The 144,179-nt window shown below is 37.4% G+C and overlaps 5 protein-coding genes across 6 annotated transcripts; 3 read left to right on the top strand and 2 right to left on the bottom strand.

Annotated features, from left to right (window-relative positions):
- Nucleotides 1–53,612: 53,612 nt before the first annotated feature.
- On the bottom strand, nucleotides 53,613–98,247 carry MNDA (myeloid cell nuclear differentiation antigen). Of its 2 annotated transcripts, XM_031654287.1 has the most exons (8): nucleotides 98,098–98,247; nucleotides 78,776–78,832; nucleotides 60,660–60,944; nucleotides 59,670–59,806; nucleotides 58,971–59,138; nucleotides 57,093–57,509; nucleotides 55,206–55,394; nucleotides 53,613–53,929 (listed from the first exon to the last, which is right to left on the bottom strand). In XM_031654287.1, exons 3-8 carry the CDS (start codon nucleotides 60,922–60,924, stop codon nucleotides 53,882–53,884), a joined length of 1,224 nt encoding a protein of 407 aa, XP_031510147.1. In that variant the 5' UTR covers nucleotides 60,925–60,944; nucleotides 78,776–78,832; nucleotides 98,098–98,247; the 3' UTR covers nucleotides 53,613–53,881. The 2 variants fall into 2 exon arrangements, with proteins under 2 accessions (XP_031510147.1, XP_031510145.1); XM_031654285.1 differs by lacking the exons at nucleotides 78,776–78,832; nucleotides 98,098–98,247 and adding an exon at nucleotides 69,681–69,916.
- LOC103877004 (olfactory receptor 6N1-like) lies at nucleotides 90,018–93,943 on the top strand. Its single transcript, XM_009184317.4, has one exon. It carries the CDS (start codon nucleotides 91,612–91,614, stop codon nucleotides 92,557–92,559), a length of 948 nt encoding a protein of 315 aa, XP_009182581.1. The 5' UTR covers nucleotides 90,018–91,611; the 3' UTR covers nucleotides 92,560–93,943.
- Nucleotides 98,248–114,834: 16,587 nt separating the features above from the next.
- Nucleotides 114,835–120,461, top strand: LOC100999517 (olfactory receptor 6N2). Its single transcript, XM_003892878.5, has one exon. It carries the CDS (start codon nucleotides 116,029–116,031, stop codon nucleotides 116,980–116,982), a length of 954 nt encoding a protein of 317 aa, XP_003892927.2. The 5' UTR covers nucleotides 114,835–116,028; the 3' UTR covers nucleotides 116,983–120,461.
- Nucleotides 120,462–124,538: 4,077 nt separating this feature from the next.
- LOC116270025 (olfactory receptor 6N1) lies at nucleotides 124,539–128,305 on the top strand. Its single transcript, XM_031654278.1, has one exon. The coding sequence runs from the start codon at nucleotides 127,062–127,064 to the stop codon at nucleotides 127,998–128,000; it is 939 nt and encodes a 312-aa protein (XP_031510138.1). The 5' UTR covers nucleotides 124,539–127,061; the 3' UTR covers nucleotides 128,001–128,305.
- A 9,884-nt stretch (nucleotides 128,306–138,189) lies between these two features.
- LOC100998790 (olfactory receptor 6K6) lies at nucleotides 138,190–142,246 on the bottom strand. The gene is made up of 2 exons (XM_021925361.2): nucleotides 142,167–142,246; nucleotides 138,190–139,149 (listed from the first exon to the last, which is right to left on the bottom strand). Exons 1-2 carry the CDS (start codon nucleotides 142,179–142,181, stop codon nucleotides 138,190–138,192), a joined length of 975 nt encoding a protein of 324 aa, XP_021781053.2. The 5' UTR covers nucleotides 142,182–142,246.
- Between the last annotated feature and the right edge of the window lie 1,933 nt (nucleotides 142,247–144,179).

Raw genomic sequence — 144,179 nt, 5'->3', positions numbered from 1 at the left:
TCATTCATTATATTTCTCAGCTCCAGAGACTGTGTATCTGTGCTATATTACTTCTTTTGGTCTTAGTAGTTTATTGTTTTTCTTATTTCATTCAATTGTTTCTCTGTATTCCTGGAAATATGCTGTGTGTCTTTAAACAATTATTTGGAAATTTTTATCAGGCAGCTTATGACTCTCTCTCTCTCTCTCTCTCTTTCTTTTTTTTTTTTGATGGAATTTTTGCTCTTGTTGCCTAGGCTGCAGTGCAATGGTGTGATCTTGGCTCACCACAACCTCTACTTCCCAGGTTCAAGCAATTATCCTGACTCAGCCTCCCGAATCGCTGGGATTACAGGCATATGCCACTACACCCAGCTAATTTTGTATTTTTAGTAGAGACAGGGTTTCTCTGTGTTGGTTAGACTGGTCTCGAACTCCCGACCTCAGGTGATCCACCCACCTTGGCCTCCAAAGTGCTGGGATTACAGGTGTTATCCACTGTGCCTGGCCTCTTTTTCATAGAAACAATTACTGGTACTTGATTTTGTTCCTTGTTATTCATTATGCCATGGTGTAATTGCACTTACTCAGAGGCTACTCTGAAGCAAGTACTGAAATAGCCCCTGTGATAAAGTGGTTTAAAAGGCAGTCAGGGAACTCTTACTATTGAGACTTGTAGTCTCAAAAAGACAAATAGCCTTAACTACAGTGATAAGTGGCAGAAAAAAATATAAGATCATACACATGTAAACACTAGGTAATTTTTTTTCCTGGCCTGGGAGGAGATCTAAGGAAGTATTTCTGAAGGAAGAGACATTAATACTGGCATTCAAGGATAGCTTTAACCAATAGGAAGTTAGCAGGTGGAAGAATCGTGATAGAAATCTTTAAGAAAGGAGCATGACATGTGGAAGAAATGTTAATAGTTTAGTGAACTAGGGTAAAAAATATAAAGGAGTCTTGATCAGCAAACAATGAACCCAATCGCTTGTTGTTATGTCCAATACATTCTTTCTCTCTTCCACAGAACAACACGAGGAAAACTTTTAGTGGTCAACGACAATGTTACACTGATAAAGTATCCCTTGTGGAACCAAAAGCTTAATTTTTGTGAATTCTCAATATATTCATTTGATTAAGTAATTAGTGGAGTTACTTTTAGGTAGAACAGAAAGAGTGTTTTTTTTTTTTATAATTGATAATTTTATTGTATATTCATTATGGGTCAAAATTGCTGATTAAAATTACACTGAAACAAAAAGTAGATCAAATAGATCAGGAATAAACATAGGTTCATTAACAAATAAAAATATAAACCAAAACGATGGGAGATAAAGAAAAAAATCATCTAAATTTGAAAGAACTGATCATCATATTTTAAGTAATTGACATAAAGGAAAAAACTTTTGTTTGGGTTTAAGCACGACAAGCTATATTATAGAAAAATGTAAGAAAAAAGGAAGAAAAAGAAAGTACCCGGCCAGGCGTGGTGGCTCACGCCTGTAATCCCAGCACTTGGGGAGGCCAAGGTGGGTGGATCACGACGTCAGGAAATCAAGACCATCCTGGCTAACACAGTGAAACCCCGTCTCTACTTAAACAAAATAAAACATTAGCTGGGCTTGGTGGCGGGTGCCTATAGTCCCAGCTACTTGGGAGGCTGAGGCAGGAGAATGGCATGAACCCAGGAGGTGGAGTCCTGGGCAACAGAGTGAAGGCTCTGTCTCAAAAAAAAAAAAAAAAAAAAAAAAAAAAATTCCTCTGTAATCTTGTGGTTAACAAAGGAGTTCGCAAATTTTTATTCAGATCCCCACAGGTGTCACCTCTCTGGAACTTCTTTTGCAGTATTCTAGACTTTGATTTTTTTTTTTCCCCAGAAATAACTGTTTTGTACTAATAAAATAATAAATCATTGAAACTATCCAAAAAAATCAAACTGAAGGATGTTATAATCTTGTGAAAGGCTAAGAAAGTGAAATTTGAAAGGTAACAATAAAAAATGGCATTGGTTTGAGTCACTTAAAAGTTTACTAGTGTTGGCTTCATCATACTGTGCCCCAGGAAGACAGCAAAGTTATGGAACAATTGTGTAACTCCTCCCTTCAATGTTCTTAGATTTTTATACCCTTAGCAAGAGATACTAAACTATTTCTTTCCTGTAAATAATTTATCAAAATGAAATAAAAATGACTGCAGAATTGTTTTTTTTAAATTCTCTGGTAATGTATTCATGCCTGAAATAAATTCTGATATTAGACGGTTATTCTCCAGGGGACTTAAATTTTGATATTAAAACTTTATTATCCAGGAGATGTAAATGTCCCTTGAATAAAGCCAAAATATCAAAGGGGAAAGATGTGACATGCCTAGCCATTTGTCCATCGTCTACTATTCACAGAGTGGCAGTGGCAGAAGTGTCTATCACTGCCAGCGTTTGACTGCATCTCCTGGATGGGGGAGGGTCTGCTGTGAAATCAATTTTGGTTTACATACTATATGAATCAGTCATCCAATTATTAAGAGTTGATAAACCCGTAGCTTATCAGAGATAGAACATCATTACAAATATGGAGATCCTTCTCAAATGTAGAAAAAGGAATTTGTCATCAACTGCCCTCTTAACTATGACTAAGCTGTGTTATCTTGATGACTGAAGTCATGATTGCATAAGCATTTTCGCATTGCTCATAGATTAAATGTAAGTGGTTTCTGGTTTCGTATCATGAGAGTGTTGAATGAAGGCTTGCAATATTTGGAAGAGCACTGAACTTTTGGTGGAGAAGAAGTTGTGAATAATTCTTTGTTTTCTTGTTTTTTGTTTTGTTTTGTTTTTGTTAAGGATTGTGGGTACACTTCAGAATATTGTAAATCCTGTGATATTAAATAAATTGAACCAATCAACAGATATTATTGTGGCAGCTCAATATTGTGATAACATTATTGTGGTAACTAAGTGATCTGCAAATAGGATGAGATTATGACTGAAAAACGGGTCCTTCAAAACAGCCAATTTTGCTGGATGATCAAAGGCTGTTTAAAGGAAAGAATGCTAATAGTTTTAATTCAAAGTTGGGCAATAGAAAAGATAGTGGAAGTCTGGATTTGGAAGCTCTCTGAGTGGTTCCACCAAAGCAGAAGTAAGTTGGGGAAAAGCAAGGATGATATGAGTGTCCATGGATTGCTTATTTGCTTTAGGTTGCTGCTTATGTGAACTCATGGAGCTGTTCTTTAGGTGAAGGGTAGAGAGCAACATAAGGAAAGTTCATAAAGGGCCACAATCTAGAGATTGGAGGTAGAGGATACACAGCAGGAATAAACATGATTCAGGAAGTTGTCCTGTCTCTTTTTCCTGTAATCAGTTCATAAGGAAGGATGTATTCTCTTGATACTCTGAGAGATAACACACAAATTACGATCCTAAAAAAACAGCAATTCAGAACAATGCTCAATAATCCAAACTACTCAGATGGATATTTAGTAAATAAACCAAATAAAGGCCAAAAACAAAACAAAAACAAAAACAAAACATTACACAGAAAGCTGATGGGAAATGAAAGAGTTCCTCATGGGGAAAAGGTATCTTCATAACCTACATGAATTCCTATCATCCCAAGTATTAATGCGCAGAGTCATTGAACTTCCCATGAGAAGTGTCCTCACCAGGTTGATAACCTAATAAAATCAGTCTGGAAAGTGACAGAGTCTCTTTCGGAGAAGAATGTGAGCAAGTAAAAGAGACATTTCTCCAAGAAACAGCATCTAGGACCTTTCATGTCTCTATTAGGCCCCAAAATTTAAAAATAAAAATATGTGAGTAAGGCCTGTATTCTTCGAGAAGGAAATAGTAGTGTCTTAAGCATAGTAAAATTAAAAACTTTTCTACATCTCCTATGCCTCAGTGCTAGAATAGAATCCTTCATTGTGGGATACTAAGTTGGCAAAATTAATTCATGCCAACTTAAACTGAGTCTCATATATATATATATAGTCGTCACTTAACTGAGCAATATGCCTCCTTAGTTAGACTTCTGGGATGAATGGAATTCATTACTCAGTATAAAGTCTGGATAACAGTATTGCCATAAAGACTCTTTAGGAAATGTAAGAATAATATTATACATGTGTAATATATCCCTACCTACTTAAGTACTTTGACAAAATGATAGGAATAGCAACAACTCAATAACCCTAAATTTTCTGTGTGGCATGTTTAAGCAGGCAGGGCCTTAGAAAGTGTCCCGTAGTATACTATCAAGACAGCATGAATTGGAAAAGTAGAGCTGTCTTGAGATGTTCACATACATCATTGAGGTGGCAAAGAAATAATGGGCTTAAGGTGGCAATGATGAAAAAGGGCTCCGTCTGTGACCACCTAAGCCTACATGGCTTAGGTGCTGGCTCTGTTCCCCAAGTTTTTAAATAAAATTTGGAGAAACTACAGAGTAAGAAGAGATTTTTAGATTTAACAAACAAGTAAAATTCTTTGAGAGACTCCCTAACTATAGCAAAGTCTTTGTCTTAGTGTCTTCTGTGTGTGTGTGGGTGGAGGCTGCAGCTTCAGGCAGAGAACATCTGGGGGCTTCATTTAGAACGTTTTTAAACAGTAAAGTCTTGTTTATTCCTCATGTTGCCTTGCAGCAGTCTTTGCTTGTCAGTTCTCCACAGAGGCCCTGATGCTGGTGTCTACAAGGATGAAATTAGGACAGAGCAAGAGATAGATCAGGATAAGCAGCAGATAGAAAAGTGTAAATTATTCTTCCACCCTTATCCTTCAGAGCCCTGGTGCTGGTGCATTATCACACAGAGAAGGTGACTTTTCCTAAAGATAATCTTTTTAAAGATTTAAAATTTAAACTATGATTAATACTTTGTCTGGGATGGTGAGATTAACTGTGGTTTTGTGGTATCTGAACTTGTTGCTTCTGAAATCATCTTCCTAATGTCTGACTGTCCCAAATTCAAAGTTTGATTTGGGCTGTTAGACTTTACCAAGCAAAAGACTTTGCCAAGCAATGTAGTACATTCCTTTATGGGGCTATGAGGTCACAGGAAATGCTATGTATATATCCGAAGAGCAAATTTATCTAACAACAACAACAACGACAACAACAACAAAGAAACCTTAGTAATTACCTTGAAAGTAAAACTGCAAACCCAACAACATGTACCTATTGAACTCAAATATGATAATAGAGGAAGCATGATTTTAAAATCAGTAAGCCAAATATACCTAATTAGCAGCTAAAATAAGAAAAAGAAATAATAAAATAGCCAAGTGGAAATATTCACTAATAAAATATGGTAGTCAAAATAAAGAATACAAGACATTGGTTAAATTATGGAATGGAAAAAAATTTTATATTTCTTAATTAGAGGCTCATATTGAGTAACTCCCACAGAAGGAAGCAGCAAAACAGAAAAAAATGAAATAATAAAAGAAAACATAAAAGACAAAAAGTATAGAGTTGTCAACATCCCAATAGCAGTAATTTTAGGAGAAAAGGAACATGTAGAAGGGATTAGGGGAGGTGTATTTGAATAAAATACATCAGCAAATGCCAAGAATTAAAGAGAGATAAATGTTCTCAATAAAAAACACACTGTCCCAAACTGGGTAGAAGGGAAAAAAAAAAAAAAAAAAAAACCCCACCTACATACATAATGTAATTAAAAGGACACCAGCAAGAAGAAGCATCTAGAGATAAAGAACACATCATATACAACGGAATAAAACTCAGACTGACAGCAGAATTCGGGAGATTGGAGTGATATTTTAAGGCACATCTAGGCAAATCATTACTCATAATTACAAAATTCTTAAAGCTCAAAAAATTTATTACTTAAAAAATATTTTCAATCAATACTTATTTGGAAGCAAAGTCAGAATTGAACTGATGTCAGGCTATTTATATCCACTATTTATACCACTCAGTACAATATTACTTGATGTAGAATTTTTAAAAAATAGACTTTATTGTGTATATTTGAGGTTTACAATATGAAGTGTGGGTATAATATAGACAGTAAAATGATTACTAGAGTGAACCAGATGAATATATTAATAATCTCAAACAGCTATATTTTTTGTGACAAGAAAAGCTAAAATCTACTTATTTAACAAAAATTCCTGGTTCTGTTTTATTAACTAAGTCCTTATTTGGTACATAGATCTCTATCTTGTTCATTCTACCTATCTGCTACTTTGTATCTTTGACCTACAAATGCCTACATTAAAAAAAGTAAAATCTCAAATTAATAGTCTAACATTGTGCCTCAAGGACCTAGAAAAAGAAGAACCACCTAAACCCGAAGTTAGCAAAAGAAAGAAAATAATAAAGATTGGAGTAAAAATACACCAAACAGAGAACAGAAAAAAAAAATTGTTGAAGAAATTTTGAGTTTAAATAGCCATGTACTGATTTTGATATTGCTGAGTATTTTACACATATGTTATGTGCATATCTTACCTTTCCAAAATCTAAATAATTCTGAATTCTGTAATCTATTTTGTCCCAAATGTTTCAGTTAAGGTATTGTGTTTTGAAGCATAATAATTTTAAACCTAAAACTTTGTATAAAGCTAAGCTGTCATTCATATTTAGAGAATGATGCATCTATTCTCAAGCAGGCAAGGCTTCTGAAAATTTGCAATATGGAGACCCATGTCTAGAACCCAAATAAGAAGAAAAACAAATACAGGCAATGTTGCAAGTGTGTTGGGCCTAAGTATGGTCAAATAATTTAGTAAAATTAGAGATAATAAATAAAATTAGGGCCAAAGAAAAAGTAAGCGGAGGGAAAATCACAATAGCACAGAAGAAAAATTCTAGGTAATATCCACATGACTGGGGAGGGACAGAGTTAAGGGAAAAGAGAACCAGCTAAAGCTCCAGGTGTGTTAGAGAAAAACTACAGAAATACATGTTTAAGAAGCAAAAAAGGAGCTAAATGAAAATGTAGAAAATTTGCTCAAATTGAAATAAAAAATAAACTGTTAAAACATTTTTAGACTTTTAAATAATCACATTATATGTAAGTGAACTAAACTCAACAGAGAGAGATTGAGAAAATTTCTTTAAAAAATCAGCTCTATGTTCTTACAAGTCTATTCATAAGAGGTTCACCTGAAGCATAAGGAAATGAAAATAAAAAATAAGAAAAGATGATAACCAAATATATTGAACAAAATAGACTTTTAAGACATAGATAATTATTACAGCGTTGCTACTTAATAAAAGTTTCTATTCACCAATGAAATAGATTAATTACAAATATCCATGTATCTGATAAAATATCTTCAGAATATAGAAAATATAACTTTCTAGAACTGTGATAAAAATTGTAGTTTTAAAATCTCTATTTACTTATTTCTGCTCTGATCATTATAATTTCTTTCCTTCTACTAGTCTTGGGTTTATTTTCTTTCATTTTACTCTTATTTCTTGAGGTGGAGCCTTAGGGTTTTTTTTTTTTTCTACTTTTCTGATGGAGGCATTTATTGCTATACACTTCTCTCTCAGAACTACTTTTACTGTATCCCATAAGTTTTGGTATGATGTGTCTCCATTTTTATTTGTCTCAAGAAATTTTTATATTTTTTCTTAACCCATTAGTTAATCAAGAGCATGTTGTTTAATTTTCATGTATTTTACATTTACCATGTTCCTCTTGTTAATTGCTAGTTTTCTTCCCTTGTAGTTAGAAATGATACTTGATATTATTCATTTTTTTAAAGATTTGTGCCTGTAATCCCAGCACCTTGGGTGACTGAGGAGGGAGGATAGCTTGAGCTCAGAAGTTCAAGATCAGCCTGGGCCACATAGTGAAACCTCAACTCTGTAAAAAAAATACACACAAAAATCAGCTGAATGTGGTGCACCTGTAGACCTAGCTATTCAGGAGGGAGACTGAGGTGAGAGGATTTCTTGAGCCTGGGATGTGGATGTTGCAGTGAGCTGAGATCATACCACCGCACTCCACACTCCAGCCTGGGTGACAGAGTGAGTGCCCATCTCAAATAAATAAATACACAGAAAAATAAGACTTGTTTGGTGTTTGGTTGCTTAGAATGTGTGTAGTCTAGAAATAATACTTTAGGTGCTTTTGAAAAGAATGTGTGCCTGCAGCTACTGGGAGAAATGTTTTGATGTTTTGTAAATGTCTGTTAGGTCTGTTTAGTCTAGAATACCATTTAATGCTGAAGTTTTTTTTTTGTTCATTTTCTGTCTAAATGATCTGTCCATTGCTGAAAGTGGAGTTTTGAGTTTCTCTACTATTATTATATTGCAGTCTTTTTCCTTAAGTCTCTTAATATTTACTTTCTATATGTAGGTGGTGTTCTTATATTAGGTGTATATTTATGTTACATCCTCTTACTGTAGTGATCTCTTTGTCATTACATAATGGATTCTTCTGTCTTTTTTTTTTTTTTTAACAGTTTTTGACTTTAAGTGTATTTTATCTAATATAAGTATACCTCGCTTTTTTGTTTTCAATTTGTGTGGAATATCTTCTTTCATTCTCTTTCAGTCTATTTATATCATTACAGGTAAAGTGAGTCTCTTGTAGACACCATATAGTTGAGTCTTATTTTTTATTTTTCTCTGGTAGTATATTTTGATTTATTGCTTTTAACTTTTATTGTATCTATTGTAAGTTTTTGCTTTGTGGTTACCATGAAGCTAATAAAACCATATTTTCATTATAACAAGTTATTTTAAGCTTAAAACCATTTAACATCAATTACAAAAGAAAAAAAACTACACACACACAAAACCTGTATACTTTACCTCAATTTTTATCCTATGCATTGAATTTTTGGTGTCATAATTTACATCTGATATTGCCTATGTCTTAACAAATTAGTGTAGTTACTATTATTTTTAATAGTTTTATATTTTAGTTTTTAAGGTGATGAGTGGTTTACACACCGTATCTACAGTATAAGAGTATTCTAAATTTTTCTGTTTACTTACATTTACTAGTGATTTTTATACTTCAGACGTTTTGTTGTTTCACATGGACAAGTTTTTTCTTTCAGTTTGAAGAACCCTATCATTTCTTTTAGGCAGGCATAGTGGTGATACATTCCCACAGCCTTGGTTAGTCTGGAAAAGTCCTTATCTCACATTTCTTTCTGAAGCATAGCTTTGCTGGTTACAATATTTTAGGTTAGCCCTTTTTTCCTTCAGCACTCTGAATATATCATTCCACTCCCTCCTGGCCTGCAAGACTTCTGCGGAGAAATCTGCTGCTAGGCCTATTGAAATTCATGAATATGTTTTTTATTACAAATATTTGAAATTTTCAGTTCAAGAATCTTAACTTGGTACTCTACTGAGTCTCCTTATCTATTCACTTATTTAGGTCACATTTGCTTTTAATTATTTGAGAATATTTTATCTCAGATTATTGCACAAATTTTTGATAACTGCCCTCACAGCTTTGGAAAATACAGTACTGTGCCATTCCATCATCAGTTTCTACTGGATGTTCCCCCTAATTTCTCTCTTGTATATGGATCACATTTTTTTCTCTCACTGCAGGTTTGTAACTTTGAATTGGATCCTGCATTATATAAATAATATCTTGAACAGATTTTTGATTATTGGACAATCTTTGAAGACGTTGTAGTTGTTGCTGCTGTTATTCTCATGACGTTTCCATTATTGTCTGATCATCCATACTTGTAGGCTTGGTTTTATGGGTTGCTATGATATGTTTATGCAAATCCTAACAAGTTTTCTGTGCTCCTTTATTTTGAAAAACCTCACATTATCTCTTTTCTCAGAATCATGATGTGGCTTGGTTTCAGGCTTTGCTAGGATGGGTCTAGAGTAGTCCTTAGTCTACCACACAATCTTTACTGCTCAGGTGCAACCTTCTTGTTTTGTGAGGTAGATGCACATGGTACAAAAGATGTATCTCCATTCTAGCAACCTACAATATCCCCCAACACTGTTCACTTTCTTGTATTTCTGTTCTGTCATCAGCCCCCTAACAGCTACTCTCTGGTGAGCTTCACACTGTCTCACCTCCTACATGTGCAGCTCAGGACTCAGCTAATGAATGCTACTGTCTCTCTGTAGATCCCTTTTCTCTAGATCCCAGCTATTCAGGTACCATAAAAATTGGTCATCACTCCTCATCCCTGTGTGACAGAGGCACTTGCCTTTGACAAGTGCTCACTGGCTTGTAGTCAGGAAGGCCTCCCAGGCCAGAGAACTTGGGAAACTGTGGTGCTTACCATGTAAATTTGCCTCCTATCAGGGATCTTATCTTTGTGCTGTCTACGGTTCAAAGCCTAAAAACTGTCACCTCATATTATTCTGAGTTATATTATTGCTTGTGATGGATATGCTGCTTTGCAGTTATTAGAAACAGAAGGCAATAGTTACTTTTAAAATATTGATTTTAGATATTACATTTATTTAGATGACATTTACTGTCATTTAGAGTAAATTTCATTTGCTTTTTATTGCCTTTCACTCTATATGTATACCTACCTGAGTAACTTTTGTCTGGAACCCATGCATTTAAAATGTGAGAATATGAAAATATACTTGTAGTACTAATAATGAGATGTATCTACACATGAAATAAATGGGATATAATAATCCAAACCAACTAGGAAGGGGTAAGCTTCTCTCACACACTGGTACCTTCATGCCAATCACCACTGTTGTCCCTTCAGACGAACCAATTACCCAAATGTGGGGGATATAATTGCATAAAGGAATCCTTGCCTCTGGACCTACTGAACCCTTCCTGAGGGCACAGTGTTTATTCATGTAAGCACTGGCTGCATAAATATACACATGACTCTCACTGGGGGCCTCATCCTGTGGAAATCACAATGTGGACCCCAATACTAATGAGGCCCTGTGTGTCTCTCTCCACCCCTGCTAGCATGTCCCTCACAGTAAACAAAGCGCTCAGGCTCAAGCAGCTAACTAATGAACTGAAGAGAACATATCCAACACTTAGGGGGAACAATGTTCTTTAAAAATGAAAATTTATTTTTTACATTATGAATGTTATAGATGAAAATTGTAGTGTTCTTAGGAAAAACAGAATTTAGGCAAAGAAATTAGAAAGGAAAGCAACCTAATCTACAACTCAGATATAAAAACTCTTCATATGCTAGGATATATCTTCTGAATCTATTCTTTAAATAAGCATCTCAACTTTTACAACATCGGTGCTAATGCCACCTCATTGATTTGAAGAAGGATTCTTTATTTCCACTTGCAAATTTCAATTATAATGTTTTTGTCTTCTATGGTTCTTCTTGGTCTTCACAACCCTGAAGGAAAAATAAGAAGGACAATGAAATCTCCTACCAATTGAGATGAAGCTCTGTTTATAATTCCCCTCATTATGCACAATGCCTGTTTTTCCCATTGGCCACATTATTCTTTTACTCCAGTCCCAATGGTCATTGTTTCTCTCTCAACAATCTCCTTTAAGGTATTGCCATCTTTAGAGTCTGCTTGCTCCTAGCCATGGTCTAGAGCCTGAATAGAGATATGCTCTCATGCCCATTATGGGTACATTTAAACAGAGCAGGAGTTCCACAAAGGCAGTGAGGCAGAACCACAGGTGACAGGGAATAGCTTATTTACTCAGTGCAAAACATTCAGGGAAGATTTTAATTAGGCAGGATGTTGGCAGGGGGATATCAGGTAAGGTTTTTCACAGTACAGTTACTGTTGTTTCAATTGAAATACAAGGATTGCTGAATTAGGGAATCTGAGATGTGGAATGATTTACATGCATATATATGTCTGTGTGCCTGATTATGTCACTATTTCCATTTTAATCATTTGTACTTAAATTTCAGTTTGGTTAGTGTTATCAAGGCTCCTATTGTGAACCTCTGTGCTTGTTGTTAGTGTGCTTTTGGAGAATGAGATATTTGGTATGATGTTATGGAGAGCCAGCCATGCTTTTCTTCTGTGAGTCAGCAGTTGCACTTCACTAAAGTATAGCAATTTTTGATCTAAGATGAAATTATTCCAAGACTTCCTTGTTTATTTGAGTCTGACATGAGCTCTGTTGACCCTCTTCCTTGTTAAACTTACTTTTGATGCATATTATACGTATTTCCACTTTACCTTTGACCTCTCTGTGTACGTAATTTCATTCTCATTTGTAGTATTCTTTACTTGTAGTCACTCTCAAATATATATCCATCTTTTCTATGGCTCCATCTATGGCAGGCTGATCTTCTCATTCACCTTGCTTAAGAATCTGCATTCTAAATCTACACAGCCTGGGCTGCAATGTCAGTTCCACCACTAACTGGTTGTTTCAATTGGTGTGTATTGCTTACAGTTTCTGAGTATCAGCATCTTTATCCTTGATTTGGGAATAATTATTATAGCTTCATTATTATCTCACTTCCCCAAACATAGTGAGTGCTCAGTTTTCTATTAGTATAAGCATAGAATTATACAATGATTTTAGATAATATCATCGAAACCCATAATTTTAACATGTATCTCTAAATGTACAAATGCATACCTCCCCAGTACAAAATTACTCTTTTTGTTCCAGATCTGTTTATACAGATCTATACATCTTCAGATTGATAGATATTTCTTAGATATCCAACAGGTAGCTCAAATTCAACTTGTCCAAACAACATGTTTTCACTTCCTGCACTGTGCTCTTCTCTGCTCTCTTGATGTTAGTGAACAGTAGCACCATTTATACAGATGCCTGGATAATATTCTCAAATCATCTTTGAATGCTCCTTAAATCTCTTCTCTTTCTCAACATCATCACTTAATTAGTCACACAGTCATGAGGATATAGCTTCAAAAAATATTTTACTCCATTCATCAAAGCCCTGTTTGTCTTTCTCTTCTTAAATAAAAATCTGAAGCAACCTTCTGTGGTGTCCTGGTAAACTAGCTGCCCAATTTTAGAAAATGTCTATTTGAAGCATTTGCATATTTTGCTGGCATAAATATTTCCACTATGGCTAATTTCAAACTTCCAAAAATGTAACAAACAGCTCATAAAATCCCCAAATATTTAGCAATAAGTTTTCTGGTGAGAGCTGACTTGGGCACATCATTGCTTCTAATTGATATCTCTGTCTCTAATCTAACGTCTCTCTAATATATACTTCTAGAATAGTTACCATAATACTTTTTTTTTTTTTTTCTGCTAAAATGTCAATGTGATCACACATTCTTCTGCATAAAATTTTTAGGCTTTATCTGTTTTTCATGATGAATTTTCTATTTCTTTATTTCTGACAAACAGCTATACTCTACCACCTGCCCCAACCCTCAATTTTTATTCTATGCCACATCTTTCCATAGTTTCTCCATAGAAACTCCTTATAGAATTTTAGTTGTACAGAACTCACAGCGCAGTTTCACACTTTAGAGCATTTGCATATGTCATTTTCATTATATCCCTTTCCAATATCTTCGTCTTGATAAGAAAAATAATGCTTACCATAGATTAATTTCTCATGATGTACTAGGCAGTGAGATATGTTATGTAAGTTTTATATATATGTAAACTTATATGCATAAATATTCATTGTCTCATTTAATATTTAAACCATCTTGATGAAGTGGAGACTTCCATTATTTTAGAGGATCAATGAAACTATTTCCCCAATATCAATCAACTAGTCAGTGTCGAATTCAGGATTCAAATCAGATTTGTCTTATTCAAAACTCTTTCTCTTGAGCACTATATGAAATTATTTCCCTGTCACCCTAATTTCTTTAAATACTTTATTACTTAGCACAGGTATTATAATCCTTTTGAATGCTCCTTTGAAGTTTATAAGAATACTATTTCCTTAATATCATTAAAAAATCTTCTACTTAGAAATGAGTGCAAGGACATTGTTTGGATTTTCTTCCCACCTGCTGGACTATCTGAATAACAGGTAAGGAATCTAGCGCTCCTGAAGCCTAAACAAAATCATTTACTTCTTTGGCAAACTAATGTTCCTCTATCCAGTTCCCACCTTGATTAAAAACGTGAATTCTACACATCAATTTTAGCTTGCAGTCAATTGTTCTTAGTTGAAAGCAGAATAATCAAAACATATCTCCTTCCTCCCACTTAATATTGTGCCATTTTTCATTCCTGACTACATCCATGGTTCCCGTATTGTAGTATCTCACACACTGAAGCTATTATTCATCAATTCTATAATTGCATTTATATACAAGATCTCTTACAGAGTGTGTAAGAAAATCTGGAGGTAAATTTAAGGGGCTAACTTAGAAGATATCTATGTAGGGTTATAAAGCAGTCAATCACATGAAATGTTAGTTGAATTCATAGCAGTTTGTAATTTTTTCGAGGGGCATGAGAGAGGAATTGAATGTGTCATTCTAACTGTCACCTTGAATTTGGACATGGACATATCAGAAGACTCTGTGCCTTTTAATTATTATTTTTATTATTTTATAAATGAGAGGATTTGATTACCTTATCTTCTAAGTATCATGGAATTCAATATTTTTATTCAATACTATCTTCATAAATAAATAAGTAAATAAAATAGAAGGGAGACAGCACAAATGTTTAGATCATATGCATTAACTGCTGAAAGTATTTGCATTTAGGAGAAAACTAGCCAATCCACTTAACATTCTTGCTACATGTCACAACCAGAATTCAACCTTGGTAGTACAATTCATTATTCAAAATAAATATATCAAAATCCAAAGTAAAATTATGAGCTCCAGTTGGGATGGAGCACAAAGAGATAAAACTATCAGCATGTAACCCAATTATTTAGACCCTTTATTGTATAGAAATATGCTAGTTGTCTCTGTGCACCAAAAGTGAGGCAAATTTGATCTGTCCTGTCACACTAAACACAATGAACATCTGTGGGTGTTTGGACTTTGCTAGGATGTAACTTTAATTGATTACATTAATATTGCCAACTAACATAACACAAGGAACACTTTTCTAAAACAGTAGTAACAACAAAATTCAAGTTGACAAGAAAGTTACAGTACACGTATGAAATAAATTATACAACTACTCTGAAGGACATAATAGGAGCCTCAAAGGACACAGGTGCATGAATGTTCCTAGGACAGGCATTGAGGTTGGGACATTGGAAGTAAATAGAGAATTTTTTAAAAATAAATTCTGTAATATTTATAGAGTTCAACATTACATTGCCACTAAATAATAATTTGTATTTTAATTCCTGGACTTGAAAAGATAGATCTAATAGTTAAATGAATAAAACAAGTACTAAAATAGTAATCATTGTATTATTATATTGCATGTATATATTATATTGCAAAAAACATAAACTTATAAAGAGTATATCTAAAATACAGATAAAAAATTGTTAATATCTGCTTGGGAAGGTTTCAATTAATTAAAAATTAATTATTTTTTGTTTGACTTGTGGGTTGTAAGCATTTCCTCAAGTTCTAAAGTAATCATGTTTTACCTGAGTAGAAAAAATGAGAGAGAGAGAATGTAGATGGTATTGTGATTTTTCCCACTATGATCCATAATCTTTTCTTCAGTGTTTATTCATGAATAAGAATTACTCCCCTTTCTGGAATAAGAAACATATTGGAGTTTTCATATATTATCAGATGAACAATGATGTGAGATATAATAAAATATGGGAAGTCGACTTTAAAACTAGTACAACCTAATAAGAATGAACATGTAATTATAAATTGCAAATCACTTCCTTTATTTTCCAAGATGTGGTGTATAGTCTTCCTTCTGCCTGGATTTCCACAATTTCAACTCTCCATCCTATTCCACCAATTTATTTATTTGTTTTTGTACTCTTTAGGCCTCACAAAAATATAACCTTCATGGTTTCCATGGCTGGATTAGATAACCTTCATTTGTCCTTCATTAGCTGTGCAGATTCACATTTCAGTACTTTCTATCACTCATAGAAATCTCTGGGTTACAAGGATTCATCAGATCAACAAGTAGGTGGTAATCTTACAACACAGAATAAATTGAATAAACATTTATTAGTCATAGTTAACATAATTGGTAGGAAAAAAATGAGATTCTACTAAAGCAAATACCATAAATATTTTACCTAGTCTGAATGTGGTTTCAGGGATGATTCCCTGAGGACAGAATATCAACATTGGGATCCACAGAGTACATCTATTTAGTCATTTCAGAGTTTAACAGGGAGAGGGACTGTGGTGTGTGAAAACGCTAAGGAAGAAAAGAGCATGGTGTGGGTCAAAGAAACTTTAACAGGTTATTGAGCAGAGGGAAGAGGCGTAAAAGAGACTGAAGCAGCAAACAGTGAACTCACTGCTGTATCTACCTGTGCTATTCTGAGCTCCATACCTCTCTATCTTTTTCCCAAACAACACAGGACAGAAAACCTCCTGATGTCAGAGATAATATCAAATTTATCAAGCATCCTATGGAAGAAAAGATTAAACTCTAGTTAAATTCTCAGTATATACATTCAATTATTTAGCTAATTATCCATATTATTTTTAAGTAGGAGATAAAATTTTTATATTTGGGGTTGAAGAACAAAGCAAAAGGGAACCAGGGAGAGTGTACCTCAGTTGAGGAAGTGTTGGGTGGAGCTGATGATGAGGTCTTGGGAGGTGGGGAATGGCCCATGGCTGTGGACATGCCAGCTCCTGCAGGACAGGGAGGCTGAGTCTGCTCCTCGGATATCTTACTCCTATTGGTTCCAGTCTTTTGTTTGGTTGGGTTTTTTCTTTTCTGAAAGTGGTTTGATTTTCCTGTTATTTGTTTTCAGCATCAATTGAAGTAAGCACATTTTCATTACTGGGTAGTAGGTTTGTTACATGTCAGTTGTCTTTCTTGGAAACATAAAGGATTGGGACACGTTTCCTGGCCTATAGTAAGACCAGGGCATAGATGGCTTCATGGAAAAAAAAAAAAAAAAGAGACACTAGAAAGTTATACACCTCATTCCTCTAAGTACTAGTGTTTGGGAATGTACTGACTTGCAATTAAAAAACTAGGTTTTTATAAATACGGACGAAGCATTTTCCCATCTGAACCTCAAGTTAACACTCTTCTCTATTGGGGGTTGAAGATACTATATTTAAGTGATATATATTTAGTACAGGGTTAGGTCATTGCCTTTTACAAACAAGATTAATTATTATGTAATTTGATAAATCGAAAGCTTGATGGAAAACTCATGACGAAATAACTGCCTACTGGAGAGACAGAGTAGAAGAGCCATGGCAGTTTCTTCTGTGAGAACTGAAGCCTGCTCCTCTTCCTTAAGCTTACCTGAGCTATAGGAGTCACCTCTGCTCCTTCAGCTGTGAACTTCTTGTCTGTGGTCGCTAAAGGTGTAGTTAGACCTACTTTTCTCTGCTTCCTCTTCTTTGATGAGGTTTTTCCTTTTGCTGGAATGGATTTAATTTTATTCAAAACCAATAAAGAAAAAAGGAGGACATCTAAACCCAGAGCAGATGATCTACGGGAGGTGAAACAATCTCTACACTATTTTTGTCTCAGTTCCTGCTTAATCATTCAGGTGTGCTTTATAGTGTACTCAACTGTACTAACCCAGCCTGGCCTCAGCGAGGTCAACGGTCATAACACAGGCACAGGCACAGGCACAGGCAATGTCTCATGCTCCTCAGTGCCTTCATTACTCCTCCCCTGTTCACGGAGCACATCCTTCCTGTCCTGCGAACTCCATGTGCCTCAGTCAGATGTTTCCCAATCCCGTTCTCCTATTATTTACTTGTAAAACTGTCATGTTTTCACAAGCCTAACTTCTTGGACATACTCCAGAGATAATCTACTCAAATTACAGAAACCAATGAAAGGAAATATGATATAGGTTTATGAGGTAACTATATGGTGTTTCTGAACTTTGCCTTTTGAAACAAAATTAAATCTGTGTTTTTTTAAAAAGGTAGTTTATCTCTCTGACAGGTAGGCTTTCATTCAAGTATTGTCTCCTCTTTGTTTCTAGAGAGGATAATGATGATAGTGTAAATAGTCTTAATAGAGCAAATGAAACAATAGGTTAATTGATATATTTAACATATAAAGCATAATTTTTAAATTTTGATTCACCACTTTCTCAAACTCCTGACCTCAAGTGATCTGCCTGCCTCAGCCTCCCAAAGTACTGTAATCCACTGCACCTGGCTTGATTTACCACTTTCTAACCTTTTTATCATACCAGAAGCCTCAGTCTTTCATCGACAACTTTTATCTATTGCTTTTACTCCATACCCCAGATACACTCTTCAAAATACATGAATCTTCTGGAATGGGAATGCTCTATGCTGTCAACTTGTTGACATGTAAAGTACCAACAGTGTCATGATCACTGAGGCATAAATTGGGAAATGGATATATCAACTGTAACAAAGATGAGGTTCTATTCAAGGTTGGGAAGGGTTTAGGGACAGTGACAGGGAGGGGAGAATTCCCTTTCCCCAATTACCTTTTGACTTTTCTAAGAGTTTCAGCAAGGTCGCCTCTCCCAGTGTTGTTATTTCTTTGAGGAGTTCTTAGTTTGCCCAAACCAGCATCACCTGGGAACATTTCCTCCATCAAGTCGGCAATCTGATTTTTGTCATACTCATCTCTCATTGTTAAGTTTTAAATCATTGATCAGTAAGGACTTAATTATGCTGAAGTGATAGTCATTGATGGCCTCTAGTTCTTTCAGCAGAACAATGTTCTTGTACTTACTCAGCATTATCTGTAGGTTATGGGTAGAACCTACAAGAAAAAGGTGGTGTACAGTGTCACACATTTATACAAACAATTGGAAAGACTGGATATGCCTGTGTGAGCGAGTGGCCCATGTCGAAGTGTTGCTCTTGGGTGTGTGTGATAAAGATGGACTATAATCACCAGTTACATGATTTAGAATATTGATTATGAATTGTTGCATCAAGACAATCTAAAAAAATTTTTCCCTATGTTATAATAGTTGAATTAGGTTAGGGTGGATGTGGTGGAAGTGTGGTGGAAGTGTGTCTGGAAATAGGTAACTGTTCCAGTGTTTAGAGTATGTGCTGTGTTATTCTTGTCATCTTTTAGGAGGCTGGAACCTTTTTCTGGATATCTGCATATTAATACCTGACTCTTCCTCCACCTACTATGATTTATGTGGCCTTTGTACAAAATGGGCTGTAGCTTCTTACTTTTTGTAAGAAACTTTCTGCCATAGCATAAGAAAGTCTTGTTGAGGTACTGACTTGTTCATTTGGCTTTTCCCCAATCAGCTCTCATTAAGATGCTCTCTCAATTATTGTTGGACCATATTCTCTGTGTCCTCTGTGGCCATGTCATTGTCCTTTTGCTGGAAATCAACTTCCTCCCAAATGTAGAATCACAGCATTTACTGACTGGGATATTTTCAAAAATTGCTTGATCTTCCCCTTTCCAGGTTAATTTATCTAATCAGTTGTTTTCATTGAGTCAGCTCTCTTTGTAATTCATGTTTCTACCTTACTTGAAATCATTGAATACTTCTCCATTTTCTTTGGGAAAAATGCATTTCTTCTCACTCTGGCATGGAAAGCCCTCAATAATTTCTCTGTTTTACCTCTTGTTTTTTTGTGTTTTGCATATTTAAGGCCCAGAATTATATAGCATATCTTGCCTTTTAAAGCTCTCTCCATCAAATATTTTTCTGCCTTTCTTCTTGAAAGGTAGATATAAAAAATATATGAACTTCATAAAATTAATCAAGTTTAAATTAAGATTATACAAAATTATACAATTATGTTAATATTATCAATTTGAAACCAACCATATGGAATCCCTTACATTGGGTATATTTATATATAATGTCCAAAACTCTGAATATAATATGCCATATGAGGAACGCTATTTGTGAAAAATGACACTACTTTTTCTCTCCAATATTTTCCTTTAACATATTGATACAAGAAACAGAGCCTGAGTGTTAAGAGCTTAAGTTATGGAGTTCAGAAGACCTGGCTCCACACATAATAGTTTGCTATAAACGGATGAAACTATATAAATTATTCTAGTTATAGAATGAGATAGGATCTGATAGAAAACTTTCTCATAAGAAGTTAGGGTGTAACTAAAAAATTGCAAATATAGGAGGATGGAGTCAAGATGTAGTGAGTGTGTGCTGCTCTCATGGAGAGGAAACAAAGTGGTGAGTAAACTGACTGCATAAGCAGATTATCTAAGAAACCAGGTTGAGATCCATCAAGGAATAAAGGGACATGGAGAACAGAGGAGAGTGAAACTGGGAAATGGCCCACGGAGGCCTGGCCTGGAGCCAGCAGAAGCTCTCTAACAAGGAGAAAGGGTAAGTGAGAACGCCGCAGAGGACACACAGTTCCTAAAGGGACCTTTGTAATCCTGGGGAGAGGAGAATTCCCTTAGCCCTCCCAGGCAGCTAGACGAATTCAGAGAGCCCCCAGAAGTTTCGACGGAGGTAACACTTTACTCCACAGGGACCCCCACAGGTCTTGAACCGTAGGGCAGCCCAGCACCAGCTGCCATAGTCCCAATATAGCCTGCAGTCATGGTGCTGGGGAGAAGTCAAATTGCTACACTCCTCCCTACCAGACAAGGTCAGCTACCCCTACCTGACCTCTGCTAGGGTATACATCTCCATGTTCCCCTTAAAAGCACCTGGATGGCAGATTGGGCAACTCAACCCGCCCCTGCTGCTCCTAGCCTCGCAGATTTGCCAGCTTGGAAAGCACCCAAGCAGTGGGGGGAGCCCACACTCTTTAAACATCCACACTGAACAGGGCGTGGTGGCTCACGCTGGTAATCCCAGCACTTTGGGAGGCTGAGGTGGGCAGATTGCCTGAGGTCAGGAGTTCGAGACTAGCCTGACCAACATGGAGAAACCCCATTTCTACTAAAAATAGAAAATTAGCCCGGCATGGTGGCACATGCCTGTAATCAGTTACTCAGGAGGATGAGGCAGGAGAATTGCTTGAACCCGGGAGGCAGAGGTTGCGCTGAGCCACAGTCACACCATTGGATTCCAGCCTGGGCAATAAAAGCGAAAACTCTGTCAAAAAAAAAAAAAAAAATCCGCAGTCTCAGAACACTGACAAGGATGAGACATCTGGGCTGGTGGAGGAGCACAGTGTTGCTCCTTCTGCAGGGCTAGTCTGGAAAGAGTACAGCTTGTCAGCCATGTCCCCTGCCTGAGGGAGTCCTGTGGCCCAGAACACCCAACTAAGGAAATGAGAGCACGGTGCCAGTGACTGGAGGGGGATCCTCCAAGATTCAGGAGTGGATCTGGTGAGGGGGTTAGTTCTCTTCCCCTCCGCCCCAATAGAGCACTACTGTGAACATGCCAAAATGCGAGAGCTGTGCAGCGGAGTAAGTCTGCTGACCACTACTCTTACTATAGTGTACCCAAATTACAACACCAAAAATATTTTGCCGGTATACAGTGCCTGTGAAACCTAAGGCAAAAATTTCAGCCACAAATACAGATTCTGTACGGTTAAAGCAAACTAAGCATGGCCTGAGAAGACCGCCATACTCCATACTTCTATATTGGAGTCCTTGTGGATGAACTGTAATCTTGTCAGACAAAATTGAAAACCTAACTTAATAGTAAGCCCCTGTAAAAATGGCTGAGTGTTGGCCAGTCCCAGCAGCCATACTTCAACTACTCGTAGACTGCGGAACTTTCAAACTGTGTTAAAATAAGGCAAATGCCGAGCTGTAACCAATCTCACTCTTTCTGTACCTCACTTCCGATTCTTGCACTTCACTTTACCTTTTTTGTCTATAAATTCCTTCTGACCACGAGGCACCCCTGGCGTAACTCTGAAACTGCTGTGGTTTTGAGGGCTCCCCGATTCACGAATCGAAACTCCTTTAAATTTAATTTGGCTGAAGTTTTTCTTTTATCAGTGCAGAGTGTTGGCCTTCAGAATGCACCTAGAAATGAAGCCAACTGTCTATACTACACTTACATTACAGTTAAAGGAACACCAGCCCTCACACATGAGAAAGAAACAGCATAAGAACTCTGGCAATTCAGAAAGCCAGAATGTCACCTTATCTCCAAACAAATACACTGGCCCCCAATAATAATGATTAAGCAGACTGAAATGACTGACATAGAATTCAGACTCTGGAGGTAAGGAAGCTCATCAAGATCTAGGAGAAACTCAAAACCCAATACAATGAATTCAATAAAATAATCCAGGAACTGAAAGACAAAATAGCCATTTTAAGAAAGAAAAAACTGAACTTCTAGAAGTGAAAATTTCACTTTAAGAATTTCATCATACACTCAGAAGCATTAACAACAGAATAGACCAAACTGAGGAAAGACTCAGAGCTTGAAGATTAGTTCTTCCAATTTACGCAGTCAGACAAAAGTAAAGAGAAGAGAATTTTAAAAATGAATAAAACTTCTGAGAAATATGGGATTATTCAAAGAGATCAAATCTACGACTCATTAGCATACCTGAGAAAGGAGAAAAAATAAGCCCATTTAGAAAATATAGTTGAGGACACAGAAGCTTTTCTGTAAGTTTAAAATTTGTTACCATAAACAGTCAAAGAAGGAGGGATCAAAACCAAATAAAAATACCTGAAGTAATTTTATGCTGTTCATGCTAAATCTCATATATGTAGTTTTGAAACACCCTCCAAATGGAAATAAAAGCTTGTGCATTTGTGAAAATTTGGTAACAAAATTTGTTAGAAAAATATCTAATGTGAGGTGGCAAAAGTCTATAATCTTTTAAAAGATTTTAGCATGAATGTTTACATGTCTTGCTGCAGATATATTGGTATATTTGATTTGAGAATCACAACCTGGACCTAACTGGGCTAGCTATGTAACACTCTACATATGGTGTGTGTGTTAAGGAGCCTTTCTTAAGTCATTCAAATTCTGAAACTTTATGTGACTCTAAGGGTTTCAGAGAGGTGCTGCCAATCTAACTTGATGAAAAGATGATTTTGAAATGAAATTTTATATCTAGTCAAACTGGCATTTAAATGTGATGGCCTATAGACAATTCCTTGATATTGACTCAGGCAATTAACAATCAGAATATTTGCAACACAAAGACACCTACCAGCCCTCTTTTGGAAAAAGAGTATTCCCAAATCAAATAAATACATAAGATTTTAAAAAAAATACAGTCTAAAAAGTAAGAGTAAAGAAGTAATTTGATTAAGTCTTTCAACTTATAAAAATGTATAAAGCCCTGTTAGAAATGAAATAGAAATTAGATAAACACAGTAGGCTGAAAGTAGTCAGAAAGAAGATAAGTGTTCACTAAGTTACTTATCCTTAAAGACAACATACAGATATACATTTTAAAACACTAAGTAGAAGAAACAAGGCATAGAGTAAGTGCTACAATTGAAATAAAGTTACTAGTGTAACCAGAGCCTTTTTAGTGTCCAACTCACAGTGCCCATTGTTACCAAGGAATGGTGCTGTGTTACAAGAAGTGACAAAGACATGAAGTAATACTCCCAGGACCCAAATTTCTTAATGCAAACAGTCTCATGAGTTTCTAGCTAGACCCTTGGACTTGAAATTAATACAGAGCATTTCTTTTTTTATTTTTTATTGTTTTGTTTTTTATTATACTTTAAGTTCTAGGGTACATGTGCACAACGTGCAGGTTTGTTACACATGTATACATGTGCCATATTGGTGTGCTGCACCCATTAACTCGTCATTTACATTAGGTGTATCTCCTAATGCTATCCCTCTCCTCTTCCCCCTCCCCACAATAGGACCCTGTGTGTGATGTTCCCCTTCCTGTGTCCAAGTGATCTCATTGTTCAATTCCCACCTATGAGTGAGAACATGCGGTGTTTGGTTGTTTGTTCTTGCGATAGTTTGCTGAGAATGATGGTTTCCAGCTGCATCCATGTCCCTACAAAGGACACGAACTCATCCTTTTTTATGGCTGCATAGTATTCCATGGTGTATATGTGCCACATTTTCTTAATCCAGTCTGTCAATATACAGCATTTCAAAATATCAGGGCTCTGGCTGCCAGTATGCCAAGCTAGGAAGTGTGATAGGCAAGGATGGACCATGGACTTCATAGAAACAAGTACATTGACCCGTGTTAGTTGCCTCCTCAAACCAGAAGAGCTTAGACTTGTCTGACTTGGGCCACAAAACACATACAGAAGGATTGCTTGTGGATAATTGGACTTACCTATGTGTGTGTGACTGTGTGTGTGTGTGTGGTGTTTCTAGGCATTCTTTCAGGAACAATTTGCATGCCATTTTCATGCCTGAATTAGACGACCTTCATTTATGGTTCACTGTACACTGCAATTTTTATCTTAGTACTTGGTGTTCATGAACATTTAATCAATGTAGCCAATGTATCATAGCACAGGTGTTATCTTTAATTTTAGGTGTCAACTTGATTGAATTAAGGAATGCCTAAGAAAACTGATAAAGCATTATTTATGGGTGTGTCTATGAGGGTATGTCTAGAGGAGATTGGCATGTGAGTTGGTGGAGTGAGTTATGAAGATCTGTTCTCAACTTTGGTGGGCACCAGCCAAATAGCTGTGAGTGCGTGTGTGGCAGGGGCTAGACTGAATGAAAAAGGCAGAGGAAAGGTGATTTCTCTCTCTCTGCTGGAGCTGGAACATTCTTCTTCTCCTGCCCTTGGACATCAGAACTCCAGACTCTATGGTCTTTGGACTCCAGGACTTAACATCAGTGGCCCCCAGGTTCCTAGGCTTTTGGCCTCAAACTGAGAATTTCACCATCAGCTTCCCAGACTCTGAAGCGTTCAGATTTGGGCTGAGCAGCAGCAATGGCATCCCAGGGTCTCCAGCTTACAGTTGCCCTGTCCTGGGCCTTCTCAGTTTCCATAACCCAGTGAGACAATTCCTCTAACAAATTCCCTCTGAACTGTCTGTCTGTATGCCTGTTCATTTGTCCATCCATGCATCCATGCATCCATGCATCCATCCATGCATCCATCCATCCATCTATCCATCCATCCATCCATCCATCCATCCATCCATCCATCCATTCATCCATCCTACTAGTTCTATCTCTCTGGAGAATCTTGACTAATACAACAAGTAAACACTTTCACCAAAACAAGTTAATCAGTAGCAATAGAGTTATGCATTAGAGTAACAATAGTAACAGTGGAATGTAGACTGAAGAAAGATAGAGGACTCATATGAAAGAAATTATAAAACTACTTGGAGGAACATAATAGGACAGTGAGGGTCTCTTCATTGCGGAGACCATTGTAATAGGGGATGTAATAAATTCATAATGCATGAAATTTTAAAACAAACAAGTATGTTCATAAATTTGAGTATCTTATACATATTAAATAATATCTCTATATATTTTTAATTTAGCAATATATTTATATTTATTATTTTATATTTATATTTATGTTATAATTTAACAAAATCCAAGGTATAATTTAACAATTCCCAGGTTTTGAAGGTTATACTCTTTATATTTCTATAAGAAATTAATGTAATGTAATCTCTGACACAGTAGGAATCCTTCAGTATGATGGCTGTGTCAGTCATCTTCGTTGTTGGTTGGGAAAGGAAGGATTATTTCACAGTATCCTCAACCTAACAGATAGTTGACAGAAGTTTTGGAAATTTCTATTGTCTTCTCACCTCTATTCTTGTGATGTGAAATTGATCTCAACCATTTTGTCTTATTTCAATTTCCACCTTTTAAAACCAAGTGACAGACTTACTTCTTTTCCACTAGAAACTTTGGAAAATATGTTTTGACTTTCAGGAAGCATTTGAATATGTAAGTGTAAGGTCAACAATTTTGACAAGTGGCAGCCAGATACAGGACAGATCTGTTTAGCATTTGACTCAGTTAATCTTTTTAAGATCAATTTCATGGAGGGATTTTTGAAGAGAATATTTCTCCTACACAACAAGGCTCTTATTAATTTGAAGACAGTATTCTAGTTTTACCAAAAATAAATTCTTAAAATCCTACTTTGTATGACATAAAATGAAAAAAGAAAAATAGGTTTGCCTGCAGAAACATAATGGCCCTTAGCGGTGGTTCTCAAACTTTGGGGGACCCCCCCCAGTCCCCCAGAGGATTATGCTAAATAAAATGCAGTTTTCCAAGGCTCACTCCAGACTTACTGAATCAGAATCTGGAGGGTAGGATCAGGAAGCTGCATTCCTAACAAGCAGTTCAGGCCATTCTGATGCAAGAGACCCCTGAACAACACTCCAGAGAAAACATGGTGCTGTAAATTACAATGAAACTCTGAACAGGTGCACCGTGCTGGACATTAGACACAATGGAAGAACCTCTGAGGTTCTGAAATCATATCCACACAACTTGATACATAAGTTTAAAAACATACTTTTGAAAACATACTTTTGTGGTCTTTGAGAGGTAATACACTGACAAAAATGCCTCCACTTCCTTACTTACAAAACCTAATAGCAATTTTAAAGAAAACGTGTAGTGACGGACCAGATTTAATCACTTGAACTTGCTATTTAATCACTGCTGCCAAATAGTGGCATTAAAAAATCCAGTAAGAAAATTTCCTCATGCTAGGGAATCTAATTCTTTGAGGTTATTTATTTATTTATTTATTTATTTATTTATTTTATTATTATTATACTTTAAGTTCCAGGGTACACATGTACAATATGCAGGTTTGTTACATAGGTATACATGGGCCATGTTGGTTTACTGCACCCATCAACTCATAATTTACATTAGGTGTTTCTCCTAATGCTATCCCTCCCCCAGCTCCCCACCCCCAGACAGGCCCCAGTGTGTGATGCTCCCCGCCCTGTGTCCATGTGTTCTCGTTGTTCAGCTCCCACCTGTGAGTGAGAACATGCAGTGTCTGGTTTTCTGTCCTTGTGATAGTTTGCTTAGAATGATGGTTTCCAGCTTCATTCATGTCCCTGCAAAGGACAGGAATTCATCCTGTTTTTATGGCTGCATAGTATTCCATGGTGTATTTGTGCCAGATTTTCTTAATCTAGTCTATCATTGACGGACATTTGGGTTGGTTCCAAGTTTTTGTTATTGTGAATAGTGCCACAATAAACATACGTGTGCATGGGTCTTTATTGTAGCATGATTTATAATCCTTTGGATATATACCCAGTAATGGGATCGCTGGGTCAACTGGTATTTCTAGTTCTAGATCCTCGAGAAATTGCCACACTGTCTTCCACAATGGTTGAACTAATTTACACTCCCACCAACAGTGTAAAAGCATTCCTGTTTCTCTACATCCTCTCCAGCATCTGTTGTTTCCTGACTTTTTAATGATTGCCATTCTAACTGACATGAGATGGTATCTCATTGTGGTTTTGATTTGCATTTCTCTGATGACCAGTGATGATGAGCATTTTTCATATGTCTGTTGGTTGCATAAATGTCTTCTTTTGAAAAGTGTCTGTTCATATCCTTTGCCCACTTTCTGATGGAGTTGTTTATTTTTTTCTTGTAAATTTGTTTAAGGTCTTTGTAGATTCTGGATATTAGACCTTTGTGTGATGGGTAGATTGCAAAGATTTTCTCCCATTCTGTAGGTTGCCTTTTCACTCTGATGATAGTTTGTTTTGCTGTGCAGAAGCTCTTTAACTTAATTAGATCCCCTTTGTCTATTTCAGCTTTTGTTGCCGTTGCTTTTGGTGTTTTAGTCATGAAGTCTTTGCCCATGCCTATGTCCTGAATGGTATTACCTAGGTTTTCTTTTAGGGTTTTTATGGTTTTAGGTCTTACATTTAAGTCTTCAATCCATATTGAGTTAATTTTTGTATATGGTGTAAGGAAGGGATCCAGTTTCAGCTTTCTACATACGGCTAGCCAGTTTTTCCAGCATCATTTATTAAGTGGGAAATCCTTTCCTCATTCCTTGCTTTTCTCAGGTTTGTCAAAGATCAAATGGTTGTAGTTGTGTGGTGTTATTCCTGAGGCCTCTGTTCTGTTCCAGTGGTCTATATAGCTGTTTAGATACAAGTGCCATGCTGTTTTGGTTACTGTAACCTTGTAGTATAGTTTGAAGTCAGATCATGTGATGCCTCCAGCTTTGTTCTTTTGGCTTAGGATTGTCTTGGCAATGAGGTCTCTTCTATGGTACTATATGAACTTTAAAGTAGTTTTTTTTTTTTTTTAATTCTGTGAAGAAAGTCAACGGTAGCTTGATGGGGATAGCGCTGAATCTATAAATTACCCTGGGCAGTATGGTCATTTTCACGATATTGATTCTTCCTATCCATGAGCATGGAATGTTTTTCCATTTGTTTGTGTCCTCTTTTATTTCATTGAGCAGTGGTTAGTAGTTCTCCTTGAAGAGGTTCTTCACATCCCTTGTAAGTTGGATTCCTAGGTATTTTATTCTCTTTGTATTAACTGTGAAAGAGAGTTAGCTCATGATTTGGCTGTCTATTTGTCTGTTGTTAGTGTATAAGAATGCTTGTAATTTTTGCACATTGGTTTTGTATCCTGAGACTTTGCTGAAATTGCTTATCAGCTTAAGGAGATTTTGGGCTGAGATAACGGGGTTTTCTAAATATACAATCATTTCATCTGCAAACAGAGGAAAATTGACTTCCACTTATCCTAATTGAATACCTTTATTTCTTTTTTTTTTAAGCTTCAATTAGTTGTTTTCTTTTCTTTTTTTTTTTGTCCAGAAAAGCATTATCCAATCTTTATTTTTTAGTTAATTTTAGATATATATATGTATTTTTATTATTATACTTTAAGTTCTAGGGTACATGTGCATGTGTGCAGATTTATTTGCATATGTATCCTTGTGCCATGTTGGTGTGCTGCACCCATCAGCTTCGTCAGCATACCATCAGCTTCGTCATTTTACATCAGGTATAATTCCCAGTCAATCCCTCCCCTCCCCTCCCATGATAGTCCCTGGTGTGCGATGTTCCCCTTCGAGTCCAAGTGATCTCGTTGTTCAGTTTCCCACCTATGAGTGAGAACATGTCTGGGTGTTTGGTTTTCTGTTCTTGCAATGGTTGCTGTGAGAATGATGGTTTTCCAGCTGCATCATGTCCCTACAAAGGACACAAACTCATCCTTTTTGCGGCTGCATAATCCCATGGTGTGTATGTACCACATTTTATGTAGTCATATGATGGACATTTGGGTTGATTCAAGTCTTTGCTATTGTGAATAGTGCTGCAATAAACATACATGTGCATGTGTCTTTATAGCGGCATGATTCATAATCCTTTGGGTATATCCCCAGTAATGGGATGGCTGGGTCATATGGTACTTCTAGTTCTAGATCGCTTGGGAATAGCCATACAGTTTTCCATAATGGTTGAACTAGTTTACATCCCACTAGCGGTGTAAAGTGTTCCTATTTCTCCACATCCTCTCCAGCACCTGTTGTTTCCTGACTTTTTATTGATGCATACATTCTAACTGGTGTGAGATGGTATCTCATTGTGGTTTTTGATTTGCATTTCTCTGATGTAGTGATGATGAGCATTTTTTTCATGTGTCTGTTGGCTGTATGAATGTCTTCTTTTGAGAAATGTCTGTTCATATCCTTTGCCCACTTGTTGATGGGGTTGTTTGTTTTTTTTCTTGTAAACTTGTTTGAGTTCTTTGTAGGTTCTGGATGTTAGCCCTTTGTTAGATGAGTAGATTGCAAAATTTTCTCTCCCCATTCTGTAGGTTGCCTGTTCACTCTGATGTGGTAGTTTCTTTTTACTGTGCAGAAGCTCTTTGGTTTAATGAGATCCCATTTGTCAATTTTGGCTTTTGTTGCCAAAATTTGCTTTGCTGTTTTAGACATGAAGTCCTTGCCCATGCACATGTCCTGAATGGTATTACCTAGGTTTCTTCTAGGGTTTTTATGGTATTAGGTCTAACGGCCAAGCCTCTAATCATCTTGAATTAATTTTTCATATAAGTGAGAAGGGATCCAGTTTCCGGCTTTCTACTTATGACTATTAATTTCCAGCACCATTTTATTAAATAGAAATTCGTTTCCCCATTTCTTGTTTTTCTCAGGTTTGTCAAGATAGAATGGCTGTAGATGTGTGGTATTATTTCTGAGACTCTGTTCTGTCCCATTGGTCTATAGCTCTGTTTTGGTATCGAGGTACCATGCTGTTTTTGGATTTTCTTAGCCTTGTAGTATAGTTGAAGTCAGGTAGCATGATGCCTCCAGCTTTGTTCTTTTGGCTTAGGATTGTCTTGGCAATCGCGGGCTCTGTTTTAGTTCCATATGAATTTTAAAGCAGTTTTCAATTCTGTGAAGAAACTCATTGGCGCTTGATGGGGATGGCATTGAATCTATATAATTTACCTTGGAGCAGTATGGCCATTTCACGATATTGATTCTTCCTATCCATGAGCATGGTATGTTCTTCCATTTGTTTGTGTCCTCTTTCACTGAGCAGTGGTTTTGTAGTTCTCCATGAAGGGTCCTTTACATCCCTTGTAAGTTAGATTCCCAGGTATTTTATTCTCTTTGAAGCAATTGTGAATGGAAGTTCATTCATGATTTGGCTATCTGTTGTCTGTTACTGGTATATAGAATGCTTGTGATTTTTTGCACATTAATTTGTATCCACAAAACTTTTGGCAAATTTCTTATCAGTTTAAGGAGATTTGGAGGGCTGAGACAATGGGGTTTTCTAAATATACAATCATGTCATCTGCAAAACGAGGACGAATTTGACTTCTTCACCTAACTGAAATGCCATGATTTCTTTCTCTTACAGTTGCCTAGCGGAACTTCAACACTATGTTGAAGATAGGGAGTGGTGAGAGAGCATCCTGTCTTGTGCCAGTTTCAAAGGGAATTCTTCCAGTTTGTACCCATTCAGTATGATATTGGCTGTGGGTTTTGCATATAAATAGCTCTTATTATTTTGATATCACGTTCCATCAATACCAAATTGTGTGAAGGTTTTATGAAGGGCTGTTAGATTCTGTCAAAGAGGCACTTTTCTGCATCTATTGAGATAATCATGTAGTTTTGTCTTTGGTTCTGTTTATATGCTGGATTGTGTTTATTGATTTGCATATGTTGAAGCAACTAGCGTCCCAGGGATGAAGCCCACTTGATCATGGTGGATAAGCTTTGATGTGCTGCTGGATCGGTTTGCCAGTATTTTATTGAGGATTTTGCATCAATGTTCATCCAGGGAATGACCCTGATGCAAATTCTCTTTTGTGTTAATGTCTCTGCCAGGCTTTGGTATCAGGATGATGTTAGCATCATAAAATGATTGGGAGGATTCCCTCTTTTTCTGTTAGTTGGAATAGTTTCATAAGGGAATGAGTACCGGCTCACTCCTTGTACCTCTGGTAAATTCTGAATCCATCTGGTCCTGGACTTTTTTTTTTTGGTTGGTAGAGCTATTAATTATTGCCTCTCAATTTCAGAGCCTACTATTGGTCTGTTATTCAGGGGATTCAGCTTCTTCTGGTTTAGTCTTGGGAGAGTCTAAGTGTCCGGAAATTATCCATTTCTTCTAGATTTTCTAGTTTATTTATAGGGTGTTTATAGTATTCTCTGATGGTAGTTTGTATTTCTGTGGGTTGGTGGTGATATCCCTTTATCATTTTTTATTGCATCTATTTAGTCCTTTGTGTGAATCCATGGCGGTCTATCAATTTTGTTGATCTTTTCCCAAAACCAACTCCTGGATTCATTGATTTTTGGAGGGTTTTGTGTCTCTATCCTCCTTCAGTTCTGCTCTAATCTTAGTTATTTCTTGCCTTCTGCTAGCTTTTGAATGTGTCTTGCTTCTCTAGTTCTTTTAATTGTGATGTTAGAGTGTCAGTTTTAGATCTTTCCAGCTTTCTCTTGTGGGCATTCAGTGCTATAAATTTCCCTCTACACTGCTTTAAGTATTTAGAGATTCTGGCATGTTGTATCTTTGTTCTCATTGGTTTCAAACAACATCTTTATTTCTGCCATTTGTTATGTGCCAGTAGTCATTCCAGGAGCAGGTTATTTAGTTTTCCATCATAGTTGGCTGGTTTGACTGAGTTTCTTAGTCCTGGAGTTGTGGATTTGATTGCTGTGGTCTGAGAGACAGTTTGTTATAATTTCTGTTCTTGTATATTTGCTGAGGTGCTTTACTTCCAATTATGTGGTCAATTATGGAATAAGTGTGATGTGGTGCTGGGTCCGAATGTATATTCTGTTGATTTGAGTGGAGAGTTCTGTAGATATCTGTTAGATCTGCTTGCTGCAGGATGAGTTCAATTCCTGGATATCCTTGTTAACTTTCTATCTCATTGATCTGTCTAATGTTGACAGTAGAGATTATTTGAAGTCTCTCCCATTAGCTATCGTATTGTAGGAGTCTAGAAGTCTCTTTGTAAGTCTCTAAGGACTTGTTTTACTGAACCTGGGTGCTCCTGTATTGGGTGCATATATATTTAGGATACTTAGCTCTGCCTGTTGAATTGATCCCTTTAACATTATCAATGGCTTTCTTTGTCTCTTTTGATCTTTGATGGTTTAAAGTCTTTTTATCAGAGACTAGTGTTACAGCCTCCTCTTTTTGTTCTCCATTTGCTTGGTGGAGTCTTCTTCCATCCCTTTATTTTGAGCCTATGTATGTCTCTGCATGTGAGATGGGTCTCCTGCATACAACAAACTGATGGGTCTTGACTCTTTATCCAGTTTGCCAGTCTGTCTTTTAATTGGACCATTCAGTCCATTTTACATTTAAGGTTAATATTGTTATGTGTGAACTTGATCCTGTCATTATGATATTAACTGGTTATTTTGCTTTCATTAGTTGATGCAGTTTCTTCCTAGCCTCGATGTTAGCACACATTTTGGCATGTTTTGCATGCTTTAATTTGCAGTTGTTCCTTTCCATGTTGAGTGCTTCCTTCAGGGTCTCTTGTAAGGCAGGCCTGGTGGTGACAAAATCTCAAGCATTTGCTTATCCTGTAAAAGGATTTTATTTCTCCTTTGCTTATGAAACTTAGTTTGGCTGGATATGAAGTCTGGGTTGAGAAAATTCTTTTCTTTAAGAATGTTGAATAATTGGCCCCCACTCTCTTCTGGCTTGGAGAGTTTCTGCCGAGAGATCTACTGTTGTTAGTCTGATGGGCTTCCCTTTGTAGGTAACCTGACCTTTCTCTCTGGCTGCCCTTGCTGCTGCCCTTCGTTTCAACTTTGGTGAATCTGGCAATTATGTGTCTTGGGTTGCTTCTCGAGGAGTAGCCAGTAGGCGTTCTCTGTATTTCCTAGATTTTGATATTGACCTGCCCTACTAGGTTGAGGAAGTTCTCCTGGATGATATCCTGAAGAGTGTTTTCAACTTGGTTCCATTTTCCCCCCTCACTTTCAGGCACCCCCAATCAGGCGTGGGTTTGGTCTTTTACATAATCCATACTTTGCCTGAGACTTTGTTCATTTCTTTTTCTTCTTTATCACTTTGGTTTCTCTTGTTCATTCATTTTGATCCTCAATCATTGATGCTCTTTTTCTTCCCACTTGATGGAATTAGGTTACTGAAGCTTGTGCATTTGTCATGTGTATTTCTAGGTGTCATGGTTTCATCTCTGTCAGTTCGTTTGTGGCGCTCTCTCTGCATTAATTATTCTAGTTATCAATTCTTCCACTCTTTTTTCAAGATTTTTAGTTTCTTTGCGCTGGGTACGTAATTCCTCCTTTAGGTCTGAGAAGTTTGATGGACTGAAGCCTTCTTCTCTCATCTTGTCAAAGTCATTCTCCGTCCAGCTTTGATCCATTGCTGGCAATGAGCTGCGTTCCTTTGCAGGGGTGACGCACTCTTATTTTTTGAATTTCCAGCTTTTCTGCCCTGCTTTTTCCCCATCTTTGTGGTTTTATCTGCCTCTGGTCTTTGATGATGGTGACATACTGATGGGGTTTTGGTGTGGGTGTCCTTCCTGTTTGTTAGTTTTCCTTCTAACAGTCAGGACCCTCAGCTGTAGGTCTTTTGGAGATTCCTTGAGGTCCACTCCAGACCCTTTTTGCCTGGGTATCAGCAGCAGAGGCTGCAGAAGATAGAATATTGCTGAACCGCGAGTTCTTGCTTTGGAAGCTTCCTTTCAGGGGTGTACTCCACTGTGTGAGGTGTGGGGTGTCAGTCTGCCCCTAGTGGGTGATGTCTGCCAGTTAGGCTACTCAGGGGTCAGGGACCCACTTGAGCAGGCAGTCTGTTCGTTCTCAGATCTCAACCTCCCTGTTGGGAGATCCACTGCTCTCTTCAAAGCTGTCAGAGTCGTTTGTGTCTGCAGAGCTTTCAGCTGCTTTTTGTTGTTGTTGTTGTTGTTGTTTAGCTGTGCCCTGTCCCCAGAGGTGGAGTCTACAGAGACAGGCAGGACTCCTTGAGCTGCTGTGAGCTCCACCCAGTTCGAGCTTCCCAGCCGCTTTGTTTACCTACTTAAGCCTCAGCAATGGTGAGCGCCCCTCCCCAAGCCTGGCTGCTGCCTTGCCGTTAGATTGCAGACTGCTGTGCTAGCAATGAGGGAGCCTCTGTGGACGTGGAACCCTCCTGGCCAGGTGTGCGATATAATCTCCTGATGTACCTGTTTGCTAAGATCCTTGGTAAAGTGCAGTATTGGGGTGGGAGTTACCCAATTTTCCAGGTGTTGTGTGTCTCAGTTCCCCTGGCTAGGAAAAGGGATTCCCTTCCCCCTTGGGCTTCCCAGGTGAGGTGATGCCTGGCCCTGCTTCAGCTCTCCCTGGTCGGGCTACAGCAGCTGACCAGCACCGACTGTCCCGCACTCCCTAGTGAGATGAACCCAGTACCTCAGTTGAAAATGCAGAAATCACCTGTCTTCTGTGTCACTCGCGCTAAGAGTTGGAGACTGGAACTGTTCCTATTCGGCCATCTTGCTCCGCCCCCCATACCCTTTATTTCTTTCTCTTGCCTGATTGCCCTAGCCAGAACTTCCAATACTATGTTTACTAGGAGTGGTGAGAGAGGGCATCCTTGTCTTATGCCTGTTTTCAAAGGGAATGCTTCCACTTTTTGCCCATTCAGTATGATATTGACTCGGTTTGTCATAAATAGCCCTTATTATTTTGAGATACATTCCATGAATACCTAGTTTATTGAGAGTTTTTAGCATGAAGTGCTGTTGAATTTTGTCAAAGGTCTTTTCTGCATCTATTGAGATAATCATGTGGTTTTTGTCATTGGTTCTGTTTATGTGATGGATTACATTTCTTGATTTGTGTATGTTGAACCAACCTTTCATCCCAGGGATGAAGCCGACTTGATTGTGGTGGATAAACTTTTTGATGTGCTGCTGGATTAGGTTTGCCAGTATTTTATTGAGGATTTTCACATAAATGTTCATCAGGGATATTGGCCTAAAATTCTCTGTCTTTTTGTTGTTGTTGTTGTTGTTGTGTCTCTATCAGGCTTTGGTATCAGGATGATGCTAGCCTTACAAAATGAGTTAGGGAGGATTCCCTCTTTTTCTATTGATTGAAATAGTTTCAGAAGGAATAGTACCAGATCCTCTTCGTACCTTTGGTAGAATTCAACTGTGAATCCATCTGGCCCTGAAATTTTTTTGGTTGGTAGACTATTAATTATTGCCTCAGCTTCAGAACCTGTTATTGGTCGATTCAGAGATTCGATTTGTTCCTGGTTTAGTCTTGGTAGGGCGTATGTGTCCAGGAATTTATCCATTTCTTCTAGATTTTCTAGTTTATTTGTGTAGTGGTGTTTATAGTATTCTCTGATGGTAGTTTGTATTTCTATGGGATCAGTGATCATAGCCCCTTTATCATTTTTCATTGCATCTACTTGATTCTTCTCTCTTTTCTTCTTTATTAGTCTTGCTAGTGGTCTATCTATTTTGTTGATCTTTTCAGAAAACCAACTCCTAGATTCATTTATTTTTTTTTGAAGGTTTTTTTGTGTCTCTATCTTCTTCAGTTCTGCTCTGATCTTAGTTATTTCTTGTCTTCTGCTAGCTTTTACATTTGTTTGCTCTTGTTTCTTTAGTTCTTTTAATTGTGATGTTATGGTGCCAATTTTAGATCTTTCCTGCTTTATCCTGTAGGCATTTAGTGCTATTTCCCTCTACACACTGCTTTAAATATGTCCCAGAGATTATGGTACATTGCACCTTTGTTCTCATTGGTTTCAAAGGACGTCTTTATTTCTGCCTTCATTTCATTATTTACCCAGTAGTCATTCAGGAGCAGGTTGTTCAGTTTCCATGTAGTTGTGTGGTTTTGTGTGAGTTTATTAATCTTGAGTTCTAATTTGAACACACTGTGGCCTGAGAGACAGTTTGTTGTGATTTCTGTTCTTTTACATTTGCTGAGGAGTGTTTTACTACCAATTATGTGGTCAATTTTAGAATAAGTACAATGTGGTGCTGAGAAGAATGTATATTCTGCTGATTTGGGGTGTAGAATTCTGTGGATGTCTTTTAGTCCCACTTGGTGCAGAGCTGAGTTCAAGCCCTGGATATTGTTGTTAAATTTCTGTCTCGTTGATCTGTCTAATATTGGTAGTGAGGTGTTAAAGTCTCCCACTATCATTATATGGGGGTGTAAGTCTCTTTGTAGATCTCTAAGGACTTGTTTTATTAACATGGGTGCTCCTGTATTGGGTGCATATATCTTTAAGATAGTTATCTCTTCTTGTTATTGATCCTTTTACCATTACACAGTGGCCTTCTTTGTCTCTTTTGATCTTTGTTGGTTTAAAGTCTGTTTTATCAGAGATTAGGGTTGCAACCCTTGCTTTTTTTTTTTTTTCTTTTCTATTTGCTTGGTTGATTCTTCCTCCATCCCTTTATTTTGAGCCTATGTGCATCTTTGCACATGAGATGAGTCTCCTCAATACAGCACACTGATGGGTCTTGACTCTTTATTCAATTTGCCAATCTGTGTCTTTTAATTGGGGCATTTAGCCCGTTTACATTTAAGGTTAATATTGTTATGTTTGAATTTGATCCTGTCATTATGATGTCAGCTGGTTATTTTGCCCATTAATTGATGCAATTTCTTCATAGCACTGATGGTCTTTACCATTTGGCATGTTTCTGCAGTGGCTGGTACTGGTTGGTCCTTTCCACGTTTAGTGCTTCCTTCAGGTGCTCTTGTAAGGCAGGCCTGGTGGTGACAAAATCTCTCAGCATTTGCTTGTCTGTAAAGAATTTTATTTCTCCTTCACTTAGGAAGTTTAGTTTGGCTGGATATGAGATTCTGTTTTGAAAATTGTTTTCATTAAGAATTTTGAATATTGGTCCCCACTCTCTTCTGGATTGTAGGGTTTCTGCTGAGATAGCCACTGTTAGTCTGATGGGCTTCCATTTGTGGGTAACCTGTCCTTTCTCTCTGGCTGCCCTTAACACTTTTTCCTTCATTTCAACCTTGGTGAATCTGACACTTATGTGTCTTGGGGCTGTTCTTCTGGAGATATATCTTTGTGATGTTCTCTGGATTTCCTGAATTTGAATGTTGGCCTGCCTAGGTTAGGGAAGTTCTTCTGGGTAATATCCTGAAGAGTGTTTTCTAACTTGTTTCCATTCTCCTCATCACTTTCTGGTACACCAGTTCAACGTAGATTTGGCCTTTTCACATAATCCTATTTTTCCTGGAGTCTTTGCTCATTTCTTTTTACTCTTTTTTCTCTAATCTTATCTTCTTGCTGTATTTCACTAATTTGATCTTCAATCACTGATATCCTTTCTTGGTCGAATTGGCTTGATCGAATTGGTTACTGAAGCTTGTGCATACGTCACGAAGTTCTCGTACTGTGGTTTTCAGCTCCATCAGGTCATTTAAGGTCTTCGCTACACTGTTTATTCTAGTTAGCCATTCGTTTTTTTTCAAGGTTTTTAGCTTCCTTGCAATGGGTTAGAACATGCTGCTTTAGCTTGGAGAAGTTTGTTATTACTGACCTTCTGAAGCCTTCTTCTGTCAACTTGCCAAAGTCATTCTCCATCCAGTTTTGTTCCCTTGCTGGCAAGGAGCTGCCATCCTTTGGAGGAGAAGAGGTGCTCTGTTTTTTGAAAATTTCAGCTTTTCTGCTCTGGTTTCTCCTCATCTTTGTGGTTTTATCTACCTTTGGTCTTTGATGTTGGTGACCTACAGATGGAGTTTTGGTGTGGATGTCTTTTTTGTTGATGTTGATACTATTCCTTTCTGTTTGTTAGTTTTCCTTCTTATAGTCAGACCCCTCAGCTGCAGGTCTGTTGGAGTTTGCTGGAGGTCCATCCACTCTAGACCCTGTTTGCCTGGGTATCACCAGTGGAGGCTGCAGAACAGCAAATATTGCTGCCTGATTCTTCCTCTGGAAGCTTCATCCCAGAGGACACGGATCAAAGCTGGACAGAATGACTTTGACAGATGAGAGAGAAGAAGGCTCCAGTCCATCAAACTTCTCAGACCTAAAGAGAGGAGGAATTACATACCCAGTGCAAAGAAACTAAAATCTTGAAAAGAATGGAAGAATTGATAATAGAATAATTAATGCAAATACAAAGCGAACTGACAGAGATGGGCTCATATTGAGAAATACATGACAAATGCACAAGCTTCAGTAACCGACTCCATCAAGTGGAAGAAAGAGTATGGCGATTGAGGATCAAATGAATGAAATGAAGCAAGAAGAGAAATCTAAAGGATAAAGAAGAAAAAGGGAAATGAACAAAGTCTGCCAAGAAGTATGGGATTATGTAAAAGACCAAATCTCACGTCTAGGTTGGGGTGCCTGAAGTGAGGGAAAATGGAACCAAGTTGGAAAACACTCTTCAGGATATCATCGAGGAGAACTTCACCTCCAACCTAGTAGGGCAGGCTACTGTCTGTCCCAGCCCCACCTACTGGGAGGTGTTTTTCCCAGTCAGGCTACATGGGGTCAGGAACCCCACTTGAGAAGGCAGTCTGTCCATTCTCGGAGCTTGAACACTGTGCTGATAGAACCACTGCTCTCTTCAGAGCTGTCAGACAGGGATGTTTAAGCCTGCAGAAGCTGTCTGCTGACTTTTGCTCTACTATGCCCTGCCACCAGAGGTGGAATCTATAGAGGAAGTAGGCGTTGCTGAGCTGCAGTGGGCTCCACCCAGTTTGTGCTTCCTGACCTCTTTGTTTACACTGTGAGCTACTCAAGCCTCAACAATGGCAGATGTCCCTCCCCGCATCAAGCTGCAGCATCACAGGTCCATCTCTGACTGCTGTGCTAGCAGTGAGCAAGGTTCTGTGTGCATGGGACCTGCCGAGCCAGGCATGGGAGGGTATCTCCTGGTCTGCTGATTGCTAAGACTGTGCGTAAAAAAGCACAGTATTTTGTCAGGAGTCTACTATTTCTCCAGGTACAGTCTGTCACGGCTCCCTTGGCTAGAAAAGGGAAATTCTCCAACCCCTTGTGCTTTCCAGGTGAGGCAACACCCTGCCCTGCTTCAGCTCGCCCTCCATGGGCTGTACCCACTGTCCAATCTGTCCCAGTGAGATGAACCGAGTACCTCAGTTGGAAATGCAGAAACCACCCATCTTCTATGTTGATCTCTAGATAATATAAGATCTTTATCTCTAGATGATAATATCTCTGCATACTTTATCTCTAGATGATAATATCTCTAGATGATAATATCTAATACAATATAAATGCTATGTAAATAGTTGTTCTACATGAGAGTAACAATAGTAACAGTGGAATGCAGACTGAACATGAAAAAGTGACAAGAAAAAATATTCTATACATGTTCAGTTCAAAGGAAATCCTTTTTCTTTTACAAATATGTTCAATGTGTAGTTGGGTGAATCTATAGATATGGAGGGCATACTGCACTCAGGTATTTATTACGTCATTTGGTAAGTGTATTTATTCACAATCTACTATGAGGCAGATCATGAACTAGCAACTGGGATAAAGTGGTTTAAAAGGCAGCCAGTGTACCCCTACTCCTGAAACTTACAGATTGGCTGAAAAGACAAATATCCATTAACTACTGTGTCTTAAGTGATGGAAAATAAACAAAACAAAACAAAAAGCTTCTACAAAAGTAAACGCCAACAAGGTTTCTACTAACCTGAGAATGGATCAAAGGCAGGATTTCCTAAGAAGGAGACATTAACACTGAGACCCAGAGAATGGATGGGTTTGACCAAAGTAGGAGGTTTTCAGGTAGAATAAGCAAGATGAAAACCTTTAAGAAGACAAGAGAATGATGTGTTGAAGAAATTTTAGTAGATTAGTGAGTAAGGGCAAGAAATATAAAAGAGGCTTTAGCAGCAAACAATGAACCCAACTGCTTCTTGTTATGGACACTACGCTCTCTCTGCTTCCCACAGAACGACACAAGACAGATCTTACATTAATGAAGTATCTCTTGTGGAAGCAAAAGATTAATTGTTGTGAATTCTCAATATATTAATTTGAATAAGTAATTAGTAGTGTTATTTTTAGATAGAACAGATAAAATGCTCTTTTGAGGTTTGAGCCCTATAGGATGCATTAAAGGGCCGGGCATGGTGGCTCACACCTGTAATCCCAGCACTCTGGGAGGCCGAGATGGGTGGATCAACTTGAGACTGGGAGTTTGAGACCAGCCTCACCAATGTAGTGAAACCTCATCTTCAATAAAAATACAAAAATTAGCCGGGTGTGGTGGTGCGCACCTGTAATCCCAGCTACTCGGGAAGTGGGCATGAGAATCACTTGAGCCTAGAGGCAGCCGAGTTTGTGCCACTGCACTCCAGCCTGGACAACAGAGCAAGACTCTGTCTCAAAAAAAATGCATTAAAGAAAAATGGAGGAAAGAAAACACCTAAGTTAGGAGAAAATTCCTCTGTAATTTTGTGGTTAACAAAGGAGTTCCCAAATCTTTCTCTACAAATCCCCACAGGTGTCACATCACTAGAATTTCTTCTACAGTAATCTAGACCTTATTTTTTTTCAAAAAATGTAGGAATAGCTGTTTGTTTTGTACAAATGGAATGGTAAATCATTATAATCATCCAAAGACTGAACTGAAGGATGTTATAATCTTGTGAAAGGCTAAGAAAGTGAAACTATTTTGAAAGATAACAATAAAAAATTTATTTTAAAAGATAACAATAAAGAAAGGCATTGGCTTGGCTTACTTAAAAACTTTACTAGTGGTGATCCTCATACTGTACTATGCTGCAGGGAGACTGAAATGATGGACCAATTCTGAGACTTCTCTCATCAATGTTCTTAGATTTTGATACTTTTAGTTAGAGAAACTGAACTATTTATTTTATGTAGATAATTTATTACAAAGAAAAAACTATAGCATAATTTTTATTTTGTTCTTTTGTAACTACATTTGCACAACAGATAACATAAGGCTGGGATAACGTGAGAGAAGGAAAACAATTAGGTGAGACTTATTATGGTCTCAGCTTTTAGCAGTCGATTTTAAGAGTTTGGTGAATGGAGTGGGAATCTAGGCAGAACTTGGTAGTCTTGCTGTGGAGCATCAAGAGATCAAAGTTTAGGCAGAATTTACAGAGTAGAGCACTACAGATGAATAAGCTAGGCAGAAAACAAACAAGCAAACAAACGAGCAACAACAACAGTAAAACAAACAGAAATCTCTTGTTGTTCTTCAGTCTTTGACTTAGTAACACTCCGTGTATTCCTAGTAGAAACCCCTCAAGATGGTCAAAGAAAAACGTCTGGAGAAAGTACCGTTATTAGGCAGTTGTTAGTTGAAAAATTCCCAGAGCTCATATAGAGCCAAGGATTGTTTGATTTCTCTCTAGCCAAACTGGATAGACTTTACTGAATACAGAGCACGTGGCAGAGAGCTCGCTCACTCATTTGGTTAAGACTTCAACATGAGGATATATTAGCTCTAGAATGAAGGCTAGTTTTTACCTACCCTAAAATGAGCCTAAAAATGAGATTCAAAAGGATCAAACTAATTGACAAGAGCAGTTTGAGGTTTACAGAAAAATTAGAGGAAAGAACAGAGAGTTCCCATTAACTTATTACCTTCAATATTTCCTATTATTATTTTGCATTAGTGCGGTACACTTATTATAATTGAGCCAGGGAATGGAGTCTCACTGTCACTCAGGCTGGGGTGCCGTGGAGCAATCACAACTCACTGCAGCCTCAAACTCGTGGCCTCAAGTGATCCTCCTGCCTCAGCCTCCCAAGTATCTAGGACTACAGGAATACACCACCACACTTGGCAAATTTTTAGAATTTTTGTAGAGAAGGGGTATTGCTATGTTGCCCAGGCTGGTCTCAAATTCCTGGACTCAAGCAGTTCCTCCCCTGTGGCCTCGCAAAGTGCTGGAATTATAGGCATGAGACACCACACTTGGCTAGATATAGTTTTACTGACTAAAGAGCATAGTTTACGTTAGAATTTGCTCTAGATGTTTGCACTCTATGGCTTTTGAAAAATGCATAAGGACATGTATCCACCATTAGAGTATCAATTAGAATAATTTTATCCTAAAATCCTCTTGGCACCACTTTTTCATTCCTCTTTACTCTTCCTGAACTCCTGGCAACCACTGGTCTTTTTACTGTCTTCTCAGCTTTGCCTTTTGCAAAATAACTTATAGTAGTTGGAATCAAACAGTATGCAGCCTTTTTATATTATTTTCTTTCACTTATCAATATACATTTAAGATTCCTTCATGTCTCTTCATGGTTTGATAGCTCATTACTTTTTATTATTAAATAATATTCCATTGTATGGATGTACCAAATTTGTTTATTCATTTATCTATTATAGGACATTTTGGTGCTTCCAAACTTTGACAACAAGAAACTTGTATACAAATTTTTGTGTAGACATACGTTTTAAACTCTGGGTTAATATCAAAGAACATGATTGCTGGATTATGTGGTAAGAATTTGTTTAGTTTTTTAAGAAACTACCAAAATGTCTTTTGAAGTGGCTGTCTCAAATTTCATTATCAGTAATGATTGAGGTTTTCTATTGCTCCAAAGCTACATCAGCATTTGATATTGTCAGCATTTTGGATTATAGCCATTCTGATAGGTGTGGTGGGATCATTTTGTTTTAATTTGTAATTATCTAATAACATAAGATGTTGAAGATCTTTTCATGTGCTTATTTTACATCTGTATCTCTTACTTGAGGAATTGTCTGTTCAAATCTTTTATAATTTGAACTGTTTTCTGGTTGTTGAATTGTAACAATCCTGCATGGTTTCTGAAATGCAGTCTGATATTATTATCCTTGCTTTTCTATAATGAGAGTATTTTATTCTTCTGACTTCTTCCAAGACACTCTCTTTGTCTGATTTTCTCCAGTCTAAATATGTGTGGGTGTCATTTTTTCTTTTTATTCTGCTTGGTTCTCTGAGATTCCTGGGTTTGTGGTTGGGTGTCTATCATTAATTTGAGGAAAAACTTCAGTCAATATTACTTCAAATATTTCTTATTTTTCTTTCTCATTTTTTGTTCTTCTTGTATGCCCATTATACATACATTATGCCTTTAAATATTCTACAGTTCAGGATATTTCCTTCTTAATTCTTTTTCTCTTTCTGTTTCAATTTTGGAAGCTTCTACTGACAGTTCACTCATTCTTTTCTCAGCCATGCCTAACTGTTGATGGGTCCAACAAATAAATTCTTCATTTCTTCTATAGCATTTTTTATTTCCAGCCTTTCTTCTTGATTTTATCTTAAAGTTTTCATTTCTCTTCATACATTACAAAGCTCTTCTTGCATGTTGGCCACCTTTCAGATTAAATTCCCTAAGCATATTAATCAGTGTGATTTTTTTTTTTTTTTTTTTTGAGGCGGAGTCTGGCTGTCGCCCAGGCTGGAGTGCAGTGGCGATCTCGGCTCACTGCAAGCCCGGCTTCCCGGGTTCCACGCCATTCTCCTGCCTCAGCCTCCTGAGTAGCTTCTGGGACTACAGGCCACCACACCCCGGCCTTGACTGAATTTTTTGTATTTTTAGTAGTGAGGGCGGGGTTTCACTGTGGTCGATCTCCTGACCTTGTGATCATGCGCCTCGGCCTCCCAAAGTGCTGGGATTACAGGCTTGAGCCACAGCGCCAGCCTAATCAGTGTGATTTTAAATCCCTAGATGGATAATTTCAACATCACTTGCGAACACTGAGTCTGGTTTGGATGCTTGCCCTCGCTATCACTGGACTGTGTGCTTTGTATTTTGTATGCCAATTTTTTTGAAGCGGACAGCAAAGTACTGGTTAAAAATAACTGAGGTTTCATGTTTTCTGGCTAGGTGTTAGGCTTTGTTTACTTTTGTTATTTGGAGCTGTAGGTGTTATTTTAGGATTTTTCTCAGTTACTTTGTAAGATGGGGGACCTCTGGCTAGTGATGTCCCCCTGCCTGGGCCTTGCTTGACCATGCTACCTGCAGCCTGCACACTTGACCTGCCTGGGCTGCAGTATAGAGACTGCTTAAATAATTTCTGAGATATGTTTATCTTTCATTTGTATTGCCCTGTTATTATGTAGAAACCCTATTGATGTGGTGTAAGGGGTGGGAGGAAGAGAAGTGTTCTATAGACGTATGATTAAGTTTTAGTCTTCTGGGGAGCTTGTGTCCCTGGGCTCTGACCTTCACAAGTGCTTCTCAGTTCCCTTCCCCCAAACTTAGGTGTAACAGGACAGCTAGAGAGGGTAGGAGTTAGGTATTTCCCTTCCCCCACATCAGGCTCTGGCAAAATCTCAGTTGGTTAGGGGGCTGGAGAAATAGTCTTTTGAGGACAGGTCCTGTTACAGAGAACAGAGTGCTCTGAAAATATTTCAAACTGGCTACTTTCCCCCTCTCCCTGACAGAATCACTCAAGGACTTTGTTTCTGGTTATCATTGTGAGAAACTTTTAGGCTCTTCGAGGTAAAACTCACAGAAGTGTGTGGTTTTCCTAAGAAGGGCACTGTTGTGATGCAAATCCTCAAAATTCTCCACATTGAACATCCAGCAATTAATCAATTACAGTTAAGGTTTTCTTATCCTGATACTGGTTGCCATTGTGATTTCTTCATGTAGGTTTGTGCTCTCATAGTTCTGATTCTCCATATCTGCTATCATGTGACTCAGAATTTTTGGGGCAGTGTATTTTTCCTGTGATCTCAATTCTTTCATGAATCTAAAAATAATTGTGAATTTTTCAATTTTTTAAAGCTATTTTCTGTAGATAATTTCTAAGTTCCTTCTGTGTTAGGCTAGAAACCAGAACTGAAATACAATTTTAATAAAAAGTATAAATCCAGAGCTCATACAAGGAATCCAAAAAACCACAAAGAGGTTAGACACAAAGAAAACCACATTGAGGCAGATTATTACTAAATTGCTGAAATAGTGTTAAGTAGAAAGTCTTAAAAGAACTAGACGAAAAGAGGCAGTCTGTGCAGAGGAACAAAAATAAGAATGAACACACATTTCTTATCAGAAACTCATACTGGAAAGGGGTTCAGATCCAGACCCTAAGAGAAGTTTCCTGGAACTCACAAAATAATTCAGACCATACAGTCAAGTGAAAGCAAGCTTATTAAGAAAGTAAAGGAATAAAGAATGGGTACTCTATAGGCAGAGCAGCCCTGCGGGCTTCTGGGTGCCCATTTTTCTGGTTATTTCTGATTATATGATAAACAAGGGGTGGATTCTTCATGCCTCCCCTTTTTAGACCATATAGAGTAACCTCCTTATGTTGCCATGTCATTTGTAAACTGTCATGGCGCAGGTGGCAGTGTAACAGTGAGGATGGCCAGAGGTTACTCTCATCACCATCTTGATTTTGGTGGATTTTAGCTGGCTTCTTTACTGCAACCTGCTTTATCAGTGAAGACTTCATGACCCGTATCTTATGCCAACCTCCTATCTCATCTTGTGACTAAGAATGCCTTAACCTCCTAGAAATGCTGTCCAGTAGGTCTCAGCCTTTTTTCACCCAGCCCCTATCCAAGATGGAGTTGCTCTTGTTCAAATACCTCTGACAAAACTACACAAAACCATAAGATAAGGAAATAACATACTTAAAGTACTGAAAGAAAAATACATAATTAGATTTCTATATACATTAAAAATATGTTTCAAAAATGCAAGTAAAATAAAGACATTTTTAGACCAACAAGATTTAAGAATATTTTTCACTTGTAAATAGATACATTAAAATGTTAATGGAAGGTCTCTAGGCAGAAAGAACATGATACCAGATAGAAATTTGAATATACACAAAAAATTATAGAAATAATTAATATATGAATACATAGGGAAGACATGTTCTCCATTTATATGTTTGTGTGTATATATATATTTTATATATATATATATACTCTAAGAGTAATAAAATGTTTAAAGCACATAATAACTCTGTATTATTATGTTTATAAAATAAGCTGAAGTAAAATACATTGCAAAAAGAACACTAACAACACAAGTAAGGAAATAGAAGAACAATGTTATAAACTTCATACATTTTATGTGTAGTGGTAACATTTGAAAATATATTGAAATAAGTTACAGATTATAGATCCTAGAGCAAAGGATTAAAAATATAACTCGTATAGCTATTTAGCCAATAGCTGAGATAAAATGGAATACAGATGTTCCTCAGCTTATAATGGGGTTACATCTTGATAAACCCACTGGGAGTTGAAACTATCATAAATCAAAATTTTACTTAGTACACTATATAGTATCAGTTGTGTACTTTTGTGATCTTATGGTTGACTGGGAACTGTGCTTTGAGTCACTTCCCAGCATCGTGAGATAGTATCGTAGTATATATCACTAGTCCAGAAAAATATTAAGTTTCATAATTCAGCTTCTACTGAATGCATATCCCTTTTGCACCAATGTACAGTTGAAAAATTATAAGTAAAATAACATAATTTGGGGATCATCTGTACTAAAAGATAATAATAGTAGTAGTAGGAAAAAGTACAGGACAGATAAATAGAAAATAAATAGTAGCAAGATGGTAGCATTAAACCCAAACACATTAATAATTTTATTAAATATAAATAGCTTAAGCATTCCAATTAACATGCAAATGCTTTCAGAACAGATAAAACAGCAAGACCCACATACTTGCAGTTTATCGAGTACCCAAATAAAATGTAAAGACACAGGTTAAAAATAAGAAGATGTAAAATATTTATCACACCAGTTCAAATAATGATAAAGCTGAAATGATTGGATGAATATCAGAAAAAGTAGACTTCCAAGAAAGGACTATATTATTAAGAATTTACAGGGTACAATTTATAATTACAAAGGTTGAAGTCATCAAAGAGTTATAACAAATGAGTTTAAAACACAAGCTTAAGACACAAGAAGGAAAACCTACAGAAATTTTAAAAATATATAAAACTACAATTATAGTTAGACATTTCAATAAATTTATCAGTAATTGATAAAACGAGTAGATAAATATACAGTTATAATAGAATTAAATAATGATACCAGCCAACTTCACCTAATTGGTGTTTAATACCACTTCAACCAACTACTACAGAAATATACTTTTCAACTGCACACAAATCATTCACCAAGATAGATGATATTCTGGTTAATAAAAAAAGCAATAAATTCAGAAACAAAAAAGTTATACAAAGTATGTTCTCTGATCAGCATAAAATTAAACAACGATAACAAAAATATATCTAAGATATCTATAAATATTTGGAAATTAATACACTTCTAAATACTTCATAAAAATAAACCACGAGGGGAAATTAGGAAATATTTTTACTAAATAATAATAAAAACAATATATTTCAAACATTGTGAGATTAGCTAATTCAATGTTCAGAGAGAATTATAGCTTCAAATACTTCTATTAAAAATACGAGGTTTAAAATAAATAATTTAAGATTCTGCCTTAGAACTCTAAAAAACAAAACAAAAAACAGATAAATAAAAAGAACTCTAGGAAATTGAACTCATAGTAAATGAAAAGCTGGAGATAATGAAGAACACAAAAATTTGGGAAAAGCCAAAAGAAGAGAAATCAATGAAACAAGAAACTCTTTTTATTTTGTTTTAAAAATTAACACATTGTTTCATGTTCCTGGCCTTTTCTCTCAACAAAATCTGAGACTTATCTGTGTCATAATATATATGACAGATATATTCTTATATTGTTTAGTAGTATTCCATAGTATGAATATACTACAGTTTATTTCCTTTGGTTTTACTTTTTCAGCTTTTGGCTATTGTGAATAAAGTTGCTATGAACGTTCCTGTTCAAGATCATGGTAAATGGGTGTGTTTTTTTAAATCCAAATTTAATTTTATTTTTAAGAGACAAAGTCTGGCTGTGTTGCCCAGGCTGGATTCCAACTACTGGGCTCAAGTTCTCCCACCTGATTTCCAAGGAGCTGGGATTAGAGACACATACCACCACACCAAACTGATCAATGTGTACTTCTTTTTCCCCTCTCTGGGTTCTCTAAGAGTGGAATGCTAGGTGACATTATGAGTGTTTGTTTAAAATTTTAAGAAAACTATTTTATAAAGTAGTTGTAGTATTTGACAATTACCAAGAGAAAAATATGAGCATTTGCATTGCTCCATGTTTTTGCTAACATGTGTTGTAGTCACTATACCGTTATAATTTCAGCCATTCTTGTAAGAAGTTGTATCTCTTTATGATTTTCATCAGTATTTCCCTGATAACTAAAAAGTCTAAACAATTTTCATGTGCTTATTTATAATCTGCGCATCTTCTGTAGAATGTTCATATAGTGTGTCATTTTACATTGAGTTGTTTGCCGCCTTTTCATTAAAGCATTGATAGAATTGAAGAATTCTAAGAATCCTTTGCATATGCTAGATACAAATTTTTTGTCAAATATGTGTTGAGAATAGTATTTTTCCAGTTTGGAGTTTGTTGTTTTCTTTTCTTAAATATATCTTTTGAAGAGGTGACGTTTTAAATTTTGATGACATCCAGGTCGTTAATTTTTCTTTTCCATTTACTGTTATTTATGTGCTAAAAACGTGTAGTCTATCCCAGGTTCATGCAGATTTTCTCCTCTGTGTTAATACTGAACTATTGTTCTGGGTTTTATGTTTAGTCTATGATCTCACTTCAATTAGTATTTTTCTGTGTGGGATGAATTTCAAGTCAATGCTCATTATGTTTTCAGCACCATTTTTTGAAAAGACTATCTTACTTACTGCTATTAAATTCCAATGGCTATTTCGTAAAACATGAATTGATCATTTACGAATCATCCACTTCTGGACTCTCTGCTCCATTTTAATGACCAATATGTTTTTATTTATGCTAATATCACAGTGCCTTTATCTTTATAGCTTTATCATAAGTCATGAAATCAATGAGTACAAATTCCCTAGTTTTGTGTCTATGTTTTGAAATTGCTTTGGCTATTCTAGATCCCTTGCATTTTCATGTACATTTCATGTTCAGCCTGTCAATTTGTACCAAAAAATCTTTTGTGATGTTGACTGGGATTTCCTTGAATTTATAGATCAATTTGAGGAAAATGCACATCTAAAACCTGTTGGATCTTTTAGCCCACAAACATGATCTACTTATTTATATTTTTAATGTCAGTAGTGTTTTGTTGTTTTCAGTGTAAAGGACTTGCATATCTCTTATTATATTTATTTCTAAATATTTTGTATTTATTAGTTTCAGTTGCATATTCTATTTTTTTAAAGTTCATTTCTGGCTGTTGCAAATCCATGTAAGTTGGATTTATATATTGACCTCACATTGTATCTTGATTAATTTTATTTACTCAAGTAGTTTTCTTATTTTATTTGTTATAATTTTTATGCAGATAATTATCATATATGAATAGAGTTTATATACAAATAATTCTTTTCTAATCTTTATTTATTTTATTTATTGTTATACTAAAGAACTTCAGATACATGGTAGAATAGAAGTGAAGTGATCATCCACCTTTCTTTGTTGTTGTTTCTGATCCTAAAGGGCAAGAATGTAGTCTTTCATCAATATTAATTAACTATAGCTTATTTGTTGCTACCGTTGTGAGGTAGTGAGCATAGTACTCAATAGATAGTTTTTCAATCCACATCCCCCCGCCAGTACTCCACAGTGCCTTTTATTCCCACTTTTATGTCCATGTGCACTCCGTGCTTAGCTCCCACTTGTAAGTGAGAACATGCAGTATTTGATTTTCACTTCCTGCCTCAATTTGCTTAGGATAATGGCCTCCAGCTCCATCTATGTTGCTTCAAAGGACATGGTCTTTTTTATGGCTTCATAATACTGCATGGTATATATGTACTACTATATTTTCTTTATCCAGTCTACAACTGATGGGAATCTAAGTTGATTCCATGTCCTTGCTATTGTAAATAGCGTGGCAATGAACATACAAGTGCACATGTCTTTTTGATATAATGACCTTATTTTCCTTTGAATATATACCCAGTAATGAAATTGTTGTGTTGAATGGTAGTTCTGTTTTAAGTTATTTGAGAAATCTCCAAACTGCTTTCCACAGTGGTTGAACTAATTTACATCCCCGCCACCACTCTACAAGCATTCTCTTTTCTCCTCAGCTTTGCCAGTGTCTGTTGCTTTTTGGCTTTTTAATAATCATCATTCTGATTGGTGTGAGAGTATCTCCTTGTGGTTTTAATTTGCATTTCTCTGAGAAGTAGTGATGATGAGCATTATTTCATATGTTTGTTGGCTACTCATATGTCTTCTTTTGATAAGTGACTATTCATGTCCTTTGCCCATTTTTTATTGGAGTTATTTGTTTTTTGCTTGTTATTTTAAGTTCCTTATAGATTCTGGATATTAGATCTTTGTCAGATGCATAGTTTGTGAATATTTTTTCCCATTCTGTAGATTCTCTGTTTACTCTGTTGATAGTTTCTTTTGCTTCATAGAACCTCTTTAGTTTAATTAGGTCCTACTTGTCATTTTATGTTTTTGTTACAATTGCTTTTAGGAACTTAATCTAAAATTTTTTTCAAGGTGGATGTTGAGAGGGGTATTTCTTGGGGTTTCTTCTAGGATATTTGTAGTTTGAAGCCTTACATTGAAATCTTTAATCCATCTTGAGTTAATTTATATATGGTGAAAGGTAAGGGTCTAGTTTCATTGTTCTGCATATGATTAGTCAGTTACTGAATTTACTGAATAGAGAGTTCACTTATTGAGTAAAGAGTTCTTTCCCTCTTGCTTGTTTTTGTCCACCTTGTCAAATATCAGATAGTTATAGGTGTTCAGCTTTATTTCAGAATTTTCTATTCTCCTCCGTTGGTCTGTGTCTATTTTTGTACCAATACCATGCAGTTTTGGTGACTGTAGTCTTACAGTGTAGAGTGTAGTTTGAAGTTGGGTAATGTAATGCCTCCAATTTTGTTCTTTTTACTTAGGATTGCTTTGGTTATTTGGGCTCTTTTTTGGTTCCATATAAATCTTAAAATAGGCATTTTCTAATTCTGTGAAGAATGACATTGGTAGTTGAATAGGAATAGCATTAACCCTGTAATGACTTGCTTTGGGCAGTATAGTAATTTCAACAATATTGATTCTCCCAATGCATGAGCATGGAACAGTTTTTCATTTATTTCTGTCATCTCTGATTTCTTTCAGCAGTTCTGTGTAGTTCTTGCAGAGATCTTTCACCTCCCTGGTTAGCTGTATTAGATATTTCCTTGTCTTTGTGGCTATTGTAAGTGGGACTATGTTCTTGATTTGACTCTTAACCTGGGTATTATTGGTGTATAGAAATGCTACTAATTTTTGTATGTTAATTTTGTATCCTGAAACCTTACTAAAATATTTTATCAGTTTTAGTAGCATTTTGACATAGTCTCTAGAATTTTCTAAGTATAGAATCATATCATCAACAAAGAGAGATAATTTGAATTCTTCTTTTCTTATTTAGATACCTTTTACGTCTCTCTCTTGCCTGATTGCTCTGGCTAGGACTTCTATTACTAGGTTGAATAGAAGTAGTAAGGCTGGGCATCCCTGTCTTGTTCCTAATTTTAGTGGAAACACTTTCAACATTTTATCATTGAGTGTGATGTTAGCTATGCACTTGTGATAATTGGCCTTTATTGTGTTGAAGCACACATTCCTTCTTTATCTAATTTGTTGATAAGTTTTATCATGAAAGGATGTTGAATTTTGTCAAATGCTTTTTTTGCACTGATTGAGATGATCATATGTTTCTTGTCCTTCATTCTGCTAACATACATTATGTATCAGATTGACTGATTTTCATATGATGAATGATCCTTATAACTCAAGGATAGATCCCACTTTATCATAGTGTATAGTCCTCTTAATGTGCTGTTGAATTTGGTTTCCTAGTATTGAGGATTTTTTTCACCTATGATCATAAGGTATGCTAGCCTATATATATTTTTTCTTGTAGTGTTCTTGTGTAGCCTTGCTGTCAGGGTATTGCTGACTTAAAAGAGTGTGAAAGTGTTCCCTCCTCTGATTTTTTTGAAATAATTTGTGAAAAGTTGGAGTCAATAATTCTATAAATGTTTGGTAGAATTCATCTGTGACGTGATCAGATTGTTGGCTTTTTGTTGTTGGAAGTTTCTTGATGACTGATTTAATCTCCTTGTTTGTCATTTGTTTTTTTGGGGGGAGGGGTGTTCTGTTTCTTCTTAATTCAGTCTTTGTAGGTTTGGCCTTAATTTGTGTTTCTTTTTTCAGTTCCCTGAGGCATTTAGTTGTTTACTTGAGAGCTTTCTTTTTTAAGGTAAATGCTTATAACTATAAATTTTCCTCTTAGAACTCCTTTTGCTGTATCACATACATTTTAGTACATTGTGGTTTCATTTTCATTTGTCTCATTTTTTAAATTACCCTTTTAATTTCTTCTTTGATCCATTGACTATACAGGAGCATGTTTTTAAATTTTCACATATATGTCAGTTTTCCAGTTGTTTATTTGCTATATAATTAGGTTAATATAGGTTAATTCTATAATAATCAGAAAAGATGCTTATTATAATTTTATTCTTCTGGAATTCATTAAGACTTGTTTTGTGACCTAGAATGTGACATGTTGTGGACAATGCTCCATGCATACTTGAGGCAAATGTGTATTTTGATGTTGTTGTGTAGAATGTTCTGTTTATATCTGTTAGGTCCGTTGGTGTATTGAGTTGTTGATGTCTGCTATTTTCTTATTGAATAACTGCCTGGATAATCTCTTCATTATTGTGAATACTGAAGTCTCTTACTATTACATTGCTGTATATTTCTTCCCTCAGATCTGTCAATGTTTGTTTTATGTTTTTAGTTGCTCTGATTTTGAATATATATGTAGATGTATCTACAAATCAGATAAATGGAATATGATGGATATGATAATCCACACCAACTAAGGAGGGCAAGTGTCTTGCATATATTGGTACCTTTATGCAATCACCAGTGTTGTCCCCTTCAGAGAAACCAATTACCCCAACGGCCCTCTTCTGGAGGACATAATTGCATAAAGGAATCCTTTCCTCTAGATCTATTACTTCCCTAGGCCACAGTGTTTGTTCATTTAAGCATGGGCTACATAAATTTAGTCACAGCCTTTATTGGGGCCTTATCCTCTGGAGATCACAATATAGACTCCAGTGTGGATAAGGCCCCATGAGTCTCTCCCCATCTCTAGAATGTGCTTCACAGTGTACAAAGTGCTCAGCCTCAAGCAGCTCACTACTGACCTTAAGAGAACATATACAAGACTTTGGGAAAATAATGTCCTTCAAAAAAAGATATTTTATTTTTTACCTTATGAAAGTCATAAATGCAAAATGTAATATCTAAAAAAATATGGAAGAGTATAAGAAGAAAATTTTATTTCAGAAAGCAACCTAATCTATAACTGAGATATAAAAGCTCTTAATATGCTACAGTGTATCTACTGAATCCATTATTTAAACGAATTACTGAAATTTAGAAAACCACAGTTATTAACAACTTAATTTTTTAAGCAGAAATTATTTGTTGCATTTCAGCTTGCATATTTCAATTAACATTCATTGATCCTTCCTTGTTTTTCTTGGCCTTGATGACCTTTAAAGAGAGATAAGAAAGACATAATGAGACCCTACATACTGAAATGAAGCTCTGCTTATGGTTCTCTTCTCACCTGCATGTCTTTTCTTCCCATTGGCTACATTATTCTCCTTCTACCCTATGAAAGCTCATTAGTCACAAAGTTATGAAGATCTACCTTCAAAAAACTCATTTTCCTCCCATTAACTAATCCCTTTGTCTTTTTCCTTCCTGAATAGATTTTTGAAATAAACTTCTGTGGTATCCTGGTTAACCAGGTGCCCAACTTTTTAAAAGTTTAGATTTGTAACATTTGCAGAGTCTGGTGGTATACATATTTTTCACATGGCTGATTTCAAACTACCACATGTTTAACAAGCAGTGCATACAATTCCTGAATTTCCAACAATAAGCTGTGTTCAGTAAGGATAGGAGTGAACTCCAGCACACTACTTCTAGTAGATATCTCTGCCCCAAGCCTAATTGCTCTGTAATGCAACTCCATAGATACCAGAATATTTTTTGCTAAAATGTCAAAGTGATCAGGCATTCTTCTGCATAATTTTGTTTCAATTTTTCATGTATTTTCAACAATAAAGTTCCCATTAACTTACTTTTGTAAAAGCCACACTTCTGTTTCTTTTTTATCTTTGGGCCTCAGTAGTCCCTTTTTTTTTTTTTTTTAATCTTTGGGTCCCAGAGTCTTCTGCATCTACTGAATTTCAGTTGCACAGAACTCATTATGCTGTGTCACGCTTTTGGAATTTTCATGTATCATTTCCTTTGCCCAAAAGTCCCTCTAGTGTCTTTACTTTCCTAAAAAAAATACTATCTCCCACAGTTCAGTTTATTATGATGTGCCAGGCTGTCAGATAATTAATATGTATGCAGTGTTTGAATGTTTAAACCATTCCAATGAAGTGGAGACTTCCATTATTTTAGAGGACCAATTAAACTATTTCTCCAATATCAGCCAACTAGTGCTTGTTAAAGGCAGGATTCAAATCAGATCTGTCTTATTCAAAGCCCTTGCTCTTAAGTCCTACGTTCCCTGTCCCTAGACACATCTTTAAATCAATTAACACTAGTATTATATCCTTTCTACAGCTGTATGAATGCCTTTACCTTAATATCCTTTTGAAAATCCTCCAGTTACAAATGCAAGGGCATTGTTTAGGTTCTCCTTTCACTCGCTGGACTCTCTGAGTAATACATGAGGAATCTGGTGTTCCCAAAGCCTAAGCCAAATTATTTGCCTCTTTAGCAAACTCATTCTCCTCTATCCAGTTCCCACCTTGATGAAGCTGTGACTTCCACACACCAGTTTCAGCTTGCGGTTAACTGTTCTCAGTTGAAAGCAGAAGAGTCGAAGTTTATCTCCTTTCTCACACTTGATATTGTGCCATTTTCCATTCCCCACTACATCCATGGATCCTGTATTATCTTTTATTTCATAGATTGTGTTCTTCTTGTGTATGCTTTTCTGCAAAAGAAGATTAACATCCTGTTTCTGAGAGGATTATTAGTATCGTATACATGAGAAAGAGCCTCATGACAAAGTTAATGCAATATGCACGAGAGGAATGACAGGTACAGATCATACATGTGGCTTGGCCTGCCATCTCACAGGGGCCATCTTTTATTATCCAACAACAAGGTATTTTTCTTCCTGCAATTTTACACCAATAAATATTTCCCTCTTTTTCTCCTGCTACCACCTTCAGATCAGCTGAGAGTAAATAAAGCACTTAGATATAGAGGAATCAAAAATTCCTATAGGACTTCTTGGCTTATGGTCCTGTGGAAAACCAAATGTATGCTTTCTACAATTATTCAGTCAGTAGATTATGAGGAATTTCACTTTATTATTATTTTAATTTTTTAAAATTTCAATAGCTTTTGGGGTACAAACGGTTTTGGGTCACATGGGTTAATTATATAGTGGTGAATTCTGAGATTTTAGTGCACCCATCACCCAAGTGGTGTACATTGTACCCAATATATAGTTTTGTATCCCTCACCTCCCTCCCAGTCTCCTCCTTCTGAGTCTTGAAAGTTTATTATATCACTCTGTAAGCCTTTGTGTACTCATAGCTTAGCTTCCCCTTATCAGTGAGAACATACAAAATTTGGTTTTCCACTCCTGAGTTACTTTGGATTATGAGGTATTTTAAAGGAAAAAACGTCTATGACACAATCATTCATTCTTTTTCAGCCTTCCTCATTACTCATTCTTTTCCAGTATCTTGTCCCCATTGACCTAGATCCCTCCATTCATACTCTGTAGTTTCTCACACACTATTACTCATCAATTCTGTAATTGTATTTATAAGCAAGATCTCTTAAAGACAGTGTGAGAAAATGTGGAGGTAAATTTAAGGGGCTATCTTGGAAGACATGTATATAGGGTTATAAAGCAGTCAATCATATAAAATGTTAGTTGAGTTCATAGAAATGTGTAATGTTTCAGAGTGGAGAAAGGGATGGAATGCATTGTCCTAACTAGCATCTTGAATTTGGACATGGACATATCAATAAAACTCTGTGCCTTGTAATTATTTTTTTTTGTAAATAATATGATGAGATTGCCTTATCCTCTAAGTATCATGGAATTCAATATTTCTCAGTTGTTCAATGCTGTCTTCATAAATAAATGAATAAATAAATAAGACAGAAGAGCAACAGCACAAATGTTTAGATTGTATGGATAGCTGTTGAATGTATTTGCATTTATGAGCATACCAGCCAATCCACTTATTACTCCAAATATATGTCACAACCAGAGTTCAACCTTAGTAGCACGATTCATTATTTAAAATAAATTTATCAAAATTCAAAGTAAAATTATCAGCGCTCATTGGGATGGAGCAGAAAGAGATGATGTTATTAGCCTGCTCCCGTTGATTTGGACCCTGTATTGTCCTCTAGTTTATTGTGGCTGACAACAGATTATTACTGCTAATATTTCTTGGTAACTCTTTTTCAAAGTCCCTACATTTACTTTGGCGTAAGAAAGTTAATAGGTCACTTAGTCCTATTTCCTATTTTGTGGGAAAACTTCATCAGTATCTCTAGTCAATATAAATTATTGTGTTCCAATATTGAGGCAGTTAGCAAAGTCTGACAAGACATTTAGTTCCAGGTAATGGTAGAGAAAATTAAAACAAAATTAAGGGATTACCTTTTGTAACATAAACAACCCATACACCATTGTTCCAGATGCTTGCTTGTAAAGTTGACTGATCTTGGGAGTTTTATTTGCTATTTCGATAATTCTGTTTGGGACCTCAAAGTTTTGATCAAAGTCAGACACAGATGATGCTTCCTTTATTTCCATTACTCCTTTACATTCAGAGTAGTCAGATATGGTAATGACCTTCTTCCTTATGAATTTCTCTTTCAAGCTGATGTCGAAGACTTTCACATGGAAATACTGAGTCTTACTGGCCACTGTAGCATGAAACATTGTGCTTTTCCCATGTTCTGGGGACTCATATTTAAATGGTGCTGTTGCTTTCAGTACCATCACTGTCACTGGGTCCTTTTGGGGAACATTTCTTCTCGTATCCACCTGACATTGGGCCTGGGTTTGCTGATTCTGTGTTGGGCAGACACAAGAAAACAAACTTAAAACTTTGAGCAGGAGGTCGGACGCGGTGGCTCACGCCTGTAATCAATCCCAGCACTTTGGGAGGCTGAGGTGGGTGGATCACGAGGTCAGGAGATCAAGACCACCCTGATTAACACTGTGAAACCCCGTCTCTACTAAAAATACAAAAAAATTAGTTGGGCATAGTGGCAGGCCTCTGTAGTCCCAGCTACTGGGGAGGCAGAGGCAGGAGAATGGCGTGAACCCGGGAGGCGGAGTTTGCAGTGAGCCGAGATCACGCCACTGCACTCCAGCCTGGGCGACAGAGCAACACTCCGTCTCAAAAACAAACAAAACAAAACAAACAAGAAAACAAAACAAAACGAAACAAAAAACTTTGAACAGGAATACAAAGTCACTCTGCACGAGTGACTCTGCAGAGCTTTTGACCCAACAACTTTCACAGATACGTGGAGCTGGGGGCTAGGCTAGACAGGGATTGCTGAACTGAAAGGAAAGGCACATGAGCTGGTATAGTTTAGCTAGTGAAAGTCTAAGGTAGCAGACAACGGGCTTGGAAATTAAATCACCCTCATTGACTCAGAATAATCTTCCTGAAGCAAAGCATGATTAGCTGCATGAACAATCTAGAGCAGCAGATGATGAAAGCATTATTGTGAAGAAACTTTAAAGAAAGATTAGAATATAATAACAAATCCAAATATCTCCTCTACCTACTTAAATTATCAAAGACAATCAACAAAGTGAAAACAACTTGGATAGCATTAAAAATGAAGAACCATGCCCACCACAAGCCTCAAACATCATTAGATGTTCTAATGATCAAACATTCATTAGAAATTCTAATGATCACTAGTGTACTCTACCATTTTGAGGACCCAACTCCTTTGTTTCTTCCCAAGAAACAGAGCTGTTACAAGTGGAAAGACTTGGCCTGGCTCAGCATATAAGTAGTCTCAGGTAGAGGATTTCTGGTTAGAGCTATGTCCTCGACAGCATTTCACAGTGGCTAGAACGCTAACAATAATGAAAAAAGGACAAGTTTGTTTATCTCCTGTCCTCTCCCCACAGTGGCCTGGCCTATTTGAGTTGCAGCAGAATACTTTTCTGAAGAGAACATTGCCAGATCTGTACTAGGAAGTGTGGGGAGCAAAGATGAGCCATGGACTTGTATGTACTAGTACTAGAAGCCAAGCTACTTACCTGCACAGACCAGAAATGCTTAGTGGTCTGTCTTGGTGTTTTACACACAGTGATCGCCTGTGGGTAATTGGACTTTACTTGCATGTGGCTTCTCACCAATGTGAACAAGTTATCATAATATAGAAAACAGTTTTCCCTCAGCAAATCAGTAACATGAAGAGTTATGCATGAGAGTAACAATAGTAACAGTGGAACGCACTGTGACTGGGTTAAAAAAAGGGAGAAGAGGACCAGGAAAGAGTGTACCTGAGTAAATGAAGTGTTGGATGGAGTTGATGATGAGGTCTGGGGTAATGGGGGATGATTCATGGCTGCAGATGTGCTGGCTCCTGAGGGACGTGGGGGCTCACTCTGCTCCTGGGGCACCTTATTCCTTTTGGCTTCAGTCTTTCCTTTGTTCAGAGTTTTTCTTTTCTGAAAGCAGTTTAATTTTCCTGTTAATGGGGTTTAGTATGAAAAGAAGCAGAGCAAGTTTTCATTACAACGTAGTAAGTTCTATTTATATTGGATGGGATGTCCTTGGAAACCCCAGGGAATTACAACCTCTCACTTGAAGATATGGACAATAGATAATATTGGGTGTGGATTGTTGCACTAAAAAAGAGATAGATGATTTCAACAGATGCATTACTGTTATCGCCACTGTGGTGTGATGAGAAGAGCACTGGACTTGCAATGAGAAAATCTAGATTTGTGTAAGGATGGGCAAGATGTATATTAAATATGATTATTACCACATTTTTATAATGCAGATGATAATATATTTATGTCACAGAAATTTTTTACTACATTTTTATGATGCCTAACTCTTTACCCATCACAAAGATGATCCATAATTACTAATTTGGTAAATCTAAGCTGTGTTGAGATATTAGTGAAGAGCCATGTGCCATAGCAGAGTATCTTCTGTGGGACTTCAATCCTGCTCCTCTTTCTCAAGCTTACCTGAGCTACAGGAATCCTCTCTCCTACTTCAGATGTCAGTGTGTTTCTTGCGGTGGGTGCAGGTGCCACAAGACCCACTTCTTCCTGGTTTATTTTTTTCATTAGAACTACTCCTTGTGCTTTCATTTTCCTAGCAACTGACAAAAGAAAAGAAAAAGGGCACAATAGGCCTAGACTGGAATAGCTTATCTAAGACAGCTAAAGCAGTTTCAATATTACCTGCTGTCAGCTCCTGCATGAGAGTTCGGATTTGCCTGTTACCTCTACTACATTAACCCAGCCTGGCTGCTAGGAGGCCAACAGTAGCATGGTAGGCATAGGCACTGTCTCATTCTCCTCAGTGCTTTCCTCACTCCTCCCCTGTGCAGTGAGAACGTGCTTCCTGTCCTGTGAACTCCATGTGCCTCAGTCAACCCTTTCTCAGTCTTGTTCTCCTACCATTTCTTTTAAATATCTAAGGTCATGGTGCTGACAGGCTAGTCATGTTCTGTGCAATATCTGTTCAAATGACAGAAATATGACCTGAAAGGAAATATGATCTGAATTGTAATGTGGCAAAGTGCTAATATTGGCTTTTGAATTAAAAAAAACAGTGATTTATATTAAGTGGAAAAATTCTATACTTCTCTTAATAGAACTATTTGCTGTGCAAATTGGTTAAATATAAATATTTCAAATAAAATGCATTTTAAAAAGTAGCTTTTTTTCCCCTGACATTTCTAATTTACTGAAACCCTCATCCTCTCATAAATCCCTGTCTTTAATTTTTTATCCCTACCCCAAATACATTCTTCTAAATCTATCAATCTCTTTTATATGAAATAGAATGTTCTAAATTGCCAACTGGTCAGTCTCTGAGGTGCCAACATCCCCATGACTGCTGAGTTATAAATTGGGAAAGGGATGTACCAGCTATGACCAAGGTGGGGTTCTACTCAAGACTGGGGAGAATCAAGGCAGAGTAGCCATGTGCAAGGTTTTCCCTATTACCTTTTGACTTCTCTTTTCGAAGATTGTTGACAAGGTTTTTAAGTGGTGGCATGTCTTTGGCCAGTTCTATTAGTTTGTCTACACAGGCAACACCTTGGAACTTTTTTTCCATCAAATCTGAAATCTTAATTCTGTTGTATTCCTCTTGCATTTTTGTAGTTAGTCCTAAATCATAGGCCAGTAAGGACTTAATTATTATAAAATGATACTCATCCATGAGCTCGAATCCTTTCAGCAAAAGAATTTTCTTGTATTCATTTGCCATTTCTGAAGTTATAGCTTGGCCTATAAAGTAAAAATGACACACAACATTACATATTTATGCAGACAATTTTAAAAAATGAGATATGCTTTTGTGAGTGAGTGTCCCAGGACAAAATGTTGTCCTTGGATGTGTATAAGAAAAAGGAACTAAGTTACCAGCTGTGTCACTGTGAACAATGGATCAAGACTTGCTTTATTAGGAGGTTCAGTGAAGTTCTTTCCTTTCAATGTTGGTTGTTGAGTTGGGTCAGAGGTGTATGTGGTGAAATGATGTTTGGAAACAGGTAATCGTTGCAGTATTTATAGTATGGGTTTTGTGGTGTCAAAGTCCCTGGTTCCCCTTCTGATACTTTACTGGAGCCTCAGCCTATCCTTCAATGCCTACCTCTTGGTTCCTGACTCTTCCCATACCCACTATGACCAAAGTGGCCTAAGTATAAATGGGCTGCAGCTACTTACCTTATATGAACAAACTTCTGCCACAGCACTACACTTCTGAGTAGTGAAATGGACTCTAGACCTTCTTGGCTCTCCCTAGTCGGCTCTCATTAGCATTTTGTCTCCCTGGGACTTATTCTCTGTGTCTCATGCATCTACAAAATTATCATTTTACTGTCCTCCTAACTGTTCTCTAGTGTAGAATTGCAGCATTTATTTTTTGTCCATTTGTTTTTTACAGTCAATTATTTACCTCCAACTAGTCTTACTTTTACTAAAAGATTTCTGTCAGACAACCAAGTAGGTTTCTTTATGGATAAAGGCACGACTCTATTTTTCCTGAAATCCTTCAATGAGTTTTGATTTTTATTAGTATAAATTTCCACTCAGCATGACCTGAAAGGCCTTGAATAAACGATATCTTTCTTTGTATATGTGTCTGTTACTTTTGAATTTCTTACATCTTATGCTCTAGTAATATACAATATGTCATTCTTTTTCAGGTCTTCTCACTGTTAATTCCCTTCCCGCTACCTGGGAAAGCATTCCCACTTTTCTTCCTCTGAATACTTCCTTAGAGTTTTTAATGCTTAAGTGAGGCTTTATCTTCTGGGAGCTGTTGTGGTCCCAGTCTCACGAATGTGTGCCTCTTTAACCCTTTGTGTACTACCTAAGGGTATTCAGTTCTTAATGTATATTCCAATTTTCTATTTAAATTTGTGGGTGTTCCTTTAGGTTGGTGACCATATGTTTGTGCAACTTTTCTATAATTAGAGTGTTCTAATTCTTAGGGCTGTAAATTGTTCTCTTTTGGGAGATAATGAGTGTTCCTGTGTTCAAACCTATCAAATAAAGAAAAATTTCACACATGGGCACATACAGTAAAGTCAAAGAATATTAAAAGCAAAATGATAAAATCTTCCAGAAATACTGAGTAGAACACCTACAAAGATTAAATACTCTGATTGAATAGTCTGTAGCAGGTTAAGAAAGTAATTTTTACATAGTATTGATCCATAATTATGTATCTGCAATTTTACAACCTAAGAAGAAGCTGAAGGGTGAAAAGATTTGGGGGGTTTCAGGACTTGGGAAGGGATGAGAGTTAGCAGGGAAGTGTGGTAGCAAAATCACTTTGCAAATTAGAAATATGATGTAAAGTAATACGTGGCTGATATGGCTTGGCTATGTCCCAACCCAAATCTCATCTTGAATTGCAGTTCCCAGAATCCCTATGTGTCATGGGAGGGACCAAGTAGAGGTAATTGAATCATGGGGGTGTTTTCCCTATGATGTTCTTGTGATAGTGAGCAAGTTCTCATGAGATCTGTGGTTTTATAAACATCAGGCATTTCCCCTGCTAGCACTCATTCTCTCTCCTGCCACCCTGTGAAGAGGTGCCTTCCATCAAGATTGTAAGTTTCCTTAGGCCTCCCCAGCCATGCAGAACTGTGAGTCAATTAAATCTCTTTTCTTTATAAATTACTCAGTCTCAGGTATTTCTTCATAGCAGCATGAGAAGGAACTAATACAGTGGTTATTTTTAATCTCCCTTATTCATCTCACTTTAATGTGTATAATGACATGGTTTGTTGAAGAACTCTTAATGTATTTGACATTAGGATGTTGATATTACCTCTACTGGGACAATTGCAATGCCTACATACAATGTATGCATTAAGTAGTCTTTCTAAAATCCCCCCCTGAGTAAATGAATTAAAAATCAGAGTTGTCCCAGGAGTTTCAAGTGAAGTGCTGTGAATCAGTTTTCAAGCAAAAATATTTTTCAAACTAAAATTTTGTAACTGGTCAAAATGTTATTTGAACGTTATGGTTTAAAAAATTATTCTCTTGTTTACTGAGAGTGACATTAGCAAGATTACAGACAAGGAAGTTCCAGACTTTCATTATGTCATGAGAACACCAAATAAAGAACAATTTATGAACCAAACTAATGTTTTCAGCTGTTAAGAAGTGGTTGCAACAAAAGAAATTCTAAACCAAGATTAAGCCACACTCAAAATAGTAGAAAACTTCTAGGTGTTTTTCTTTATCCCTGTTTAACTTTCTCCCTTGAACGGTGTGATGTGATCAGGAGAAAACTTCCTAATTCCTCATTCCTCCTCTGGAATAGAAGGAAAAGTGTGGAACTGCTTTGCAACATTATGGCTTCTCTGGAGGTTACTTGAGGGACTAGTATCTGCTTCACATGACTTGGAGCATTGATGGAAATGGTGACATAGTTTAAATGTCAGATTTGAGGCTGCAAAAGGTAGCGGTGGGTGCTCCAGCTTGTGAGAGCTGCATGGGATCTGCTACTCCCTGGGTGCCAGAAGGCAAGAGATTATGGATAGAGGAATACAATAGAACATCTAAGGTTACAAAAAGAGGCAGGTGTGGCTCTTAGGGAAATTATGGCTTAAAAGCAGTGTGTATATGAGAGAATTACAAAAAAAAATGCATACACATAAGCCCAGGCAAGACACACGTCCATATAGGCCTCAGAAAACATTTAGATTTCATACTTAGATGAAGAGTGAAAGTCCTCCCCTGAATGATGCCATTTAATAATGGTTGAGAGGGGGCTGTTTTTACAAATGTCCAGTTTTCAACAAAAAGTGTGAAACAGAAAGAAACAGGTAAACATGGTCAATTTAAAAGAAAAAAATGAATCTCCAAAATCTTTCTCTAAAGAAACAGAGCACTCAGACTTTCTTGTTAAAGACTAAAGCAGAACTCTTAAATATGATCAATGAGTTAAAGGAAAATATGTACAGACAACTAAATAAAATCAGGAAAATGGTTAATAAAATGAGAATATACAAAAAAATAGAAATTACCAGAAAAAAACCCATAAATTCTGAAGCTGAAAACCAAATTGACTGCATTGTAAAATTCACTAGAGGTTTTCCTCAGCCTACACCAATAGACAGAAGAATCGGTTACCTTGAAGACAGGTCATGTGTAATTATCAAGACTGAAGAACAAAATTTTTTAAAAGATATAAAGGAAAGTGAACAGAACTTATAAATGACTTACAGTACATCATTAAGTAGGACAATATATGCATTATGTAAGTCTAAAAAGGTGATGAAAAAGAGAAAGGAATAACAAAATTACTTGAGTAAATAAGGACTGAAAACTTTCCAAATTTGAGAAAAGACAAAATGTACAGATATAAGAAACCGAACAAGCTGCAACTATGATAAACTCAAAGAAACTTACACTATGACACATTATTATCAAATTACCAACTCTCAAAGACAAAAACAAAATCATTTAAAAAGCACCAAGAAAAAGGTCCCTCATTATATACAAGAAATCTTCAATAGAATTATGAGCACATTTGTCAGTAAATACTTTGTAGACCAGAAAGTAGTGGGACAATATATCTCAAGTGTTTAAAGAAAAGTCTGGGAAACCTGCTATTCATAAATGAGAGAAATTAAGATATTCCTAGATAAATATAAGCTGAATGATTTCATTACCACTATATCTACCCTAAAAGAAATACTAAAGAGCTTTCTTCAAGCTGAAACACAAGGATGCTAGGCAATAACTCAAACTCATACAAAAATGTAAGTTCTTCATGAAAGGTAAATATATACATAAATATAAAACATGGCTTTTGCTATTTTGATTTGTAATCACTTTTTATTATTTTATAGGATTTAAAATGTGAAAGCAAAACAATTTATAAATCAATGTCAATTGGTACACATTATATAAATGCAATTTGTAATATTAACATAAAATTTGTGTTGAGGAGCTGTAAAGGAGTAAACATTTCGCATATGATTGAAGTTAAGTTGTTATCAGTTAAAAATAGATTGCTATAACTTTAGAATATCATACGCAACCTGATGATAACCACAAAGATATCTGTAGGATGTACACAAAGGAATAGAAGAACATTAAAATGTTTCACTACAGGAAAAATCAACAAAAAGAAGTCACTGAGAGAGGAGAGACAAAAACCTATTAAGACATACAGAATATAAATGAAAAATGGCAACAGTACGTTCTAAGTTCTTATCAATAATTAGTTCAAATGTAAATGGTTTAAACTTACTAATCAAAAAGCATATTAAAATTACATATATAGATATATCACAATGAATTTAAAAACAGGGGATCCAACTATATGTTGCATACAAGAGGCTCATTTTACAGATCTAAGGACAAGGATAGAAAGTGACAGAATAAAAAATATATTCCATTGAAATATTAAATAAGAGAGCAGAGTTTGCTATGCTAGTATCAGATAAAATAAAAATAACAGTCAAACAGTGTTATAAGAGACAAAGATTATTACATAATGTTAAAAAGGCCAATTCACCTACAAGATATAAAAATTAGAAACACACATGCACAAAACATCAGAGCTCCTAATATATGAAACATTTACAGAATTGAAGGGAGAAATAGACAGCTCTAAAGTAGTAGTAAGAGACTTTAATGTTCCACTTTCAATAATAGATAGAACAACCTGACAAGAAAATTAGGAAAAAATAAATATCGAAAAACATTATAGACCACTTATAGACCAATTGTATCTAACAGATATATCCAAAACAGTAAAGCCAACAACAGTGGAATACACAGTTTTCACACGAACATATGGAACACTGTCCCAAAATATACTACAAATTAGGACACCAAACAAGTGTTAATAAATGTTAAATGTTTGAAATCATACAGAGTATATTTTTTATCATAATGGAATAAACGTAGAAATCAACAGAAAGAAAACTAGAAAATTCATGATCATGTTAAAATAAACAACACAAACAATGAAACATGTACAAAGAGTCACAAGTCAAATTTAAATCTATATTTAGAGAAATTATATGAAAACACAACATATTTCATTAAATGCAGAGAATATGGTGATGAGGGTAATTTGAAGATTTAAACAACTACATTTACAAAGAAGAAGACTCTCAAATCAATAATCTGACTTTACACCATAAAGAACTTAAAAAAGTAGAACTAAACCTAAAGCCATCAAAAGGAAGGAAAAAAGAAAAATTAGAGGTAAAATTGAGATTAGAAAAATAATAAAGAAAACCAATAAAAACAAGAGTTGATTCTCTGAAAATCTGAATAATACTGACAGAACTTTAACTGAATTAACATACAAAAAAAAAGAGAATCAAATAATAAAATCAGAAACTAAAAACAGAACATTACAACAGATTTCACAGAAATAAAAAGAATTATAAGAGAATACTTTGAACAATTGTATATCAATAGGTGGGATAACCTAAATGAAATGGATAAACGGATAAATTATTAGAAAAATACAACCCGCAAATTTTGAATCATAAAGAAACAGAAAATCTGAACAGTCATTATGACCAGTCAGGAGACTGAATCAGAAGTCAGAAACCTCTCAGTAAAGAAAAGTCCAGACTAAGTGGTTTTACTGGCAAATTCCACCAAATATTTAAAGAAGAATTAAGACCAAAATTCTTCAAAGTCTTTCAAAATTTGCAAAGGAGGGAACACTTCCAAACTCATTGTAAAACTCAGCATTACTCTAATGCAAAGCCAGACAGAGGAGAAAATTACTTCAACACAGTAAAGTCTATATACAAAAACACCATAGCTAACATTATTCCCAATGGTAAGAGACTGAAAACATTTCTTTTGCTCCTGAAAGATCAGGAAAAAGACAAGGATGAATTTTTGTTCACTTCTGTTTGAGATAGTACTGAAAGTTTAACACACCCCCTACCCCAAACAATAGACAAGAAATGGAAAATATAAAATATCTAAATAACAAAGAAAAAAGGTAAATTAAAAATTTAAAAACTCTAACTCTTCATATATGTTTAATCATACAGTTTTGTGCATGTATGTTTTTAATTGTTATATCTCATTGTGGTTTCTATGGGTTTGATTTGCATTTTTCTAAAGATTATTGCTGTTGAACATACTCACATGTGCTTTTTGGCCATTTGTATAGCACCTTTGAAGAAATGTCTATTCAAGTCCTATATTCCCAAAATAAGTAAAAGTGTGATCTCAAATAAATGTATGTACATATATGTTCATTGCAGCATTGATCACAACAGAAAAATGTGAAGTAGTACACGTGTCCTTCAATGGATGAATGAATAAAAAGAAATATGGTTTCTTATGTATTTTATGGTAAATACATAAAATGGAATATTATTCTACCCTAGGAAGAAAGAATATTCTGACATATGATACAGTACAACATAAAAGAACTTTGAGAACATGAAATGAAAAAAGCCAGTCACAAAAAGCACACATATACTGTATGATTAAACATACATGAAGAGTTAGAGTTTTTAAATGTATACAGACGGAAGGTAGAATGATGTTTGGCAAGCTCTGGAGGAAAGGGAAATGGTGAAATTGTTGGTTAACGGATTTAGAGTTTTAGTTTTGCAAGATGCAAAAGCATTCTGGAGGTTGGTTGCACAACAATATGAATGTATTTAATACTACTGAACTGTACACATGAAAATGATTAAGATGACACATTTTATGTTACATGTTTCTTAACACAATTAAAAGAAAACAATTATTATTCAAAGCTTTCAGAAGTTTGGCAGTGAAAATATCTATACCTACAGCTCTTTGAGAAGAACTACTCATTATGTAAAGAAATAAATCTAAGAAATGTTGGAGGCCAAAAGGGAAGTAAGATCAAACAAATACTTTAATTAGTGTTTTTACTATCTTAAAAATAAGTAAAGCCAGAGTGAAAGAAAAGAAAACAGGAACGATATGAACATACTCTTACAGTTGAAGTTTTATGTTTGGGGGACCAGAAGATGTGAGAGTTTGCTAAGGGGCTTGTCTTTGAGGAGAATATAGAATTTTTAAAAATAAGAAACTTGACAAGGAAGGAGAAGAAAGAAAGCACAGAATAAGTGCTATAAATTGAAACAAAGCAAGATGGCAAAACCAAGTTAAAACATATACCTTTATAGAATGTGCATATCTGGACTAAACTCATTAACTAAGAGGAAAAATTTTCCATTTGTATTAAAAATAAATCCAGTCATATGTTGTTGACAAAATACAAATAAAATATAAGGTCACTTAAGTTTGAGAAACAGCTGGAAAAAGTTATATTCTTCAAACTTTACCTTAAAGAAAGACATTTTAGGAAAAATAGTGTAGATTAAAATAGGCTTTAGTCAATAAGTATCAGCACATAGTTTCACTACATAATGGTAAAGTATGCAACCTGTAAAAAGATATAATAATTTAAATTATATGTATAATCTGTTATTACTTTAAAAGATAGCATATAGAAATTTTTTCTTCTCTCTAAACACACACATAACATATATACTTGGATATACATATTCTATGTAAAAATACATGGTAGAAATCAGAAGAACTACAGTGAGAAATTAGCAAAATCACTATTAGAGTGGCGGTTTCACCACCTGTCTCAGTTACTGAAAGAACAAGGTAAAAAAATAGCTTAGATTTAGATTTAGATTTTTCAAACATAATTAACAAGCTTACTTAAGAAACTTTATCTTACTTAAATAGAATTTGGAATCCAACATTTATAAACTCTTCTCAAATACTCATGAAGTAATTAGAAAACACTCATTATGTACTAAGCCATAAAAAAGTCAAAATGTATCCAAAAATAGGTAATATATAATTAATTCTCCCTGTCTTTTTATTATATCTTGCCACAAAAAAATGTTACCTATCACTGAGTAAAGCATAGACCATTTGAAAAAGAGAAATACTTCTTCTTACACTTGCTGTAAAACGAAGGATGAAATGAAACTGATTCATGAAAATGTAAAGATTATTTTTGAGTAAAGGCTTGTAAAATTGAGAAATTAATGTGTGCACATGTCTATGCTCTTTAATATAGAGATAAAATCATATAATAGAGATTTATGTCCTTGTTTATTTTTTACTAAATATTACTTCATAATAATTTTCTCATGGGACTGTCTTCTCTTTTAACTTAGGCCCAAACCCAGTCACCGAGTTTCCTAGTCATCCTCTAGCCAAGAAAACCAAGTATCTCCTCTAAATATCAATTTATGCCAACAGATACCTAAGAATTAATTTTAAAATTTGCTGTAGACAAAATACATTTTTTTGGTTTATACCCCAATTGTGGTAGGATAAAAGATAACCTATTTTCTACCTAGACAGGTAACAGATTCAGTTCTCAGTTTTCGGAATATGATTGATACAACACTTCTGGTCTCAAGCAGTCCCGTAACTAATTCTCCACTGACATGGTATGGTTATCAACTAGACACCTAGATCTTTCTCTGAAGAACTTCCCAGAAATCTCACCTTAATGGATACTTTTTCCACAATAGTCTTCAGAAATCCTGGAGTCACTGTCTTGTTTAGGACAGGCTCACTGTCCGTAAAGCTTTGGAGAGAGTAAACTGCAGACTATTATAATCTTGTAAAGGGCTGAGAAATGAAAGCTAACAAGGAAAAATGACACTTGTTAGAGCCTCTCTAAATCTTGATTGTAGATGGCCTTCTCACACTGTACTAACTCCTAACTAGAAAGAAGTTACATAATCATGGAACAATTTTGAGGCCACGCCTATCAGCCTTTGTAGCTTTCTATTTCAGATGTCAGAGAAAGTGGTCAGTTCCTCCTTGTAAAAAGTAATCTCAGTCACAAGGAGAAATGAGAGCAAATGGTGCTTCTTCTTTGCTTTTTTGACTTACAAATACTTGCTGAAAGGAATTTCAAACTCAGAACTTTCTTATAAAGCTAATTTACATTTAGGTCATTAGAAACCAGTAGCCCCTTGAATAAGGATCTTAATATCAATTGGGAAAGGCAAAACACCAAGGTTTCTCCCTCCTTTCCTGTTCACAGAGTGGCAGGAGCAGGAAATCTTGATAGAGATGTCTATTGCTACCAGAACTTGACTTCATCTCTTGGATAGGGGTGGGTATACCATGAAATTGTTTTTGTTTAAATAATACCTACATATTCACTCAGTTATTAATAACTGATACACCTGGAGCTTAACAGAGGCAGAAAGTATGTAATATGAAGGATTTACACATGAAGATGTAAATCCTTACTCAAATAATTTGAAAGAGTTTCATACTAGTTGCTCTCTTGAGTATAATAACTGCCTTACCTTATTAAATTCATGATTATTCATGCTTTTTGCATTATTCATGGGTAGTTGGTTTATATCATGATTGAAACCTTGAAAATTCTGGAAGAGCACTGAAACTCTGGAATGATAGGGGGCCTGATAAACCCTTTGTACTGCAATTCTTTTTTCTGTGAAGAACAGTGGGTGCACTACAAAGTATCATAACTCTGAATTGTCAAATGAATGGTATCAGTTAGCAGACAGTGCTGTGTTACGAACTAGTTGATCTGTAAGCAAAATGTGATCATGACTGGAAAAGGATCCCAAAAAGGCTAATAGGGGAAAATGATCCAAGGCCATCTACAGAGAAGAATAAAGTTGATTGTCTTAATCCAAACCAGCAGCATAGAGAGAGTTAAATTTTGGATTTGGAAACTGTCTAAACCCCACTAAAGCAGGAGTAAATCAGAAAAACCAAGAGGATCTAGAATGACAGCTGCTAACACATGTGGGTGTTCATTGTTTCAGTTTCTCACTTATGCTGATGCTTTGAGGAGGTCTTAAGGTAAAGGGTAAAGAGGAACACAAGGAAAACTCATTGGGCGCCCCACTTCAGTGTTTGGGAACCAAAAGAACTCATGACAGGAGTTACCATGTTTCAGGACGGCTTTCTAACTTCATATGGTTTGGCTCTGTATTCCTACCCAAATCCCATCTTGTAGCTCCCATAATTCCCACGTGTTGTGGGAGGGACCTGGTGGGAGATGAATGAATTATGGGGGCAGGTCTTTCCCATGCTGTTCTCATGATAATGAATGGGTCTTATGAGATCTGATAGTTTTAAAATAGTTTTTTAAAAATGGGAGTTGCCCTGAACAAGCTCTCTCTTTGCCTGCTGCCATCCACGTAAGATGTGACTTGCTCCTCCTTGCCCTCCACCATGATTGTGAGGCCTCCCCAACCAGTGGAACACTTGGGTATGTCTTTATCAGCAGCATGAAAACAGACTAATACAGTAAATTGGTACCAGGAGTAGGGCATTGCTGAAAGATACCAGAAAATGTGGAAACAACTTTAAAACTGGGTAACAGGTAGAGGTTGGAACAGTTTTCAAGACTCAGAAGAAGACAAGAAAATGTGGAAGAGTTTGGAACTTCCTAGAGACTTGTTGAATGACTTTGACAAAAATGCTGATAGTGACAGAAACAATAAGATCCAGGCTGAGGTGGTCTCAGATGGAGATGAGGGACTTATTTTGGGAACTGGAGCAAAGGTGACTCTTGTTATGTTTTAGCAGAGAGACTGGCAGCATTTTGCCCCTGACCTAGAGATTTCTGTCTTAGAGCTTGAGAGAGATGATTTACAGTATCTGATGGAAGAAATTTCTAAGCAGGAAAGCATTCAAGATGTGACTTGAGTGCTGTTAAAGGCATTCAGTTTTAAAAGGGAAACAGAGCATAGAAATTTGGAAAATTTGCAGCCTAATAATGTGATAGAAAAGAAAATCCCATTTTCTGAGGAGAAATTCTTGCTAGCTGCAGAAATTTGCATAAGTAAGGAAGAGCTAAATGTTAATCATGAAGACAATGGGGAAAGTATCTCCAGGGCATGTCAGGGACCTGTGTGGCAGCCCCTCCCATCACAGGCCTGGAGGTGTAAGAGGAAAAAGTGGCTTCATGGGCCAGGCCCAGGGTCCCTGCACTATGTGCAACCTAGTGACTTAGTGCCCTACATCCCAGCCACTGCAGCAGTGGCTGAAGGGGGCTACTGTAGAGCTTGCGACTTGGCTTCAGGAGTGCAAACCTCAAGTCTTGGCTGCTTCCACATGCTGTTGAGCCTGAGAGTGCAGAGAAGTCAAGAATTGAGGTTTGGGAACCTCTGCCTAGATTTCAGAAGATGTATGGAAACTACTGGATGCCCAGGCAGAGGTTTGCTGTAGAGGCGGAGTCCTAATGGAGAACCTCTGCTAGGGCAGTGCAGAAGGGAAATGTGGGGTTGGAGCCCCTACACAGAGTCCTTGCTGGGACTGTGAGAAGTCCACACAGTGGACTGTGTGAGAAGAAGGCCACCACAGCTTCTCACTGGAGCTGTGAGAAGAAGGCCACCATCCTCCAGACCCCAGTGTATGGTACATACACTGATAGCTTGCATCATGCACCTGGAAAAGCCACAGACACTCAACACCAGTCTGTGAAGGCAGCCAGGAGGGAGGCTGTTCCCTGCAAAACCACAGGGCTGGAGCTGCCCAAGACTATGGGAACCCACTGCTTGCATCGATGTGACCTGGATGTGAGACAGAGTCAAAGGAGATCATTTTGGAACTTTAAGATTTGACTGCCTTACTGGATTTTTGGACTTTTGTGGGGCCTGTAGCTCCTTTGTTTTGGCCAATTTCTCCCATTTGAGATGGCTATATTTTCCTAGTGCCTGTATCCCTATTGTATATAGGAAGTAACTAACTTGTTTTTGATTTTACAGGATTATAGGTGGAAGGGACTTGCCTTGTCTTGGATAAGACTTTGGACTGTGGACTTTTGAGTTAATGACTTTGGGGGACTGTTGGGAAGGCATGATTGGTTTTGAAATGTGATGATATGATATTTGGGAGGGGCCAGGGGTAGAATGATATGGTTTGGCTGTATGTCCCCACCCAAATTTCATCTTGCAGCTCCCACAATTCGCACATGTTGTGGGAGGGACCCAGTGGGAGAAGACTGAATTATGGGAGTGGGTCTTTAGCATGCTGTTCTCATAGTAGTAAATAGATCTCAGAAGATCTGATGGTTTTTAAAAAATGGGAGTTTCTCTGCACAGCTCTCTTTTTGCCTACTGCCATCCATGTAAGATGTGACTTGCTCTTCCTTACCTTCTGCTATGATTGTGAGGCTACCCCAGCCATGTGGAACTGTAAGTCCAATAAACTGCTTTTTTTTTTTTGTAAAAGGCCCAGTCTCAGGTACGCCTTTAGCAGCAGGATGAAGATGGACTGATACATGCTCTTTTTTAGAAACTAACTTTTGTAGTGATACCCTCTGTTGGTTCTCCACCAGGCAATGCACAAACTGCTGACTCAAATAATGATTTTATCTTATAAATATTTCCCAAATATTTATTTCCCACTTTTCTGGTTCAAGTTCTCACTATCTCTTGCTAGGACCATTAGTGTTCTAACTCACCTCCTTTCTTCCAGCCCAAAGTTCTAAAATCTACCCTGCACCATTTCAAGAAGTATATTGCAAAAATTAGATGATAGCATATTCTGTGATTGTCCACTTATATTTTGCTCATGTAATGCTCCCTTCCATCTCAAGTATTAGTTATCTAAATATTTGTGGAAGGCTGGTCTGTTTTTCAGCTTCAGGAAATGGATGATTATTTACTTAAGTCAATCAGGGAGAGCAAGTTCTTTTTAAGCAGTTGATTAAAAATAGACATGTGACCCAATTTTAGCCCCTGGTGCCTGAAGAGAAGCCTGCAGTAGGAAAATATCTAAAAAAAATTTTTCTTTGCTAGTCAAAGGACATGAGCTAGAAGAAATAGCTTGTTATTTGTTCTCACTATCCTTGTGTTTTCATTTGGAGAGCTGAGGCAGTTGAATTGAATACAGCAGAAGAAATGTTTCATGGAAGCTATTATTGAATCTATGAATTAACTCACATCCCTCCTCTCTCCCCAAGTAAAAAATCTTCTTGTAAATTTCTTACTTTTTAAATCATTTAACTTAAGAATTTATGTTGCCTGAGGCTGAAATTATTTTAACTAGCTCATTGATCACTTAATTTCACTTTTTAAAATTCTCCAGTGTTACATGAATTGCTCGTTGGATAAAGTGATTCTTTGTTTGGTACTCAAGGACCTTCATAACCTGGTATATCTTTATTTCTCTAGTCTCATTTCTTGCTAGTCTCTGTCTTTTCTCTTCTTGTCCTACTATAACAACTGACTATTTAATTTGTCCATATCTCTAACACATAATGTTATTTCACACATATTGCTAGTTCATGACTTAGTAGATTTAGTCATCTTCTCTCATCCTGCAATTCCCCTCACACATTTTCTGCTTTGCTGTCCAAATTTTCCTCAAATGACTATATTAAAGCTTACTCTTCCTTTGGAAACTTTCCATACCTATCACAGGTCACCCTTGAGTGCCTCTGTAATACTCTACACATTCCTATGTCTTAGCACTTAGTGCATTTTGTTAAAACGTTCTTTTCACTTGTTTGTGTGCTCCCTCTGTATTGAAAGATCAATGATTAGAGTCACCATTAATTATTCACCTTCTTAGCATCACCAATTTCCTGACATAAATTAAGATGATCAATAAATGTTAGTTGAACTAAATACAATCGAGCATGCACAAAATTCACCTAAATTGAATAATTAAAATTGAACTTACATTTTTATTTCTCTCTTTTCTTAATTATCAAAACTAAATAAAATGTAGTCATTTCTTTCCAAGTTTCCATCTTTACTCATACTAATTTCTGTTAATAAAAAGTATGTTTTAAAAAAATGTTTATTTTAGGTTCGGGGTATGTGTACATGTTTGTTATATAGGTAAATTATGTGTCATGGGGGTTTGATGTTCAGATTATTTCATCACCCACGTAATTAGCATGATACTTGAAAGGTTTTTTTTTTTTTTTTTTTTTTTTTTATCTTCCCCTTTCTCCCAACCTTCACTCTCAAGTAGGTCCTGGTATCTGTTGTTCCCCTCTTTGGGTCCATGTCTTCTCCTTGTTTGGCTCCTACTTACAAGTGAGAATAGGTGGTACTTGGTTTCTTTTCCTGTGTCAGTTTGCTTAGAATAATGGCCTCTAGTTATTGAGGCCATAATGCTGCACAATACATATTATTCTTTTTATGGCTGTGTAGTATTCTATGGTATATATGTACAACATCTTCTCTATCCAGTCTACCACTGATGAACATTTAGGTTGATTCCATGCCTTTGCTATTTTGTGAATAGTGCTGCAATGAACATATGAATGCATGCCTTTATGGTAGAAGGATGTATATTCCTTTGGGTATGTATGTACCCAGTAATGGGATTGCTTGGTCAAATGATAATTCTGTTTCAAGTTCTTGGAGGAATTTTCACAGTACTTTTCACAATGACTGAACTAATTTACACTACTACCAGCAGTGTATAATCATTCCCTTTTCTCTGTAACCTTGCCAGCATCTGTTATTTTTTGACTTTTTAAAAATAGCCATTCTGACTGGTGTGAGATGGTTTCTCACTGTAGTTTTGATTTGCATTTCTCTAATTATTAGTGATGTTGAGCAATTTTTTTTCATATGCTTGTTGGTCCCATATATATCTTCTTTTGAAAAGTGTCTATTCATGTCCTTTGCTCACTTTTTAATGGAGTTGTCTGGTTTTTGCTTATGAATTTGTTTAAGTTTCTTACAGACTTTGGATATTAGACCTTTGTTAGATGCACAGTTTTAAAATATTTTCTCCCATTCTGTAGGTTGTCTGTTTACTCTGTTGACAGCTTCTTTTGCTGTGAAGAAACTCTTTACTTTAACTAGGTTTCATTTGTCAATTTTTGGTTTTGTTGCAATTGCATTTGGTACCTTTGTCATAAAATCTTTGTCAGGTCCTATGTCCAAAATGGTATTTCTTAGGTTATATGTTGGGAATTTTATAGTTTTAGGTTTTACATCTAACTCTTTAAGTAATCTAGAATTGATTTTTTTTAATGGGGTAAGGAAGGGGTCCAGTTTCAATCTTCTGCATACAGATAACCAGTTATCTCAGTACCATTTATTGAATAGAGGGTCCTTTCCTCATTGCTTGTTTTTGTCAGTTTTGTTTAAGATCAGATGATTGTAGGTGTGTAGGATTATTTTTGGCTCTCTGCTATGCTAGTACCATGCTGTTTTGGTTATTGAAATGGGCCTAGAAGAAAATCTACATAAGTTTCCGCCCAAAAACAAGAGTTCTTTTCATCACCACATGGCACATACTCTAAAATCAAATGCACAATTGAACATGAAACAATCCTCAGCAAATTCAAAGAAACCAAAATCATAATTGTATTAGCCCATTCTCATGCTGCTAATAAAGACATACCCAAGACTGGGTAATTTATACAGAATAAAAGGGTCAATGGTCCACATGGCTGGGGCGGCCTCACAATCATGGTGGAAGGCAAGGAGTAAGTCACGTCTTACATGGATGGTAGCAGGCAAAAAGAGAGCTTGTGCAGAGAAACTCCCCCTTATAAAACCATCAGATCTCATGATGCTTACTCATTATCATGAGAACAGCACAGGAAGGACAAGCTCCCATGATTCAATTACCTTTTCCTGGTTCCCACAACACACGGGAATTCAAGATGAGATTTGGGTGGGGACACAGCCAAACCATATCATGCACACTTCAACCACACTCTTGGACCATAACACTATTAAAAAAAATCAATACCAAGAAAATTTCTCAAAATCATACAATTACATGGAAATTAAGCGACCTGCTCCTGATTGACCTTTGGATAAACAGTGAAATTAAGGTAGAAATTGAGAAATTCCTTAAAATTAATCAGAACAAAGATAAAACATAACAGACTCTCTGGGACACAGCTAAGGCACTGTTAAAAGGGAAGTTTATAGCACTAAATGCCCACGTCGAAAAGTTCAAAACATCTCAAAATAATAACTTAATATCACAACTAAAGGAATTAGAGAAATAAGAACAAACCAAACTGAATGCTAGTAGAAGACAAGAAATAACCAAAATCAGAGCTGAATTAAAGGAAATTGAGACAAAAAAACCATATGAAGATCAATGATCCAAGAGCTGTTTTTTTTTTTAAAGTTAATAAGATAGATAGATTGTTAGCAAGATTAATAAAAAAAAGAGAGAGAGAAGATACAAATAAGCACAATCAGAAATGCCAGGGGCCAAAACCAATAGCCCACAAAAATATAAAAAATCCTCAGAGACTGCTCTGAACAGCCTTACACACACAAACTAGAAAACCTAGAAGAAATAGGTAAATTCCTGGACACATACAACCTCCCAAAATTTAATCAGGAAGAAATTGAATCCCTGAACAGACCAACAATGAGTTCTGAAATTGAATCAGTAACAAAAAGCCTACCAAGCAAAAAAAGCCTAGGACCAGATAGACTTACAGCTCAGTTCTGCCAGATATGTAAAGAAGAGTTGATAACATTTCTATTGAAATTATTTCAAAAAAATTGAGGAGGAAGGACTCTGCCCCAGCTCATTCTATGAGGCCAGAATCATCCCGACACTAAAACCTGGCAGAGATGCAACAAAAAGAAATCTTCAGGCCAATATTCTTAACGAACATAGATGCAAAAATCCTCACTAAAATACTAGCAAATTAAATCCAGCATCAAATCAAAACACTAGTCCACCATAACCAAGTGTGATTTATCCCTGGGATGTAAGGTTGGTTCAACATGCACAAATCAATAAATATGGTTCATCACATAAAAAGAGCTAAAAACAAAACCCACATGATTATTTCAACAGATGAAGAAATAGTTTTTGATAAAATTCAACATCTGTTCCTATTAAGAGCTCTCAACAAACTAGGCATTGAAGGAACATACTTCAACATAATAAGAGCCATCTACGAGAAACCCACAGCCAACATTATACCAATGGACAAAAGCTGGAAGCCTTCCCGAAAAGAATGCCCTCTCTCACCACTCCTACTTGACATAGTCCTAGAAGTCCTGGCCAGAACAATAGGGCAAGAGAAAGTAATAAAGGGCATCCAAATAGGAAGAGGGTAAGTCAAATGATCCCTGTTTGCAGAAAACATGATTGTATACCTAGAGAACCCCACAGTCTTTGCCTATGAACTCCTCAATCTGATAAGCAACTTCAGAAAAATTTCAATGTAAAAACTCAATGCAGGAAAATCAGTAGCATACCTATATACCAACAACAACCAAGCTGAGAGCCAAATCAAGAACACAACCTCATTCACAGTTGTCACAAAAAGAATAAAATACCTAGAAATACAGTGAACCAGGGAAGTGGAAGACCCCTACAATATGAATCACAAAACACTGCTCAGATAAATCAGAGATGACACAAACACATGGAAAAACATTTCATGCTCATGGATAGAAAGAATCAATATCGTTAAAACTGCCATACTGCCTAAAGCAATTTACAAATTCAATATTATTCCTATCAAATGACCCATGACACTCTTCACAGAACTAGAAAAACTATTTTAGAATTCATATGGAACCAAAAAAGAGCCCAAACAGCCAAGGCAAACTTAATCAAAAAGAATAAAGCTGGAAGCATCACTTTACCTGACTTCAAAAAGTTGTCTTAATACAGGGGATCTTCATCAACCTGACGAAGGACATCTACAAGAAAATGACAAATATGCATATGAAAAGATGCTCAACATTATACATTCACAAGGAATTGCAAATGAAGAATAATGAGATACCACTACACATCTATTAGAGTAGCTAAAATCCAAAATGCTGACAATACCAAATGCTGGTGATGATATGGAGCAACAGAACTCTTATCAATTGCTAGTGGAATTGCAAAATGGTACAGCCACTTTGGAAGACAGTTTGATAGTATCTTAGAAAACTAAAAATACTCATACATTCCAGTACTTGTTCTCTTTGGTATTTACCTGAAGGAGTTGAAAACTTACATCCATAAAAGAAGCCTTCAGACATGACTATAGCATCTTTACTCATAATTGCCAACACTCAGAAGCAATTAAATGTCCTTCAGTAGGTGAGTGGATCAATAAACTGTGTTATATCCAGACAATGGGATACTATTCAACCCCAGAAGAAATGAGACATTAAGCCATGAGAAGATATGGAGGAAACTTATTAAATGAAAGAAGCTAATCTGAAAAGGATACCTACTGTATAATCCTAAAATGACAAAAGTATAGAGAGAATAAAATCAGTGCTTGCCATGGGGTTGTGAGAAGAAAAGGAGTTAACGGAGAACAGATCATTTTTAGGGCGATGAAACGACTCTGTATGATACTATAATGGCGGATAGTTGTCATTTTGCATTTGTCTAAATGTATTGAATGTAAGATACCAAGAGTGCACCCTAATATAAATTGCAGACTTTGGGTAGTAAAAATGTATCAGTATTGAACACATGTTCACTGATTGTAACAAATGTACCCCTCTGGTGAGGGATGGTGATGATGAAGGAGGTAGTGCATGTGTGGGGTGAGGAGCATATAGAAACTGTAATTTCCATTCAATTTTGCTGTAAATCTAAAACTGCTCTTAAAAAAGTATATTAAACAAAAAAGAAGATGTTATTGGATTTAAAAATAACAAGATTTATTTGCCATAAAACATCCAGGAAGACTAGAGCTTGTAAGCAGCCTTGTTAGTGAGATCAAAAGTGATCACCCTGTGATAGGATTTTCTGGCTACTGCTAAAAGTAGACAGGAACTCGTATTAATTGAACTTCTTCTCTATGCCAGACTTTAATCACAGTTCTTTTTCATATCCCCTGATTCTTCCCAATAACTTCTCAAGGCTGGTATGCATACGTTGAAATATTTTATATCTCCAGCTGGGTTTTCTTTCTAGGCCATGGCCAAAAGAGCACCGTGGTCTGTTTGCCCTTGTTGGAAATGAAGTTTATATCCTCAAAGAGAATTGACTCTAGGGAAGTTTCAGAAGTGGCTTTGACCACTTTTTTAAAAGTTTGGTCTATAAGTAATTGCAGGACTTCTAAAGGGGCACTCTTACTCCATACAAATAAAAAGTGTTTGGGATTTTAGCCCTTTGTTGAACTTCTTAATGGAATGATATACTTATGGATTTAGGAGTCATGTCTGTGTTCTATTAGGCATGATATGTGTAACTACAATGCTAACAATAATAGGAATCAACAAATTTGGATTTTTATTTCTTAAGCACCTACTATATGCCAACTTAAATTATCTTACTTAATTCTTCCAACAACTTTATGATTAAGTATGATTTTCAGTTTTGCAAATGAGGCAAAAAAGGGTTAGCTAAATTGCCCTACAATTTACAATGATGATTTATGGAATCGGAATTAAAACTCAAAGTTGTTGGGAACAGGCCCCAAAATCTGGCCATAAACTGGTCCCAAAACTGGACATAAACAAAATCTCTGCAGCACTGTGATATGCTCGTGATGGCCTTGATGCCCACGCTGGAAGGCTGTCAGTTTACCAGAATGAGGGCAAAGAACATCTGTCCCACCCAGGTAGGAAAGCTGCTTAAGGTGCTCTTAAATCACAAACAATAGCATGAGTGATCTATGCCTTAAGGATATGTTCATGCTGCAGATAACTAGCCAGAGCCCATCCCTTTATTTCAGCCCATCCCTTTATTTCCTTTAAGGAATACTTTTAGCAAATCTTATGACTGGCTTGCTGTCAATAAATGTGTGGGTAAATCTCTGTTAGAGGCTCTCAGTTCTGAAGGCTGTGAGACCCGATTTCCCATTCCACACTCTCTGTTTCTGTGTGTCTCTAGTGCTGCTAGGTTAGGGTCTCCCCAGCCAAGCTGGTCTTGGCACAAAGTTTTTTGACTGTATGTTCTATTATAAACAACACTGAAAATTGTGCTTGTGGTTTTATCTTTTAGTAGCGTCTGAGAGTGAGTCATGAGAAACAGTACTATGTATATGTGGATGGGTGAGCAGATAAGCTGAGATGTGCAGACAGGCAGATAAGCTGACTGCTTTTTTTTTTTTTTTTCCTAAAAAGGAAATGACGGTTTAAAAAAATGCTCTGAAAGAACCAACGAGTATGGCAACACCTTTTTTGGAACTCCCATGGTATACATTCCTCTTTTTGTGTGGGGGATTGTTTTGTTTTACTTTAAGGGAGTCAAGCAACTAACCTGACTTGCTTCTCTTGATGCTTTTACCCTGGTATCAAAGTGAAAAACATCATTTATCATAGTTCAAAACAACTTTAAAATGTATGAAGGTCAAGGAATGTGTATGACCCACATTGTGCAAGAGCTAGTTAGTAGCAGAGCCTAGATTAAAAGTCAGGCCTCCTGACTCCCAGTCTACATCTCCACAGTGACTCCTATGAATGTAGGAAATGATGCCCTTCTGTGTGGTTCAGGCAAAGCCTCCTAATCAGGCCTGAGGAAGGGACGCCTAGCTGGACTGTATTCTAGAGCTGTTTCTTTGACATCCTGATCTACATTCCCATGTTCCCAATTAGCATTAATTGAGGGAGAAAGAGGAGAAAACTGGAGCCTCCCCAAAGCTCCCTGCTCCACAACTCATGGAGGGGGTGGTCTCTGCAGAGAAAAGGTCGATAATTACAGAAGTTGAGGCTGTGAATCATTGAGCTGGCACCAGCTCCCTCCTGGGAACTGTTTCCTTGATTCTCCCCCGGCTTCCCCAGTTCAATTAAGCAGCTTGTTTGCCTTCTCATTAGTAAAACTTGTTAGCACTTTGTTCTATTCCCCTGAGTTGCTTAGGAGAAAAGTTCTGTGGGAAGATTTGCTTCATTGGATAGGTCTAGCTCTCATGCTCTCTATGAGATACTGAGGTACCCATGTCCTCCAAACAGGCCAAATATAACAGTGGTAATTCAGCAATGGGTCCAAGGCTCCACTGTTTGGACAAAGGGAAGAGGAAGCAAAAAGCTAGACTGGTAAGGATAGGGAAGTTCAATGCAACTGCCTCAGATCCAACTGATAAGGACATATTTAAGACCTGTTTTGTACACATTGCTCAAAGATTCCCAGGCACATTGCATATTGTTGGGCCTCTGAGCAGACGTACCCACGCCTTCTGATCTCTCGTCTCCATGTACAGATTTTTGTGCAGATCCTCACATTGCTACAGCTTTTCAGAGCTCATCAAGCACTTTCATATTTCAGTAGTGCCTCCCCACTCAGGCAAGCTCCTACTTCTTCAGCATGAGCTTACTCTGTTCCTGGCTTACTCAGAACAGAGACTGACTACATCAATAGGGGAATTTCTAACCCTTCTCACTAAGATCAGGTGAAGTGACATTGAAAATTGCCCATTTTTTTTTAGCCCAATCAGACCAACCCTCAACAAGTTAATTTAATACCTATATGTTGACCACTGCCAACATTAGTAGAATATCAGTAAAACTATTGAGTGACCACTAAAGTGGCTATATAAATGTATAAAGGAAACTGAGACTCAGAAAGATTATGTATCTAGTCCAGGATCACAGAAAAAAAAAAAAAAATCACGAGTCTGGTGTTCATGCATAGGTGAGTGGTGTAGAAGGAGGACACTCTGGACAAAGAAATATAGAGAAAGTAGGGAGGTGGTTCAGTATTTAGTAATAGTCCAGAGTGGATAAAAAGGGAAGTATAGAGGGAGTATATAAATAAATGGAAGACCCAATTAAAGATAATAGATTCAGAAAATGTTAAAACTTCATCATCACTCTGGTTTTCCTTTCCCTGACCTGAGACACCTGGGTCTATTAAAGCACCCATCCTTAGTCTCCTGAAATATCTAAGGTCTGAGTTACAGCAGAAACAAAAGACTCTTTAGTATAACAAGGGTCTCAGAACCTGCCCCAATTTCCCCCATTCTCTGCCCCTCAGCATTAGAAGGAGTTTTTAAGTTATGCCATTATCCAGCCTTTGCTTCCTGGGTCTCAGCCCGGGTGCCTGAGGTCCTAGTATTGCTGCCTCTTTCCTTGGGGGCACTAGACTGTATTTTCCTTTTCAGATTACACCTATGCCTATGCCTCCCACAGGTAGGCAGGTCTCCAGGAACCATGGATGTTCTCTCTTCCTTCTCATTACTTAGACAATTGCTGCACAGCACTGGCAAGGAGCAGACTGGAAATAATCTGATCCCATATTTTTGAACAAACCAAAAAGCAGCACTAGAAAATTAATATATAAAGCAGGTAAATACCACACAGAAAACAAACTAAAATAGTATAAATGGGGAATTGAAACTCTATTTCCTGTGCCCTCTTTTCTCCCCTGGCTTTCCTAGCAGTTTCTCTTCTGAGATGCTTTAGTTCAACCTTTTCACTCTTCTGATGAGTGAATTGAGGGCCAAGGAGGTAACATGACCTGCCAAAAGATGCACAGCTCATTAGCGGCTAAGGCAAACTAGAACTTTTCAGAGGCAGGTCACGGAGTTGAGTCTTGAATACCTTTTATAAAATTGCTTCTTAAAAATTATTATATATTTGATCAATAACCAATTTTTGCTTCTTATATTTCTGGTTTATGTCAGCAACTATAAGCTATTTTCTGAATACCTTCATACTCTTTAGACCCTTTTCATACCTTTAAAATCTTTAAATTTATTTCTTCATTCTAAGAGAGGATTATCCCAATTTTTGCATAATGAATATAAAAATGTTACAGAACTTGCTCTAAGAAAATATAAATTCAACCCTAGATTCACTCCAGCAGACTGAGTGACTGTGGTAAGACTCTCTCAACCTCATTTTCTTTGTCTGCAGAATGAGAGGCTGGCAGTTGATGACTGCTTACATTCCTTCTATCTTAGGGAGTTTTGATCCTGTGATTACAACACTTCTTAAAGAAAGTAGGATCTGAACTCGGCCCATATGGGTAAGATCCAAATATCCAGAGCAAAGCTGGGAAGGTGTTGGTCCAAATTCAAGTGTTGCTACGTTTTGGTTATGTAATTCTGGACAATTTTTTTTGTTTGTTTGTTTTTGTTTTTTGGGACAGCATCTGGCTCTGCTGCTCAGGCTGGAGTGCAAGGGCACGTCTCGGCTCACTGCAGCCTTGACCTTCTGGGCTCAAGCAATTCTTCTGTCTCAGCCTCCCAAGTAGCTGGAACTACAGGCACGTGCCACCACACTTGGCTAATTTTTAAATTCTTCATAAGGACAGGGTCTTGCTTTGTTGCCCAGGCTGTCTAGAACTCGTAGACTTAAGCATCTGCCTGCCTCAACCTCCCGAATTACTGGGATTACAGATGTGAGTCACTGCTCCCAGCCTGGGCAAAAAATTATCTCACTTTGACCATCTCTTTCCTTATATTTAAAAAGATTATGATCTCCACAGTTCTCTAAGGCTTAAAGGAAACAAAACATACAAAATGATTAACACTGCTCCTGACACTTAAAAGGTGCTCATGAATAATAGAAAGTCTTATTATTTCAGAGACACGATGTATAGAAAAGAGATTTTAATGCCTGGCTCTTTGGGGTTCAATCATTATGTTTAGTATATTTTTTTTTTTTTTTTTTTTTTTTTTTTTTTTTTTTGAGACGGAGTCTCTCTCTGTCACCCAGGCTGGAGTGCAGTGACGCGATCTCGGCTCACTGCAACCTCCGCTTCCCGGCTTCACGACATTCTCCTGCTCAGCTTCCCGAGTAGCTGGGAGTACAGGAGCCCGCCACTCCGCCAGGCTAAATTTTTCTGTATTTTTAGTAGAGACGGGGTTTCACTGTGTTAGCCAGGATGGTCTCGATTTCCTGACCTCGTGGTCTGCCCGCCTCGGCCTCCCAAAGTGATGGGATCACAGGCGCAAGCCACCGCGCCTGGCCTATGTTTACTACATTCTTAATGGCATGATATGAATAATGCACTTAAACCTTCCTTTTTCTTCAGTTTCTTCATCTGCAAAATGAGGGCATCAATAAGAATTTCTCCAGACAATACTTGTGAGGGTTAAATAGTTGTAAACATGTAAAGCATGTAAAATAGTAAACACTATCTACAAGATAGACATTATTGGCTGAATTTTTTCACATCAGTTTCTACAATGGAAATTCATGCCTAGTTTTACAATACCTTACATTTTTTAATGTGGATCAGTAGAATTGGCAGTGCTCCAAATCAGGCATTTACTTTGGACTGAGGTGGCCAAAGTGACCCTGGAGCATCCTATGTATATCTCTGGGCCCTTGTGAAATTTACTGTAGGGCCCTAATATATAGCTTTTGGGACCCTATTTTTCTTCTTTCCCTTTCTGTGTTCCTACATTACAGTGATCTCAACCTGCTTTATTGAGAGGTGGTTGTGTTAGCAAAATCACTGGCTATTGCTTGGCTCACACTAATTGACACTGTCGAGGTTGTATAGTGCAATGAGCCGGGGAAACTTACAATCTACATGGAGACCTAAGTAGTTGTATAACAACTCACGGCAACATATACCTCATGTTGCCTGGCATATTCATCAATTTATGAATAAATGAATGGATGAATGGACTCCTAAGGATTAAATGAGGTTGACAGAGATTAAGCACCTTTCCCGTGACCACACCAGGAGTCATCTTCCTTTCTTAGATTACTTCAGTGCTGCAGGCTTACCTCTCTTTTACTTCACAATCATTTATTCTCTGCAAACTTTTAGGGTCCCTTCTTCTAATCTTCCTTAGGGCAGAGCTTCCCAACAAATATAGGTATCAGGTGTGCTAAGCACCTGATCTCTTTGCCCCTCATCCTTTGAATGACCAAGTGGATCTTGAGAAAATTATAGCCTTTGGTCAGTTTGCATTTGTCAACAAGCAGCCTTGCTGTTTACCTCAGTGTGTCATACAAATATTATTGCTTTAGTTTTTTATTTCTATGATGTTAAAAGAAGTGGGAAATAATCATCAATGTTATGATAGGTTAATACATTAGGTTATGCTATAGATTAAATATTTATGTTCCTATAGCATTCATAGGTTGAAACCTAACCCCAAGGGCTTCTAGGAGGTGAGGCCTTTGGAAGTTGATTAGGTCATGAGGACAGAGCCCCTATGAATGAGATTAGTGCCATTATAAAGGATACCTTAGAGAGTTCCCTCTCTCCTTCTACCACATGCGGCTGTAACGAGGAGAAAGCCATCTTTGAACTGAGAAGCAGACTCTCAACAGACACGGAATCTGCCAATGTCTTGATCTCTATTTTCAAGCCTCTAGAACTGTGAAAATAAATTTTTGTTATTTATAAGTCACCCAATCTGTGGTAGTTTGTTATAGCAGCTCAAACTGTGTAAGACGAGGTCTAAGACCCTGTCTAAGGCCCAACTCTTTGGCCTTATCTTTTATGTTGACATCAGTTTTAACACTCTAGAAGGGTAGAAACTATATGCATATGTGTGTGTGTGTGTGTGTGTGTGTGTGTGTGTGTATACATATTAAAATCACAAACTCTGCAGAGGCATCAAAGTTAAAGTTTTATCATCTAGGATGTTCATATGGTTGATCATCCAAGTGAAGCCCAGATAATTTTAAGAATGAAACAGGGCATTATTAACAGTTATTCTGGGTCAAGAAGCACTTAACTAAAACTCTCTTGAGCAAACCAGAATATATCACTGTATTGACATGCATTTTTAAAATTCATGTGTTTGTTTCAATAGACAGTATCTCTGACTGGGCATGGTAACTCACACCTGTAATCTCAACACTTTGGAAGGCTGAGGTGGGAGGATTGCTTGAGCCCAGGAATTCGAGACCAGCCTGGGCAACATGCTGAAACTCTGTCTCTATCAAAAAAATAAAATAAAAAATAAAAAAAATAAAAATTAACTGGGCATGGAGCACATGCCTGTAGTCCCGGGGAGGCTGAGATACGAGGATGGTTTGAACCCAGGAGGAGGAGGTTGCAGGGAGCTGAGATTACGCCATTGCACTCCAGCCTGGGAGACAGACCCAGACCCTGTCTCAAAGAAAAAAACAAAAAACGATACATACATATACATTATTAAAAAATCAAAATAATCCATAAAAGGTATATATAGAAGAGTTTAACTTGTAGGCCCATTTGCCCCTTTCTACCCCTTGCCAGCCTCTATCTTCACAATGGAAAACAACTTTTAGTAGTATTTTTCACAGTCTTTCCATTTTTCTTTATGTAAAAACAAGCAAATATAAATATTCTTATATGCCCTCCGGAGCTCTTGCCATATCACTGAGGAAGGTGCTTCCTCATTTTGGTAAACATCTCTGTGCTTGTTTCACAAATGGGAGATTTAACAAATCTCCACTAAAGTGCTCTTGAGTCACTTCCAGTCTTCTGCTATTACAAAAAGCAGAACTACAGCGAACAACCCTGTGTATGCATATCATTTCATATATGTGTGTATACATATCTGCAGGATAAATTCTTAGAAATATGATTACTGGGTCATAATACAAATAAATGTGTAGTTTACACAGGTTTTGCTTTTTCACCCAACGTATGCTATTTTGTACTGCTATAAGCAATGCATAAAAAGGTCTGCTCCTTGCAGCTTCTCCAACAAAGTATGTTTTTGAACCTCTAGAACCTTGTCAATTTGAAAAGTCAGCAAAGTTGTTTAATTGTAATTTAAAATTGCATTCATCTTATTATGAGTTAGATGGAATGTCTTTTCATATAAGTGCTCCTGCTGTTTTATAAATGCCTATCTTGGGGTCTGTTTCCCCCATTCCAAATTAAGCATTTCAAGGAAAGGAACCGTGTGTTAGGCATCTCATATTTTCCCCAGTATGAGGATGGGAAATACAGTGTTCAATAAATGTATTTAATGAATAAATAACAGAATCACTGGTATTTCCTCTTCTCACACTTTTTTAGCTGTACTTTAAATCACCTTTTCTAACCTTAAAATAACATTTTTTCTTGGAAAATATTATTACACATGTCTGTCCATAATACAGAATATGTAGATGAAAAAATTTAAAATCACTTATAAAATTAAAGCAATTATTTACCTATTTCTTTTTAATCATTTGTCATAACATAGGCTTTTTCCAATATTAGCAATCGTATTATGAAATGTTGACACTTTTGAAATTCTCCTTTCTTCACCGAACATTATAACACTCTCAGTTGTCTCTCTTGCTAAATCATGAATTTCTTGATAGAGGCAGAACGCCTCATTCTTTTCTCTAACTTCATGTCTAATACAGCATAAATGTTAAATGAGTACTTTACAGGAAGAAGATCTCGTGAGAAGAAATTAAACAATTTTCTTAGCTAAGCAAGGCCTATATTTGGAACACTCTCACTTTTATTTTATCTCTTCACGTTACTTTTAACTTACAAACCTCTCACTCCTCATTATATACAACGTAACATTTTTAGCACATATTTCTGTATTGATTTTGTTTTGTGTGTAATTTTCTTATAAACAGGCACTGATTGCTTTCCGAAGGTGAATACACAGCCATCACTCATCTGCTGCCAAGACAGGATGATACACTACAAAGCATAGGGGAAGTCTGTATCAGAATATGTCTTATAAAACCCATAGATAAAGCTGCAAATTAGGGGTGTTTTAGTATTTGAGACTATGAAAGATAAACTAATTTTGTCAAGTGGCAGCTGCAACCATGCATCCTGCAGAAAGGTCACATGTTTCTGATGAAGTGGAATCTTGGCTTAAGGCAGGAGAAGACTGAATGAGAACTTCTAATTACCCAAGCACCTGGATAGTTTTTTACTCAAGGAGACAGCCTTCCAATCTTGAGGTTACAATATTTTCTAAAGTAAAACTCTCCAAACAAAATCTCATCCTTTCCTGCTGTTTAAATAATTCCAGCCCTCTCGGGAAATTTTTCAGGTTGATATGAGGAAACTCAAGGGTTTCCTCTATATCGATGTGATCTGTGTGAAAATCTTTTACAGTGAATATTCTGATATCCAATTTAATTTTGCTATTATCTTGTATGATTTTCTTTTTTGCCTCTGATTCCTAAATATCAAACCACATTTGTATCTACAAGTGATGCCAATGTATTCTTCTCCAGTGCATCAGGGCTTCAATCTGTTATTTGTATGGCCTCTGCATCCATCCAGTACATGCTCATGTATTGTGTTCAGTTGAGGTCAGAGTCCATGTACTGACCATAAGACTTTTATGAAGATGATACCGATAGTGATGAAAAGGAAAGCGATGATGAAAACATAAATAAACATATGTAAATGCCACATAAAATAATGATATGGTGGTCGCATAAACAATGATAGCAATACTGGTGATGGTGGTTTAGAACACTGCTCGGCACATAGACAGCATTTGACAATGATTAAATCAATGAATAAATGATAGGGGAGATAGTGAGGGTAGTGGTCATAGTGATTGTTGTGGAGACGGAGATAGTCAAAGCAGAAGTGATGGCACTGCTGATCTTTCTCATATTGTGGTAGGGTTAATAATGGAAAAATACCTGTGTAAATGACGAGTTGATGGGTGCAGCACACCAACATGGCACAAATATACATATGTAACAAACCTGCACGTTATGCACATGTACCCTACAACTTAAAGTATAATAATAATAAATAAATTAAAAAAAATAATAATGGAAAAATACCTTTGCAGGGACATGGTCGGAGCTGAAGGCCATTATCCTCAGCAAATTAACACAGGAACAGAAAACCAAATACCTCATGTTCTCAATTATAAGTGGGAGCTAAATGTTGAGAACACATGGACACATAGAGGAGAACAACACGCACTGGGGCCTATTGGAGGGTGGAGAGTGGGAAGAGGGAGAGGATCAGAAAAAGTAACTAATGGGTAGGAGGCTTAATACCTGGGTGATAAAATAATCTGTACAATGAACCCCTGTGACATAGGTTTACCTATGTAACAAATCTGCACATGTACCGCACATGTGTTAAACCTGCATATGTACCACATGTATATTAAAATGAAACTATTACACATTAGTAGAAAAATGAGGAACAAACAGATTATTTACTCCTTTCTGGTCATTTCGCTGATCTTACTAGAAGGGAGTAGAGATGAAGCTGATTGGGAAGTCTTTTCGCAAAGTAATTTTTAAGAAGATTAAACTCGTTTTTAGAGTGATCAAGGTGTTGTTCTCCATGTATGCACAAGGATATATGAGTTGGATTTGTTCTCTTTTTATAAAAGGCTATGTGGGACTTGCAAAACTTCTAGTGGCCCAGAGGAGGTAATGCACCTGGGATTAAACTCTAAAGTCCACAGTGAGGGTTGCAGAATTGAGAAAAGTCATTTGAGACATAGAGCTGCTCTGCTGCACTTCCTTTTGCACAACTTCTTGCCCCAGAGAAGTCCTTATTGAAAGCTTTACACACTTAGCAACTCCAGGGAACATGTAGCAAGGAGTCCCTGGGAGGCCCGCATTTCCAGGAACATGAAATATAAGTAGGGGAGTGTCTTGGGGTAGAAAGGATGCCGAGGAGAATGCTATAGTCCTAATGTCATCAAAACCATCAGGTAATGGGCAGGAGTGGTGCCGAAAAGATGAGAGTAGCCAAAGAAGACAGCTAGATGAAGGCTTTGAATGAGGCTTATTAGGGTATGGGAGGAAAACTCAAGTGACATAGGTGTTGATTCCCCTCAAAACCCACCACCATTTCCCAATTTAGGGAAACATACATTATCTGTGTCGTAAGAGTCTTGGGAAACAAATACTTGTTTTTTTTTGAAGAGGAAGCTGAGGTTAAGTAAAAAGTTGCTCAACCTAATGTCTAGTGGCAACCAAATTGCTGACTTTAGAGTAGGGTTTTCCTATTATACCATACGACTTCTGGCTTCTTGGCTTCTTGGCTTCTTCTTGACTTCATGGTTTTCCTTTTTGAGAATTCCTAGCACACATACTTTGGGGATGAATTTTTCACCCAGCGCAGTGTATCCACTGGGTGAATTATCATTAGGCACTACGGGCCTAGGATATTACAGTTTTTGGAGATTCTGCATTTCTTTTATTTTCCATTTTTTCTTCTTCTAGTTCTTACCAGGAGAGGCTAAACACTTCAGAGGGGCTTCCTGAAAGAAGCTTCAACAGTCACTTTAGGGAGATGACTTTTTTTCCTTCTCCACAGTCCAATATTGTTGGTTATTTTCTCATTGGGAACTATCGAGGGATAGTAGTAGGAATTTTCTAGCTCTCCTATTATTGGATGGTGGAGTAGGGGAGAAAATCACTGAGTCACTGGAGCACAATATTATAACATAGAAAGGGATTAAACTGGGATCAGGAGCCTTGGTTTCTAGTCCCAGCCCTGCTACCAACAGACTATGATATGGGACCAACCATTTCTGCTTTTGGGGCTTCAGTTCCTCTAGTGCAAAGTGAGGAACATTGATTAGATAATGTCTCAAGTTCCTTTTAAGTGCTCAGATTTTACGAATAGAGGAAGAAGCTTGAAATAATTTATATTCTATCTTTGTCACTTGTTCCTAGGACTCATGGATCATGTCAATCATAACTGGACCCAGAGTTTTATCCTTGCTGGTTTCACTACCACTGGGACCCTACAACCTCTTGCCTTCTTGGGGACCTTATGCATCTATCTGCTCTCTCTTGCAGGAAACATTCTCATCATTGTCCTGGTACAGTTAGATTCTGGACTGTTCACCCCCATGTACTTCTTTATCAGTGTCCTCTCCTTTGTAGAGGTGTGGTATGTCAGCACCACAGTGCCCACACTGCTGCATACCTTGCTCCACGGGTGTTCACCCATCTCATCAGCTGTATGCTTTATTCAGCTGTATGTCTTTCACTCCTTAGGGATGACTGAGTGCTACTTGTTGGGTGTCATGGCACTGGATCGCTACCTTGCTATCTGCTTCCCACTCCACTACCATGCACTCATGAGCAGACAGGTACAGTTACGACTAGCTGGGGCCACTTGGGTGGCTGGCTTCTCAGCTGCACTTGTGCCAGCCACCCTCACTGCCACTCTGCCCTTCTGCTTGAAAGAGGTGGCCCATTACTTTTGTGACTTGGCACCACTAATGCGGTTGGCATGTGTGGACACAAGCTGGCATACTAGGGCCCATGGCGCAGTGATTGGTGTGGCCACTGGTTGCAACTTTGTGCTCATTTTGGGACTCTATGGAGGTATCCTGAATGCTGTGCTGAAGCTACCCTCAGCTGCCAGTCGTGCCAAGGCCTTCTCTACCTGTTCCTCCCACATGACTGTGGTGGCACTATTCTATGCTTCTGCCTTCACGGTCTACGTGGGCTCACCTGGGAGTCGATCCGAGGGCACAGACAAGCTTATTGCCTTGGTGTATGCCCTCGTTACCCCTTTCCTCAATCCTATCATCTACAGCCTTCGCAACAAGGAGGTGAAGGAGGCTTTAAGGAGAGTCATTGACAGGATCAGAATTATTTTAAGGGAACCTCAATGATCTAATTTGTCATAGCCCAGCTTGTTGGTGATTGTGAGAATCAGCTGGTTGGCTTGTCAATCAAGTAGTCAGAGTCTAAGAAAACGCCAGTAAAGAAATGAAAAAGATCAGTAGTCAAACATGCTGCACACACCCGTGCCTGAATTGGTCAAAGTTAGAAGATGTAAAGAGAAAGGGGTTATGGTCTCTGATTACCCCATTCTAATGGGAAAGAAAAGCAACAAAGGGAGAAAAAACAGCGATGCAGAACAAGTGGTTAAGCTGTATTTATGGCTTAGAGAGACAGTGCAATATAGAAAGGAAGAAGACAAATTAAAGCTAGGAGTGGTAGCTTTAGTCAAGATTCCCGGAGAAAGGTTAAGAAGGTGGAAAACTAGGTTGGCAAAAAGGCGTCTAAAATTTTAGCTTGTATAAAGTTGCAGATGTAGATCGGCGAGTCATGAGCAGAATGCTTATCAATTTGTGGCATCCAGTGATTCTGGGTTATTATGTGACCAAATGTAGCTCGATGGAGAAAAAACCTGAAGTTCTGATCACACTTCTTTTCTCTCCAACTCCTCTATTGCTTCCTCTGCTGAGCAGAGTCATCTCCCATTCCTTGATGGTGTCTGAACTAGGGGCCAAGTACCTGCTAGAGTATGATCAGATAAATTAGTGAGAAAATAGGACTAGATCTTGGCAGAGACTAAGTATGGCCTAATCTTGAATACTTTCCATTTTCCTCATTCTTACAGACCTTACTGCTTTATTTTATGTATGTCTGTAAATGCCAGAAATAGTTACAACTGCCTTCATGTTTTTAAAATTTTAATATTTTTAATATCCCTCTGAAGAAGGAAGAACATCCCAATATTTATGTAATAAAATTATAAAGGTTATTGAACTTGTAGTAAGGAGAGACAGATTCAACCCTAAATCCACTTCAGCTGACCGAGTGACCCTCCTCAGCCTCATTCTCTCTGTCTGTAAAATGAAAGACTGGCAATGAATGAGTGTTCTCATTCCTCTCAGCTTAGGGAGTTTTGATGCTATGCTTATTACATTTGTTTTGTTTTGTTTTGTTTGTTTTTTAAGATGAAGTCTTGCTCTTGTCCCCCAGACTGGAGTGCAATGGTGCGATCTCAGCTCACTGCAACCTCTACCTCTCAGGTTCAAGCCATTCTTCTGCCTCAGCCCCCTGAGTAGCTGGGATTACAGGCACCTATAGCACTTCTTAAGGAAAGCAGGACCTGAACTAGGTCCATATGTGTAAGATCTGAATTTGCAGAGCAGAGATGGAAAGGTGTTGGTACAAATTCAGGTGTTGCCATTTTTGCCTCTATGATTCTGGGCAAAAAACACAAGCTCTCTCTAACGCCAGATTTGTTTTCCTTTAAAAAAAAACTACATCACAGTGTTCTAAAGTTAAATAACACATAGTAAGTATTTCATAAGCAAGTTAGTCTGAGCATCCCAGAATCAGGACAGTATAGTGGTTACAGCATGGACTTTGAAGCTTCTCTGCCTGTGTTCAAACGTCAGTTCTACCATTTATTTGCTGTGTGATCATATGCAATACACTTAAATTCCCTCCACCTCAGTTCCCTTATATGCAAAATGGGGACAATAAAAGAATGTTAAGCATATAAATATTAATCGTTGTTACTTCAAAGTTTTCCACATAAATGTCTTCAGTGGGAATTTATTTCTTTGATAATGCTTAGTTTTACACCTATCTCACATTGTTATTACAATAGACTTGGTAACTCTCCAAATGAGGCATCTTCTTTTGACCTAAGGGTCCAAATTTATCTTTCCATAAACTGAGGAGTAGTTCCTGCTTTCAAGAAGTCTATGCTGTTTCCCCAAATACAAGGTGCAAAACTCGATTCTGCTGATAGGCTGAGTCTACTACCTTTGGGCTCCTTTTCTTCCTCTCCTTCTGCACCTCACTTCACTCAGACTGCTCTTTTTGCAGGAACTATTATGGGCCCAACAGAAACTCTTTTTTCCCTGTAGTGGCAGCACTAGAGGATGGCTCAAATTGAAATGGCTTAGATCACATTAATTAATAGGTCCTTATAGTAATAATAATTACTAAAACTGTTATAACAATTATTATTAATTACTAATATCTGTGGGGTGCATACTGTGCAGTGAACATGGGGACTTACTATCCTGTAGTGAAGACATAAGTAGTCATCTAACAACTCAAAGTAGCTTATATCTCACTACTAATTTGTACTACAATGCATGGTATCCACTCATATTTGAACAAATGAATGAATGAATAAACAAACTCTTAAAAGTCAAATGGGTGTGATAGAGGTTGAGTTCCCCTCCTGAAACTCCACCAGAAGGTATATTTTTTTAAGATCCATTTACAGCTGCAAACTCCCCTTGCCTTTCATTCTACACTCTATTCTACACTCTTCTTTTTTTCTCTTGACACCCTCCTTAGGTATTTCCTTTAGAATATAAAGTTCAGGTCATCTTTAGCACAGAGCTTCTCAACAGATATACTTAACAGATGTGGTGAGTTACTGAGTCCCTGCCCCTAACACACACACTATGAATGGTCAGATAGGACCTAAGGGAATTGAAGTCCTTGGACTGGTTGCCTCACGCAGTAAGTGTTCACCTTAGTGTGCCCTACAGATACCATCACTTTTATAAGCACTATGATATGAAAATAAAAGTTTGAGAAGTAGTGCCTTAGTGTGACGTGTTGGGGTAAGTGCCCAAGATAAGGTCCAACTTGTGGCCACTTCTCCCATGGTGACAATTGGATACTGACTCTAGCAAGATAGACAGTAAGAAGCAGTCAGGTCTAAAAGGCAGCATAATCAGACCATTCACTTGGTACTAGCACCAAGACTGACATACTGTCTCATAGGACATTCAAACTCAAGTATATCAGAGAACAAAATGAAATGCTTTCAATGTACCTGGGGAAGACAGATATAAACCACAGTTGTACTGGGCAGACAAGGGCATGTGATCTTGATATATCACTTCATTTACATAGTTGTTTTAAAAGTTTATTTGCTTCAATAAATAATATCTCTAAAAGGTTCAAAAATTCATCTTATGTGTGAAGTTGACATTTTTTTCTTATGTGTTTATATTTTTAAAAAATAATCAGGTGATTTGAGGATCTGTCTCCTCCCACTCTATATAATAATTATCTTAAGGGAAGCAACAGTGTTATATGCATCCCATTTTCTCCAGTTCCTAGAATAAAGTCTGGGGCATAAAAACCGTTTCAAAAATGTATTAAATAAATAGATAAATGAATTATTGTGAATTCCCCTATTTCTCACATTATGTTAGTTGCATTTCATATCATTTTTTCCTAACATTTAAAGCACATTTTAAAAATAATGTATTACATATAAATGTAGGACATTAAATGTTTAGGTAAATAAAAATTTAAATTACTTATAATCCCATTACTTCAAAAATTATTTCTCTATTTATTTCTAAATTCTAATAAGCATATGCTGTTTTTCCAAATAGTGGCAATGGTACTATGAAAATTTGAACATGTTGAATACTACTTTTTTCACTTAAGCTTTTAACAAATAATTTTAGATCTCATCTTTCTCCTCAAATAATGAATTGCTTGATGAAGGTATCAGTGTAACCACAGAACCAGTTCAATCTGGTTTAACTTTGTCAGTAACAAAATACAACAAAATAATGACTTGTTTTTTAGTTGCAATGGACCCTCAGGTTGCAAGTAACCCAAACACGCCCAGATGAACCAAGTGTGCCAGATTTGTGACCCTAGAGCCAACCAGAATAAAAAGGTAAACCACATGCGGAACCTAAGTATTCAGACCAAGGAATGGTGATCAAATTAAAAAGGAAAGGATAACCTGTTGTGTTGCAGTATAGTTATAAAAGTCAAGGACCTGGCATAACTTCTTTTCAGGAACCAATCAGGTAACGCTTTGTTGCATCCTCCTATCTCCTTCTTACTTGCTCTCTGCCTATAAAACCTGTCTCCAGACCTTAGTTCGGGGAGACAGATTGAACATTGCCTCCTGCCTCCCTGCTAGTCAACCTTGAAATAAGGCTTTTCCGTTCGTAAAAGCTGGTGTCACAGTATTGACTTCTCAGCTCATGGGACGGTGAGCCCACTGCACAGTAATATCAGAACTTGTCATTTTCTCTCACTCTATTTCTGATACAGAATAAATGCCAAGTAAGCACTCTTTATTGACAAGTAGTGGCATAAAAGAGAAGAAACAATGCTCTTGACTAGGCTAGAACTAAACTTGGAAGCCTGGATCATTTAGTACACATATCTACACTAACTGATTCTAGATAATGTTTACAATTCTTATGCTCAGGTATTTGTCATGTTGATAGCCTTCTGAGGGATCATGCATGGGCATTATAATTTACTCAGTCAATACCAAGTCATACAAATATAGAATTAGACAATACAAATGATGCAGAAAGTCTGTCTCAGAGTCTGGCTCACAAGAGGAAAAGAGGAATGTAGGAACACCAATGTGATGTGATATGTGGAGGAATAAAAATGAGTATTAAAGTGGCCACTTTGAGTACAGCACAATTATTCATTTGAAGGATTGGGATAGATGGCTAATCTACATGTACCCATGAAATGAAAATAAAAACAAAAGGTCTACTGGTGCTTGAGACTGTGGGAGATGCAGTAATTTAGTGAAGGATAGTTTCAACTATCCATCTTTGAGAAAAGTTAGGTATTTCAGAGTAAGTGGGACATAAGCTAAATGCTGATTAAGGTTGAATGAGACCATCATATTGTCCAAATATTTGAGAGACCCTTCCAATCCCAAAGTCACATTAGTATCTGAGAAACAAATATTTTCCTTTCCTTTGGCTCTAAAACTTTCCATCTCCTACAGGAAAGCTTTTCTAATTTGATCTCAGAATACTTAGTGTTTGTCTTCCATTTAATGTGATCTACTTGTTAATCTTTTTATGGTTACCTCCTTATCTTAAATTTAATATAGCAACTGCTTTCTTTCCACCTCTGATTCTGAAAAATAAAAGTACATTTGGGCCTATGAATGATTCAAATACGTTACTTCTGATAGATAAATGCTGTAATTCCATTATTTATCTGGACTCCATATCCATCAAAGTATATGCCCACAGAGAACACACAGCTGAGATAAGAGCTCAGATGTCAAAATTAGGATGTTTAATGAACATATTGAGGGTATGGATGTAAACAAAAGTAATAATGAAAAAGTAGATTAGTCTCATGAAGACGCCTGGGTAATAACAGTGGTGATAATGTAAGTAATAGTAACAATACTGGTGATGGAGACTTAGACAAGTGTATTAGATATTCAACAATCAATGATTTGGAACAATGGCTAAAGATAGCTGACATGGCAAAGGGAGGGACAGTGGTGACAGTAACAAAGATAGAGATGGTCAGCACAAAAGTGATAGTGGTGCCTGTGCTGACTGTGATAATATGGTGATGTGGTGAGGTTAGTAAGGATGGATGAGAAATCTCCTTGCAAAGAAAGCTTTTAAAAAGATGAAACTCACCTCTGGGGTGCTAAAGATGTTATTCTTCATGTATTCAAGTTGGATTGTCTCTGCTCATAAAAAGCTATGATGGGGAGGCCAAGGCAGGTGGATCAAGAGGTCAGGAGAGCGAGACCATCCTGGCTCACACGGTGAAACCCCATCTCTATTAAAAAATACAAAAAATTAGCTGGGTGTGGTGGCACATGCCTGTAGCCCCATCTACTTGGGAGGCTGAGGCAGGAGAATCGCTTGAACCTGGGAAGCAGAGATTGCAGTGAGCCGAGATCGTGCCACTGCACTCCAGCCTGGGCAACAGAGCAAGATTCCGTTTCCAAAAAACAACAAAACAAAACAAAACAAAAAAATCTATGAAGGACTTGCAGTGTCTCAAAAGAGGAAGTGTCCCTGGGATTGGATTCTAGAGCCAGTGAGGGTTGCAGAAAAGCCATTTGAAAGAGAATTGGGCTGCTTTACTTCTCTGTGTCCAACTTCCTACCCCAGAGGAGCACTTACAAAAAACATTACACACTTAGCAACTCCAGAGAACATATAGCAAGGAGCCCCTGGGAGGCCGGCATTTCCAGGAACACGAAATATAAGTAGGGGAGTGTCTCGGGGTAAAAAAAAAGATGGGGAGGAGGATGTTGCAAGTTCTAATGTCATCAAAACCATCAGGTAATGGGCAAGGGTGGTACAGAAAAGATGAGAGTATCTAAAAAAGAGAACCAGGTAAAGGCTTTGATCTTTCCTGGATAAGGCCTAATAGAATATGGAAAGAAAACTCCCGGGACATTGATATAGACCACCCACCTCTACATCCATCCTAGAAACATTTTTTCAATGGCTTTAGAATCCATAGACTAACAGGGTGGTGAGGGGCTTTATACAACATTTATTTAGAGAAGGGGAAGTTGAAGTCAAGAAAGGAGAAATGGTTAAGCCCAATGTTCATTTTCAGTTAGTGGCAAAACAAGTTTACAAAGTCAATTTAGAAATAGAATGCTTTTTCTGTTGTGCCACAGCCCTTCTAGATCAATAATATGGGGGCCTTACCTTATCAATTCCTCTCTCTCCTCATTCCCTTTGAGAATTCCTGATGCCTGTCTCCCTTAGGAATCCTTCTTTAAAATGCACTTTGTCTGTTCATTGATTCTTCATGTAGCCCTGCAGTTCTGAGCTTTGAGAGATGGGACATTTCTTTAGGGACTAGATGGAAATTTTTCTCTCTCCTGTTTTCTGGCAGGGTGTGTGGGGAAAAAATTCTGGCACTTACGATTTTGTTTTAAGGAGCCAACACTCTCTCTCGCCACCCCTACCTTTTTCTCTTCTTCACATACATACACACACAGACGGACACACACACACACACACACACACACCAGTATGTGCAGCAACATACTAACACCAAAAAGACAGACTTTTTTTTTCATTTTGTTCTATGTATTTTTGTAGTGATGGGAGGTCATGAAAAGTGGTGGGAAGGAGTGCATGGATTGGTGAGAAGTGAATGAGCAAAACAAAAGAAAGTCTCACAGAAGTGTAGAAGTGTATTGTGACCTCTCCTCATGCCTCAGACTTTGGAATGCTAACTGGGCACCCAGTTGGTACTTCTCTGAAGGTTCTCTTAAGACCAGGTGTGGAACTGTAGGATCCTACTAGGAGATTCCCTGTCTGAGGACAACATAGCCATAGCTTATTGAAGATACAAAAAGAAAACTTATTTTTGAAATACAAACTCTCTGGGCAACTTTTAAAATTTCTTTTTAGTGATAGTGTAAGTTTTGGGTTTCCTGTTTTTGAAAAACAATGTCGAAATGCTTTCTTTCCAAATGCAGGGATGACTTGGCATTTATTTTAGCTTATTTTAAGGGAAAAGGTATGTGTGGAGAACAATGTTGTGGAGTAGCATACAGAAGCAGTATCTCTTTAGTAAATTTGACTAAGATCACAGAATGTTCTGGGACCCCCAACTATTAAATGTGAATAAATTGTCCAATTTGAGGTTTTTCTATGACAATATATCCTCAGGTAAATTTTTCCTGAGCATCCAGCTCAGATATGGACTATATTCTCTTTTCTGACATTTGGTGGATCCTAAATAAAGGCAAGCCCATTATAATATTGTCAAACCTTAAAAATTAATGCTGTGGAGAAAAACAACAGCAGCAAAATAGTAGAAATTAAATCCATGATTTTTTTTCCTAGGTAAAAGCAACTTTTCCTTTGTGGGTAGATAGGTTCAAGTGTTGGGGTAAGTCAACACATAACTTTTGAAGACTTGCTTTGAGCAAACACCATTTGCAGCTAGGTGAATTCCACCAGAAGTCACTGAGAATCATTGAACTTCTGATTTAGATGGTGCTTAAGAAGACATCTGATCTAAACCCCTCTGTCTTTACAAAACATAAAACTGAAATCAAGAGGTAGGGAATAACTTAATTAATTAAGGTTACATGGCAATTTAGAAAAAGACTGAGAATGGGATAGCACCAATGTTTTCTAACGCTTTCCAGTATACCTTTTGGCATTTTTTTTTTTCATTTTATCTGAAGTAGTAAGCCTCTGGCACCAAGCACCACGCAGCAGATGTAGGTGGGAAATCAGATTCAATGAGTCATAGACTTCTTCTAGGTCCCTGACTATCTTCCCATAGAGTAACTCATACCTGTAGAGAACATGGCTGGCTGTGGAGGTTCACAAGTCTTGTCCAGCCAGACTTTCTTCTCTGACTCCTGTAGTCTCAATTTTCCTTTCCAGAAGTAAGTTTTGGTTTCATACTTCACAAACCATCTCATGATCTTGCTTAATTTCATGATCCTTGATTATACAAGTATCCCTGATTACACAAACATATGATTATAGGTGGATGGCCTTTGTCCATTTTCTCATTAAATCTCCCATAGAAGGTAAATAGATAAATGTCTTTTCAATATTAGTTAGTAGATAGATTCTAAGCTTAATCCAGAAGATTTAACTTTCATTTAACAGCCAAGAGGATCTAATCATGCTAACTGAGGCTTCATCCTCCTTACCATCCCTGACAACTATGGGTTTTTAGAACACATATGACCCCACAAGTCAGCCTACATATGACCTTTCACTTGAATGACCTTCTACTTAAACGTAGGCTAGAGAAAGAAAATCCTTTTAAACGTGATTCATATGAGCCTGCAGAGTAATTATTGGGAAGGTATTTTTTGTCTATGGTTATTAAGATCTAAAAGTAATGTCAACTTTTATAGGTACGTTAGTCATTTCTTTGGCTAATATGGTGAACAAACCATAAAATCTTTTTAAGCTTTCTCCCAACATTGATTAGGTGTGGGATAAATGGGGATCAAGTCACCTGGAATCTTCTCAGGTAAAAACTTTAGCAATAGAAAAAGATTTTTATTTTAATGAGAATATATATCTCAGATCAACTAAATTAGATGCTCTGAAAGTGGGATCTAGTAATTGGTGTTTTAATAAACCTCAAGAAGTTATGCATGCAAGTTAAAGAACTTGGAGAACCACTGGTCTACTCCAATCGGTGAGATTGAAAGGAGGAACTGGGCATATGTAGCACAGTTCTTTCCTGTGCTGTTCTCCCAGGGAGCCAGCCTGCCTGGTTTGTGAGTTCTGCTCTGCTTTCTGCCATTCAGTGAAAGGGAGTCTGTGACTTTCCATGCTGCACAGTAATTACGTAAAAGCAACATAAGGAAAATTAACACACTATCAGAGTAAGATATTTGAAATCTCTCCCCCGAGTAATAAATACAACAGGCAAATAAATCATAAGTTTATATAGAAATTATTTGTAGAATAATTAACAAGGTCCACCTACTGGAGGCATATGGAATAAAGATTGATTTCAAGCACAGTGGAATTAAACAAAAGCTAGACCATAAAACAAGTCTCAATACAGTTAATAGAGTTAATAATATTAACATAATATAGACCTCTGCTTCTACTAGTGATATAAATAAATAAGAAATAAATAAATGATGCATTTAACATGTCCATATATTTGATATTTAAAGAAAATACTTCTATACAACTTACTCTCAGAGGTAGTCATAGGAAAAGTAGAAAACATCTATATCTGAACAGTAACAAAAAGTATAATTTCAAAATATTTGGGAAAAAGTGCTTTTTAGAAGTTTATAACCTTTAAATTTAATATTATTAAAAAAGTATAAAATTAATTATCTAAAAATTAATTCAAGTTTAAAATTAGAAAAATAATGTTAGGGAGAAAAATGAAAGTGTAAGAAAAAATGTGGGAGCAGAAATTGATAGAATAAAAATAAACATATGACAAAAATTATATACTAATAAAAATGTTGGTTCCTAAAAATAAAAATAAACTCCTGACAAGACTAATAAAAATAAAGGAGAGAGGGGGGCAAAAATAAGAAAGATTAAGAATGAAAAATTGGCAGAATTACAGATGCATCAATGTTTAAAGTTATAATAAAATATTATTAAAGATATATGCCAATTAATGAAAATTTTAAATTGACTAGGTTCATATCTAGAAAAATTATAAATTAGAAATATCAATGTCAGAATTAATGCAAAATCTAAATAATATTAAATTAGGAGTTAAAAAATCAGTAGAAAGAAAACATCAGTGGCGGCTTGCTTAATAAGTGAGTTCTACCTAATATTGAAGAAAAACGTAGCTCCTATTTTTATACACTTTCTTCTGAGAATTAAAACACTGGAAATACAACTCAACAGTGCATTTTACAAAGGCAGCCTAACAATGATTCCAAAATAAATAAAACTAGTAACGTGAAAAAATAGACGATAATCTCATTTATTAACATATATGCAAAATTCTTCCTCCAAATATTCCTAAGCCAAATTCAATAATTCCCATTAAGAACAAAACAAGATTCATTACTAATATTACTTTTATTTAATATTGTACAGAAAAAATATGACTTAGGTCACCAAAATGATAGAGTGAAACAACCTGTCTCCACTACCCTCGATCTCATAGAAAACAAAAAACAAATAACAAAAAACAAATACGCAGGGCAGAAATGATCACCAGCAATATCCCAGAACCCAAATAGAAGGATGAGATAGCTTCTGGGGTTGCAGAGAAGTAAAAACACTGTGCAGAGGGTAACAGAATCAGATTTTTATAACTATAATGCTTTTCCCCCAATTTGCCATGAACCAAGCATTTGGGAAATTTCCCCTGATTCACAGTTACTACTCTGGAAAAGGTAAGTTCAAGATGGACAACCAGCTTCCTCAACATCTTGGCTTTCCGGGCAGGAGACCTGTTCCTGCCTCAACACCGAAAATTCCTGAAGACTGACAGAGACAAAGTGGGCAGTGCGTCTAGCAGCATCCCCAGCCTGGGAAACTCTCTGTATCTTGGCTGAAGGAGATGCCAAATTAGAGTGTTCAGTAGAACCTCACTGTAGGAGGTATGTTCTGTTAGTCTCTTGGGCACAAAATCCTAGACAGCTTTCCCATTCTGCTATGTTATCCCCTTTGGGACCTCCCCCATCCTGGACAGGCAGCACTCTGAACAGTTGCTAAAACAGAGGTAAACCTGGACTTAGTTGCCACTTAGTGCTAAAAAGGAGGCAGTGACCTAGCAAAAAAAAAAAAAAAAGACAACAGGTAATTGTAAAGAAAACGCTAAGCAAACATATCCAATAGAAACAAAAATATATCAGATAAAGGAGACTGGAATAAATAATTTTTCAATTCAAAGTCATAAATGTACATATACGAACTGAAAATCATGAGCTCCCCAAATTGACAAAGCAAAAAACCAGTAACCAACCCTAATAAGACAGCAATAGGGAACCTCCCTGATTAAGAATAAAGAGAAGTTTTAAGAAAACCCAAAGATATTCAAAATAATACAAAAAAGCAATTTAGAAATGTATTAGAAAATTTTAACAAAGAGATTAAAATAACGAGAAACAAATCAAATAGGAACCCTGGAACTTAGAAGTATATTTGCTAAACCACAAAATTATTTAGAGGCTCTCAACAGCAGAATGGATCAGGCAGAGGAAAGAAACAGTGAGCTCAATGACAGGGTGTTGGAAAATACACAGAGGAGAAAAAAGAATGAAACTAAATGAAGGAAGGCTACAGGATATAGAAAATTACCTCAAAGGAGGAAATCTAAAAATTATTGAAGTTCAAGAGGGAGCTGGGCATGAACAAAGAATAGAAAGCTTAACAAAGAGATAACTGATGTACCTTTAAGGTACCAAATAAGACCCCTCCAGTTTGCCCATGATTATGGAAAACTCTGAAGCATCCTGGGTCGTTGAGCCATCCCTCTGACTCGAAGTACTTTCCGAGAAGCCCCTTTTACGTCCTTGTTCCTGCGGCTGGAGATGATGGGTTTTATGAAGGCAGAGACAATGCTGTAGAACAGCACCACCTGTTTTCTTGCTGTAGGTTATACTAGGAGTCAGACCTCATGCACATGATCACGGCTGGCCCTTAGAACATGGTGACCACACTTTTACTTTTTTTCCGTGATGGCAGGTTGAAGGCATTGTGAATGTGAGTCTACCATGTAGAAAGACAAAATGGTGTGAAGAGATTCATGCTGTGGACTTTTCCCAAGGAGCAGCACAGGAACTTAACAGAAAAACTGAAAGAAGCCACAAACTCTGTGAAAATAGTAGTGTGCAGCAGCCTACACTGTGAACCAAACAGAAAACGATGAGTCTCCAGAGCGTAAGAAGTGGGGGGACTGCTGCCATGACACACATCCCCACAGTGGGGAGACTGTTGCCATGACATCCTTTCCCACAGGAGAGCTGGGCAATCCAGGCCATGACGGGAGGCATTAGCCCTCCTCAATGCTGAGGCTGATTTAGGGAGCAGTGGGTAAAATATGAGAAGGAACAGCATGGGGACATACTTTGCATGCACTCCCAGATGCCACTGGAGATGGAGGGAAGCCATTTCTGATCCTACCTCACAGGGGACCTTGAAGAAGTCTACTGGCATCAGGCAGTGGTCACAGGTTGAGAGAAGCTCCCAACTGAGATTTGCAGTATAATTTGAGTAGGGGCGAACCCTAGTGGCCAGAACCAACAAGCCAGTCAGAAGTGTGCTAAAAACATGGGTATAGAAGCTGGGTGCCCCTGCTTTATGAGCAAAACGGAGGGGTATGGCCTGAAAGCCATGCTTTCTGTCTCCCTTGGGGTTTGGGTTCAAGCCAGTGCATAATGGTTTGGGGCATAAGCCTTCTGAGTGAAGGCTGCCTGGAACTCAACTAGCTGCTGCCAGCAGAACACTGTATATGTGAGACCTGCCCTGCCAAGTGTGTGAGAGCTAAGTGGGGCTTATTGCCACTTACTACACCCCACTGCCTGTTTGGAGTCTTTTGTGCAGCAGAGAAAGCTACATTCTTCCTCAGAACATTACCCCAGCAGCCAGGGAACTGCCCTCTGGGGTCACTGCCTGCAGAGGAGCCAGAGTACAGACTTACCTGACTCAGCTCCCACCTGGCTTTGCTCCTAGACCCACCTTGGTAGCGTAACACAATGTGTAGAGATATTAGGAATTCCATGGGAGCTTTGGGACACCTACAAATTGCTTGAGATGCCAGACCACCTTCCCTGGGTAACATACGGCAAGCACAAATTCCACATTGCAGCTGGTGTTCTTTTAGGAGTACCACCTGCTGGCTGGAAGCAACCAGGATAGCCTTTTACAACATCTGGAGGCACAATTACACTGTGTTTAGGAAGGAGAAAACTTTTGTGTAATCTCTACTATTGCCATTGACTGGATCATCCCGGCTAGCCAGGAGGTCTTGAATCTATTCACATGCTCCAATACATTATTTCTACAGCTGACATTCAAGAAAGCCAACACACTAAGGCTATTTCTAACTAAGGAAACCTTAGAGTCTACTAACTTCCCTCCCATCCCCATCAGAGCTGGTGCGGTACCTGCTGCTGGAAGACTAGAGGAAAGGTCGTATCACAGGATCCCTTGCAGACACTCCTCAGCAACAGTGTGGAGTGTGGAAGCCCCACTGGGTGGCTCGACCCAGGGGAGCAGCAGGATTCACAGTAGTCTGGCCCTAAGGGACTTCTACTTCTAGGGGAAGGGGGAGTGCACCACACTGAGGGAGTATCCCATGAGAGAGAAGAGGCCATATTACGGTCCTTAAGTCCCTGAACTTTCCGCTTATGGGATTGAAGAGGCACAGGTGCAGTGCTGGGCTAGTTGGGGAATGTCTGTGAATCTACTCTGACAGTCAGGCAGCCCTGATGCTTGTGAAGAGTATAAGAGAATGGGACTTTTCTCCCCACTGATTACCACTGCAAACACAGCTGAGACTTCTGCTATGAGAACTCAGCATGTGTGCATCTGTAGACAACCTTTCTGAAATACTTCGGTATGACACATCCCCATAGGAGGAATGCCCTCCAGGTTCAGGCTTGCATGAGAGGTAGAGTCACAATCCCCCTCTACATAGAACGTCAGGATTCCTGCAGATAAAAAGAAGTGCCTGTCTAATCTGAATAACCGGAACATCAAGTTAGGAATGTGACTGGAAGAAGGATCACATCCGATGTCTGGGAAGGAAAACTGTGGTGGCTCCCGCTCCTCCCCCTGAAAATACCTAGTGCATCTCACTGAGAGATTCCCCAGATACCTCTGGCAAGGCTAGGACCTCTGCTCACCATTGAGGTATTGCGTTTACCCACCTGCTTTAGCTGCAGCTGGATTTCACCCATGGGCACCTCCTACTGACCTGAAGCCTAAACTGTTCAACCCAGTGAATCAAATACTAGGAAATTATTATTATTATTATTATTATTATTATTATTATTTTGCCTAAGTATTCATAGTGCATTTTTTATTTTATTTTATTTTTATTATACTTTAAGTTCCAGGATACATGTGCACAACGTGCAGGTTTGTTACATATGTATACATGTGCAATATTGGTGTGCTGCACCCATTAACTCGTCATTTACGTTAGGTATATCTCCTAATGCTATCCCTCCCCCCTCCCCCCACCCCACGACAGGTCCCGGTGTGTGATGTTCCCCTTCCTGGGTCCAAGTGTTCTCATTGTCAATTCCCACCTATGAGTGAGAACATGCGGTGTTTGTTTTTTTGTCCTTGCCATAGTTTGCTGAGAATGATGGTTTCCAGCTGCATCCATGTCTCTACAAAGGACATGAACTCATCCTTTTTTATGGTTGCATGGTATTCCATGGTGTATATGTGCCACATTTTCTTAATCCAATCTATCATTGATGAACATTTGGGTTGGTTCCAAGTCTTTGCTATTGTGAATAGTGCCTCAATAAACATACATGTGCATGTGTCTTTAAAGCAGCATGATTTATAATCCTTTGTGTATATACCCGGTAATAGTGTGGCTGGGTCAAATGGTATTTCTAGTTCTAGATCCTTAAGGAATCGCCACACTGTCTTCCACAATGGTTGAACTAGTTTATAGTCCCACCAACAGTGTAAAAGTGTTCCTATTTCTCCACATCCTCTCCAGCCCCTGTTGTTTCCTGACTTTTTATGATCGCCATTCTCACTGGTGTGAGATGGTATCTCATTGTGGTTTTGATTTGTATTTATCTGATGGCCAGTGATGATGAGCATTTTTTCATGTGTCTGTTGGCTGCATAAATGTCTTCTTTTGAGAAGTGTCTGTTCATATCCTTCGCCCACTTGTTGATGGGGTTGTTTGCTTTTCTCTTGTAAATGTGTTTGAGTTCTTTGTAGATTCTGGATACTAGCCCTTTGTTAGATGAGTAGGTTGCAAAAATTTTCTCCCATTCTGTAGGTTGCCTGTCCACTCTGATGGTAGTTTCTTTTGCTGTGCAGAGGCTCTTTAGTTTAATTAGATCCCATTTGTCAATTTTGGCTTTTGTTGCCATTGCTTTTGGTGTTTTAGAAATGAAGTCCTTGCCCAAGTCCTCAATGGTATTGCTTAGGTTTTCTTTTAGGGTTTTATGGTTTTAGTTCTAACATTTAAGTCTTTAATCTATCTTGAATTAATTTTTGTGTAAGATGTAAGGAAGTGATCCAGTTTCAGCTTTCTACATATGTCTAGCCAGTTTTCCCAGCACCATTTATCAAATAGGGAATCCTTCCCCCGCTTCTTGTTTTTGTCAGGTTTGTCAAAGATCAGATGGTTGTTGATGTGTGGTATTATTTCTGAGGGCTTTGTTCTGTTCCATTGTTCTATATCTCTCTTTTGGTACCAGTACTATGCTGTTTTGGTTACTGTAGCCTTGCAGTATAGTTTGAAGTCAGGTATCGTGATGCCTCCAGCTTTGTTCTTTTGGCTTAAGATTGTCTTGGTAATGCGGCTCTCTTTTGGTTCCATATGAACTTTAAAGTAGTTTTAAAGCTTTGAGAGTTCCTTTGGAATTGATTTCTAGTTTCATTTTGCTGTGATCTGAGGAGACACTTGATATGATTTTTTTTTTTTTTTTGAGACAGAGTCTCACGTGGTGGAGTGAGAGCAAGAGGGGGAGGAGATGCCACACACTTTTAAACAACAACATCTCACAAAAACAAATGATGGAGAATAGAACCAAGCCATGAGGAATTCACCCCCATGACCCAACATGACCCAAACACCTCTCACCAAGTCCCACATCCAACATGAGATTTCGAGAGGACAGCATCTAAACTCGTTACAGTTCAACATGAGATAAAAAAAAAAAATCAATAGTATTCAGAGTACAGGTGGTTTTTTGTTATATTGATAAGTTCTTTAGTGGTGATTTCTGAGATTTTGGTGCACATGTCATCTGAGCAGTGTGCACCATACCCAATATGTAGGCTTTTATTTCTCATCCTCGTCACCTTTCCCTGAGTCCCCAAAATCCATTGTATCATTCTTATGCCTTTGCATCCACATAGCTTAGCTCTCACTTACAAGTGAGAACGTACGATATTTAGTTTTCCATTCCCAAGTTACTTTACTTGGAATAATGGTCTCAAGCTCCGTCCAACTTGCTACAAATAACATTATTTCATTCCTTTTAATGGCTGAGTAGTATTCCATGGTGTATATACAAACATTTTCTTTATCTACTTTATCTACTGGTCGATGGGCACTTAGGTTTGTTCCATATCTTTGCAATTGCAAATTGTGCTGCTACAAACATATAATGACTGCTTTTTCTTTGAGTAAATATCTAGTAGTGGGATTGCTGGATTGAATGGTAGTTCTACTTTTAGTTCTTTAAGGAATCTTAGTACTATTTTTTATAGTGGTTGTTCTACTTTACATTCCCACCAGCAGTGCAAAAGTGTTCCTTTTTCACCACATCCCTGCTAACATCTATTACTTTCTAACTTTTTGATTATGGCCATTGTTGCAGGAGTAAGTTGGTATCTCATTACAGTTTTAATTTGCATTTCCCTGATAATTAGTAATGTGGAGCATTGTTTTCATATATTTGTTGGCTGTTTGTATATTCTCTTTTGAGAATTTTCTATTCACGTCCTTTGCCGACTTTTTGATAGGATTTTTGGTTGTTTTGAGTTCCTTGTAGATTCTGGATATTAGTCTTTCATTGGATGCATAGTTTGTGAATATTTTCTTCCACTCTGTGGTATGTCTGTTTACTCTGCTGATTATTTCTATTGCTGTGCAGAACTTTTTAGTTTAATTAGGTCCCATTTATTTATTTTTGTTTTTGTTGCATTTGCTTTTGGGGTCTTAGTCATGATTATGAGATTTAGAAGGGACAACATCCAATACGAGATTAAGAGGAGGGCTTGAAAAGTCTAAAATAATTACTATATGGCCCTTTAAGAAAAAGTTTGCCTGCTCCTGCCCTGAAGTATTTATTAGATCCTGTATAGATAGGTAAATTTCATATTGATTAAATTATAATCTTAGGATAAATTATATTCTCAGGACAAATTAATAGTGGTTACATATTATTTTTATGTTAGTTTCCAACTTGGCATCTCCTCACTGATGAGTCTGATTTCTGAGCCAGCATCCTTAGGTACTTTGCACAATGTCTCTCCTAGCTCTATGTAGTTGTTACTAGGGATCTTAATTTTTATTTTGCTCTCTTTGCATGATCCCAGTCTTAGGAACATATCCTGGATACACTTTGGGGAGAAAAACAAAAATGTGGCTTGGATGAGAGTATTGTTAGGAGAATTTATAGGTAGATGGGTAGTTTTTCCTAAAGAATGTTTATTTAAAAATGGCTTTCAAGAGAAGGATCTAGGAGTGTGTCACAGTAGTCTCTACTCAATCAACAGTAACACTCAAAAGTTAATAACCCAGATGGAAACCTGGGTTATTATAGACAAGCTGGAGGCCATTTAGCTGGAAGAAAATTCATCAAGGCAGGGTTTGAAAGTTTGAAAGCTGGGTTCTAGTATTGGCAGAACTCAGTGTTATGCTGGATTCAGAAAGTTGCCATAGGACCAATGAGGGGAAGTGACAAGGGGGGAAGTGACGAGGAGATGGATTTCAGTTCATGAAAACTAAATTTCAAACAATCCAGAGCTACATGTTTATTGTGACTGTTTTGTAATACAGTTCTCTAATAGGGAACATTGTCAATTAATCTTAGAAACACTAAAAAGGAAAAGAGTATGACGGGTAGGAGGGAGAGAGACTTAAAGTTTATGGATCACTTACTATGTACAAGACTTTATATTTTGCTCTTTATATATTTTATCTGAGCGAAACACAAGCTAGCTCATGATATTCTCACAGAATACCAACATCAGACAAAGTCACTCTGTGACCACAATGAAGTGAGAGGAAAAAAAATACCACTTAATAATCCTGTCTAATTACATATAAGACTGTACAATCAGAAAAATATATTTAGTTTTCTAGTTAAAATGAGTGACTGATATGATCTTTCTCAATTACAGATTTAGTCTACCTTAATAAATAGATTCATTAAGATACCTAATCATGGAATTATTTCTAGCAATTGACAGGACCAAATCCAGAACAAGCTTAGCTTTCTTGAACCCTTCCTCCTCACCTAAAATTGCCTAATGTGAGCCCACATCCTGCAATAATTTCTATCTAACACTCTCTTACAGAAATGTCCCACAACTCCAGTGGTGTGTGATCACCCACATTGCAGTGAGTCAATAAACCTAATTTTGTTAGATTATTGGTATGTTCCTTTCTTTTGCTGGAAGGCCCTGTCCTGTCATTTAATTCTCAAAGCAACCCGAATATGTTCAGTTTAAAGGTAAAGAAAATAAGGCTGTGAGATGCTAAGTCACTTAGGCAAAGTTAATTATTTAAAGAAGTTTAGTTGCCAAACAGGTATTCTACATCTGCAACATGAAGTGCGAAATGTAAACTAACACACTTTAAAACTATTGTAGTTAGTGTTTCCATTTTATCTTAATTCTCACAACACACATTTATACATAATAAAATACTGGTTCAAATAAATACACAACTGCCTGAGGGTACATAGGTAAAGAGTAGTAGTTAAGAGTACAGACTTTAAAAGAGGTAACACGTTACGGTAATGTGACCTTGGTTATGCTCCTTTGACCATTAGGAACATTTCCGAGGCAGTGGAGCTTAGAGGTGATGATCATGGACTCTGGGGTCAGAGTGATTGGGTTTATAATTCTGTAGAGCACTTGTATGAGCTTGTATACATTATTAAACTCTCTGTACTTCAGTTTTCTCAAATGTAAAATGGGAATAACAGTCATACTAACCTCATAGAGTAATTATGAGGACTGTATTAGTACATACATTGTGCTTAGAACAATATGTGTTGCTTGGCAAATGGTCAGGTAAACAGGTCTTTAATTGGAACTACAATTCAAATTAAGGTTTCTGAAGCTCCACAACCCCAGTTTGTTTGTTTTAAGAACAGGCAGCTCTTATCAGAGAGGCTTCTCAAAGGAAGAGTATTAGGTGGGATTCAGCACATTATCAGGAAAAGTAATTGGCTAAAATGATGAGGGGAAACAGTGTCTCTTTGGATTTCTGAGGTGAGTCAAGAAATGTGAGAGTGCATGTGTTTGTGAGAAGAGTGTTGGGAGGATTAGGGTCATGTTTTCAGATCCAGAGCCCAAGAGTCTAGGTTCGGAAGTCACTAGTGATGAGGGAATAGGAGTGGCAAAGGAGGGTGATGAGATAGCAAACATTTGGAAAAGACTTTTCTGAGCCCACCTCTGCAGGTGAGAGGTAAACTTGGCTTCCCAGGAGTCTCCCCTGAGCCTGATTCTCACCTGCCTCTGGGGTTGGAGGTCTCCCTTCCTTCTGTCACTGTGGCAAAACAGTTAGTGTTAGCTCTGGGGACTCTGCCTCAGGAGGATGAGACTTGCTATAAAGGAGAAAGGGCTTATAGATCCAGTGTCCATCTCCCACACATATACTGATCCAGGCAAGATCAAAGCAGACACTGAATGATGTTCAGTGGTTGGTAGGTGAACTAGGGGGCACATTAACTGTATTGATCAGGGATTGCAAAGGTGGGACTGATAATAAGGGACTTGAAAACAGACACTACTTTGAAATCCAACAATCAGTTTAGTGAAAATGTGAGTTAAGCAACTGGGACTTGAAATAATTCAATTTTGATAATCTCAGAGTATCAGAATTGGAAGAGACTTTGAAGGCCATCTTGTCCACCATTCCCTCCATTTGATTCTTACTTCATTCTACAACCAAGAGTTTAGCAAACATTTGCTTTTAAAACGTTGAGAGACAAGAAATTATCTTATGTGTGTGCTGTCACAGATTGGTCAAGTGCTGACACAGGTGATAGAAAGTAGAGGTTTCTTAAACAATTATTTGTAAAATAGAGGCTGTGATTGAGAACATCTAAAGAGGTATAGACAGTCTCCAACGAACGATAATTCTACTTACAATTTTTCTACTTTACAGTAATATGAAAGCAATACATATTCAACAGATTAATACATGAGATATTCAATACCTTATTATAAAATCGGCTTTGTGTTAGATGATTTTGCCGAACTGTAGGCTAATGCAAGTTCTCTGAGCACATGTAAGGGAGGCTAGGCTAACATAGGATGTTTGGGTATATTCCATGCATTTTCAACTTATTTTCATTATCGTAGGTTTATTGTCTGTAACCCCTTTGTAAGTTGAGGAGCATTTATATTGTATTCTCTCAGGAGAAGCTGCATTTGAAAATGCTTATCCTAGAGAAGGCCTTACACAGATTTTCTGTTTGGAAGAGTAAAGACATTTGGTCATGCAATAATTTGGGGTCCAGAGGCCTTTAGGGTGCTCCTGAAATTATTATGTTTGCTAGACCTTACTTGATCTACAAATACAGTTGGCTTCAGAAAATCTAACTGGTATAAAGAGGAAACATTACCAACAACAGTTCCTTGTACACAAAAGATGATCAAAACTATTTCTTGAATTTAATTTCTCTGAGTCAGGGAGAGCAATGATGGGTCTTTCAACAGGATTAGGGAAAGTTGAGGCCAGACTAAATTTGAGAAGCTAAGTTTATTAGAATACTGTAAACTTTGAATTGCTAAGAAGACAACAAAAAGGATGTGTTCAGGTGCAATAGAGAAAATATAACTCAAATTTAGGCTAGAATACAACATTAATTGAGTTCACAATTCTATACTTATTGTTCCAGGCATCAGCAGGAAAATATATAATAATTAACGAAGTACTACATTTGCTCTCAAAGATCTTAACAATTTATGGGGAAGACAGACTTGTTAAAAAGGTAACAATGTGCTCAATGTAAATATTATGAGGGCATAGAAAAGGACTAAATAATTCTTTTTCTGAGGTGTTCAGTAGAAGTATATTTAAGGAGTTAAGATTTGATCTGATTTTGAAGGATGAGAAGCAGTTCCCAGATGGAGAAAAGAAGAGAGATGACTTGGAAGAAAATGAAATGTAATGAAGCAAGAATTTCTTTTTTAACATATCTGTCTCCCGTAATTGGAGAGGTGAATGTACAGTCTCTTTAGGTTAGAAGAGAATCAAGAAGAGTCTTTTAAGTGTCAACTGCTTCCAATGAATTTCATATTCTAAAATATCAAACCGAGAAGTTTATTTCTACTGCAGGGCATTTGAGTTTGAAAGAAATGCTCGGTGTTGGGTGAGCGGTAGAGGTGCAGGGAAAGTATTGGTCTACTAATTATTAAATGAATTGTTTAAATTAATTCGTTTGGTTATTAATATCTTATTGAATACTTTTAATGTGACAGCCATTGTGACGAGTGTTAGGATGATGAAAATAAGCAAGAGACTGGTTTGTCAGTATGATAACTAGAATTGAGCAGTTCTCTTCAACTGCAGTATGATCTACACAGGGTCTGGTGTGACTGGCACTGGTTGCCATTTTATGCATTTAAAGTTGCATTGTGATTTCTGTTGTTGTTTTCTTTTTGCATCTGTTACACATTTTGCTTAAGAATAATTAGAATAGTATTTTGTATGAAATTTCACCAAGCCAGCTATATACTTTTCACCTGTATTTATATAATTGATTTTATGAAAACACAAGATGCATGTTTATTGCCACTTATCATGTTTGTTTTTGAATCTGCATTCTTTTTCTTTCCTTTTCTTTTTTTTTTTTGAGATGGAGTCTCGCACTGTCGCCCAGGCTGGGGTGCAGTGGCGCGATCTCAGCTCACTGCAAGCCCCGCCTCCTGGTTTCAGGCCATTCTCCTGCCTCAGCCTCAGGAGTAGCTGGGACTACAGGTGCCCGCCACCTCACCCGGCTAGTTTTTTTGTATTTTTTAGTAGAGACGGGGTTTCACCGTGTTAGCTAGGATGGTCTCGATCTCCTGACTTCCGCCCGCCTTGGCCTCCCAGAGTGCTGGGATTACAGGCATGAGCCACCACACCCGGCCGAATCTGCATTCTTACACCAAACACGCTAACCACCCTAACCTATCTTCCTGTCAGCAATACCCACAAGGCAAATTCACACCTTCATTTCCGAGCTTGAGGTCAGAATAGCTAAATTTTAGTTATGTTTTAAAAGTCTACATCTGACCAGGTCACTCATCTAGCAAACATTCTTCAGTTATGCCCTACATCTATGGAGCTAAGGTCTTAAAGCACTGAGTGAGCTTTCCCAGTTTGCTTACCATAGAGGGGAACATGTGTTTCCTTAACGTGGGCTGCTTGCTGCTCAATGCTTTTATTTTTGTCTGAAATATTTCTTTTTCTCTTTTACATAGCTGATCCCAGATCTTCTTGGAAAATTCATCTTATGGGCTTCCTCTAAAAGTTTTTTTTCAGTCATCCGGGCCTGAGAAATGAGCCACTTCTCAGGCACTCTGAAGTGTTCCGTACTTTACAAATCCTATTGAGATGTCTGCTTCTCTATAGGGTTGTAAGCTTTCTGGTGGCAGAGACTGTACGTTGCTGAATTTTATGTTCTTTCTGCCTGACACATATTTGTTCAATAAATATGAACTGAGCTGAACAATAAGAAAAGATTTGCTACTATATTAATCTCATGCCCAAAATTCACTCTTTAAGACTTAACTGAAGGAAAAACTATGACCTGGGAAGAGGAGTTAGAATGTTTGGGAACAGTCATATAGTACAGAGCTAGAATGTTTGAGGATGGTCTAAATGTTGTTTCCTTGAAATAGTATCTATAGGAAATAGAAAAGTGTTCTAATTGTTTCTTTCTCTCTATTCCTGAATTTTCTTATTTGCAAAATAGGCAAAACAATGGTGCTTATCTCATTGAAGTATACAAATTAAGTAAATATTGAATGCAAGACACTTGTAAAAATGTTTGATGAATAGTTAAGTGCTAAGAAGAGTTGGCTATTACTGTTTTTACAGTAATAGTAATAGTAGTGAGAGTAATAGTAGTAATTTTAGTGCTACTTTTAAGTTAAAAAGAGGGAGAGAGAAATGAAGTTTTGGCATGGATTCAGCAGTCATATCAATCCAATGTTTTCTTCTTTCCTTCTTTACCTCAGCCTCCCATGGATCAACACAACCATTCAAGCCTGGCTGAATTTGTGTTCCTTGGCTTTGCCAGTGTGGGCTATGTCAGGGGCTGGCTTTTTGTCCTGCTGCTGTTGGCATACCTGTTCACCATCTGTGGCAACATGCTCATCTTCTCAGTCATCCGACTGGATGCAGCTCTGCACACACCCATGTACCACTTTGTCAGTGTTCTTTCCTTCTTGGAGTTGTGGTATACAGCTACCACTATCCCTAAGATGCTAGCTAATATTCTCAGTGAGAAGAAAACCATTTCTTTTGCAGGATGCCTCCTTCAGACCTACTTCTTCCACTCCTTGGGAGCTTCTGAATGCTACCTTCTTACAGCCATGGCCTATGATAGATACCTGGCCGTTTGTCGGCCCCTCCAGTACTCTGCAATTATGACCACCACACTCTGTGCCAAGATGGCTGCTGCTTGTTGGATTTGTGGCTTCCTGTGTCCCATTTCTGAGGTGATCCTGGTCTCCCAGCTCCCATTCTGTGCTTACAATGAAATCCAACACATTTTCTGTGACTTTCCACCTTTGCTGAGCTTGGCCTGCAAGGACACGTCCACTAACATTCTGGTGGACTTTGCCACTAATGCTTTCATAATTCTTATCACTTTCTTCTTTATCATGTTTTCTTATGCAAGGATCATTGGGGCTGTGCTGAAGATAAAAACAGCATCGGGAAGAAAGAAGGCCTTTTCTACCTGTGCCTCACATCTTGCTGTAGTCCTCATCTTCTTTGGGAGCATCATCTTCATGTATGTGAGGCTAAAGAAGAGCTATTCACTGACCCTTGACCGAGCACTTGCTATAGTTTACTCCGTACTAACACCAATGGTCAATCCAATTATCTACAGTCTTCGTAACAAGGAGGTCATTAAAGGCATCAGGAGGACCATCTTCCAGAAGAGAGATAAAGCTAGTGTTGCTCACCATTGACTTTCTTCCAATGTCCTTTCTCACCTCAATGTTCAATTCATAAAAGTTCTATGTCCCTTTAGCTTGGCCTTGAATAATCTTCCCATCATCACACGTGCTCTGAATTTCACTTCCTTTCAGCTCTTCAAATACTTCATTTCTTTATGGTTTTCTCATTTTCTACATCTCTACTTTTTCCATTTTTTACTTGATCACTTATGTCAGCATTTAAGAATATTTTAGTATCTACATTCTTCTTTTAAAAAATAAGCATGTGTATTTCCTTGGCCACACATATGCATCCAGCTAGAGATCAATTTCTCTGCTCCTTTTTCCAGTCAAACTTCTCAAAACACCATATCTCCTCTTCTTTACTTCATATTCACTTCTCAGCTTATTCCAATCTTATTTTGGCTCAGACCTTCCAACTAATATTTTGTGAAGGCCATTATTGACCTCCATGCTGCCAAATTCATCAGAAACTTCTTTTCCTTCCTCTCTCCTGAACTCTTGACACAGACGACCAGTTTTTAATTCCTCAACTCTCTTAGCTTTTACTCCTTAAGTCTCCCTAAATCTCATGACATCATTACCTCCCAATTTTCTTCTTATCTTTCTGGTGAGTCTTTCCCAGCCTTCGTTGTCCTGCTGTGCTATATCCCTAGATACTCAGAGTTATTCTTATGGATTTAAATACGATCTCTGTCTATCACAAGGGCTCTTAAATTTTTATCTCCAAACCACATTTTTTTCTCTGAGATTTAGACTTATATATTCAACTTCCCACTTATCAACAGTGCCTGGATTGGAATTCTTAATAATTTAAAACTTAACATGTCAAAATTGATTTCTTAAAATTCCTAACTGTGAAATCTTGATGCTTTTGTTTCCCTGTGTTTCTTCTAGAAAATTTTAAATATTCCATTTTGCTTCCTTTTCTTCCACTCATAATTGTGATCAATTATTAACGTATGCCAATCTTTTCACAAAATATATTCTTGAATCAATTTATTTCTTATTCACTTTAGTGTTTCTACCCTGGTGTAAATTGCCAACATCTCTCAACTGGATTAATATAATAATATTCTACCCACATTCCTTTCTCCTACTCTCATTCTATTCTAATATATTTTCCACACAAAATATAAATTAATGTATTTGAAATCTGAATTGTATATACCATTTTATAAAAACATGAGAAATTCTCAATTGCCCTTAAGATAAAATTCAAAGCCTCACCATACTTTATAAGGCTAAACAAAATTCTTCCCTGCCTTCCTCTCCAACATAGACTCATACCTCTTCTCCCTCAGCTCCCTCTTCCCTAGCTACCTGATTACCTTTCAGGTCTTCAAATACATTACGGATTTTTCTGGCTTCAGGATCTTCACCCTGTTTTTTCCCCAATATTTCATTTGGCTCACTCCTCTTAATTGTGTGATTTTTCTGTTCAAATATCAATTTCCAGTGATGCCTGCTTTGAGAGGACTTCTGAACACTCAGTCTAATTTATGTCACTCATTTTTATCTCTGAAGTGTGTTTTGCTTCTCTTCAAAATATGTATGGCAATTTATGTGTTTGTGGACATTTATGTATGTATAGATACATATGGTTTGTCATTCTTTCCTACAAGCATCTATAAACTAGATTTCATCTCAAATTATTTCAGTTTTTTAATTTGTTGTATGTCCAGAATCTAGCACAGCACCTAAATAGGATGAGTATTCAATGCAAGTGTAATGAATGAAACATGTAATGAATCTTACCCACACCTGATCAATAACATATTTGGCCTTTAACAATGACATAATGATTCTAATCATTACCGAAACTCACTCTTCCACAGAATGCATTGGTCTTCCCTAGTTGTACTCACCTGTTTTCTGCACATCCCACCTCAACTTGTCTACATCTGCCTTTTGAATTTCCTTGGATAATACTGGTAGCTGGTCCTTACTTAGTCACCGTGCATCATACTAGGTTATCTTTTCTGGATCTGTATTTATTTTTTTACTCACAGACTTTGGTGGGCCGGTAAGCTATCTCTAGATAATATTCATTTTTAACATGATATGGTTATGTGTAAACATACATTTTAATGTCATTTGAGAAAATGCATAAGTGTAGGATTGCTAGGACGCATGATAAATGTATGTTTATAATTAACTGTCTATCTGTTTTCCAAACACTAGTGCTTTTTGGGTCCCTCCGCTGTGGTGCAATGTGGGGCATGTGTAGTAAAAGTCCATTCAGTCTGGGAAGCTTTCCTGAGCTGTGGGAATGGGCTTGTCATGAACCCCAGGCTTCTGTTTCTCATTGCTGCCTGTCTGTGAGTAACAAATCTGCTTTTCTTGATTTGTTATGTGTTTTGTCTCACCAGATTCATGAACTAGGTAGAGAACCTTTGCACATATATGTATGTCCTTTATTCCAAATCCTCCCTGCTGTCATCCACACTATTTTATCATATATTTTTTTAAAATAAACACACAGTACATTGCTACTATTTTTGCTATATACAGTCATTTTCTGTGAACAGTGGTGGTAAAAGACATTACAAGAGGGTGAGAGGTTAGTTAGTACTGAGGAAGTCAATGGAGTTACAGGTTCAAGTCATGTGATAACATAAAAAAGACCGGCAGTTATGTGCTAAAGTCTGCTCATAGTTTTTGAGAAATGATTGACAACTTATTAGAAATTCTGTGGCACCAATAGCTTGGAATCAGATACAGTGGGAGTATTAGCACTATGCCAATCAGCAAATGTTATAAATCAGGGCCTTTTTTAAAATGGTAGGCTATGTCAAAGCTAAACAATGCAGACGCTAAAGTGGTAAGGACAGATTTAATCAGTAATATACAGATATAAAAATATATACACACACACAAACACACACACACATGCACACACACACATAGACATAAATTATTTTGGTAGCTTTGAATTTTCTCAGGCAGGCACTTAAAGAGATCCTAGGATCATCTATGGCCTTGAGCTCTTAGAAACTATGTCAGTGTTTAAGTCTTTTAATACATGTGGTGGGGGAGGGAAGGTGGGGAGGGTGGATGAAATAATTTTTGCTGACAGTCTATAGATTTTGTAAGCCAAGGTTGAGGTTTAGTCAAAAAGAGAACTAGAGTTCAATGAAGTAGAGAATCTTTGTTAGAGGAAAGTCAGTCATTAAACATTTACCCCAACACAAGTAGAGACAGAATAACATTTGGAGGGAGGGTAGCAGAACTGATGGACATATTTTAGGGATAGATGATATTCTAGAAGAATTGATGGACATATTTTAGGAATAGATGATATTCTAATTCACAGAAAAGAAGTAATTGAAATGAAACTGACAAGGTGGAAAATTTAATTTAAAAGGTAGTGGTTTATTTAACCCTTAATTGCCTTATAGGGATTTAGAAAACTTGAATAAACCTTTAGTCATTAAGTAAATAAAATTATTACTTAAACTCTATGTATACAAATCAAAAAACAAAATAATACTTTGACTCAAAAATTATGTTATTAGTTAAAAATCTATTTACCACAAACAAAATATTAAATACTTGCAACTCAGTTTGAAAAAAAAAAAAAATCTTCCAGAAAGAAAGTAGGAGATAGAAAAAAAATATAAACTTGGATGAAGAATATTGAAAGTGTGGGTGGGATGGGGAAAGTGACAAAAATTATTTAATTCTTCTCATAGTTTATATTATAGTTTGTAAGTACCTTTTTACATTATCACATTTGATTATTACTTTTATATGAGGAAAGTAAATCTTCTTTATACTTTTTAAAATTTTTATCTGACAAACAATTATATATGTGATGTTTTGATACATGTATGCAGAGTGGAATGCTCAAATTAGGCTAATTAACATATTTATCACCTCACATATAGTACTTATCATTTTTATTTTGTGGCAAGAATATTTAAAATCCACCCTTCTGGCAGTATTGCCAACCAAGGCTTAATGAAGTGCTTAATGTCACATAAGTATTTGGAAGAATGGCTGGAACTGAAATCCAGGGTTCTGAAGCAGCACTCTTTACGGAGCAGGTAACATTAGAGTGGAGAGGAGAATGCAGTGTGTAAGACAACATATAACTGCTCTAAATATGAGCAACAGACAAGATGAGAAGTCGGCCTTAATGGTATTTATGTCCTCCGTGTCTCCCTGTCCTCACGCTTTCAGGGTCAGAGAAGGTCAGTTACATTTTATAAAGATCCTATCATAATTGAAAGTTGTATGCTTACTCCCAAGTCATGCAATACAGGAACCCATTTGAACCTAGTTTTCACACCAGTTATTGTTATTTACTAAAGGAAGTAATTGCCTTGAGACATGTTCTATCTCAACTTGGACTGGTAGTTATTGTTGTAGTAACTAATAGGTAATGAAGGACTACTAGCTAATGAACTTGCTGTATGTCAGTTCCCTTCCTGAGAGAGCACTTTAGTGACCCCAGGAGGTCTGCTCAGAAGGCCCATGGGCTTCTGCCTCTGTAAGAACCCTATCAAGAATCCAGGTTTTATGGGAGAAGAATTTGTTTTATGGTTTAACTTATTCCCACAGGTTCCATCAAAGTGATAAACTTCAACCCCTCCAGGCCCCTGGAGTGGCTGGGTATAATACTGCAAATGAGACATAGGAAGTGAGCAGGAAGTTCTCTTTGAATTTTAGACTCTGAGCAGTGGCCGGGCTTCCAGAGTTAAGCTGTAGCAGAGCCCTCCCCAGCATCAATCTCTAGGTAAGACTTTATCAAGCAGGTATTTTCATCTTCACATTCCTTCTTAGCCTGATCACTAAGAGACCTAGAAGATTCAGAAATATGGAGAGGTTTTGAATAATCAGGGTCCATAAAACACATAATTCAAACACAGAAACTATTTTAAAAAACAGTTATTCTGCTTTTCAAATGCTATAGTGAAGAGTCTGGCTTCAAAATTAGTAAATTGACTATATTTTTAATTAACTGTGTAAACTGGAACAAGTCTTCTCCCCTTTCTGGATCCCAGTTTTTTTGGTTGTTGTTTGTTTGTTTTTTTTAAATGAAGACATTGAGTGAGATAATCTCTAAAATTGTATCCCCCTTCTCACCCCCAGGTCTTTGGCCCTATGCCTAAACAATTATGAACTATGAATAATGCAGCTGTGGTATCTGAAGAAAATAATGCAAGGCATATATTCTAAAAGCTTTCTAGAATTAGGGGAATAAACTAGGATTTCAATGGACCTAAGTAAGATAAATGTAAATTTGTATATGTGGTAGGTTTTAAGAGAGCCCTGATTCCAATATCAGGAAATGGGAGTAGATGAGTAACCGATGAGCGGAAGAGATACACAAGTCATCTTGATCACCCTCTTTTTCATTACCCACCATAACTCTGATATATCAGGCATTGTGCTAAGTACTCTAGGAGGTACGACATGGTATGAAGTTTCCTTATTAATTTCAAGAAGCTCACAGAGAGTTGCTTTGGAGTGATAAGACATATGCATGGAAAATAATTGCAGTGCATTACAGGATATATTTGGGGGGACAGTGAGAAAGTACTACTGAGAATTTAGAAGTGTGAAAGAACAGTATTTAACTTAGATGGTTAGGGGAAAAAATAACAGACTTGCGCTAGAAAATGGTTCAAGTGGCTTCAGATTGATAAAAGATAAAGCGTATTTCTAGAGAGGGTACGCTGCAAACAAAGGAGTCTAGGCTAAATACAGAAACTCACTTGGCAAACACTGAAATTGCTATAATGGTGATGAAAAGAGTATTTAAAAACATGACTCTGGACCAGAGCAGTAGGGTTGTATCACAGAGCAAAGCAAAGAATAATGGTGAAAGCCAGGTTTCTGGTCATTGGAAGGGACAGTTGTAAACTAAAGCATTTCAAAAATGGAGAGAACTGTCTTATGGGTCAGGAAGCTTCCAGTGCTGTAAATCCAGGCAGAGGGTGGATGCCCATTTGTGGGGACATGAATTCCTTTATGAGTGAGAAGATATCAGTTTTTGCTGGGCTGAATCAAAATTAGAAACATAAGTACAATATGAAGTTTGATACACATGATTTATCCTTCTATTTTAGCCTTCCTTTTTGTGATATTTAAAGGTCTTTTCTTTTTATGAACTGTTGGAAATATATAATACATTTAAGATATTCTAACAATCCAATGAAATCCAAAATTATGGGGGCCACTGGAGAGGCATAGTTCCTAAAGCTTTTTTCAACACTAACTTAAGGTTTATCAGTACTAGAAGTTACAATCATAATTAGAAATAATAAAAGTATTTTTTTTTTAAAAAAGGGAAAACCATCAGTATTTTTGCCATCTTAAAGGGGGTGTGAAGAAGACAAGGAAATGGTCCAAACCTCTGAGAATTTTGAACTTGTAAGATGAGGGAGTTGGGGGTGCTAGTTTTCCATGGAAAATAATACTTGATCTGATCCTGATGACTTTGATTGCTTAGGCAGAGTATGGAGGGAGGGAACAATAGCTGGTCATTAATGAGTGATGATACAATGTATAGTGTGATAATAAGTATTTGGAGTTATGTGGAAACTTTACCTTCTTAGAAAGGAGAGGACAAGATACTGGCTTCTCATATTCAATCTTCTGACCTGTCATCTATGTAGATCTGAAAATTTAGTTAAGGGTTCAGAGTCTAGACAACTCATCTGTGAGTGGGACTGGAGGCCAGAGAAGGAAAGAGGCAGCTCTAGAATAGAACCTTTTATTTATATTTAGAAGGGAAGGAATGTAGAACATCTAGAAAATAAGGGTCTGAGAAGTAGACATTTAGGGATAATCCTTTATAGAAGGCAGGTATGCATCCAAGACTCGAAGGAAACAGAAGGCAGAATTGGGCAGTGGATAGACATGGATATGCAGTGAGAAAAACTAAGACAAAGAAATTTTGGATAATAAAGTAATTATGCTACAGCAAAATCACCCATATAAAAGTTTGGCCCAGAAGTAGGTCTCTGGAATCTTAGTATGAGAAACATCCTATATTAAGTCTTATATTGAGAAAGGCTTTTGTGTATGGGATGGACATGCTCCCTAGGTTTAGAAAAATGCCAAGAAAAATCAGAGGAAACAAAGTTAGTCTGGATGAATTTTAGGATCCTGGAGAGGGAAGAAGTGATAAGAAGCCTGGAAGGCAGAAAGACAAGACTCGGTGTCTTTCGTAACTCTTGGCCTTTGCACAAGCACTCCCTTTTGTTTCAAATACTGTTTTTTCATTTTTCCATCTAAACAATTCTGACACTTTATTCACTTCAAATAAAAATTATATATTCTGGCAAGGCAAGGTGGCTTATGCCTGTAATCCCAGCACTTTTAGAGGCCAAAGCAGGCAGATCACTTGAGCCCAGGAATTCAAGACCAGCCTGAGCAAAATGGCTAAACCCCGTCTCTACCAAAAACACAAAAATTAGCTAGGCGTGGTGGCGCATGCCTATAGTCCCAGCTACTTGCGAAGGCAGGGGCATGAGGAGGATTGCGTGAGCCCAGGAGGTCAAGGCTACAGTGAGCAGAGATCCTGACACTGCACTCCAGCCTGGGTGATAGAGTGAGATGTTGTCACCAAAAATAATAATAATAATAATAATAATAATAAATTATGTGTTCTATGAAATGTTCCTGATTTATCTCCATATCCAGCCCATGGCTTGTAACTCCTACTACACATGCAAATTAGTAGTTATCTTAATTGATTTGCATATTAATTACATAAATGTTTATTGAGTTGTAACTATATTTCAGACATGGCTCTAAGCACTTGACATACACCAGTAAACAAAATAGAAAAGAAAAAAATATTTGCCCTTAAGGAACTTATACTCTCAAAGAGAAGAGAACCAATAAACAATAGGAATAAGAAATAAGTACATTTTACAGCTTAGAACATGATAAGTCCTCTGGGAAAAAAGTTAAAAGTTAAGTAGAGAAAGGCAATAGCAGTACGGAATATGGATGTAAGGATGGAGGCACACTGCTATTATACAGGGTGGCCCAGGTAGTTGAGCTGGTGAAATTTGAGCAAAGATAAAATCAATGAAAGAGCTATCCAAATGGTGAAAGAGATTCAAGAAGAAGAAAAGAGCTACAGCAAAGGTTGTTAAATGATATGTCACTGAACACATTTGATCAATGGAAACGCAGAGCCTAATTTAAAATTTAACAGGATCACTCTGCTGTGTTAAGATGAGGCTACAAGTGTACAAATGCAAGTAGGGAGATCTGTTAGGAGTCAATTACAGTAACAGAGGTAAGATAAAAGTGACTTGGACCAAGGTGGTAAAACACAGTCAGTTCCTGGATATATGAGAGAAAGACAGAAACAAGGATGACTGCAGGAGTTTAGTTTGTCAGTTGGAAGATTGGTTGCCATCATTTGTGATGGGGAAGACTAGGGGCAGAGCCCCCAGCAGTTCAGTTTGAGATGGCTCTTAGACTTACAAGAGGAGATGTGAGTAGGTAGTGAAATATATGAGTCTGGAGTAGGGGAGAAAAATATTGCCTGAGATATGGATTTAGATGTCTTCAACACATTTATAGTGTTTAAAGCTCTGGTATTGGATGGCATTAGCAGATGATTTGAGTTTATATAGAAGAGGAAAGAAAAGATTAAACATGGACCATGGGCACTGTGACATTGAAAGGGTGGGGCATGGAGGAGAAACTAATGATGCAGAATGAGAAAGAATGACTAATAAGATAGAAAGTAACCAAAAGTATAGTACCCTGAGAATCAAGTGAAGGAAGTGTGTGAACAGGCAGGATAAATCAACACTGTCAAGATACATAGATAGTCGAAATAAGCTGAAGAGTGAGAAATGACCGTTGGATCCAGGAAGTCTTAGATAATTAATGTCTATGAGAAAGGAGGTTTTAATGGAGTGGTGGTAGTGCAAATCTAATTAGAGTGGGTTTAAGAAGGAACTTAAAGAGAGACATTAAAGGCAATGCATATAGCCGACTCTTGGAAGAGTTTTCTTTTAGGGACATAGAAATAGAGCAGTGGCTGTGGGATGAGTAAAGAGAAAGAATTTAAGGCTCTTGCTTTTTTGTTTGTTTAGTAAATGAGAATAATAGCAGGTTTTTACGTTGATAGAGTATTCCATGAAAGAGTTGTATAATAGTTAGTTGTTTCTCTATACTCTGTATTAGAATATTAGTTTGTTAGCATCAGGTGCCACATTTTATTTATCTGTTTAGTCCCTGTTCTAAGTATAATACCTAGAGTATTGAAAATACTCAATTGTTGTTACATGGACCTCAACACAGCAGAGCATGTATATGTAATATCTACAGAAGCAATAAACCAGAAAAGAGCATTTGAAGTTGATAGAGGGGGAAATGGCAGGAAGAATTGATGAAGTGGCCACAGTCTGAAGTTGAAATGCAGAAATATAGATTTTCCTCCTGTCTTTCTTTGGCTCTTTTATTTACTACAACCTTCTTATTTTTGACTGGAGCTCTCACCAGTGTCCAAAAGAGGTCTAAATTCTGACCTAATGCCCCTGAAAGATGCTAGCAGACCTGAGTTCTCATAAAGGAATAGGAGGGAGCAGAAGGGAAAATAGTTGATTCTTTGGTAGCCAGAAAGTTGAAGAAGAAAACAAATTAAAATAAGAAGTTAGAAAATAATATTCAAATTATATCTATTTGGTCCAGTACAGTATCAATATATTATCAGTATAAATGATGATTTGTATCTTAGACGAACAATATGTATAAATGTTAATATATACCTTGGATTAGAAACACTTAAATTTCTAAAATCTATATAGATTCTACTGAGAAAATCAACTGGGTTACAGGATGGATTAGGAAGGCCAAAAATGAGCTGTGTTAGTCAGGGAAGACTAAACATAAAGGTGAATAGTCTGAAGGAGGCTGTTGACAGGAAGGGCAGGGACGCATGGAATTGAAATGTTGACCTCTCAAAGCATTTATTGAGAGGGTTTTACTTTGGAGGTGAGTGAAGGGAGGGCAATAGTAATTTGAGGGTTGCCTTCTTGTTAGAACCTCTATAGTTCAACTTTCTTTCCTGTCCTTCCACACTTCACATCTAGGGACATGAATGGTGAGCAATGGACACAGGGAACTGGAGCCAGGTAACAGAATTCATCATCCTGGGCTTCCCCCATCTCCAGGGAGTCCAGATTTATCTCTTTCTCCTGTTGCTTCTCGTTTATCTCACAACTATGTTGGCAAACCTGCTGATATTCCTGGTGGTCTGCCTGGACTCCCAGCTTCACACACCCATGTACCACTTTATCAGCATTCTCTCCTTCTCAGAGCTTGGCTATACAGCTGCCACCACCCCTAAGATGCTGGCAAACTTGCTCAGTGAGAAAAAGACCATTTCGTTCTCTGGGTGTCTCCTGCAGATCTATTTCTTTCACTCCCTTGGAGCAACTGAGTGCTATCTCCTGACAGCTATGGCCTACGATAGGTATTTAGCCATCTGCCGGCCCCTCCACTACCCAACCCTCATGACCCCAACACTCTGTGCAGAGATTGCCATTGGCTGTTGGTTGGGAGGCTTGGCTGGGCCAGTAGTTGAAATTTCCTTGATTTCACGCCTCCCATTCTGTGGCCCCAATCGCATTCAGCACATCTTTTGTGATTTCCCTCCTCTACTGAGTTTGGCTTGCACTGATACGTCTATAAATGTCCTAGTAGATTTTGTTATAAATTCATGCAAGATCCTAGCCACCTTCTTGCTGATCCTCTGCTCCTATGTGTGGATCATCTGCACAGTGCTCAGAATTCCCTCAGCTGCCGGCAAGAGGAAGGCCTTCTCCACGTGTGCTTCCCACCTCACTGTGGTTCTCGTCTTCTATGGGAGCATTCTCTTCATGTATGTGCGGCTGAGGAAGAGTTACTCACTGGACTATGACCGGGCCCTGGCAGTGGTCTACTCAGTGCTCACACCCTTCCTCAATCCCTTCATCTACAGCTTGCGCAACAAGGAGATCAAGGAGGCTATGAGGAGGCAGCTAAAGAGAATTGGGATATTGGCATGAGTTGGGGCTGGGAGTAGGCCAAGGCTGGACCTGAGGGTATGGTGACCGCAGGGATCAACAGTGGCCAGAGACGAGAAACCAAAAATTCAGTGCTTTTCTATGTGGGGTGGTGCAGCTGCAGCAAGTGCTGACTGACTTTCAGTGTTACAGCGACCTTCATACTGTCTGCTGGAGCCACATTCGGTTTGAGACCAGAGACTAGGGAAAGTACACATCCCTTCAACATGATGTGGTGCAGTGATTTTCAAAACTCAGATATTTATGTATCATACTTAGGATTTTTTAAAATTTATGTCTTACCTATTATATATATATATAGGCAGTTTTAAAATTTACTTGACTTAATGTAATTATAGTCAGTCATGTCCTAAACAAAATGTGCTAAATAAAATTTAGAATATGAAATTCATGATGTTTTTTGTACCACTTGTAATCATTTCATGTGGAGAAGACTGGTACAGTAGAAAAAAGCATGTTTTTTGAACTCACATATATCTGGATTTAAATCATATTTTGTTCAGTCACTTGCTAAATACTTAATCTTTAGAAAGTAACTTAGCATCTCTGAGTCTTAATTTCATTATTTGATAACGATATTTTCTTGAAGAGTCTTTTGAATATTAGTGTTAAGATTTGTAAACCACAGTGCACAGTGTCTGACATGTAGGTGATAGTAAATAAATAAGGACTTATTTTTATTTTATTCTGCAAGACCTCTCATCATTACTCTGAGTCTTAGAACAATATCTAGTAAAACATAAATAAACAAAAATACTTTCAGGTGTTTTCCCCAAAGGAAAGGAGCAAACTAGCCAGAAGGAATACTTGTATAGTATACAAGTATAGTGTACTTGAAAAGTATAGTTTGTCACAGTTCTGTTTGGACAAGTTTCATGTACCTGTCTTAGTGGTCCTAATATCTATGCCCAGTGTAATGTCAGAAAGTATGGGAGTCGAGTCAGTGGCAGGAAATAGGATTACTTTTACGTTAGACCATTTCTTTATTTAAGAGATGGCTAATTATTTCTTGAAACATGTGAAAAATAATTCTAAAGTGTAGCATATGAAAGATCTGGGGATTTAATTAATAGCTAATATTATGTATTCTTTATGTGTCCTTCCACGAATGGAGGATCAAATATTAGCTACAAGAAATCTTTGAATTCTATAGAACTTCCTAAGAAGATCACAAAGTATTTTTAACACCACACTTTTAAAGGTATTCATCCATCCATACATTCAATTTAACACGTTTACTTAGCTCTTACTATGTATCAGACGCAGTGTCAGCCCTACAAAAGCAATGAACAAGACATATATATGTCCAGGTCCTATCTTTAGGGTGTTTTAAAAGAGTTGAGAATATAAATGTTAAAATTACAATTAATTTATAATTAGTTATAATTAATTATAATTGCAGGAAGTAGTATTAAGATAAACATGCATTCTTTCCTTGAGAAAGTTGCATTTAAACTGAAAACTGAAGAATAAGTCAGTTAGCCATTTTTATGAAAGCATGCATAGCAACTATTGTATCTATTCTGAAATATTAGAAATTCAGAACTTGGTAGATGAAACAACTTGCCAAAACTATTGAGTAAGTCAGAGTCAGGGACTCTGAATTAAGAAAAGTATTCATCCTTCCAGGCTAGGTTTCTCTAATCTTTAAAAGGACCAGGAAGGAAAGGGAAAGGACTAAGATATAAAAGTAGTAGTTTAAAACATAACAACTGGTTATGGGTTTGGAAACAAAATGCAGTGGCTGGCTGCCAGGGTGCTTTGTTCTTGGAACTACACTCCTGTTTAAAAATGTGATTTAGCTTAAGGAGATTTTGGGCTGAGACAATGGGGTTTTCTAAATATACAAATCATGTCATCTGCAAAACAGGGACAATTTGACCTCTTCTTTTCCTAACTGGAATACCCCTGATTTCTTTCTCTTGCCTAATTGCCTAGCCAGAACTTCCAACACTATGTTGAATAGAATTGGTGAGAGAGGGCATCCCTGTCTTGTGCCAGTTTTCAAAGGGAATTTTTCAGTTTTTTGCCCATTCAGTATGATATTGGCTGTGGGTTTTGTCATAAATAGCTCTTATTATTATTTTGAGAATGCGTTCATCAATGCCGAATTTTATTGGCGTTTTTTAGCATGAAGGGCTGTTGAATTTTGTCAAAGCCTTTTCTGCATCTATTGAGATAATCATGTGATTCTTGTCTTTGGTTCTGTTTATATGCTTTTGGATTATGTTTATTGATTTGCGAATGTTGAACCAGCCTTGCATCCCAGGGATGTAAATACTTGATCATGGTGGATAAGCTTTTGATGTGTTGTTGAATCCGGTTTTGCCAGTATTTTATTGGGGATTTTTGCATCGATGTTCATCAGGGATATTGGTCTAATTCTCTTTTTATGTTGTGTCTCTGCCAGGCTTATTGGTCTAAAATTCTCTTTTTGTTGTGTCTCTGCCAGGCTTTGGTATCAGGATGATGTTGGCCTCATAAAATGAGTTAGGGAGGATTCCTCTTTTTTCTATTGATTGGAATAGTTTCAGGAAGGAATGGTACCAACTTCTCCTTATACCTCCTGGTAGGAATTCAATGAATCCATCTGGTTCTGGACTTTTTTGGTTGGTAGGCTATTAGTGTGCCTCAATTTCCGAGAGCCTACAATTGGTCTATTCAAGGGATTCAACTTCTTCCTGGTTTGGTCTTGGAAGAGTGTATAGTGTCCGGAAATTATCCATTTCTTCTAGGTTTTCCAGTTTATTTCTAGCATTAGAGGTGTTTATAGTATTCTCTGATGGTAGTTTGTATTTCTGTGGGGTGGGTGGTGATATCCCTTTATCATTTTTAATTCGTCGTTTTAGTTCTTCTCTCTTTTCTTCTTTATTAGTCTTGCTGAGTGGTCTGTCGGTTTTGTTGATCTTTTTCAAAAAACCAACTCCTGGATTCATTGATTTTTTGGAGGGTTTTTGTCTCTATCTCCTTCAGTTCGCTCTGATCTTAGTTATTTCTTGCCTTCTGCTAGCTTTGGAATGTGTTTGCTCTTGGTTCTCTAGTTATGCCATCCCCATCAAGCTACCAATGAGTTTCTTCACAGGTGGAAAAACTGCTTTAAAGTTCATATGGAACAAAAGAGCCACGCGCATCTCCGAGGGTAATCCCTAAGTCAAAGAACAAGCTGGAGCATCCGCTGCTGACTTCCAAACTATGCTACAAAGGCTACAGTAACCAAAACAGCATGGTACTGGTACCAAAACAGAGATATAGACCAATGGAACAGAACAGAGTCCTCGAAATAATACCACACATCTACAGCCATCAGTACTGACAAACCTGAGAGAAACAAGAAATGGGAAAAGGATTCCCTATTTAATAAATGAATTGACAGGAGAGAAAATTGGCTAGCCATAAGTAGAAAGCTGAAACTGGATCCTTTCCTTACTCCTTATACGAAAATTAATTCAAGATGGATTAGAGACTTAAATGGTAGACCTAATACCATAAAATCCTCGAGAAAACCTAGGTAGTACCATTCAGGACATAGGCATGAGCCAAGGGCTTCATGTCTAAAACACCAAAAGCAACGGCAGCAAAAGCTAAGGAGTGGCAAATGGGATCTAATTAAACTAAGAGCTTCTGCACAGCAAAAAGAAACTACCATCAGTGAACAGGCAACCTACAGAAGGGGAGACAATTTTGCAATCTCTCATCGGCAAAGGGCTAATATCCAGAACCTACAAAGAATTCAAACAAATTTACAGAAAAACAAACAACCCCATCAAAAGTGGGCCAAAGGATGTGAACAGACATTTTCTCAAAAGAAGACATTCATACAGCCAACAGACATATGAAAAAAATGCTCATCATCACTGGCCATCAAATGCAAATCAAAACCACAATGAGATACCATCTCACACCAGTTAAGAATGGCGATCATTCAAAGTCAGGAAACAACAGATGCTGGAGAGGATGTGGAGAAATAGAACACTTACACACTGTTGTTGGTGGGATGTAAGCTAGTTCAACCATTATGGAAAACAGTATGGCGATTCCTCAGGATGGGAGCTAGATGTACCATATGACCCCGTCATCCATTACTGGGTATACCCAAAAGGATTATAAGTATGCTGCTATAAAGACACATGCACCGCATTATGTTTATTGCAGCACTATTCTAATAGCAAAGAACTTGGGAATCCTTAAATGTCCATCAGTGACAGACTGGATTAAGAAAATGTGGCACATATACACCCATGGAATGCTATGCAGCCATAAAAGGATGAGTTTAGTCCTTTGTAGGGACATGGATGCAGCTGGAAACCATCATTCTTAGCAAACTATCTGAGAACAGAAAACCAAACATACGCATGTTCTACTCACTCCTTGGGGTGGGAGAACTGAACAATGAGATCACTTGGACTGGAGGGGTATCACACACGGGGCTATCGCCCAGGGGAGGGAGGGGAGGGATTGCATTGGGAGTTATACTTTTGATGTAAATGACGAGTTTGATAGATTAAGCAGACCAACATAGCACAAGTATACATATGTAAACCTGCATGTTATGCACATGTACCCTACAACTTAAAAGTATAATAATAATAAATAAATTAAAAAAAAAAAGAAAATGATTTAGCTGAGAGAATGATGTTCTTTGCCCCAGTTGTAGAGAAGCATCGTTTAACCCCATACTCTGAGAGTTTTTGACTCTTTCACTAAAGCATTCAATTACAAGACTGATAATTTTCCAAGTCCAAAATAAAAATAACTGTGTCTTATGAAAGTTAATAAATTTCTGACATGAAGGAACAATGCTGCATCATAAATGGGACTCTATTTCTTTCTATTTTTTTTTTTTTTTGGAGTTGGGGTCTTACTCTGTTGACCAGGTTGGAGTGTATTGATCACTGCAGCCTCAAACTCCTGGCCTCAAGCAATCCTCCCTCCTCAGCCTCATAAATAATTGGTGTTACAGGCATGAACCATAGCATTTTCTACCTGTGAAATGGTAAATTGCTGTTTTGTTTGTATCAAAATATTATGTAACGGTTTCAGTTCTTGGCCCTGAGAAAGTCATTTTGTGAAATTTGGGGAACTCAGCTATTGCTACTAGGATTTCAGAAAGCAGAAACTAAAGATTTAATAGCATCCTCTGGACTTTTCCAATATGTTGGCCCTATAAGTAACTTTTGTCTCATAACAATAGTAAAAAATAACTGCTAAACATTATAGGCACTGTGCTCAGTATTTTTATATGTATATATGATTATATATATATAACATATATTTTATATATAGTCTTTACAATCTATGAAACTCCCATAATATAGATAGAAATATTAAGACCCAGAACACCTGTGTCAGTTTTCAAGGTTGTAAAGCTGGTTAGTGGAAAAGCCATGATTAATCTTTAGACATTAGGATTTTGAAGTTCTCAGTCTTAATGAAACCTTAAGTCTACTCTAATAAAGAGAAGCTTTCTGGTTATTGGAACTAGTTAACAATGGGAAAGCCACCTTAGTTAAATGTTCAAGCAGAGGCTAAATTACCTTTTTTGTCATATGCTGATGAGGAGTTCACATATTTAGATGTAGAAAAAAATAGATGTCTTTTTTTAACTTTTATTCTAAGTTCAGGGGTACATGTGCAGGTTTGTAATATAGGTAAACTTGTGTCATAGAGGTTTGTTGTACAGATTATTTCATGACCCAGGGATTAAGCCTAGCACCCATTAGTTATTTTTTCTGCTCCTCTCCCTCCTCTCACTCTCCACTTTCTGGAAGTTTCCAATGTGTGTTGTTCCCCTCCATACGTCCATGTGTTCTCATCATTTAGCTCCCACTTATAAGTGAGAACATGCAGTACTCGGTTTTCTGTTCCTGTTTTAGTTTGCTGAGGATAATGGCCTCCAACTCCATCAATGTCCCTGCAAAGAATATGGTCTCATTCCTTTTTATGGCTGCATGGTATTCCATGGTGTGTATGTACCACATTTTCTTTACCCAGTCTATCATTGATGGGCATTTGGGTTGATTCCATGCCTTTACTACTGTGAATAGTGGTTCAGTGAACATACATGTGCATGTGTCTTTATAAAAAAAATGCTTTATATTCCTTTGGGTATATATGCATCTGACAAAGGTCTAATATCCAACATCTATAAGGAACTTAAACAAATTTACAACAGAAAACAAACAGCCTGATTAAGAAGTAGGCAAAGAACATGAACAGATACCATCTCACACCAGTCAGAATGGCTATTATTAAAATATCAAAAAATAACAGATGGTAGCGAGACTGTAGAGAAAAAGGAATGCTTATACACTGTAGATGGGAGTGTAAATTCGTTCAGCCATTGTGGAAGACAGTGTGGTGATTCTTCAAAGACCTAAAGACAGAACTAGATGTCTTCCAAGGTAACTTCAGGTTCAGAGCAAATGAGGACAAATGACTATTCTTTTACACAGATGACCTAAAGGAAAAGGTAAGAATGCCAAACTAATAGGAGAGAGCCCTATACTGAACTAAGGCTGGCACTAAGAAGAAATTAAGAGGAGTACCTAAAAATAAAGTACTGAAGGATCTGGATAGACTTATTATTTTAGCCTGGCTCCTTTGAGTTCTGTTTCCACTTGGGTGGTAAGTTTTCCATTCTTTACTCCTTCTCCTTCTGTTATCTTAGGCCGATATGTGCATTGCTTATCATTGACCTCAAAGGCTGACCCTTCTCACTCTATCTCATTTCTTCCCACAGGCCTTGATCCACCAATTCTCTCAGCCAGCCCAACCTGTCAGTCAGTTGGTGCACTAGCCAAGAACAAAGCTTGGATAGTTGACAGATAATCTGCAGAATTATATACTGTGTTCTGGCAATCAGAAGGATGAGAAAACGTTTCTGCTATAAGTGAACCCCTACTTAGTCTAATGAGAGATGTGGGACAAACAAAACTATATTAATAGCAAGAGAAACAAAAAGAAAAAAAAATATATCAAAATAAGGGCCAATATTGGTCCTAAAATCAGTGCCAGAGATATTAGTGTGAGGAATCTTTCTTAAAGACTGCAGTAGTTTGGAACCAGGTTGAGAAGCTAGGGGCAACAGTATTAAAAAATAATTATTTCTGAGGTTCAGTCATAAAGGTTAAGGATATCTTTGTGAAAAGAATCAATGTGCAGGGTTGAGAGAGAGAAGAGAATTAAAAAGGGTACACATCTAAAGAGGTTTCAAACACACACAAAAAAACTTCAGAAGGTTTAGAGGAAATAAAATGGCCTAGGGTTGGGAACAATGAGTCCATAGGGATTATCTCATCTCATGACAAGAAAAACATTAAATTTTATGGGTAATGACATTCTCATTAATAGCAGCAATAATGATTCATTAGACTCCAAGGCCTCCAAAGGCAAGACCACTCATATGTTAGCCACTAAGTGAATCCTCTGCACCTAACAGGGTGCCATAGAATTTCTACTCAAACTTTTAAAAAATAAATAAATCTTGATGACTCGAGGAATAAACCCTTTCACCACTTAACGTATGATAATTTGTCATTGCATTTACTTATTGAATACCATATTTCCTTTAGAACTTTTCTTAAGTTCAGGGATTAGGATGAAAGCCTGTGAACTAGGTATGAGATCATGGTCAATAAAGACATGGCTCTGGGACCAGACATAATGAATTTCTGCCTTAGATTCAAAATAATTATCTCTGTGTACTTGGACTAGTTATTGCAACTCTGTGTATCATGTTTCTCATGTAAAAAGTTCATATTTATTAAATAGAATTGTTGATGATAAATGAGATAATACATGTTAGGAAATTGTTAAAAATGAGTATTAAATAGCCTCAGGACTAGAAATGATCTTAGTGATCATCCAGCACAGCTGTTCCTAAATCTTACCCATCATCTGAATTTTCTGGGAGATTTTTAGAAATGCAAAAGGCCAGGCTTCACTTTCAGATTTTCTGAACCACAAATGTTAATGATCGGTTTGAGCAATCACTGATCTAATCCAACCACATAATTATAGAGGAAGCTAAAGGCCAGCAAATTAAGTGGATCATCCAAAATGGCACAACTTAGTGTCAGAAAAAGGTATAAAATACGGTCCTTAAATCTTCTTGTCCCATAGTCTTTCCATGATGCCACAATCACATGAGGGCTGGGGAATTCATGGAGGAAAGAATCATTAACTCCTAGGACTCGTTGAAAACTGGTAAGGTTTCATTAAACTTTGGAGAAAAGAAGTTTGCATAATTTAGCTTTTTGAACATCAAGTAAATTACACAAACTTATATATTTATTGGGGACAGAGAATACAGTAGAGTACCTAAGGTTAAATCCCAGCTCTGTCACTATGTATATGACCTTAGGCAAGTCATTATTCTGTGAGCTTTAGTTTCAAGATTTAAATAATAGTGATCCCTGACCCATTTACTTCAGGGTATTTTAGATTTCAAGAGGATTTATACCTGTGAAAATATTTTAAATAGTAATGTGCTCAAGACATGTAGTAGACTGTTATTGTTATTAATTTTTGTGGAACCCCTTGGGGTCTAAAATTCTGTAACACATCATGTACATAATCAGTTCACGTTTGCTGAAATGAGTTTGGGAATTAAATGAGCTAAAAGTGGAGAAGACCAATCTCTAGTATCAGGAAACGATTTATTTATATGGAATGCCAAATGACGGGGATGCATTTCCAGAAAGGGTATTGGGGAAGTTAGCAGTAGCAATTCTCAGAACTTTCTTGTCTGTCATACCTCTTCTATTCTGCTTCCCGGCTCCACTAGCATGTCACATCACTGAAGAGACTAGCAGGAGCCTTGCTGCTAGAGTGCAAGGAGGAAGCCAACTTGTGTTAAAAGCAAGAGAGTCCATCTATACTGCTTCAGCTACCACAAGCATAGTATGGGCATTGACGTAAACGGGCCATCCACTTACCATCCACAGCCTGTATACAGCAGTTTGTTGCGGGAAGTCAGGGACCCCAAACGGAGGGACCGACTGAAGCTGTGGCAGAAGAACATAAATTGTGATGATTTCATGGATATTTATTAGTTCCCCAAATTAATACTTTTATAATTTCTTACACCTGTTTTTACTGCAATCTCTGAACATAAATTGTGAAGATTTCATGGACACTTATCACTTCCCCAATCAATACCCTTGTGATTTCCTATGCCTGTCTTTAATCTCTTAATCCCATCATCTTCGTAAGCTGAAGAGGATGAATGTCTCCTCAGGACCCTGTGTTGATTGCGTTAACTGCACAAATTGTTTGTAGAGTGTATGTGTTTGAACAATATGAAATCTGGGCATCTTGATAAAAGAACAGGATAACAACAATGTTCAGGGAACAAGAGAGAGAAGACTTCTGACTGCCAGGGAGCCAGACGGAACAGAGTCATATTTCTCTTCTTTCAAAGGCAAATAGGAGAAATATCGCTGAATTCTTTTTCTCAGCAAGGAACATCCCTGAGAAAGAGAATGCACCCTGAGGGTAGGTCTATAGACGGCCCCCTTAAGGTGGCTGCCTTTTACAGTCAAAGCTGAAGGGATGAAATAAGCCCCAGTCTCCTGTAGCGCTCCCAGGCTTATTAGGACGAGGAAATTCCTGCCTAATAAATTTTGGTCAGATTATCTGCTCTCAAATCCTGTTTCCTGATAAGATGTTATCAATGACAATGCGTGCCCGAAACTTCATTAGCGATTTTAATTTTGCCCCATCCGGTGATCCTGTGATCTCGCCCTGCCTCCATTTGCTTTGTGATATTTTATTACCTTGTGAAGTATGTGATCTCTGTGACCCACACCCTATTTGTGCACTCCCTCCCCTGTTGAAAATTGCTAATAAAAACTTGCTGGTTTTATGGCTCAGGGAGCATCATGGAACCTGCTGACGTGTGATGTCTCCCCCGGACACCCAGCTTTAAAATTTCTCTCTCGTACTCTTTCCCTTTGTCTCTCAAACCAGCCGACATGCTTAGGGAAATAGAAAAGAACCCATGATAAATATTGGGGGTGGGGTTTTCCCCCGATAGCAGTTTATCATTCTTTTAAAAAATAATAGAACAAGTAGCTGCAGCAATAGGAAAAGAGGGTCGACATGGAAAAGATAAGTAAACAGTGAAATTTTGCTCTTCCAAGAGGCTTTTTAGAGTCTCCAGGATCTGTATCTATTTCCCAGCCCAACTAGCCCTCTTCTGATAGTGGAAAAGCCTTCCAATAGCCTCTTTCATGTCCTTGTTTCTCAGGCTATAGATGATGGGGTTGAAAAAGGGAGCAAGGATAACAAAGGTGACAGCAATTGCTGTGTCCCAAAACACTGAGTAGGTGGCTGAGAATCTCAAATACATGACAGCCACACTGCCAAAAAATAACAAGAACACAGTAAGGTGAGCAGCACAGGTGGATAAGGCCTTGTGACGACCTTCAGTTGAGTGCATTCCCAGAATCACCATAATAATCCGGATGTAGGATAGAGCAATGACCAGGAAGGAGGCTACAATTTCCACTGCATGGATGGCATCCACAATGACCACTAGGGATGTATCTGTGCAGGCCAAGCTCAGCACAGGTATGAAATCACAGAATATCTGGTGGATCTGGTTGGAGCCACAGAAAGGCAAGGTGGCAATCCATGCAATCTCAGGAAGCACAAGGAGGAAGCCACAGAAGCAGGATCCAACTGTCAGCTGGATACAAAGCTTGGGAGTCATGATGGCTGGGTAACGGAGAGGATTGCATATAGCTAGGTACCTGTCAATGGCCATTGCTGTCAGGATACAGCCTTCTGCGATACCAAGTGAGTGGAAAAAGTACATCTGCAGGAGGCAACCAGCCACGGAGATGCTCTTCTGCTCACTGATTAGGCAGGACAGCATCTTGGGGATGGTGGTTGTGGTATAGCAGATCTCCAGGAAGGAGAGGACACTGATAAAGAAATACATAGGGGTGTGCAGGGCCATGTCCAACTGGATGACAATGAACATTATTAGATTTCCAGTTAGGATGAATCCATAGATGAGAAGCAAGGGAATAAAGAATGAGAGTCCACCTCTTTGAGGATGCAGGAATATAGAGAAGAGGAACTCAGTCACCATTGTCTGATTCTCACTGGCCATCAACTGTGTCATCTGTGAAGACAGAAGAGGAAACAAGAGACTCCTAGAATTGGAATGTTGATTCCCCACTGAATGTTGCTTCATTCCTTTCTGTAATGAGTTACTCAACTTGATTCTGGAATCCTGAAGAGACCAGTTAGAAATGTCTCTTAAGCTTTACGTCCATGCTAAAATTATCTGAAATATTTGCTGTTGGACCCTTAAATACCTTTTTGTTTTCTGGTAAACATCTTCAACTGATGTGCAAAAAGCAAAGCAACACACAAATTTCATTATCTGGAAATATTTTCTGTAGGTTTGGTCATTTTTAAATTTCTGCTTCTGTCCCTCTGTTTTTAGCCTTAAAATTTGTACCTTCATTTAAAACTATTTTTTTACTCTTGTTCTTCAGAAAAGTTATTAATTTAAACATACATTATTGGAGCTCTTTTTCCAGCAATTTTTTATGTTGCTGCCCATCTTCCCCAGCACTGATATCTAGCCTGAGCCTATCTAAATAATTCATCTTTATAGCCTTGTCTTTTTTTCTGTTGGTTTCATAGTAGCATGTCTGTTCCTCATCCAATGGTAAGCACTCAGAAATCAGAAAATATTCCTTTCTGCATCTTCTGCTTTCTCTGTAACTCCCCTCTCTCTTTCTCCCATATCAGTTGTTGATATTGATAGCTGCTCCAACTAAAAATCTTTCCAGAATTGCCTTGCAGATGATTAATGGCCATTGATTTCTGGTCAAGCAAATAATTCCATCTCCACAGACGTCATGCCTCCTATGAAGGCCATGTCTAAAAGCCAGAGTAAGAAAATCGTTCTGAAATTTTAAAAATTAGTTTTATTGTAACTATGGCTGCCTTGGGAAAGAAGTATCACAGAAATCAGCTGCAATGGGAATCAAACCAACATCTGTTTGTGAGGATTAAAAGGCAACTAAACTTTTTGCAAGGCTAACTAAATGTAGTGATAGCAATTAACATTACCTCTCATGTTGACTATGTTATCTTCTTTTTCACTGATCTTCTTTACCTCTAATGAGTCATTCTACAGATGAATATTCCCAGCATCTTTTTTTACTGCCCCTCTTTTATTTTCTTCAAAAACATTCAGGGATAAAGCTCCAAAGTATTAGCCTCTGATAACCATTGCCTTCTCTAATCAGGTTCCCATCAAATTTTGGAGCCAAGTATCGTACATTTTCAGTAGCTCAACCATATAAGACTAATGTCATGCATTTCTGTTTTTGCTTATGCCATTCCTTCCTTCCATTTTCTTGGTATCCTCCTATTGGAATCCTAGGTGTCAATATCTACTAAATGTCCCCATTGTTGTGGAAGTGTCATTGATCCTTCATGCCAAAAGTAACCACTCTTTCTTCTGACTCTTAAGAGGAGTACTATTTTTTCCCTTTCATGACATCTAATACATCTGTCCTTGCATTTTAAATATTTGCATATCAGCATTATCTTCCACAAGGGAACTGAAAGCTCCTAGAATGAATCATATAAGAGAAATGAATTAGTGTTATTGAAATGTTGCCTTGTAGCGGTTATGGTCATGATCCTGGGCATTTTACATATTTTACTTTACATATTTTATCTCATTTTTCTCTCTATTATAGAGAGATTGTTGTCATTTTTTTTACAGCTAGAAAAATTGAGAACAAGAGAGAAGAAATAACTTGTCCAAATTTACATAGCCAGGATCCAAAGCAATAACTTGGATGCAGGTCTCTTTGCTGTAGAAGTTCAAGACTATCCTGTGTGTCACAGTGAGAAATATAGCTCAGGACTCATTGGCCATTCTATCTGTTTTCTACTCTGAGTACCTCAGTATATTTAGGACTGTCTTGGGTGTGAGGTGAGAAAGTTGACATGGTTTCTTCAATAGGTCAAAAGCAGATACAAATAAATTCATTTCAGACTAGGAAAATTAATTATTATTATTATTATTAATTTTTTTTTTTTGAGACGGAGTCTTGCTCTTGTTGTCCAGGCTGGAGTGCAATGGCGCAATCTCACCTCACCGCAACCTCTGCCTCCCAGGTTCAAGCGATTCTCCTGTCAGACTAGGACAATTAAATTTTAAAAGATGCCTCTGCCTTGCACCTTAAACTTTGAGGAAGGTAGTTACTTGTTCCCTTGCAAGGGAACTTCCAAGGGAAAAAGCAACAGTGCTCAGCAGAAAGACAGAACCTTTGAGAGGAAAGGTATAAAAGATGGGAGTTGTCTTCTGACTAAAACATCCACTTCTCTGTCCTTCTTGTGTTTTTCTTTTCTAAGCCATTGAATAATCATGCTGAGCAATCATTATAGAGAATAGGGAAGGACAGAGAAGGAAACATAGGGCTATACCAAAAGACAAGAAAATAGGTGCTAAGTGGCTCATAAAAGCCAAACAGAGTGACTACTTTGTTGGCTGTATGCATGGGGCCCTTCTCAGTAGTAAAGTTGCATCATTATTCATCGTTCGTACATTTATTCAACTAGTATTCATATATTGATTGATCTTCTGCTATGTCAATGATGCCATAGGTTCAAGGGCTATACAAAGGTAAATAAATATTATTCTTGTTCCTGAAATACATAAAGAACATCAATACAATCCTATTGCTAAAGATATTTCGTAGGGTCTAAGGAGTTCAACCTAAAAATATTTCTTGTGTAATGTAGAAACACTTGAATTAGATTAGACTTGACTTCGAAGAAAAGCAGTAACTTTCTCTGTGACTCTTCAAGAATCCACAATTATTAGGGTTTCAACAGGATTTTAATGTCTAAAAGACCTTAGACATTAACAGTATCTTCATACTGTTAGCTGAACCATATTCTTTCTGATATCCCTTCCGGATTTCATTTACCCTTATTATAATATTTTACTCATGTAACAAAGTTCTTAAAATATGACACTTTGCCATGAAAGAGTAGGGCAGCAGTTGTGTTCTGAAGAGTTGAGGATGTAAGGAAGCTATTGGGGAGGCAAAGTAGAAATAAAAGGAGGTTGGAGGATGCCCTTTCAATGCAGTCTTTAGTACTTACCCTGCCTGACACCATGAGAATGCTCCTCAAAATCTCTGCAGCCACCTGCCTCTTCTCCTAGCTCGACAATAAGAGTACAAATGTCTCTGAAGCCTCTTCCAGGAATAACTAGAATGGAAAGATGGTCTTTCCTGGGAGTTTCTCTTTGGATGATGCAATGTCTAAAGGAAAATTATGTATCTTTCTCTTCCCTCTAAGGGACAAATTAGGAAAAAAATGTTACATCATAATTAGACATTCCCCAGGGTCAGGTTTCAAAAGTTGTCCTGGGACTTATAAAACTCCTGATAGAGGAGTAGAGTATATAAAGCTGGGCACTGAGGCATAGCTGTGGGAGTCAGAATAAACTTCATCCAGGATCATGATTCTCTGGAATACTCAATCAGTAAACACTTTTTCCTCTCCACTTTTACTCATTTTCACTATGATTTCTATTCCCTCTGCTGATATAGTCAACATCATCATATTTTTAGAAGTTTTTAAATGCAAGTCTCATTTGATCCTTTAAAAAACCTATTTGTTTTTTGTTTTTTTTGGAGACGGAGTCTCGCTCTGTCGCCCAGGCTGGAGTGCAGTGGCCAGATCTCAGCTCACTGCAAGCTCCGCCTCCCGGGTTCATGCCATTCTCCTGCCTCAGCCTCCCAAGTAGCTGGGACTACAGACGCCCGCCACCTTGCCCGGCTAGTTTTTTTTTGTTTTTTTTTTTTTGTTTTTTTGTTTTTGTATTTTTTAGTAGAGACGGGGTTTCACCGTGTTAGCCAGGATGGTCTGGATCTCCTGACCTCGTGATCCGCCCGTCTCGACCTCCCAAAGTGCTGGGATTACAGGCTTGAGCCACCGCGCCCGGCCTAAAAAACCCATTTGTATGCTGAAAAAAAATAGTTAACATGGTAACATTTATGTGATTTGCTTTTCATCACATTAAAAAAAAAAAACCTCTTTGTATAAGGTAAGCAAGACTACAGTGATTCCCATTTTGCAGATGTAGGGGCTCAGAGAAGCCAAAAGCTTTCTCCAGTTCACACGGGCAATACAAAGCATGGAAGAAATTGAACCTTAATCCTCTAAATTCAAATCTAGTTAAATACTAGCATTACCTTTCAATTATACCTCTACTGTTCAGTCTCAAGCATATATTCCCTGACTTGGGAATATATTGCCAGTATTCATGGCAGCAATGGGCCATCTGTACTGGCCAGTGCCTTCAGACCAGCTGCAGCAGGGAGGTGTGGCCGGCGCAGGAGCCAGGGACAAAAGGGAGTCCTGTGCCTTTTGAGTTGGGGTGGAAGCACCCCAGGAGTCACTGCAAGCCAATCCTGCAGACCCAGGCATCCTTGTGCTCTTGGGGCCAAGGAAGAGGTGAGAGCCCCGTCCTCCAAGCACAGCTGCAGCCACCCCAACCCAGGCTGTAGATCTGGGCCACCTGCTCCATGGAACAGGCAGAAGTCCCACCCAGGAGGTTTGGGTTACAGCCATCCAAGTCATGACTGCGGATCATGGCCTCCCATTCCCCCATGCAAGTGTAACCACCCAAACCACGGCTGCAGACCCAGGCATCTCTGTACTCCTGGGGGCCTGGGAAGGTCTGCCTTCCCTTGCGGGTTTGAAAGTGCATGCTCCTGCTGCCTGGCTTCTCCCTGCTGTTGATGTCCACTGCAATCTAGGAGTAAAGTAGGGGCTGAGACCTGGTACTATTGCAGTCTGTCCAGGTGTGCACACGCTACGAGCAGTGCTGATACACCAGCCCCTTGATGCCTTGTCCCCCTCCAGACTTTGGACACCAAGAATAGGAGGGAAGCCGAGGTGGGCACAGAGGGCATCTCAGAGCTGGCATGCAGGCCTCCCTTCACACCTACAGCCTGGGAGCCATGAATGGCAACAGGAAGCAGACAGATTCCTGGGCAGAAGGGGGCAAGTCCCTGGTAAGGTCCCACATTCAAGCCAGGGAGGGCCTGAAAACAACTGGTGGCTGGACTGCCAGTCCCTCAGACCAGAGCGGGAACTTGCAGTGCC

This window comes from Papio anubis, chromosome 1 (assembly GCF_008728515.1).
Source record: "Papio anubis isolate 15944 chromosome 1, Panubis1.0, whole genome shotgun sequence".
Lineage (NCBI taxonomy): Eukaryota > Metazoa > Chordata > Mammalia > Primates > Cercopithecidae > Papio > Papio anubis.
Note: the sequence above shows the minus strand (reverse complement) of the source record. Positions and strands in the feature narration are given on the sequence as shown.

Excerpts from the sequence above, each read along its gene's own strand:
- MNDA (XM_031654287.1), bottom strand. The coding sequence starts at position 60,924 with ATGGCAAATGAATACAAGAAAATTCTTTTGCTGAAAGGATTCGAGCTC. Across the intron at positions 59,139-59,669 it reads AGAGGATTCCTGTAGCTCAG|AAAAGAAAAACTCTGAACAA; the intron begins GTAAGCTTGAGA and ends AACTGCTTTCAG. Across the intron at positions 57,510-58,970 it reads CCAACACTTCATTTACTCAG|AATCAGCAAACCCAGGCCCA; the intron begins GTACACTCTTTC and ends TGCCCAACACAG.
- LOC103877004 (XM_009184317.4), top strand. The coding sequence starts at position 91,612 with ATGGATCATGTCAATCATAACTGGACCCAGAGTTTTATCCTTGCTGGT.
- LOC100999517 (XM_003892878.5), top strand. The coding sequence starts at position 116,029 with ATGGATCAACACAACCATTCAAGCCTGGCTGAATTTGTGTTCCTTGGC.
- LOC116270025 (XM_031654278.1), top strand. The coding sequence starts at position 127,062 with ATGGACACAGGGAACTGGAGCCAGGTAACAGAATTCATCATCCTGGGC.